Source organism: Puma concolor, chromosome A3 (genome assembly GCF_028749965.1).
Source record: "Puma concolor isolate L17-30 chromosome A3, mPumCon1.1.hap2, whole genome shotgun sequence".
NCBI lineage: Eukaryota > Metazoa > Chordata > Mammalia > Carnivora > Felidae > Puma > Puma concolor.
In genome coordinates this window covers 19958618-20082705 of record NC_141669.1, presented here as the reverse complement: position 1 = coordinate 20082705, position 124088 = coordinate 19958618, and the positions used below count along the sequence as shown (strand labels likewise).

General features: G+C 49.2%; 3 protein-coding genes and 1 long non-coding RNA gene across 9 annotated transcripts; 2 read left to right on the top strand and 2 right to left on the bottom strand.

Annotated features, from left to right (window-relative positions):
- Positions 1–9361: 9361 nt before the first annotated feature.
- Positions 9362–101423, top strand: ADCY3 (adenylate cyclase 3). 4 transcript variants are annotated; one of them, XM_086700133.1, is made up of 22 exons: positions 9364–10265; positions 10777–11605; positions 56445–56594; positions 79143–79273; positions 79810–79921; positions 80074–80201; positions 81300–81458; positions 82202–82379; positions 86611–86739; positions 88789–88931; positions 89068–89229; positions 90841–90928; positions 91703–91819; positions 93705–93826; positions 94084–94149; positions 95575–95656; positions 96499–96657; positions 97172–97318; positions 97854–97973; positions 98958–99081; positions 99745–99869; positions 100416–101423. In XM_086700133.1, exons 2-22 carry the CDS (start codon positions 10931–10933, stop codon positions 100596–100598), a joined length of 3300 nt encoding a protein of 1099 aa, XP_086556259.1. In that variant the 5' UTR covers positions 9364–10265; positions 10777–10930; the 3' UTR covers positions 100599–101423. The 4 variants fall into 4 exon arrangements, with proteins under 4 accessions (XP_086556258.1, XP_086556256.1, XP_086556259.1 ...); XM_086700131.1 differs by having other exon boundaries at positions 9365–10265; positions 93567–93826; XM_086700132.1 differs by lacking the exon at positions 100416–101423 and having other exon boundaries at positions 9362–10265; positions 99745–100073.
- On the bottom strand, positions 98137–114776 carry CENPO (centromere protein O). 3 transcript variants are annotated; one of them, XM_086700134.1, is made up of 8 exons: positions 114640–114776; positions 114300–114401; positions 112673–112839; positions 106503–106620; positions 105558–105838; positions 103395–103566; positions 102301–102467; positions 98137–101213 (listed from the first exon to the last, which is right to left on the bottom strand). In XM_086700134.1, exons 2-7 carry the CDS (start codon positions 114328–114330, stop codon positions 102331–102333), a joined length of 906 nt encoding a protein of 301 aa, XP_086556260.1. In that variant the 5' UTR covers positions 114331–114401; positions 114640–114776; the 3' UTR covers positions 98137–101213; positions 102301–102330. The 3 variants fall into 3 exon arrangements, with proteins under 3 accessions (XP_086556260.1, XP_086556261.1, XP_025783153.1); XM_086700135.1 differs by having other exon boundaries at positions 102356–102467; XM_025927368.2 differs by having other exon boundaries at positions 105558–105817.
- A 1-nt stretch (position 114777) lies between these two features.
- Positions 114778–117837, top strand: PTRHD1 (peptidyl-tRNA hydrolase domain containing 1). Its single transcript, XM_025927319.2, has 2 exons — positions 114778–115029; positions 117496–117837. Exons 1-2 carry the CDS (start codon positions 114778–114780, stop codon positions 117664–117666), a joined length of 423 nt encoding a protein of 140 aa, XP_025783104.1. The 3' UTR covers positions 117667–117837.
- Positions 117838–118000: 163 nt separating this feature from the next.
- LOC147582295 (uncharacterized) lies at positions 118001–119835 on the bottom strand. Its single transcript, XR_015248939.1, has 2 exons — positions 118727–119835; positions 118001–118481 (listed from the first exon to the last, which is right to left on the bottom strand). It is a non-coding gene; the product is annotated as an uncharacterized LOC147582295 (long non-coding RNA).
- Positions 119836–124088: the final 4253 nt, after the last annotated feature.

Genomic DNA, 124088 nt, shown 5'->3' with positions numbered 1-124088 from the left:
GCATGTGTCTGTGTGCGTACACGTGTGCATCTGTGTGCGTGTCTGCACATGCCTGCATGTGTCTCTGTGTGTGTATTCACGCATGCATCTGTGTGTGCATGTGTGTACGTGTGTGTGTGCATGTGTGCACATGCATGTATACACGCATGCACCTGCATGTGCACACATGCACGCATGCATCTGTGTGTGCATGTGTGTACATGCCTGTGTGTATCTGTGTGCATGCATGCATGCATCTGTGTGTGCACATGCATGTATGCACCTGTGTGTGCACATGTGTATGCATCTGTGTGTGCATGTGTGCACATGCATGCATGCGTCTGTGTGTGCGTGTGTAGAGATGGCTGTTAGTGGAGTACCTCTCCCTCTTTTGCTTCTACAGAGACCCCCCCCTGGAGAGCTCTTCTGGCTTCAGTAGCTTTCTTCTGGTGAAATGGGGAACAGGAACTGAGCCCCATCTGCTTGGTCCTCTCTGTTCTCATTTGCTAGCTGAGTGAGCGATAGTGTGCATTTTGTTCTCTTACTTCCATATCCCCAGGGCAGGCTCTGCACCTGGAGGGGGGACATTTGGCCACCCCCCATGCCTGGGGCTAGGTGAAAGGGCTCAAGTCCAGAGTGAAGCATTATCACAGACTGTGGCCAAATGTCTGAGCCCCAAGCTCTGACTCACTCCATCCCGGGTGACCTGTGCGCCCCACCTGCCTGCTTCCAGGGTCCGCTTCCTAGGTGGCTCAGAAGCGGGAGCAGGCAGTGGCGGAATTGATGGCTTCAAGACTTCAGCAGTAACGTGTCCATCTCTCCAGCTTCAGGTGGATCACTCTCTGGGATCTGGTCCTAAGAAGAAGAGAAGGTGAGAGGCCCAGACACTGGGAGAAGGGAAGGGAGGGTGCCTTAAAAGACCAAGGGGGACAGATAAACCTCAGCTTTACAGACCTGGGCCTCACTCTGCTCTGACTTGGTAAATATAATCGCGGAAGCTTATACTCAATGTTTCTTATTTTAAGATATGAAAATGGGTCAGCAGTATGCAAATCAAGCTGACCTGAGTCTTTCCTAGTTGGGCTGCAGGCTGCAGGGTCCCCCTGGGTGTCGCCCTGTTGTGGGCCTGCTGGCTGCCTTCCTGCCTCCCAGGCTAGCGACACAACTCTGGATTTGAACAGACATATCTTCTGGCAAAGGCCTAGTCCCTCTCCTGCTTTGCTTTCCCCTGACTCACACCCTGTGGTCTGGCACTAACTTGACCCCTACCCAAGCAGGGGGTCAGGCTACTGAGTCTATCATTCCTCCAGCAATGACTGATAGGCTGGGCAGGTCGGATTGCACAGAGCCTACGTGCCAGGCCCTAGGGTCACATGCGTGGGTACAAACTTGGCAGTATCCTTTATCTGCTGTGGAACCTCAGGCAAGTTATGAACCTAGTCTCAGTTTTCCCATCTGTAAAATGGACATAATAATCATATTTACATCATAGAACAGTTGTGATGATTACATGAGATAAGGAGCTTGAGACCCAACCAAGAAATATCCTGGATGCTAAGGACTTTAGAATCGAATCTAAAAACAGTAAAACCATAGGAGATTTTGAGGAAGTGCAAAGTCTAAACCGTGGTTCTGGAAGACAATTCTAATGACGGCATGAAGGGGACTTGGAGAGCCTTGGAATGAATCCCACAAATCTCAGGCATCTCTTGTTCCCGACCAGCCTTCCTGGAACAATGGGTCTGTCCTGTTAATGTAGATTAGGTAATGTGGAATAAAGGTGGGGAAGATCTCAGGCAGATAGATGAGTTCCTTCTAGAGCTTTTTCTTGCATCAAAAGATTTCAAGGACCTCTTTCCTCTCAGAAAAAAAGCACCTTTTCACAGACTTTTTTAAAAATTTTTTTAATGTTTATTTATTTTTGAGACAGAGAGAGACAGAGCCTGAACGAGGGAGGGGCAGAGAGAGAGGGAGACACAGAATCGGAAGCAGGCTCCAGGCTCCGAGCCATCAGCCCAGAGCCCGACGCGGGGCTCGAACTCATGGACCGCGAGACCGTGACCTGAGCTGAAGTCGGACACTTAACCGACTGAGCCACCCAGGTGCCCCAATTCACGGACTTTTTTTAACATTTATTTATTTTTGGGACAGAGAGAGACAGAGCATGAACGGGGGAGGGGCAGAGAGAGAGGGAGACACAGAATCGGAAACAGGCTCCAGGCTCCGAGCCATCAGCCCAGAGCCTGACGCGGGGCTCGAACCCACGGACCGCAAGATCGTGACCTGGGTGAAGTCGGACGCTTAACCGACTGCGCCACCCAGGCACCCCAGGGACTTTTAAGATGCTTTACAATCTCCAGATTTAACCTGTTAGTGACATTTCATGCAGCATCAAGATTAGAAACATCTGGGGAAGATTTGTTTAGGAGAAATGAACTAATATGGATCCTTGCTATAGGAAGCATTGCCTGGCCATCCTATCGGGAGTCTACTGTGATAGATGGAACAATGGCCCCCAAACTGTCATTATCCTAATCTCTAGAAACTGTGAGTGTGTTACCTTACATGGCAAAAGGGACTTCGCAAATATGACTTAGGACATTGAGACGGGGAGATTATCCAGGTGGGTCTAACCTTCCCATGGGTCCCTAAAATTGGACTTTCCAGGCTCTGTTACGGGGAGATGTGGCTATGGAAGAAAGACCAGAGAGATGTAATATTGCTGGCTTTGAAGATGGAGGAAGGGGGCCATGAGCCAAGGAATGTGGGTGGTCTCTAGAAGCCAGGAAAGGTAAGGAAATAGATTCTCTCCTAGTCTCCAGAAAAGAACGAAGCCCTGCCAAAGCCATGACTTCCGCCCGATGAAACCCATTTTGGACTTCTGACCCCCAGAACTGTAAGATGATATGCATTTGTACTATTTAGACACTAAATTTGTTATGGGAGCTATAGGGAAGGAATCCATATACTATGGGCCGGTTTGATGCTAAGCACATGAGAATCAGCAGTTTAAAAAGCCAAAACAAAACAGGGTTTTTTTGTTTTGTTTTGTTTTGTTTTGTTTTGTTTTGTTTTGTTTTTGTTTTTGCCAACGGAACTCACATTCCATGGGGACGAAACAAGACTCAGGAACGAACAGTTATACACTGTCATTTCAGGCAGAATGTGCCATGAAGAAAGACGAAGCAGGGTGAGGAGGTGGATGAGAACACATCGTCTGCCCCTGAGAGACTCCGCAGAGTGGGAGACAGATGAGCAGACTGTCCTCACAGCGGTTCTCGAGGGGCCGCCCCTGCCTGGGAATGAGAGAGGACCTCACAGAGCACATGGCATGGGAAGGGGGTCTTTGAGGATGGGTATCTGGTGGACAACAGGAGGGAAGAGAGATCCAGGCAGAGGGAACGGCATATGCAAAGCGGTGAGGGCATGAGAGCGTGCTCGGAACCGTGAGAGCTCCACGCAGCTGGAGAGCAGCAGCGCAGGCCTGGGTAACGGCGTGGACCTTGGGCGTCTCCAGCATTCCTGGACACGGAGAGAACGAGCCCTCCACGAGCTCTGGAGGCACGATCCTATGTCCGTTTCCTTACAGTCTTGTCTTGTACCCCAGAACGGATACAAATTCATGTGTTCCGCTCCCCAATCAATCCCTGATGGTTTCGCGATAAAAATCGTGATTAAAATTACTTGCCGGTTAAATCACTCGACTTCCCTCCAAGGGGAAAAAACATCACTTCAAGTACAATTGAAGTCTGGGAATAACTATGAGGTGGATTTTGCCACCCCCTGGCATGTCTCCAGGTCATTGAAGAAGCTCTGCAAATGGAAAAGAGGATCCAACAGAATTGTTATTGTTTGTATTTTTAAATTAAAAAAAAAATTTTTTTAATGTTTATTTTTGAGACAGAAAGAGACAGAGGATGAATGGGGGACAGGCAGAGAGAGAGGAGGACACAGAATCCTTAGCAGGCTCCAGGCTAGGAGCTGTCAGCACAGAGCCAGACATCGGGCTCGAACTCACAAACCGGGAGATCATGCATGACCTGAGCTGAAGTTGGATGCTTAACCTACTGAGCCTCTCAGGTGCCTCAGAATTATTATTAAAAAAATTTTTTTAACGTTTATTTATTTTGAGAGAGGGAGAGGGAGGGGCAGAGACACAAAATCTTCAGATTGAAGCAGGCTCCAAGTTCTGAGTTGTCAGCACAGAGCCCGATCTGGGGCCTGAACTCACAAACCACAAGATCATGACCTGAGCCAAAGTCAGATGCTAAACCAGCTGAGCCACCCAGGCTCCCCAGAACTGTTATTTTAATTCAACAAGGTTTATTCATAACCTACCAGGGGCTGGCATTCCAGGTATACAAGTAAACCAAGGCCTTGACCCTGGGCTTAAAGTCCAATGAAGTGGGGCAACAGTCATGTAAAATTACAACAAATCCTAGTAGGTGTTAAATACAGGTATAGAAAGTATACTATTGGATCCTGTCTTAGGTTTCTGTGGGTGTCATAACAAATGACCGCACCCTGGGTGGTTGAAAACAACAGAATTTATTCTCTTGCCATTCTGGAGGCCAGAGGTCCGGAATCAATTGGTCAGCAGGCCTGCACGTCCTCTGGAGTCTCAAGGGGAGAACACCTCCTTGCCTCTTCCAGCTTTTGGTGGCTCCAGGCACTCCCCGGCTTGCGGCCCCTTCCCCTCAACCTCTGCCTCCATCTACACGTCATCTCCTCCTCTGTGCCTGTCTCACCTGAGGACACTTATCATTGGATTTAGGGCCATCCAAGCAATCCAGCATGGTGTCATCTCAAGATCCATAACCCAATTACATCTGCAAAGACTTTTTTTTTCCAAGTAGGGTCACATTCACAGGTTCCAGGGATTTGGACACGGATGTACCTTTTTGGGGGCCACCATTCAACCGAAGTAAAAAATGACTGGCGTTCCTTTAGTGCAACTTGAAAGGCAAGGTGATAGCTGAGCACTTCATAAGTACTATCTTATTTAATCCTAGCGTGTGGCAAGGTGGGCAGTCCTCTTAGCTGGGGCAGGGACAGCTAGCAACCGGATTCTCAAAGGAGATGGGGACAAGATCAGATTTGGATTTGGAACAATCGCCCTGGTTTTGGGGGTAGAGAATGGGCCGGGGGTTGAGAAGGGCAGAGGCAAGGGTGATTCCTGAGATGGAGGTGGGGACTGGGGGGAAGCAGACATGGGGACAGTAGATTGTTTTCATCTGCAGTGAGGGCTTTTCACCAGCACTCCTTTAGCCCCTCCAGCCTGACCCCCCAGGGGTCTCAGCCTCGCTCTTTAGGGTGTTGTGGCTTCCCACCTGTGAGAGGGACGGTGAAGGTCCGGGCCCCGTCTCCTCCCCACCCGGGCCTTCTCTAGCCATCTTTTGTTGTTCTAAAATCTTTGTCTGTTCCTTCTCATCCCCAGCAGGCCAGGGAGAGAGTTGTTAGCACATATTTCTATGGTGCCTCTTCCCAGAGGGGCCCTGGCTTGAGTGCTTTTGGAAACGTGACATTTCCACAGAGGCCCCGGGATTACTCAGCATTCACACATTGCTTCACACTCCATGGGCATGTGTCTTGCCTTCCCCAAATTTAACCTGTCTGGGCCTCAACTTCCTCATCCGGGCTGGGGCAGAATGATGCCTCGAGTCTCTTTCTCTGCCATCTAGGGAGCCACAATTCCACAGGCTGCCTCTGGCTGCTGGCTAAGCACCTGGTCCCCAAGATCAAGTATCCCTTGGTTAGAGAGGCAGCAACTGACTGACTGGAGGAAGCTTCTTGAGGATTCCTGCTTGAGCCTGACTTCTGCATGGCCAAGAGCACATTCGGCATCCAGCCCCCTCTCTGCCGCCCCTAACTGAGGGGTCTCTGAGCCCCAGTTTTCTCACTCACGTAATGCGGGACGTTCGTACTTACGTCATATAACTGAAGGAGACAACACAAACCACAGGGTCTGGAAGTACTGTGCTCTCTCTACTCGCTTCTGTCTGCCTATTCGAGAGCTCAAAAGATCCAAGGGCAGAGAGTAGGCCGTGCAGGTGGACAGAACAAGTGGCGCACGGGGACCAGAAGGAGAGGCTGGAGCCACACCCACAGGGCACGTGCTCACACTTCACACACACTCACCCACGTGCATGCTGATCAAACACACTGATCACACATGCTCACTCACACCCATCACATTTGCTCACGCTCACCCTCATGCACATGCACACTGATCACACACATGTGCACTGATCACACAGATGCCCACTGATCACACAAGCTCCCAGATGCAACCAGAGACAGCTCGAGGGAGACAGCAGCCCACCCTGGAACAGTCACGCTGGGACAGAAGTGGCCAGAGCGCCTTGGGGATCCGGCCATGAGATGGATGGGAGCTCCTCCCTTTGACTTGCTCTGTGGAGATCTGCCAACCGCTTTGGTTCCCGTTAATTTCCTCCTTCCTCCCAGTGACCCCCTCTAGGGGTTAGTGCTGGGTCATTGCCCTGCCAGGACACACGGCCAGTGCACAGGGGCCAGCTTTGTCCTGTACCACGTGACTCTCTCCTCCAGGTGACAGGATCCAAACCTCTGGGTTGGCAGGAGTTGACAAGGGGTCTGGTCCCTTATGGGACAGTGGTGTGGTGTCTGCCCATCCTTTGGGCCCACCTGTCCACTCTGTCATGCAGCGGACGCATGTCGCCTCTCTGCACTGTCTTGTTCCCTGCCTCGTCGTCCCTGAAGCTTGTGCACACCGGGAAGTACCCAGTGGGGTAGGGAAGCGAGTGCATGAATACTACCCTCTTCCAGCCCTCCAGCGGAAAAGTTCTGAGTTGCTTTTTGCACTCATGGATTGAGCCCTACTGTCCGTGGTGACCACTCATCACACACCCTTGTATTTACCGGCTTCCCCACCTTCTTTCTCTGGGAATCACTTGTCCAATTAAACCAGCTGTCTGCAGGCCCTGGTCTCGGGCTCTGCCTTCAGCTAAGGCCCCAAACAGGGCTCTCCTGGGGCCCAGCACCAGAGAAGCTAATGATCTTCTTTCCTCCCACTTCTCTTTCCCCAGGACACTGGGGTTCTGCTCCGATCTATTGTTTGCTAGATTCGGGAGCCGCCACATTTCCCCAGGGGCCCAAACCACTCCTGTTTATCCAACAACAATTAACACTCTGCAATCATCTGTAGTCTCAAACCATACAAGCAAAGAGGTACCTATCCTTTGTCCTGGGCTAGGGTGGGAGTCAGGACACCCACCCGAGCTGACACAGGAGCTGGGCGTGGTCTTACCAAGTAGGAAGCCGGGCAGGAGAACTCCAAGGCAGCTGACACCCAGGTTCTGTCCCCAGTTTAGGACATGCGTCCTAGGCAAGTCACCCACGCAGCCATTCACGGTCTTGGGTTGCGTGGGTGCGTGCCTGTGTGTACATGTGTTTTAAGATAGATACAAAATGTATAGCTTAGGAACTGAAGACACTTTCTACCCTTTTCTTGAGTGGGGTTATTTTTAACTTCCCTGGACCAGGACATTTCAGCATCAGTGAATGAGGCCCGTGGGTTCCCTCAGGGGCAAGAGGTGCACTTACAAAGTGCCATTTCTTCCTAGGGAAATCATTCATTCAGTGACTATCTGGCTCCAGGTGCCGGAGAAGCTGCGGGAGGCTCTCAGGGCCGGCTGCCCGTCTCCCACTAGTTGTGTTTTCCCTGATGTCTTCCGCATGCAGGACCTTGAGCTGCTTTCCTGCTCTGGAATATTCACTCAGTGGCCTCTGGCTCCTAGGGAGGCCCATGGGGCTTCCCACATCCCCAGGGAAGGGCTGAGCCCATACCCAGAAAGCAGAGTAGGGATGGGAATGTGCTCCGGACGCTCCCCTCCCCCGCGGAGCCTTGTCAGAGGCTTCAGGTCTCTGAGTGCGCCCCTTTCAGAACGAGTCAGATCCTTCCACCCAGTCCTGAAAGGCCCAGTTTCGGGTCATCTCTGATTGCCACCTGGGTGCAGCAGAGGGTCTGTCTTATTGGTTATTTGGTGCCCCCACAGAGACGGCAGGCATCCTGAGGGCAGGGACTGTGTGGCTCCTCTGGCCTGCCCTGATGCCCGGCCCGGCTGTTGATAGGTGTCCACAGCAGAGAGAGGAGGATTGTGGAAGGTCAGGAAGTGGAGTAGTGTAGGCCAGTGATTAGGGCAGGAGGGGCAGTTAATCAGGCTTGTGTTTTTGTTTTTGTTTTTGTTTTTTTTTAACCAGGGGTATCTGTGCAGAAAACTCTCCCTTTGCTAGGTGAGTGTGGTACAAAGGCTGGGACGTGAGGGCAAAGGCCCAGCAAAGAACCCACATGGCCCGGGAGCTGGAGGTGGTCTTGCCAAGTAGGAAGCCGGGCAGGAGAACTCCAAGGATTGTCTTATTACCAGGAAAGGGGGAGGGTGCAATGTGGGTGTCCTTTGTCCCAAAGCAGGCCCAAACAGTATTTATCGGCTTTTCCCCCTTTATTAACACAGGTCCCTTTGTTAAACATAAAAATCATGTCTCCTTTAACATCCTGTAGCCATTCAAAATTAAAAAAAAAAAAAAAAAAACAACAACTTTGGAACACCAAACAAATTAAAACAAAGGGGAAAGGTGCTGTTTTATTCAAATTATGCTCCTCCGAACTCTGATGCTATGCCCCCCGCCTTGGTAATCAATGCCCTGACAGGTTTGGACTGAGGTTGGCAAGTTTTCAGAATTAGTAGAGAGAAGGACAGAAACAGCTGTGATAGCATCAATTCTCTGATGAATCTATTCCTGAGGGATGTGAGGTGGCTGAGGCTTTGGAAAGGGCATTCATGGATGACTCTCAGTGGCACGAAGAGACTTGTCCTTCCAGGGCCTGGATGGCTGAGTTTCTCTCCTCTCTGACTCATTTCTTCTGCTCTCCCCATGGAAGCCCATTCCCTAACGCTGCTGGCAGTCTTCAGCAACTCCCCACCCCCGACCCCGCACTACACACACGTTTTGTTCCCCTTTCCCTTTATCTGAATTCTTAAAGTCTGTGGTTGATCTTGGCAAGGTGTTCTGTCAAAGCCGAGAAACGTAATTTATACTAAGGTGTAGGAGACTAATAGGCTTAACCGTTCACAGGAGCATTTTAGTTTTTAAGCGGAGTTTGTAAACTCAGACCCATCTCAGGCAGGTGGAATGTGCACGGGAGATCTTTCTGAAGCGGATCTCTTTGCGATTCCACGTGCCAGGTGCCTACCGGGCCACTCCTACCCTCCTCCTTCAGGAACAATTCAAACAGAGCTCAGCTGCGGGCCCTTCGGCGGAAGGCTTGGACTGCCAGGGTGGGCGGGGACACTTAGGCCCGGCGCGCCCGGCGGGGCAGCCAGCCCCAAACCTCAGCCCCGGCCTCTCCTCTCCGCGCCCAGAAGGAAGCCGCGGCCAAAGAGGCGGCGGCAGGGGTGCTGCGAGCGCGCCTCACCTGCGGGAGGGCACGTCCCGGGCTTTCATCCTCCGAGACCCGGCCTGCCCAGGGCGGAGGCGGGGGAATCGGTTCGCCCATCCTTCCTGCCCGCCGCCCACCCCGGCGCCTCCACGCAGCAGCCGCAGGCAGCTCGCCTCCGGCCGCTGGGGCGCGGGGCCACCGGGGCCCCTGCGACTCTCGCCCCCGCGCTCCTCCGCCTCCTACCCCACGCCGGCCGCGGGGCTGGATCGGGGCACTCGCCCCCCCCCCCCCCAACTCCGGGACGCGCTCGCCGAGAGGGCGGCGACTGCGGGGAGGGAGGGGCGCCGCCCGCCTCCCGGGGCCTGGAGCGCGCGTGGCCCCGGAGCCGCCGGCGCCGCGCGGGGACTCACACAGTGCAGCGCGCCGCGCCCGGACTCGGCTGGCTCCGCTCGGCGCGCGGGCGGCCCAGAGGATGCTGGCGGGCTGCCCCGGCCTCGGCCCGCGCTCCCGCCCGAGAGGGCCCCGGGTGCGCCCCTAGCCGCGCCGCCGCCGCCGCCACCGCCACAGCGGGGGCGAGAGGGAGGGGTCCGGCCGTGCCGCGAGCCGCAGCCCCGGAGGCGGGCGCCCCCCGATTTTTCAGCCCCCGCCGTCTTCCTCCTCCTGCGGCCGGGCGCCCGCGGATGCTGAGGGGCAGCCCCGCGCCTCTCCCGGCCGGATCCCGGGCCTGACGGTGAGGGGGGGGGGGTCGCCCTCCTGCCGGGGACCGGGACGCTGGCGGGGCGGCGCGGCCCCCGCGCGCCACACGCGTGACCCAGCCCCGCAGCCCGAGCGGGGACCGGCCGGACCACGCGGCTCCAGAGTTCCCGCACAGGTAAATGCAGGGGCAGGCCAGCCTTCCCGAGGGCAGGTAGTGCCCGGAGGCGGAGAGCCGGAGCCGCCCAGGGTTGGGTGGGAGAAGGAAGTAAACACCAGGAAGATTCAGGAATCCCCGGGATGGCTCTGGTTGCTCCCGGGCACGTTTAATCTCCAGATTCTAAGGCTTGGGCCTGTTGGAAATTTAGGTGAGGAAGTCAGGGACTGAGGGAGAAGGGATGACACAGATGGACCCGGAGTGTGAGGGATGGAGAGGTGGCCGGGCCTCTGGCAAGCCACAGACAGGAAACTGGTGAGGACGGGACCAGGTATGAGTGTGTGTGTGTGTGTGTGTGTGTGTGTGTGTGTGTGTGTGGTCCGGTGGTGGCGTGAGTGTGGGGGTGACTGGAGAAGGCCCTGGTCCTGGAGCCTCGGGCAGCAGCGATTCGTTCGGGAGGGGTAGGATGGGTCACGAGAAACCACAGATGGGAATGAAGAGCCGTGTATCTACTTGGCGTTGTCCTTCTAAGTTCCAGATCAGCGCTGCCTGTGCCCTGGAGACCTGCTCTGCATCCTGCTGGAGGTGGCCGGCCCTCGAGAGCCCTGGTAGGTGGCCCGTTCCAGAGCCCTTCCTCTGATCCCGGTCCACCTCTCCTGGGCTGGTAGAAGCAGACAGTCGCCAGGATGCCAAGGAACCAGGGCTTTTCGGAGCCCGAGTACTCGGCTGAGTACTCCGCCGAATACTCGGTCAGCCTGCCCTCTGACCCCGACCGCGGGGTGGGCCGGACCCATGAAATCTCTGTCCGGAACTCGGGATCCTGCCTCTGCCTGCCTCGATTCATGCGGCTGACCTTCGTGCCCGAGTCCTTGGAGAATTTGTACCAGACCTACTTCAAACGGCAGCGCCATGAGACGCTGCTGGTGCTGGTGGTGTTTGCGGCCCTCTTCGACTGCTACGTGGTGGTCATGTGCGCGGTGGTCTACTCCAGCGACAAGCTGGCTCCCCTGGTCGTCGCTGGGATGGGACTGCTGTTGGACATCCTCCTCTTCGTGCTCTGCAAAAAGGGGCTTCTCCCCGACCGTGTCACCCGGAAAGTGGTGCCCTACCTGCTGTGGCTGCTGATAACTGCCCAGATTTTCTCCTACCTGGGCCTGAACTTTGCCCGCGCGCATGCGGCCAGCGACACGGTGGGCTGGCAGACCTTCTTTGTCTTCTCCTTCTTCATCACGCTGCCCCTCAGCCTCAGCCCCATCGTCGTCATCTCCGTGGTCTCCTGTGTTGTGCACACACTCGTCTTGGGGGTCACCGTGGCCCAGCAGCAGCAGGATGGCCTGAAAGGCAGGCACTTGCTGAGGGAGGTGAGTCCCGCCTTGAGTCCCACCCAGGGGCTTCCCTTCCCACCAGCTCTCCTGCAAGGTGGTACCAGTTTCAAAGGTGGGATGGCATTGTTGTCTTTGCCCTTGAGTCAACATATGTTGGGGGAGTGCCTCCGGGGCTCTGGGCTGCTTGTACAGAAAGACCGTCTCTCTCTCAACCTCTGGAGTTTCTCTGGAGCTTCTCTGTGCTTGGCCTGAGGGAGTGGAGGATGTCAGGACATTGGGCCTCAGGGCCACTCTGTCACCCGTGTCCAGCCCAGGTGGGCAGCAGGAAGGCCCACTAGGCCTGGTTCCAAGGCAGCGTCGTCCTGGTCATTGCTTCTGTCCTTGATCTCCAACAAAAAGACCTCTTATGGGGAAGGGGAGGGTTCCCTTAGCCTCTGGTCTCCAGCCTGTCCTTGACTAGCTTCAGCAGTTGACTGACTTGTGTGGACTCAGTGCCCCTCTGTCGGATGGGGACCGTATGGCTGCATAAGTGGTTGTTTTCAAGATCAGAGGGCATGTGGGCGAAGATGCCCTGGGAAACACAAAGGCGTGATGGTCCTAGATCCTGCATCTGCCGCTGGGAGCTCACGGTGTGTAGAGCAGTTGGAAGGTGTGGGGACGTACATGGGGACAGTCGTGCTGGCCATGGTAGTGGAGGGTCTGCTAGTTCTTTGAGGACGCGTTCTGCTGGAAGGGGTGGAGTTTGGGCCACCACTTAACTAATCGCTCCTGGGAGGTGTGATTCTCAGCATCTGAGTTTATCTACTAACCCATCTGGAGGAGCCTGCAGGGCTTAATGAGTTCCACAGTCTTGTGCCCTACCTGCTGCCTCCTTTATTCGTGAGCCCAGAGATGGAAAGTGCCCTGTTCGAGGCTGCATAAGTAGTTACAGTGATCACATGCCTGGAGCGTCCATTTCTCGATTCCGGTTCCAGTGCTCTTCCTCCTATGTCATGATGCTGGCTACATCTCTGCCAAAGCCATTATCATGGTCTCTTGGGCTTGAGAGCTGAGTCTCCATGGGCCCAGCAGTGCCATAGGGGTTGATGTAAGAACCCCAGGGAGCCGTCCCATTGCCTCCCACTTGGTTAGAGGAAAACACAGGTTTTCTGTTTTAACTTTTTCCTGCTCATGCAGGGTCCTCTCTCAGGAAGCCTTGTGCGTTCTGCAGGAGCCCAGCCCCAGGCTGGTGCGCACGGGCCCCATGAGTACACCAGGAGTTCCCTTGGTTTTTCTTCCGATGCCCTGTTCACATAAAGTGACAATCCGCCATTGCTACCTTGACTTTTGAGTCCGTGAACTTTAGCTTGTGCCTCTGCCAGTCAAGGGTCCTGCTGGAAGCTATCTGGGGAAGAGTGGCAGGGGTCATTCCTGCTTGGAAATGGTAGGAAGCACAGCTCAGAGCAGACAGGCGGGTGGGCATGGCAGCCTTTGGGGTCTGACCTCCAACTCAGAACCGTTACTTTCTACTAAACAGTCACTTCTGGCATCTTCCTCCCTGTCTGGGCCCCTGGACCACAGGAGATTCCCATATGCTTCGCTGTCCCTTAAGAGAGCAAAAACAAATTCTCCCCTTTGGAGCCCAGCCACTAAACTCGTGATTTGTTGGTATCCTTTGGGTGCTGCTAAGAAGAGACAAAAAACCCAAAAGATTAGGAAACTGGGAAAAAAAACGAAGTAAATAGAAGATAACAATATTAGCATCCCAGGAGAGCATGGCCCTGGCATGGAAGCAGTGCCCTGAATGTGACTTTGGGAATGGAGGGGAAGGAGGAGGTCCCTCTCAAGGTCCATTTGGGAGCCTGAGATAGAATGCAGGAGGCCCCAGCTTTCAGTGGGCTGCATTCCAGAAGTTTGAGTCACTTGTTTGGAACTAATGTGCCTTTTTAAAAGGTGCCTGGGTTCCCAGACCCACTTGCCCAAGTTTTCCTTAAGTCACAGAGTCCCTGCATTCAGTATTTCTGAATGTGGTGGACACTAAGCCCCAGGTGGCTGTGTGCGCTGTGGGGAGAACACCGGATATATCTCTCCTCCAGCTGTGTAATGAAGCAACACCCACCTGCCCTCTGCTCCTGCGGGCCCATGTTACCTCCTGGGATCAAGGGTAGGATGGGACGGAGATGTGAGAATGGGGCAGCCGGATCCCCAACTAGGGTAACCCCAGGAATGTTCTCCAGACCCCAGCACCACCGTGCTTTTCTTTCTCTTGCCTAAAGACTCCCCTTTTCTTTTTCTTTGCCCGTCACCTGTTGGATCCAGCCAGTGACTCCCTCCTGGGCCGGTGGGGGGCGGTGAATTGGGTTCCAGCAGGCACTGGGTCTGGGGGCTTTGGGAATGCTCCTGTTGCTGCTGCCACCGGCAGCACTAAGAAGCATTTTCACTGTCGATGGCTTCCTCCTCTGCACCCTTCGTGCTCTCAAACCCATACTCCTCTAGTGGGGGGTAGGGGATAGACAGGGACAGGGAGACCTCAGGGTAGCCTGAAATGTCAGCGGCAAGACATCCAGCCTGCCCTGGGCTCTTCTCCTAGGAGGCGGGAAGGTTGGGGTTCTGACCAGAAAAGTAGGTCGAGCCGGGCTGTCAGACGGGGTGTGGGATTGGGGTGTTGTTGGGGTTTCACTTATTAGTGGATGAGTGAAGATTACTGAGCAATAGTATGGGCCTTGCTGCCTGTGGGGTCTGGGGATAATGGGAATCAGACAATCCCAGTCCGAGGCTGGGGGGTGTAGGGGAGCTGGGCTGGGGGGAGCAAGCTGCAGCTAGTGGGGTCTCCGCACATCCCTCCCCTTGCCTGGGTCCTGGCACCACCCTCCTCTTATGGCACAACTTGCCCTCTACTGCCCCAAACTGCCCCTTAGGGTGATGTGGTGGAGCAGGATGGGGTCCAGGGCAGGGCTAGGCAGCAGCTGATGGGGGAAGGGGGGGTGGGCAGAAAACGCAGCTAAGGTGGTAGGGAGCATTCCTGAGGCCAGTGGCAATTCCCAAGACCCTCAATGTGCCCACACAACCTGTTCCCTTCTGGCGGGGTTGTTAAAGAGTCTGTGACCGGTTAGGGGCAAGGAACAATATTTGAAAACTATTTCATAGCAGAAAGGCTGTTTGGGAGCAAAATTTTCTCTTGGAATTAATAGCCTGTTAAGACCTTTATTTACAAATGGGAACACGATATGCCGGGGATGTGTAATTCCTTCACATGTACACATCACACAGCATTCACCCCATGGATGGACATTCCGCTCCGGGGGGGCTGGAGGCAGCTATAGGAGGGATATTGTGTGAGAGGGCTGATGCTTCCAGACTCCTTCATCCACAGGCTGGAGTTTAGGGTTCTATATACATCATCCCATTTGATTCTGGATGTTACTGGCTCCATTTTACAGATGAGGAAACTGAGGCTCAGGGAGGTTGAGAGTTAGTGGAGGGGCTGGATAACGGGGGAGGGGTCCCTGCTGAGTGAGAAGGGGGGATGATGGGGAGAGGGGGCAGGACATATCCAGAGGCTTCCCTGAGATCCTCTCTTCCTCTGGAATGCAGGCTTCTGAGCCTCTTCCTGCTTCTCTGGCTGCCCCGAAATGCGTTCGCTGAGTGGTGTTGAAGAAAGGTACCAAGAGGTGGGAGGCCCTAAAATATCACAGCAGGCACCCCCCTGTCTCCCCCTGGGAATTGGATACAAGGAAGGGAGAGGCCATGACGGACTCTTCCTGGTGGGGACATGGTGGGTATGTGTGAGATGAAATGTGATGAATTGGGGCAGGAGGACAGCAGGCTGGGGGGCTCTGAGCAACCAGAGGCATCAGGGTGAGAGAGGCAGGTGTGCAGGAAACGGGCGGGGAGGCAAAGCCACCGTCCCAGAGTGGGACAGAAGGGTCATCCCTCTGCGCCGTGTGCGCAGCTGGGCATGTTTTAGGAACCAGAATACTAAGGAAAGGTGTAGAAGGGATGGGGAGGCATCAAATCCAGCTGTGGAAGAACAGTGCATTACTGAACATGGAAACAACTTTGCAGAAAATCACCCCCTCAATCCCATCCCGGTTGTGTGTGTGTGTGTGTGTGTGTGTGTGTGTGTGTGTGTGTGGCCTTTTCTGATCCTCCTGTATGTGAGAACAGCTTTTCTAGTATGTCCTTGTCGTGCATATGCAGTGGGTCCTTTCACCATGTTACCTCACTCATGTTTGGCCATGAATATCGGATCCCTCATGTTTATTTTAAATTGGCACTTTATCATTAGCTGGTTTTCCTGGAGAGTAAACTAAAGCCTGGGGCTGGGCCAGTAGTGGAGGACTGGGTAGCAGTGCCAGTCGGACCCCAACATCCATGCCCGGGTCTCCCCTTGCCCCGCCCCCAGGCTTGCTTTGTAAACTCCAGGATGCACACACACGTACGCCCCTGGACTTGGTCTGCCCAACAGCCCTGGTGAATGCTTCTAGAGGTGGACTTCCTAGGACTCCAAGGTCATTCTTGTTCTCCAGTTCCTTCACGTTTGTACGCTAAACCCCCTAGGGTGTTCCAACCCTGAATACATATTCAGACCTTCCCTCCCTGGCCCCGCCTCCACTGTGTCCTCTTGATAGGCACTTTTTTTTTTTTTTTTTTTGAGACTGAGCATGGTGAATGTGGTGAATGAATAAGCACAAGGGAGGAGCAGAGAGGTAAGGGGAGAGAGAATCTTAAGCAGGCTCCACGCTCCGTGCTGAGCCCCACGCGGGGCTCAAGCCTGCAACCCTGGGATCGTGACCTGAGCTGAAATCAAGAGTTGGACATTTAACCAACTGAGCTACCCAGGCACCCCGTTGATATGCACTCTTGATGATAGGCTTCTGTGGGTGTAATCCTGACCAACGCTCAGCTGTGTGTGCTCAGGGGGAACACCCACGTGCAAGGCCAGGCCCACTGAATATGGAGTATAGACAGGATGCCCTCATTCACTGAACTCTTGCTGTGTTTCCGGTAAGTAGCTCCCAGCAGGAGGTAGATATTGTTTTCATTTACAGATGGGGAACCTGAAATGTTTATAAGTGACATGACTGGTCTAAGGCCATATAGCGAGCAGGTGGCAGATCAGGATTCAAACCCAGATCAGTGAGGTAACAGAGTTCCTTCTCTTCAAACATAAAAGAACCCCTTAGACTGTCTTTCCTCAGACCTGTTGAGATAAAGTTCCAGCAGGGATAGGGTCCCAACCCTCAGAAGGCGCTATGTGACAGAGGATGAGGTGTTTCTAGGGGCAGGCATATTGCTACTGATCAAGGCGTATAGCTGTCCAGAGATTGAATGGGGGTTGCAACCAAAAGCCTACATACTTCTGTGACTTCTGGAGATTTCATTAGGTCCTGGGACAGTGTAGTTCCTGATGTCTCTGCAGCGATGACCCATTCATCAAGAAAATATTAAGTTACATTTAGTATAAGATGGGGTGTGGTATTGCATTCTAAAAACCTTTTTGGCCAGAGTTTTGATAAAAACTAGTTTGGATATTTTGGTTCTCTAGGAAACTCTTTAATGTGGAATGGCCCACTTCTCTTTGGCCTTACTGCACATAAATGCATCCAATTTACTAAGTGTTTCAGTTATCTATTGCTGTAACAACCTCAGAATAATAGCTTACTATCTTATTCTGTGGGTTGACTGTGGTCAGCTGGACAGTTTTTCTGTTTCAGGTGGCACTGGCTGGGGTCACTCACTTGACCGCCTGGGCTGTTGCATTCAGCCATTGGCATTCAGCTGACCACTATGCTGGAAAGCTCTAGGGAGGCCTGGAGCCTTGGAGCTCCTCTAAGTGACCTCTCCACGTGGTTAGCTTGGGTTTCCTCACAGGTGTGGTGGTCTCTGGGAGGAAATGGCAGCTACCAGAGTTGTTTTTAGAGGCTAGACTGGTCACTGTGGTCAAAGAAGGTCACGCTAACCTGGATGCAAGATAAGGGGACCTTCTACCCCTTGATGTGAGAGTGGCCCGTGCATACAGGGAGGAAAGGGATGGAGAGCAGGCATCCTCTGAGGCTGCCTACCAAACCAGGGGACACATGGGGGATGCTAGGGAGAAGGGGTTAAAGAAATCCATGAGTCTGGGTAGGATACCAAAATACCATGTGACCACAGGATGCTTCAAAAGTTAGAAATGTGGTCCAGAGCAAGGCGTAATATAACTTCTTTAAGGTATTGCTTCTCTATGAAATCCATGATTTCTATGATTTTTCAGAAATTTTTAGAAACTGCGGCGCACATAAAAAAAGACAGTGGCTCATAGTTCATTTGCGTGAGCTTTTCATGCGTTATATTTTTGAGAAGGATCCTCTTGTCAAGGGTGCAGACCTGCTCTGTCCAGGGCACTGTGCCAATTTACAGGGAAGCTGTCTCTGCATCCAACCACAACCCCAGCACCAGTGCTGGTCCTTTCTCTCCACACATCATCTAGATCAGCAGCCTGGCTTTGATATTTGTATTCCTTTCCCAGGAGGTGGGAGTTTGCTCATGTACATGTTTCAGAAACATGTCAAATTTGTCTTTCTTAACAGGTTGTCATTGCCTCAAGGAGAGGCTAAGACTGATCGTAGAATTCCTTTGCAGCCCTTTGTGATGCCTTGGTTGTGACTTCGCTCTATACATGTTGAATATGTACGTTCCTGCTCTGGTTTTGCCTTTATTTCCTTTCCCATCAACTCATTGAGAGTTTCATAAATCTTTGGCTAGATCCAAGATTGGGGAAATGTTTTAGGGTTAAGCCGAGTGATTTGAGAATCATTATTTTTTAAGTTTATTTATTTTGAGAGGGAGAGGGAGTGTAAGAGAGAGCATGAACCGAAGAGGGCCAGAGAGAGAATCCCAAGCAGCCTCCATGCTGTCAGCACAGAGCCCCATGTGGGGCTCGATCTCACAAACAGGGAGATGATGACCTAAGTTGAAACCAAGAGTCAGATGGTTAACCCACTGAGCCACCCAGGAACCCCAAAAATTATTTTTTAAGGAAAGATTTATATAAAACCTTTCAGGGGTGCTAATCAATACTCCTTTGCCACTTGTTCATATCCTTGTGTAGGGAAAAACAGCAATAGAGGAGGGTTTTTAGGAGCCCAAAAAATGGGTCATAGATATCCTGTTGGCCTAATTCTAATCTCCTTGCACAAAAATGATTTGTGTGAGATCATTTAGGAGAATAGCTGAGCAGAGTTGGAGCTGTTACCATCCCACCTTCTCTGCTTGTTCCTGTAGTTGGAGAAACTTAATTCCTTCCATCACTTATCAAATATTTCATCAGGGTTGTAAGCATTGATCTAGTCAGAGTATACAGAGAATGTCTAAAACTTAGCCCCTTCCTCAAGGAGCTCATGGGCTATGGTGCAAGTCCTGTTAGTGAGGACCTACCTAGGGAAACCAGAAGGCTTCTAAAGAGCTGGCCATTGAGCTGGAATTTGAAGGATGAGTAGGAGTTTGCTAGGTGGAGTAATGGGAGCGGGGCTTCTCAGTCAGAGTCCTAGGAGGTTCTCACTTGGTCAGGACTGGTGAGCATTATTATGTGACAGGAGCATGAGTGGGTGATAGGAGCTGGAGAGACAAGGCGCAGAGAAGCCAGATAGCAGAAAGGCTAAAGGATTTTTTGGCCTTTATTCCTACAATGATGAGGTCCATTGTAGGAATTTTAGCAGGGGCAGATAGGATCTGATTTGCATTTAGAAGAGTCATTCTGGTGGACTTGAGTGAGGGCAAGACTGATTAGGAGACTTCTAAAATCATCCAGGCATGATGCCGTGAGAGCCATCCACCAACATGGAAATGGGATGGAGAAGAGGACTTCAGTTTGAGGTGTCCATGGGACATCTGGGTAGAACCATCAGATTATTCAGTGGGTAATTATTTGAAAAAAATTTTTTTTGATGTTTGTTTATTTTTGAGAGAGAGAGAGAATGAATGAATGAATGAGAATGAATGGGGGAGGGACAGAGAGCAAGGGAGACACAGAATCCAAAGCAGGCTGCAAGCTTTGAGCTGTCAGCACAGAGCCTGAGTGGGGCTCGAACTCACGAGCCGTGAGATCATGACCTGAGCCAAAGTTGGATGCCCAACCGACTGAGCCATCAGTGGGTAATTACTGAACACCAGGCCCTGTGTTCAAGATCTGGAGCTTAGAAGAGAAATCTAGAGTTTCAGATTTGGGAATCATTAGCATTTAAATGGCCCCCATCACCACAGAGAGGGTGCATTTTGCCCAAGGAAAGTGTGGAATCCAGAGAAGTAGGCTTAGGACCTAGCATTAGGGAGGAGCCCAGATGAGGAGTTCCCTAGCCCAGAGCATCCATGCCCCACCCCATCTACAAATACAGCTTAATTTCTTCCTTGCCCATATGGATGCCTCATTTCTTTTCCTTGTCTGATTGCTATGGCTCGGTCTTTCAGCACCATGTTGGATAAACATGGCAAGAGTAGACATGTTTGTGTCGTTCCTGATCTTAGAAGAAAAGGACTCAGCTTTTCACTATCGGGTATGATGTTAGCTGTGCATTTTTCATATATGGCCTTTATTACATTGAGGTATGTTCCCTCTGAACCCACTTTGTTGAGAGTTTTTATCATGAACAGATGTTGAATTTCAGCAGATGCTTTTTTTGCGTCTTTGAGATGATCATATGATTTTTATCCATTTTGTTGATGTGGTGTATTGTGTTGATTGATTAGCAAATATTGAACCATTCTTGCATCCCTGGAATAAATTCCACATTTGATTGTGGTGAATGATATTTTTAATGTATTATTGAATATGTTTTGCTAGTATTTTGTTGAGGATTTTTGCATCTGTGTATATCAGGGATATTGGCCAGTAGTTTTCTTTCTTCCTTCCTTCCTTCCTTCCTTCCTTCCTTCCTTCCTTCCTTCCTTCCTTCCTTCCTATGTCTTTGGCTGGTTTTAGTGTCCGCATAATGTTGGCCTCATAGAATACATTTAGAAGCTTTCTTTGCTTTTCTATTTTTTGGAATAGGTTGATGAAAATTGGTATTGTCTCTTTAAATGTTTGGTAGAATTCTCTTGTGAATCCATCTGATCCTGGACTCTTATTTTATGGTAGTTTTGATTATCAATTCAATTTTGTTACTAGTAATTGGTCAATTCAGGTTTTCTATTTCTTCCTGATTAACTTTTGGAAGATTGTATGTTTTTAGGAATTTATCCATTTCTTCTAGGTTGTCCAGTTTTTGGCATATAATTTTTCATAGGGTTCTCTTACAATCCTTTGTATTTCTGTGGTGTCCGTTGTTACTTCCACTTTTGTTTCTGATTTATTTTATTTATTTGGGTCCTTTTTTTCTTGATGAGTCGGGCTAAAGGTTTATCAATTTTGTTTATCTTTTCAAAGAACCAGCTCCTGGTTTCACTGATTTTTTTTTTTTTTCGATTTTTTTTTTTTCAGTCTCTGTCATTTATTTCTGGTCTTGATCTTCATTATTTTTTTTTTTCTACTCACCTTGGGTTTTGTTTGTTCTTTTTTTAGTTTCTTTAGGTGTAAGATTGGATTGTTTGAGCTCCCTCTCGGCCAGTCTATGTCTGATGCCTCTTCCTTCCTCTGATCAGGTTTTCAGCTGTTTCCTCCAGCAAAGTTCCTCTTTGTGGTTTCTAAGAAATTTCCTTTGATTAGTAATGAAGGTTTTTCTTTTCCCTTTCCTCTCTTCAAGAATGCTTTCTTTGTTGTAAACAGAACAGAAAATGACATGTTTAAGATGAAATCCCACCCCACCCTTCACCCCCACTCAAAACCCCAAAGTACGTGGTCTGGATTTGAACCTTTGCAAGATTTCCACGGTTGTGGTTTGTTGTTCCTGCACCATTTCAAGACTGGTCCTCGTGAAATGTAACCAGCTGAGTCTGATCTGGCAGCATAAGGTCAGGCAGCTGCCCCTCCCAGTTCCATGGTCGGCTCTAGGTGGGCTTCTTGGCTACCCTGGGAAGGCTCTTTTTCACTCGGTGGGACCGGGTCCTGGATAATTGATCCCCGTGGGCCAAATTCGTAAGAGACTGACTGGTAAGCCCAAGGCTTGGTCGCCAACTTGATGATAGTAGATGGACCTGGCTACCCTCCTAAGGAGGGAAATACTACGTATGTCTGTTACTCGGTACATGTTTGCTACAAATTCCTAAGAAACCAGATCAGTAATTTCCTGAAGGGGAATTGAGCAAAGGACAGTGCATGGTGCTGAGGGTGGGTCCTCGTCTCAGGATGGGAACTGCTCCTGCTGCCCATAGGCCCATTTCCCAGTGTTGGCGACTCCGTCCGTTAGACATAGCCTCCCTCTGATAGCCAGGAAAGTGGCACAATTCTCTCTCCAGCTCTTTTTCTAAACTCCTACATGTGATTATAGTTTATACTTCACAAGCACTCTGGAAGACACTAACACCCCCACCCCTACCCCCACCGCACACTGGGATTGTAGTTGTTTAAATCACCCATCTCTGGGAACACACCTGGGACCTTGTCTCTTTATTTCAGAAAGGACCCAATGTAGCGTGATTATTTTAGGGAGCATTTTCTCTTCCTTCCATAGTGTCTGGTCTCAGACCCTGCTGACCTCTATAGTTATAAACCAGTGAAGGGACCTTGGGGGCCTGGCCTGCCAATGGGCTTTGTGCTTTGAGAATCCATAAAGGCACCGGCTTCACAGTTATTTGACTCAAAGTACTTCCTAGCTCCCAACTTACCAACTTTAAGAGCTTAGGCATGTTATTTAATCTGTCTAGTCTCTGCCTCTGTGAAATGGGGTAATCTTCCTTCACTGGGTCATTGCAGTGATGAAATGCACTAACCTATGTACCTGGCTTTCCGGTGTAGGGCTGAGGCACCGCTGGGCCTAGCAGTGCCTGTTGCTCTGGCTTTTGCTGTCGTTATTACTGGCTCCGCTGGAGAGGAATTTTAGAACAACTTGGGCCAGTCCCAAGGGAGAGAAGAGAAGCTCCATGCTCCAGATGTCTGGAGGGCACCGTGGTTGGGTCATTGGAAACTTAACTCCGCTTATTGGGGGATAGGGGAGCTAGGCCAACATTTTGTTGTTGTTGCCTTAGACACGTTAGAGGGAACGAACTTTTCAGGTGAAGTTTCCCATGAGGACAAAGAACACTGGACTTTTAACGCAGGCTTTTTGTCCTTTGATTTTTTGGGGGGTTTCTTTTGCTTGCTTTTGTTTTGTACCATAGCAGTGACCTTTCATTTAATGTCTTTCTCTATTTTGAGAAGGATGAATTAAGAGTAGGTAGCGGGTGAAGAAAGGCTCCAGAATGATTTGGACTGGAGGAATGTCAAATCATTCTTCCATTGGGTCAAATCACTTGGGCCATGTGGAGCTTGGTTTCTTTATTGAGAATAAAGAGGACCCTGGGGCTGTGGGACAGCCCTCCTGGGTGGCCTCGCTTTGCTTCTCTTCACCAGCATACGCTAATACACACTTCCTGAGACTTCTCACTGGATTTGGAGATGGAAAGGATCTTCGGGGCTCATGGTCCAACTCGCAGGCTGTGGACTCCCCAGCACATACTCTAGTCTTGGCTTCCATTTCTCTGGGGATGGGGCACTCCCCTTCCTTCAGAACAGCCTCATTGGTCTGAAGGTGCTGTTAAAACTAATTACAAAGGACATTTACATAGATCTTTAAAATATTTTTTATCTACTGAATGTCTTTAGGCCTCATACCTACTTTGAGTTGATATTCTTGCCTCTGGCATTGTAGATGGAGAGAAAGGGAAGGAAGGACATGGTGCAAATATGGTGCCCAGAACCACAGTGAAAATGCAAGCAGGTTAATCTCAGGTCTTCAGATCCAAATGCAGTGAAAATGCTCTTACCAGGTGAGATTGGGACATGTCGGTGGTCAGTTAATGTGCAAAGTTCTCGTGATGGTGGCCACACAGCTGTGTGTCAAAACACATAGACTCTACACCAAAAAGAGTGAATGTCACTGTAAGGAAAGGGACTAAAAATCAAAGCTTGGAAAGATAGTAGGCGATGGATGACCTCAGTACAGTGCGGTAAGAGCTGTGATACCTCTGTGGACACACTGTGGGGTGAGGGAGCAGGCTTGGATGGGCCCTAATAGAGCCTTTTGGGGCTCTGAATCATGATTGTGGGTGTAGTCACATAGCTGTAGGCATTTGTCAGCACTCATCAAAATACACACTTGCTGATTGTATGTAAAGAGTAATGCAGTGAGGTAGATTTTTAGAAAGTCCGTAAAATCCAGGAACCCAAAGCAGTTGTACGTATATACACATTTATATGTATTTAACATTATTTTGATTGAATACACTTAGCTGTATGGTCACCTGCTTATCTTTTGTTGAGGGAGAGATCTTTCTTTTGTGTCTAGGTGCCCACATTGGTTTCCCTTGTAGTTAAGATGTGTCATCTGTAATTTCCAGTTTCTTTTAAAGGAGAGAGAATTCAGTAGGAAATAATCTGGGTACAGGATTTTAGATTTTTATGACTTCCTGGCCATGTTTTTGCTATTATCTTGTTCACTTACTTTTTAAAAACATTTTTTTAATGTTTTTATTTATTTTTGAGAGAGAGAACGAGTGGGAGAGGGGCAGAGAGAGAGAGGGGGAGACACAGAAGCTGAAGCAGGCTCCAGGCTCTGAGCTGTCAGCACAGAGCCCAGCGCAGGGCTTGAACTCCTCATGAGCATGAGATCATGACCTGAGCCAAAGTTAGACACTCAACCGACTGAGCCGCCCAGGCGCCCCTATCTTGCTCACTTCTAATTTACTACTTTACTAATTTTAGCTGTTCACTCAAAAACTTCCAGAATATTCACTTTTCTTAGAAACCATTGCCTTTTTTTCAAACTCCTATTCTGTTTAGGTTATATATAAATTATGTAAATAGGATACCAAAAAACAGCTGACATAACCAGGCTTGGGACTAAACACAGCTGCCTGTGGGGAAACACTCCAGAAGTTAGAGCAGAAATGCAGGAGTGTTCTAGAGAGGATCCTGCCAGCTGTGTGTGTAAGGCCAGTGGGTCTTATTGAGGGACGGATGGTCTTGACTCATCTGGAATATTCAGTGCTGTCCCACGCTCCTGGCCCTTCTATTTGAGCCCCATCCTGCCCTCTCTTAGTGTCTGTTCCCTGTTCAAGTGTATGCAGAGAAAGTGCTGTGCACCTGCCTCCTGTCTTCTGCCCGGCAGCCCTTCTGGTATTTGAATTCAGCCATCTCACTGTCCCTAGTCTCCTCCTCAGCCTAAACCACTTCTCCTTTCCAAGAAGTCCTCAGGTGATGTGGGTTTTGAACCTTATAGGATCCCAGGCATTTTTTTTTTGCGTGCAAACTGCAACTCCGTACCCAGGGGCCCCTGTTCCTGTTTTACAGATGCTGTTCTGCCTCATTGCAGGACACGAACACTAGAGGCAGAAATTCTTCTACAGCTATAATTTAAGGTTTGGTGGGGAAAATGGTCTCTACTCTTGGAAAATTTAGGTATTGAACCTTCGTGAAAGAATCACAGTCTGTGTAAACACTTACATTAATATAGAGAAACCCACTGCTGCCTGGATGGTGGGACAGCTCTGTGGAGACTGTTAGAATGTTCCCCTGCCTGGCAGCATGTGCTGTTTAAGGGAGTGGGGAGAGGCAGAGGAGCCCTTTCAAGGGACCATTCAGCTGGGGACCACTGGTCATCACTGAGGGGTTGTGCTTGCCAACCTGGCTGCCCTCTGTTCATGGCCGTGACCCTCTGCAGCCTGCACGCCCCTCACGCTGTTTCCTTTCTCTGTTGCTTCTCTGCTCCCGTCACCCTGCCAGAGCAGCCGAGATTCACAGGATTGCCAAGTTAACCAGAGTCTGACCCATCCTCTTTTTTGCCTTTTTCGTCACAGGGATGCTGCATGTGGTATTGATCATCTAGACTGTGTAATCTTATTTGTTGTCTATTGACGGGTATCTGTTGTCCATCTAGCTAGTAATTTATCTTTTCATTCAGCCAAACACATAGGTTCTAGATGCATGTTTGCACAAGTTGCCAGGTGCTGGGGCTACAGAGAAGAATAACCTGGGGTCCGGCCTGCAAGAGGGACCTGACTTGGTTTATTTACTTTCTTAACACCAAAACAGTTTGTCCAGATATGGACATGGCACAGAGCGGTCCCTCCATAAATATTTGTTGAATGTTAATGCTTGAATTTTTATTAGGTTGAATCACATGAAATTACCAATATCCAACCATGTTCAATCTGCAAGAAATGCTAATTGCATTTCATATGGTTCAATCTACTACAACAGTAACAAACGTGTCCATTATGGAAAGCCCGGAAAATACTAAATAGTGTGGAAAAATATTACCCATAGTATTAGCCCTCAAGGGTGCCTACTGGTGGCATCGAGCCCCCTTTTATATCTGGATCAATAGGTATGCAGATTGATTTCCCTCGATGTTGTGCAAGTGCTTGTAAGAAACAATTCCACCCAGGCAGGAGTTGTAAAGAGTAGCCGTGAAAGCCCCTCTTCCCAGCCCCCTGCCCCACTCCCCTTCCCATAGGCAACCATTGCCAAGTCTTTGGTGTATTTGCAGAGAGCTTTCTATGAATTTGCATATTTATGTGAATCTATGCACATTTAGGATTGAGAGATTATTTATACATTTATGCAAATCAGTGAAAGTATGACTGTGCTAACGCCTACATGCTCCTCACTGGTAGCCAGTTTCCCTCTCAAGGTGGGCAGTCCACAGCCCTTTCCTCCTCCAGCCAGGAGGTCCCGCCTGAGGTCCACACTGGTGGCTTCTTGTGTGTAGTCGTGTGGCTGCTCCTTGAGTGGAGGAAGAGCCAGGCTGGCGTGGCAAGCTGCTCCCGCCAGCCTCCATGTGACACAGCAAGAAGGACTGTGTGTGGGTCCCACTGAGCAGGAAGCGTGGGCCCGGCCCGGCCCAGCCCAGCCCAGCTGGCTGGGTACAGGACAGCAGCATCTCAGCTGGGAGCCAGGGGCCGCCATTAGTCCTGGCACCTGCAGTGGCCCTTGTCCAAGTGGTTTATTCACTGGGACGCTCCAAAGCATCTAAATCCAACACAAGTCAACTTGCAGGGCGAAAGGGAGAGGGTGGCGGTTTGTACAGGAGGAGGGAAGCCAGGCCAGGAGCTAGATGCCCACGGATCTCTCGGTGAACCCTGAGCCTCTGTTGGAGGGTTGGAGCTCTGTAGTGCCCATGTTTCTGTCAAGTGCTGACATCCTTTGTGTTTCTGATTTTGCCCATTTCACCGTTGTTTTGTCAGTGAACAGGAGTGGAGTTCAAACTCTGCCCCTCTGTGGATGCTGGGGTCTTAGGCAAGCCATTTGATGTCACTGAGTTTGGTTTGCTCTTCTGAAAGTGAGAAGGATAGAGGGGCATGTACCCGATGAGTAAGTGACAGACCCGAGGCTGATGCTGGGGTTCCAGGGCCGGATCTGCCATTTATCAGCTCTGTGATCTTGGTCAGGTTGCTTAGCCCTGTCTGTGCCTTCTTCATGAAACCTCTAAATGAGTTACCATAGGTAAAGCTCTTAGACTAATGCTTACCTCACAGGTTTGCTGTGATGATGACCCACCACTGGGTTGTGGCAAGGACTGTATGAGATAATGAGTGAAAGTACTTTGTAAACAATGAAGCCGTGTTTAGATGCAAGTGTTATTATGTGTTGATAACTATGTTAAATCCAAAAATGCGTACCCATTGAGAGGTGCTCAGCAGCATTTTGCTTGAGTGGAATTTGCAAATTGGGATGGGTTGAGGTTTGCATCTAAGAGGATCTTGTTCCTGCTGCGCTCTGTCCCCTACTGCCCTTGTTGCTTCTGCCAGGTGGGGATAGCCTTGGGGAAATTACTGTTTCCAGAGAAAGAATGCTGAGACCCAGAGGGGAAGTCACTTGCTTGAGGTCACACAGACAGTGTCAGTCATCCCAGCCCCCATCTGTAGCCTCAGTCTCCTGGCCCCCAAACTGGTACTCTTCCACCCACTCAAAGAGGGAGCTAAGGAACACCACGACACCTGTTTATGTGGTGAGGCAGGGGCCTGCAACAGTACAGGAGATGGAGGGCCTGTTCATGAGTATCCTTTGTGGCTCTGCTCCAGGAACTTCTGTGGAGATGGGAGAGCTTCAGAGGGATATGGGTGGAGGGGTAGGTGGGCACTGGGACTTGGGGTGACAAGGGTGAGTGAGGGGCTACTGGGGTATTAGGAATTTATTCAGGTGGGAGGCTTTTGAGTGTGTGGTTGTGTGGGGAAGATGATGGGAACAGGAGGTGGGGATAGAGGGAGGGGAGGTGACCTGGTGTGAGAGCATTCGAAGGAGCTGGTCTGGAGTTCTGTGCCTTGAAAGAGTTTCCAGTGTGAAACTGAAGTGGCTTCAGGCTTCAGATTTTTGCTGGGGAACTGCTCTTGGTTGTATGGTTAATCTTTTGTTCTCCCAATCTTGGGACTTGTTTGCTGCCCTGGGGTCAGGGCTCTCTCCCCAGAGACCTGGAGCCAGGAGCTGTGTGGCTTCCTGGGACACGATTGCCCGCCCATAAGATCTCCTGGCTTTATACGAAGGAAGTCACCGGCTGGCATGTTTTTTCCCCCCATCTCCTGAGAGGCCGTATTGAGAGAGACCGATCCTAGAGTAAATACCCTTAGATGTATTTCCTCTGGCTCAGAATAATTGACTTAATCTGTGATGTGGCTCATTTATTCCCTTTGGAAAAAAGAGAGATGCTGCCTGACTCACTCCTTCATAAGATACTGTTGCTCACCTTCTCCCTTAGGAAAGTCTCGTGCAGGCACATTTTGATATAATCATTACTTGTACTCCTGTCACAGAGAGAGCATGGTCCAATACCTTTCCTTCTCCTGGGTATGAGAGTGGGGCTCATCCCAAGTTGACTGAAAGGATGTCCTCAAGCCTTCAAGGGGCCACTATGACCCACAAGACCTGAGAGTGTAGAGATAGAGCATCTTTCTGCCTCGGTTAGGAGAGGGCTCATGGAGGAGGCATTACTGAGCTGGGCCATGAAGGGCAAATTCCATTTTGAGCCTTACATTGATAGAGAAGAGGCAGAAGCAGATTTTGGTGAGCAGTGGTCTAGAGGATGAGCATGTATGTATTAACAGATATCCTTTGGAGAAATGTGTGAGATAGTAAGAGAGAAAACTGGAAGGTAATTTTGGATCTGAAGCAGGGGACCTAGACAGTTATTTGAGATCGCTTTGACTGTAAACTGTAGAGGGCAGGGAGCAGTGATATCCCAGAAAAAGACAGGACAGAAAAAATATTTGAAGTAATAATGGCAGAAAAATGTCCAAAAACTATAAAACCACAGTTTAAGAAGCACAACATAACTCAAATACTAAAAAGAGAGTCACACAAAGGTGTATCATAATCAAATTGCCTAATACTCATAATAAGGAAAAACTAATAAAAATCAGAAAGAAAATAAAAAGACCTATTACATAGAGAACAACAAAGAATGATAGAAGATGTCTGGTCAGAAATTATTCTAAGGCAGAAGGCAATAGAACTGAAAGATAAAATCTAGAATTCTATACCTAACAAAAATATTCTTCAGAAAATGAAGGTGAAATACTTTTTTTTTTTTTTTGTGGGAGATGGTGCCTGGCTGCCTTAGTCAGAAGAGCATGCAACTCTTGATCTTGAGGTCCTGAGTTCAAGCCCCACATTGAGAGAGAGATAGCATGAGCAGGGGAGGGGCAAGAGCAAATCCCAAGCAGGCTCCATGGTGTCAGTGCAGTCTGATACAGGGCTCAGTTTCACAAATTGTGAGATCATGACCTGAACCAAAACCAAGAGTAGATGCACCTCATGATTTTCTTAAATGTATGTAAATTAATAATATTTGAAGTAGACTGTATTAAGTTAGGTGTATTGTAAATAGCAGAGCAACCATTACAAATGCATAACAAAGACATATGGCACATAAGCCAATAATGGAGAATGATAAAATCAAAAGGTGGCAGGAAAAAAGGGAAAAAGTAATAGAACAAATGAGACAAATAGAAGACGATCAATGTGATGGTTTTAAATTCAGCCATATTGATGAAAATATTAAGTGTATGTGATGTAACGATGCAACTTAGTAGACGGATATTGTTACGTTACAAAGCAAGAATGGGGCACCTGGGTGGCTCAGTTGGTTGAGTGTCCAACTTGGGCTCAGGTCATGATCTCACAGTTTGTGGATTTGAGCCCTGCGCTGGGCTCTGCTGACAGCTCAGAGCCTGGAGCCTGCTTCAGATTCTGTGTCTCCCTCCCTCTATGCCCCTCCCCCACTTGTGCACTTTCTCTCTCTCTCTCTCTCTCTCTCTCTCTCTCTCTCTCTTTCTCTCTCTTTCTTTCTCTCTCTCAATAAATAAAAAACAAATATTTTAAAAAAGAAGCAAGAACCAACTGTAAGCTATCATAAAGAAACTTATATTAAATGTAAAGACACAAATAGATTAAAAGTGAAAGGATGGAAAAAGACATTCCATGCAGACAATCAAAAGAAAGATGGAGTGGCTGACTGTATTAAGCAATACATAAAGAACCTGTAGACTTTGGAATATGGAATATTATCAAGGACAAAGAGGGACAAATAACTTCTCATAATGATAAAGGAGACAATTCATCAAAAATTCATCATAATCCCAAATACATAGGTACCTAATAACAAAGCTTCAAAATACATGATGCAAAAACTGACAGAATGAAAAGGAAGAATAGACAAATCCATAATATTTGAAGATTGCATCACTCCTCTCTGTAACTGGTAAAACAAATAGACAAATGAGTAAATATATAGACCACTTGAACCATCTGATCAACCAGTTGGACCAAAGTGGTATTTTATAGAACCTTCCACCCAGCAACTACAGAAAATGCATTCGAGTGCATGGAAATATTTGTGAAGACAAGCAATCTGCTGGACCATAACACAAGACTCAATACATTAAAAAATGATTAAAAGTATGCAAAGTATGTTCTCTGACAAAAATGATGGATTGAAGTAGAAATAAATATGTCTTAAAATCACAAAATTATTTGGAAGTTAAACACATGCCTAAATAACCCATTAGTCAAGACAGAAATCACAAGAAACATTAAAAAAAAATGTGTTGAATTAAATGAAAAAACATGGCCAAACTTGTGGGATGTAGGCAAAGTGGCACTAAGAGGGAAATTTATAGTATTAAATGTTTATATTAATAAAGAATGTCTAGGGGCTTCTGGGTGGCTTAGTCGGTTAAGCATCCAACTTCAGCTCAGGTCATGATCTCCTGGTTCATGACTTCAAGACCCACGTTGGGCTGCCTGCTAACAGCTCAGAGCCTGGAACCTGCTTCCAATTCTGTGTCTCCCTCTCCCTGCCCCTCCCCCACTCACGCTCTCTCTCTCTCAAAAAATAAACATTAGAAAAAATAATGTCTAAGATCAATTAGGCTTCCACCTTAAGTAGAAAAATCCAGAGTAAGAAATAGGAAGTAATTGGGGCACGTGGGTGGCTCAGTCGGTTGAGCGTCTTGACTTCAGCTCAGGTCACGATCTCACAGTTTGTGAGTTCGAGCCCCACATCAGGCTCTGTGCTGACAGCTCAGAGCCTGGAGCCTGCTTCACATTCTGTGTCTCCCTGTCTCTCTCGGCCCCTCCCCTGCTCATGCTGTCTCTCTCTGTCGCTCAATAATAAATAAACGTTACAAATTTAAAAAAAAATAAGAAGTAATAAAAAAAATAACAAAATCTGAACGAATAATAAAGAAAAATTGGAAAATCCAAAGCTAGTTCTTTGAAAAAGTCAAAATAGATAAATTTCTAGCTAGATGATCAGGGGAATGAGAGCAGATGCAAATTACAAATACCAGGAATGGAAGTGGGAACATGACTTTAGGTCCTACAGACATTACAGAAAAATAAAATGTTTATAAACTACTATATGCCAACAAATTTGACAAATTAGATAAACAAATTACTTGATAGACCTACTACCAAAGGTGAATAGTCCTGTATCCATTAAAGAAATTGAGTTTGAACTTAAACACTCCAGTCTCAAAGAGACCCCAGTCCCACATGGTTTCAATACTGAATTCCACCAAACAGTTAAGGGTGAAATAATACAATTCTATATAAACTATGCCAAAAAATAGAAGCAGGAACATTTCCCTACTAATTTTAGTAAGTCAGCATTGCCCTGATATCAAAACCAGAAAAAGGCATAGGAAAAAAAACCACCGCAGGGAATAGTTCTCATTGTGTATGTAAGAATCTTTAATAGAACATTAGCAAATAGAACCCAGCAATATGTAAAAAGGGTAACACATAATGACCAGTTAGGGATTTTCAAAGGAATGTAATGTTTTAGCATGTTAAAATCAATTGATATAATTCAACATATTAGCAAACTAAAAAGGAAAATTCATGATTATTTCAATAAACACAGAAAAACACTTAACAGAATTGAACACCCATTTATGGTAAAACCTCTTTGCAAACTAGGAATAGGAAATTTGAGTTCAGCAAAGGCATCTATGAAAAACCTACATCGTATTTAATAGTGAAAATCTGAATCTTCTCCTCCTAAGCAGGTTTGGCTTTTTGGGCATGTGACTTGTGCAGTCTTGAAATTCTTGATTTTATCTTTGACCTCGTGTTTTGTAATTAAAGGCTACTGGTATAGTGGAACATGCCCACGTGTAGAGGAAATATGCACAATATGGGTGTCTTCCATTCTTTGCCTGGCCCATGTTCATGTAGTGTTTGCAGTGCCCCAAGAGCATCAATTCTGGTAAACTCATGGTGTCTGGGATTCAGCAAGATGCAAAGCAAGTACAAGGTAAACATGTTACATCTACGACCAAGTGGGGATCCTGAGAGGCCATGCTTTCTGTTCAAACTAGAACTTGCTTCTAATTCAGGAGGAGGGCAGTGACATTCTAAGAAGTGTGAGCATGCGAGGAACCACGTCATCTCTTTATTACCCATTGCGTCCCTGTGTTAGCCAACTATTTAATGTAGAAATTGATGGCATAGAAGGAAAGGGAGGGATAGAAGCCATAGTTCCTTTTCTTTTTCAGTCCTTCATCAGTAAGCTGAAGATGGGCAGTGTTAATAGAATGCGTGCATATCAAGAAGTGAAACACAAACAATTGAGTTATTTTTGTACAGTGTTTCCACTGTTTTGGTAAGAATGGAATACACATATACACATATGTGCATCTAAGCCATGAAATACTAATTGTTCCATTTCTGTGTTCTGCATATGTGTTAAATGCTCTTATATTTGCATTTAAAATTGGCATTTGCATTCCCACCAACAGTGCAAGAGGGTTCCCGTTTCTCCACATCCTCTCCAGCATCTGTAGTCTCCTGATTTGTTCATTTTGGCCACTCTGACTGGTGTGAGGTGATATCTGAGTGTGGTTTTGATTTGTATTTCCCTGATAAGGAGCGGCGTTGAGCATCTTTTCATGTGCCTGTTGGCCATCCGGATGTCTTCTTTAGAGAAGTGTCTATTCATGTTTTCTGCCCATTTCTTCACTGGGTTATTTGTTTTTCGGGTGTGGAGTTTGGTGAGCTCTTTATAGATTTTGGATACTAGCCCTTTGTCCAATATGTCATCTGCAAATATCTTTTCCCATTCCGTTGGTTGCCTTTTAGTTTTGCTGGTTGTTTCCTTTGCTGTGCAGAAGCTTTTTATCTTCATAAGGTCCCAGTAATTCATTTTTGCTTTTAATTCCCTTGCCTTTGGGGATGTGTCGAGTAAGAGATTGCTACGGCTGAGGTCAGAGAGGTCTTTTCCTGCTTTCTCTTCTAAGGTTTTGATGGTTTCCTGTCTCACATTCAGGTCCTTTATCCATTTTGAGTTTATTTTTGTGAATGGTGTGAGAAGGTGGTCTAGTTTCAACCTTCTGCATGTTGCTGTCCAGTTCTCCCAGCACCATTTGTTAAAGAGACTATCTTTTTTCCATTGGATGTTCTTTCCTGCTTTGTCAAAGATGAGTTGGCCATACGTTTTTGGGTCTAGTTCTGGGGTTTCTATTCTATTCCATTAGTCTATGTGTCTGTTTTTGTGCCAATACCATGCTGTCTTGATGATTACAGCTTTGTAGTAGAGGCTAAAGTCTGGGATTGTGATGCCTCCTGCTTTGGTCTTCTTCTTCAAAATTACTTTGGCTATTCGGGGCCTTTTGTGGTTCCATATGAATTTTAGGATTGCTTGTTCTAGTTTCGAGAAGAATGCTGGTGCAATTTTGATTGGGATTGCATTGAATGTGTAGATAGCTTTGGGTAGTATTGACATTTTGACAATATTTATTCTTCCAATCCATGAGCAGGGAATGTCTTTCCATTTCTTTATATCTTCTTCAACTACCTTCATAAGCTTTCTATAGTTGCCACTCTGGAAGCAGTGTGGAGGTTCCTCAGAAAATTAAAAATAGACCTACCCTATGACCCAGCAATAGCACTGCTAGGAATTTACCCAAGGGATACAGGAGTACTGATGCATAGGGGCACTTGTACCCCAATGTTTATAGCAGCACTCTCAACAATAGCCAAATTATGGAAAGAGCCGAAATGTCCATCAACTGATGAATGGATAAAGAAATTGTGGTTTATATACACAATGGAGTACTACATGGCAATGAGAAAGAACGAAATATGGCCCTTTGTAGCAACGTGGATGGAACTGGAGAGTGTGATGCTAAGTGAAATAAGCCATACAGAGAAAGACAGATACCATATGGTTTCACTCTTATGTGGATCCTGAGAAACTTAACAGAAACCCATGGAGGAGGGGAAGGAAAAAAAAAAAAAGAGGTTAGAGTGGGAGAGAGCCAAAGCATAAGAGACCCTTAAAAACTGAGAACAAACTGAGGGTTGATGGGGGGTGTGAGGGAGGGGAGGGTGGGTGATGGGTATTGAGGAGGGCACCTTTTGGGATGAGCACTGGGTGTTGTATGGAAACCAATTTGACAATAAATTTCATATATTGAAAAAAAATAAAATGTTAAAACATAAAAAAATAAAATAAAATAAAATTGGCATTGTACAGGGGCGCCTGGGTGGCTCAGTTAAGTGTCCGACTTCAGCTCAGGTCATGATCTCTCGGTTTGTGGGTTCAAGCCCCGTCTCAGGCTCTGTGCTGACAGCTCAGAGCCTGGAGCCTGCTTCGGATTCTGTGTCTCCCTCTCTCACTGCCCCTTCCCCATTCATACTCTGTGTGTCTCTGTCTTTCTCAAAAAATAAATAAACATAAAAAAATAAAATTGGCATTGTACAATGTTAAGGTAGTGAAATCAGGGCTAATGATTTTAAAATTTAACTTTTCTTAGACCAATGTTGAATAGAAAATAAAAATTATCATGACAAGTAAAAATAAGCCACAGAGGAAAGGGCAAAGCTATATGTTTTAGTACATTTAATGGCTCTTTTTTCCTGCTTTTTGAGGAGGGGAACCTTTGTTTTCACTTTGCAGTAGGCCTCTAAGTTACGTAGCTGGCTCTGTCCCTCAGTTCAGGAACAAGACAAGAAAGAAAATTCATTCTCACCACTTCTTCCATTAGATCCTATCCAGTACAATAAAGCAAGAAAAAAAAAAAAAACTCCTACAAATCAGAAAGAAATGAAACTGTCTTCATTTTCATGTGATATGGTCATCTATGTAAAAAATCCTAAGGAATCCTCAAAACTCCTAGAAGAAAGTTTAGCAAATTTGGAAGTTACACAATTAGTATTAAACGATCTGTATTTTTGTACATTGGCAACAATTGGAGATTGAAAAAAAAATCCGTTTAAAATAGCATCCAAAACCATGAAATAGTTAAAGCTAAATTTAACAAGATAGGTGCAAGACCTTTATAGTAAAAACTATAAAACATTGCTGAAATCAAAGACCTAAATTAATGGAGAGATCGCAGATAACCATATTAAGATGTCAATTCTCTATAAATTGGTACAGATTCAATTCAGTCCAAATCAAAATCCCATCAGTCTTTTTTTGGTTTTTTGTTTTTTTTAAACTGAGTTGAATCTTCAGCAGCTTTTTTTTTTTTAAGTTTATTTTTGAGACAGAGACAGAGCATGAATGGGGGAGGGGCAGAGAGAGAGGGAGACACAGAATCGGAAGCAGGCTCCAGGCTCCGAGCCATCAGCCCAGAGCCTGACGTGGGGCTCGAACTCACGGACCGCAAGATCGTGACCTGAGCTGAAGTCAGACGCTTAACCGACTGAGCCACCCAGGCGCCCCAACCCATCAGTCTTTTTTGTATGAATTGGTGATTAAGAATTTATATGGGTATGTAAATGAGCTAGAAAAATTAAAACTTTTTTTAAAAAGAGGACTTATGCTACCTGATTGAGATGTAATATAAATTTATAGTAATCAAGACAGTACAGTACTAGCCTAAGGATAGAATCCAAATAAAGTCCAGGAATTAACACATCTTTGATCAATTCATAGTCAACTAAAAATGCCAAGGTAATTCAATGGAAAAATGATAATCTTTCAACAAATGGTACTAGAATAATTAGATATCCGTATGGGAAAAATATAAAGTGTACCTCATCCCACATATAAAAGTTAACTTGAAATAGATCACAGTAAAACTTATAGAACTTTTAGAAAAAACAAGAGAAACTCTTTGTGACCTTGGGCAAAGATTTCTTGAATGGAGGGGAGTATTGAGGCTGCTAACCTTCCATGTGAGGAAGTTGAAGGAGGAGGTTTTATGGGACCTGCAACAAAACGATAGAATAGGAGCTTGTCTGGCTCCAAAGCCACTGCTTATGCCATGGCAGCACACTGCCCCCTATTGTAGGGGCAGGGGAAGGGCTTGCTGACTCATGACAGGTTCTTTGGTGTCCCCGGACAACAGGCAGCACCGTGGGCTGGCGAGGTACTTGGAAGGGCAGTTCGGGCAGGTGGTTCCAGTAGCTGCTGGCACTGCTAGAAGGTCTTCCCAGTTGGAGTGGGTAAGGGGGCAGGAGAGGGAGTGAGCAAAAGGGTCTTGGGGTCTAGCTGGAGCACACCGCCAGCACATAGCGATGTGGGGAGAGCTGACAGGCAATGGGGGAGGGTCACAGCAGCAGGAAGACGCTGAAAGCTGTATGGGGGGGACAGCTTGAGTAGGCATCAGGGTGAACCTTACAGGATGAGGCTAAGGACCATGAAGTTGCATTTAAATAATAAAATGTGGCAGTAAGATTATACTTGAATCTCGTGGTTCCCAGGTAGAACGGGGCTACGCCAGGATCCCATTCAGTGGGGAGGAGGGCTTTATTCAGAATAAAGGAGGAGAGGAGGGCTTTATTCAGAATAGAGGAGGGGAGGAGGGGAGGAGGGCTTTATTAAGAATAGAGGAGGGGAGGAGGGGAGGAGGGCTTTATTCAGAATAGATTCCCGGTCCTACACCAGATATACTAAAGCAGAGTCCCTGAGAGTGGAGCCTGGGAATACAAGCGCAGACAGGTTTGGGAACCATTGATACTCCTACCTTGCCGGGCGATGAAAAGACATTAAAGGAGGCTAGGAAAGCTGGAAAACTGGGAATGAAGTTCAGTGGCAATGTTGGGAATTTATAATATGTCTGATTATAATAGCTAATATTTATTGAGCCTTACTGTGTCCAGTAGGGTATGAGGCAGGGCGCTTCACCCCCATCGTCTTACCACATTCCGCCCCCCACACCAAGGCAGGACCGTTTTATCCTGGTTTCACAGAAAAGGGAACAGGCTTAGAGCAGAAGTGACTTGCAAAGGCCACAGCCAACAGTGGTAGAGGCAGGATTCAAGCTCGGGGTCTAACTGCTGTGTTCCTGGCCCCAAGCTGTATTTCACCAAGGGAGGGAAGAGTGTGTGTGTATGTGTGTGTGTTGGGACAGATGGTCATCAGGGACCCACAGGAGGATGCCTTGGGAGCATGGTGCCCAGGCTGTGAGCTGGGAGAGGTGCAGTAGCCACTGTGGGCAGAGCTGGCAATGGTGACGATGGGCTTAAGTCCCACACTTGGGCAGAGAGGGTCCTGATCAGGTCATTTGTGTGTCAAAAGCATAAGGACGATAGATGGGAAAATTAGGCAAAAACCAATGGAAAGACTTTAAAAGTCAAGAACCTCTCAGGAAGCCAAGGGCTGGCTTTAGAACTCGTTTGGAAGCCTGGAAAATGTGTGTTCCCAGGATGAGAAAATCCCAGCTGGCTGGGTGGTGGAGGCCAGTCTTTGAGGGAGAGGATGGACGGTTGGCTCTCACAGGTGGAAAAAGCATTTGAGGGCAAGAGGAAGGAAACTAGGTGGTTGCAAAGGAGATTAGCCCATCAAGTGAGTCGTGTGGCATCATCTGTAAGGGATTGTCAGGCTGATGCTGATAGGCCCTTCATGCCAACAGCAATGATCCAGCAGAGCCCTGGTGATGGGGTGGCTGTGCCATGTGCATCAGCTGGCAGAGAACCACTCAGGATCTTCCCTTAGGAAAGGCTCATCTGAGTGAGATGGTGATTCTGTGGGGACAGCCTGAACCAGTTCCAGTTTATAAGGAGAATGCATCCTTTGTAAATGTTGGCACTGAATGATGAGGGACAAACAACTAGCCTGGCAGCATGCTGCACAGTGATCTTGGGGCAAGCAAGGCATCTTCTCCCGTCATTCCTGGTGGCGGTGACCCTATGGTTCCCAATTCCTGCATTTCACAAAGCAGAGCAGGAGGGCAGAGGGTGAAGTCATTGGTTCTGGGCCCAGGTCTTGTTTGAGGACTTGAGGAAGATACATCTTCCCGGCTGATCCTTTGAAAGACGTGGGTGGAGAAGTGTGTCCCGTAGAAACAGGTGCACAGAGAGGAGCTGCTCAGTGGACCCCTGGACCAGATACAGAGGCTCTGTGGTGGAGCTGCTCTCCACGGGGCATTTATTGAGGGCCTTCTCCATGTGAGGAGGGCATTTCCAGGAAGCTGAGTCTCTGTCCCAAAGGGTCCCCAAGTCTGCTGGTGGGCCGGGTATTCCAAGTGAGTAGAAGAATAGGAACTTTCAAATAGTGCTCATTGTCTTTATTTTCTTCTCACAAAGAGATTCACAACAGAGAGGTTATAAAGCAAAAAGGAAAACAGAAGTTGTCCTAAATCCACAGCAACCACTCCCCACACACAAGACTTTGAATTTTTACCTTTTAGACGATTGGAAGCTATTGATGTGTTCCGAGCAGGAGGTAGGGCTTGCAAAAAGACAGTTTTGGAAGATTAATGTGATACCAGGGGATGGGTCGGCAGGATCAGAGAGGGCCCAGGGAGAAGTCTGTGTCTAGTCCTATGGAAGGTAAGGCTTTGGCCAGGAAGTGGCCAGAGGAGTGACAAGGAAGGAGACCAGATGGGACGAATGACCCACGGGACGAATGACCCACTAGAGGCACAAAAATGACCACCAGCCCGACAGGGCTAGTGCTCGTTCAGGCGTTCAGCAAAGGTTTACTGGGTGTGCACAACGTTCAGTGCTGGATTCTAGTTATCTGGAGTGCACGGTCGGTGAGCTGTGGTCCCATCCCTAAGCTGGCAGAAATGGACCTTCAGATGAGTCTGGGTAGGGAAGACCATGGCAGGCTTGGGTATTCCCACTCACTCAAAGTGTTGTGTCTCACCTCTGGCTGCACCTGAGTGTCACCTGGGGGCTTTTAAACAATGTCAATATCTGGGCCTCTGGTTCCATTGTTTTGGGGTGCTGCCTGGGTATAGCTCTCAGGTGATTCTAAGGTGAAGCCTGGGGTGGGAACCCCTGGTAAGGATGAGGAGAGCACCCCTAGGTGGTGCTAATCCAAGACAGTTGAGGTAGAAGAACAGAAATTTAGGAGATGTGATAGTTTGCCAGGCCTTTGAATTTAAAGTTTGGAATTTGAATATGCCGTGTGATTAAGACCTCCTTGAGCGACCTGGCCCACGGCCTGGCAGCGTCCTCACAGGCCAGTCTTTCTCTTAATATGTGCTAGCTCTTTTGGGAGACTGGAGAAGGGCAATCAGAAAAAGGGACCATAAGAAGGAAATTTGGAAAATGACTTAAAATCCAAATTGAGGACTAGGAGACTAGACTCAAGGCAGGACCAATGAAACCACATTAATAGATGGAAAACATCTCTGTGGGTGTGGCTTTGACTATAACGAAGAGATGCTGGTCAGACAGGGAGGAGGTGTGGCCACTTGGGGTGAGGGGTGAATATTAGAAAAGGAAAGCAAATCAGTGGACAGAAGAGAAGCAGGTGACAGGCACAGGGAGATGACATGAAGCAGTCCTGTGTGTCTAGAGTTTGGTTTCCAGAGCCAGGGAAGTGAGAGGATCTTGGCTTTGCTTTAATGCTTATTACACCACCTAGAACAGTAACTCGTAGAAGAGAGTGTGAACTGCAGATCCATGGGCCTCAGTAGGCAGGTGGGACCCAGGAATCTCCCTTCTTCACCTGTTCCCCTGGGGATCCCAGCGCACTTGGCTTAGAAGCACTGACCTAGAGAAATAGCAACTAAGGAGTAAGTCCCGAAGGGTTGAGTTGAAACCAGGGACTAAAAATACCATTCCAGATGTCCCTGGACAGGCTCTGAGGGGCTGTAGGGAAGTCAGACCACCGGGTAATGCCTAAGAAGCACAGTGGGAGAGAAGAAACGGGAGGGAGTCCCCAAAGAGGAGGAGCACTGGCTGGTTTCTGCAGCTTGAGAGTCTGCCAAAAGTTTCACTCTCAAGACTGGAGTCATTCTGAATTGAGAAGTAGGGAACTCTGGAATCCTAAGAGCTTGCTCTGTTCTGTGGGTACGTACAGAGGGGCTTTGATGTTTTTGTGTGATTGGTGATCTCCCTCCACATTTCCTCATGCTAGGTTTATGTGATGATTATATTTCTGGAACTCTAAGAATCTTCTGTCTTCAGATTATGTGCTCCTCTTCCTATGGGCTGGTACATTTGCTCTTGAGTAAAGTCAGGATCTGTACGTTAAATGCAACTGGTATTGCTCAGAGGTTAACAGGACCTGAGCAGGCAGCATAGGACTGTGTTGTCATTCTGATTACTCCCGTAAGTGTGTAGCTAATTTTTCTTTTTCTTTTTCAACTTTTTTTTAATGTTTATTTATTTTTAAGAGAGAGCGTGAGTCTGGGAGGGGCAGAGAGAGAGGTAGACGCAGAATCTGAAGCAGGCTCCAGGCTCTGAGCTGCCAGCGCAGAGCCTGATGTGGGGCTTGAACTCACAGACCATGAGATCATGACCTGAGCCAAATTCAGACGCTCAACCGACTGAGCCACCCAGGTGCCCCTTTTCTTTTTCTTTTTCTTTTTCTTTTTCTTTTTCTTTTTCTTTTTCTTTTTCTTTTTCTTTTTCTTTTTCTTTTTCTTTTCTTTTCTTTTCTTTTCTTTTTTTTAATTAATTTTTTAATGTTTATTTTTGAGAGCATGAGTGGGGGGTGGGGCAGAGAGAGAGGGAGACACAAAATCCAAAGCAGGCTCTAGACTTAGCTGTCAGCACAGAACCCAACATGGGGCTCGAACCCACGAATCAGGAGATCACGACCTGAGCCAAAGACCGATGCCCGACCAACTGAGCCACCCAGACACTGCTTCTTCTTTTTTTTTTTTTTTTACTTTGGTAATCAGAGATTGGCTTAAATTTCCTTTACCATCCAGAATCCATATACTAAAATGTCTGCACAAGCTTGGTGTTGCGAGTGTGTGTGTAGGACCACAACTGAGTGGGCCAGCTCAAGTTTTACTCCCTCTTGGGGGTCTTTGCTGACCTACCCTTTTCTCCATCAGGATCAATCTGTGCTTCCTCTTTTTCCAGTAGCTTCTTTATCTCTGCTCTTGATCAAGATCGTTTTTTTACTGTCCAGGACCCAGGATGGAGCCCTGCCACTTACCAAGACGTCAGTGGGGTTGAGTTGTTTTTTTTTTTAAAGGATCTGGAAGCTAAGTATGATTAAACATTTTAAAATAGAGTCCTTTAAGCAAAATTAGAATTATTTGGCCCCGAGAAAAAAGACCAAGGTGACTAAGAGAAGACACAGAATAGTGTGACCACATGTTTTCTGTTTCTAAAGTGAAGCCACCAGGGGAGAGGGGGAACTTTTGATTAGTTCTTTGATTCTTAATCATCTGGGCTAACAGGCCCTTTTGAGAATACGATTAGAGCAATGGATTTGCTCCCCTAGAAAAGGGCAAAACACAATTTGCCCCTAACTTTGGGGGTTCACTGACTCTCCCATCCTACTCCTCAGATTTGAAGTGAATAATCCCTGGGTCATTATAAAATATTAAATGTTGGGTGTTCATTCCTGCATCTCCTCCCACAGGGAGACAGACTGGATGGCCTTCTATGGTCTTAATCGTCTCTCCCTCAGTGATGTGAGCTGGCTTTGCATCATAGGAGCATTTATCAAGACATCGTGTCCTTATGTTCAGCGCGTGTTAGTGGCATTTTCCTCTTAGCCCCAAGGCCTATGATTGACATAAAAATCTGCTTGCTCTGGGGCGCCTGGGTGGCGCAGTCGGTTAAGCGTCCGACTTCAGCCAGGTCACGATCTCGCGGTCCGCGAGTTCGAGCCCCGCGTCGGGCTCTGGGCTGATGGCTCAGAGCCTGGAGACTGTTTCCGATTCTGTGTCTCCCTCTCTCTCTGCCCCTCCCCCGTTCATGCTCTGTCTCTCTCTGTCCCAAAAATAAATAAACGTTGAAAAAAAAAATTTAAAAAAAAAAAAAAAAAAAAAAAAAAAAAAAAAAAAAAAAAATCTGCTTGCTCATATCTTTGTCCTCAGAGTTCATTATTGTTCAGTAATTAAAGCTTAGGAAATTTCACATGAATGCTCAGGGATCCAAAAGGAAGACTGCATTGTACTAGCCAAGGTTTCTTGAGCTCGGGTCTGTTGACATTTGGGGCTAGGTCATTATTTACTGTGAGGCCTGCTTTGTGCACTGGAGGGTATTCAGCAGCAGCCATGGTCTCCACTCAGTAGATGCCAGGAGCACTCTCCCGCCTACTCACCACAACCAAAAAATCAAAAATGTCCCCAGATATATGGCCATATAGCCCCCAGCAGGGTCGGATCACCCCCCCCAACACACACACACACACACACACACACACACCACCACCACCACCACCACCACCACCACCACTTGAAAACCACTGCTTCTAGCCTTTCTCTAGCTTGATTTTGGCTCTCTTATCAAGGGGAACACCTCTGTGAAGAATGAACTATTCTCTGGCCTGCCTTCTGGAGCTATTCATGCAGCTAGCTTTGCTCTGTGTCAGCCAGTGTATCAGCCCCAGAGGCTGAAAATGTGAGTGAGACACCCTGACCTTGGGGACTTCCTGTGTTTTAGTTTGGGAGAGAGACACTCAGAAGTATCAGAGGGTATGGTGGGGGTGTCCATGGAAAAGAGGCATGTGTCCCAGGGCCTTTGCAATATATTATCCATCCAGGATGGTCTTGGTTAATAGTTTTCCCATGGCTATGTCTTTTTTGTCATTCATATCTCTGTTTAAATGCCACCACTTCAGGGAGGGGGGGCCAAGATGGCAGAGCAGCATGGAAGTTTTTTGCATCTCTCATCTCTGAAATGCAGCTAGATCAACAACAAACCATCCTGCACACCTAGAAAATTGATCTGAGGATTAACACAGCAATCTGCATAACTTGAACCACAGAACTCGGCAAGTATGTGGCATGAAGAGGTGAACTGGGGGAGAGAGAACCCGCAGAGGGTAGGGAGCTGTTTTTGCTTGTGGAGAGAGGTTGGAGATGGGGGTGGGGGAAGCACAGGAAAAGCACTTCCCCCTGAAAACAGCTGGAGAGAAAGAGAAAGTGGAAACACCCATAAGGGACTTAACAAGAAAGTGAGAAAGGAGAGGGTTTGGATACCATAAGACTTTGAACAGGGGAGCACAAAGTCTGAAACTCCTCAGCTTGATACCTGGCAGAGCTCTGGTGGGAAGGGCAAATCCCCAGGAGCAGAAAGTGGGGTCCTTGGGCCACATGGGGAGAGGCAGTTCCCCAGCTGAGAGGACATTTGGTAGAGGCTGTACAGCCTCCCCACAGGCAGAGGTCCCAGTGGACCCCAGAGAACAGCCACATTTGCTGGTGTTGGAACAAGGATGTTAAGAGGCGGTGAAGCCTGGCGCCAGATGTGTGTTGTGATTTACCGTAATCCCTGAAACGCTGCTGCTACATGATCATGCGAACTTTTTCTGGGGTGGGCTGGAACCCGGTCTCAGTCTCTGGGCATCTGCAGCAGTGCAGTTGCATGAACGTTCTTGGGAGCAGGCTGGCACCTAGCCATTGCTCGGGGAGACCTTCGCCCAGAGGGTCTGAGCAGGTCAAAGCCACAGGGCCCTCAGAAGTGAGGGGTTTGGAAACACAGCCCCATCTGAGATGAAACTTGGGACGGAGGTGCTGCCTGGCAGCCTGACGGCATGGTCATGGATAGTGTAGAAGCCGGGAGTGGACTGAAGCCAGAGACAAAAGAGGGGTGCTTGATTGCCAGTCAGAGCAAAGAGTTCTGATATTAGAGATTGGGTAGCTGGGTTACACCAGTTTCACCTCTCCTGTGCATGCACATACATGCATATATGTGCCACAATGATCCACCCCAGTAAACTAAGCAGCTCCATCTAGTGGAGAACGGAGCTGTTTCACAAAGCCCCCCATCCAACTGTGCCAAGCATGCTGTAGAGGAACATCATAAATCTCTCCACCTGCTTAGTTTACAGACTATAAAGTCTTCATAGTTTGAATTCTAGGGGAAACTGGATGTAATTTCAATCATATTTCATTCTGTTTGCTGGTCCATCTGTTCACTTTTTTCTTATTCTTGAATACAGAAAGAGAAAAAACTTATTTTTATTTTCCGTTCTTATAAAAAAGATTTTTTTCTACAATATTTATTTTTTGCAAGTTTTTATTCTATTTTACTTTCATGATTTCATCTTATTCTATTTTATTGTATTCATTTAAAAAATTTTTCAAACATCTTCCTTGTTTTTTCCTTATGTTTCCTTTCTTTTCTTTCCCTTTTTCCTTTATTCTATCAAGCTGTTTCGACAATCAGACCAAAACACACCTAGGATCTAGCATCCTTTGATGACAGCCTTTTTGTGTTGTTTTTAATTTTTTAATTTTAATTTAATTTAATTTTATTTTATTCTTTTTCTTCCTTCAAAATGATGAAACAAAGGAATTCACCCCAAAAGAAAGAATAGGAAGAAATGACAGCCAGGGAATTAATGCAGGTACAAGCAAGATGTCTGAACCAGAATTTAGAATCATGATAATAAGAATGCTAGCTGGGGTTGAAAAAAGCATAGAATCCCTTTCTGTGGAGATAAAAGAAGGTAAAATTTAGTCAGGATTAAATGAAAAATGCTATAATTGAGATGCAATCTTGAATGGATGCCATGGTGGCAAGGATGGATGAAGCAGAGCAGTGAATCAGTGATATAGAGGACAAACTTATGGAGAATAATGAAGCAGGAAAAAAAGAGGGAAGCTAAGGCAAAAGAGTATGATATAAGAATTAGAGGACACAGTGACTCATTAAAAAGGAATAAAATCTGAGTAATAGGGGTCCCAGAAGATGAAGAGCGAGAAAAAGGGGTAGAAGGTTTATGTGAGCAAATCATAGTGGAAAACTTTCCTAACCTGGGGAAAGATATAGACATCAAAATCCAGGAAACACAGAGAACTCCCATTGGATTTAACAAAGACTGACCATCAACAAGGCCTTTCATAGTCAAATTCACAAAATACACAGACAAGGAAAGGATCATGAAAGCAGCAAGGGAAAAAAAGTCTTTAGCCTACAAAGGAAGACAGATCAGGTTCATAGCAGACCTATCCACAGAAACTTGGTAGGCCAGAAAGGAGTGGCAGGATATATTCAGTGTGCTGAATTGGAAAAATATGCACCCAAGAATTCTTTATCCAGCAAGGTTGTCATTCAAACTGGAAGGAGAGAGAGAATTTCCCAAACAAAAACTAAAGGAGTGCATGACCACTAAACCAGCCCTGCAAGAAATTTCAAGGGGGCTTCTGAGGGTAGAAAAGACAAAACAAAAAAGACCAAAAGCAACAAAGACTAGAAAGGACCAGAGAACACCACCAGAAACTCCAACTCTACAGGCAACACAATGGCAATAAATTCATATCTTTCACTATTCACTCTAAATGTCAATGGACTACATGTTCCAGTCAAAAGACATATAAAAAGAATGGATAAGAAAACAAGACTCATCTTTGTGCTGTTTACAAGTGACCCATTTTAGACCTAAAGTCACCTTCAGATTGAAAGTAAGGGAATGGAGAACATCTGTCATGCTAATGATCACCAAAAGAAAGCTAGAGTAGCCATACTTACAGCAGACAATATAGGTTTTGAAATAAAGACTGTAACAAGAGATGAAGAAGGGCATTATATCATAATTAAGGGGTTTATCCACCCAGATGACCTAACAATTGTAAACATTTATGCCCCCAGTGTGGAAGAACCCAAATATATAGATCAATTAGTCACAAACATACAGAAACTCACTGATAATAATACCATAATAGTAGGGGACTTCAACACCCCACTTACAGCAATGGACAGATCATCTGAACAGAAAGTCAGCAAGGAAACAATGACTTTGAATGGCACACTGGACTGGATGGACTTAACAGATATATTCAGAACATTTCATCCTAAAGCAGCAGAATACACATTCCTCTTGAGTGCACATGGAACATTCTCCAGAGTAGATCACATACTGGGACACAAATTAGCCCTCAACAAGTATGAAAAGATCGACATCATACTGTGCATATTTTCAAACCACAACGCTATGAAACTCGAAATTAACCACAAGAAAAAATTGGGAAAGATAGATACTTGAAGACTAAAGAACATCCTCCTAAAGAATTAATGGGCTAACCAAGAAGTTAAATAGGAAATTAAAAAGTACATGGAAGTCAATGAAGATGATAATGCCAAAACCTCTGGGATGCAACAAAGGTGGTCATGAGAGGGAAGTATATCTTCCTAAAGAAGGAAGAAAGGTCTCAGATACACCCTACACCTAAAGAGCTGGGAAAATAACAGCAAATAAAACCCCAAACTAGCAGAAGATGGGAAATAATAAAGATTAAAGCAGAAATCAATGCTATTGAAATAAATAAAGCAGTAGAAAAGATCAATGAAACTAGGAGCTGGTTCTTTGAAAGAACTAACAAAATTGATAAACCCCTAGCCCGTTTGATCAAAAAGAAAAAAAGGACCCAAATAAATAAAATCAAGAATGAAAGAGGAGAGATCACAACCAACACTGCAGAAATGCAAACAATAATAGAATATGATGAGCAATTATACACCAATAAATTGGGCAATCTGGAAGAAATGGACAAATTCCTAGAAATATTTAAACTACCAAAACTGAAATGAGAGGAAATAGAAAATTTGAACAGACCCATAACCAATAAAGAAATCGAATTAGTAATCAGAAATCTCCCAAAAAACAAGAGTCCAGGGCTGGATGGCTTTCCAGGGGAATTCTACCAAATATTTAAAGAAGTGTTAATGCCTATTCTTTTGAAGCTGTTCCAAAAAATGGAAATGGAAGAAAACCTTTCAAACTCATTCTATGAAGCCAGCATTACCTTGATTCCAAAACCAGACAAAGACCCCACTAAAAAGGAGAAGTACAGACCAATTTCCCTGATGAGCATGGATGCAAAAATCCTCAACAAGATACTAGCCAACCATATCCAACAATACATTAAAAGAATTATTCACCACGACCAAGTGGGATTTATACCTAGGATGCAGGGCTGGTTCAATATCCGCAAAACAATCAGTGTGATACATCAATAAAAGAAAGGACAAGAACCACATGATCCTCTCAATAGATGCAGAGAAAGCTTTTGACAAAATACAGCATCCTTTCTTGATAAAAACCCTCAAGAAACGGATAAAATGATCATACCTCAATCATAAAAGTCATATAGGAAAGAGCCACTGCTAATATCATCCTCAGTGGGGAAAAACTGAGAGCTTTCCCCCTAAGGTTAGGAACATGACAGGGATGTCTATGCTTGCCATTGTTATTTAACATAGCGTTGGAAGTCCTAGCCTCAGCAATCAGACAACACAAAGGAATAAAAGGCATCCAAAGTGGCAAGGAGGAAGTCAAACTTTCACTCTTCACAGACGACATGATACTCTATATGGAAAACCCACAAGATTCCACCAAAAAACTACTAGAACTGATCCATGAATTCAGCAAAGTCACAGGGTATAAAGTCTATGTGCACAAATCAGTTCCATTTCTATACACCAGTAGTGACGCAACAGAGAAATCAAGGAATCAATCCTATTTACAATTGTACCAAAACCCATAAAATACCTAGGAATAAACCTAACCAAAGAAGTGAAAAATCTATACACTGAAAACTATAGTAAGCTTATGAAAGAAATTGAAGAAGACACAAAAAAATGGAAAAATATTCCATGCTCATGGATTGGAAGAAAAATACTGTTAAAATGTTGATACTACCCAAAGCAATCTAGATATTCAGTGAAATCCCTATCAAAATAACACCAGCATTCTTCACAGAACTAGACCAAACAATCCTAAAATTTGTATGGGACCAGAAAAGACCCCAAATAGCCAAAGCAATCCTGAAAAAGAAAACCAAGGCTGGAGGCATCACAATCCTGGACCTTAAGATGTGTTACAAAGCTGTAATCGTCAAGACAGTATGGTACTGGCACAAAAACAGACACTCAGGTCAATGGAACAGAATAGAGAACCCAGAAATGGACCCACAGACGTATGGCCAACTAATCTTTGACAAAGCAGGAAAGAACATCCAATGGAATACAGACAGTCTCTTCAGCAAATGGTGTTCGGAAAACTGGACAGTGATATGCAGAAAAATGAACCTGGATCACTTTATTATACCATACACAAAAATAAGCTCAAAATGCGTGAAAGATCTAAATGTGACACAGGAAGCCATCAAAATCCTAGAGGAGAAAGCAGGCAAAAAACCTCTTTGATCTTGACCACAGCAACTTCTTACTCAACACATCTCCAGAGGCAAGGGAAACAAAAGCAAAAATGAACTATTGGGACCTCATCAAAATAAAAAGCTTCTGCACAGCAAAGGAAAAAAATCAGCAAAACTAAAAGGCAACCAATGGAATGGGAGGAGATATTTGCAAATGACATATCAGATAAAGTGTTAATATCCAAAATCCATAAAGAACTTATCAAACTCAACACCCAAAAAACAAATAATCCAGTGAAAAAATGGGTAAGAGACATGAATAGACACTTTTCCAAAGAAGACATCTAGATGGCTAACCGACATGAAAAAATGCTCAACGTCACTCATCATTAGGGAAATACAAATCAAAACCACAGTGAGATACCACCTCACACCTGTCAGAATGGCTAAAATTAACAACTCAGGCAACAACAGATGTTGGCGAGGATGTGGAGAAAGAGGGTCTCTTTTGCACTGCTGGTGGGAATGCAAACTTGTGCAATACTCTGGAAAACAGTATGGAGGTTCCTCAAAAAGTTAAAAATAGAACTACCCTACGACCCAGCAATTGCACCACTAGGTATTTATCCAAGGGATGCAGGTATGCTGTTTCAAAGGGGCATGTGCACCCCAATGTTTATAGCAGCGATATCAACAGTAGGCAAAGTGTGGAAAGAGTCCAAATGTCCACTGACATATGAATGGATAAAGAAGATGTGTGTGTGTGTGTGTGTATATATATATATATATATATATATATATATATATATATATATATATAATGGAGTATTACTCGGCAATCAAAAAGAATGAAATCTTGCCATTTGCAACAATGTGGATGGAACTAGAGGGTATTATGCTAAGCAAAATTAGAGAAAGACAAATATCATATGACTTCCCTCATATGTGGAATTTAAGATAAAAAACAGATGAACATAAGGGAAGGGAAGCAAAACAAATATAAAAACAGGGAGGGGGACAAAACAGAAGAGACTCTTAAACACAGAGAACAAACTGAGGGTTGCCGGAGGGGCTGTGGGTGGGAAGATGCGCTAAATGGGGAAGGGGCATTAAGGAGGACACTTGTTGGGATGAGAACTGGGTGTTATACGTAGGGGATGAATCACTGGAATCTACTCCTGAAATCATTATTGCACTATATGCCAACTAACTTGGGTGTAAATTAAAGACAGATGCCACCACTTCGGGAACACCTGTCCTAACCAACCTGCATTAACTGGCTCTTGTCACTTAATGCAGTGTAACAACCCGAAAGTCAGTGGCTCGCAACCACACGTTTCTCACTCGTACATCCATGGCTAGGCTGGGGCCTGACCTGGGCTTGGTTCAGCTGGGTTTTGCTCCAGGCTGGAGCTTGAGTTTTGCTTGGCTCCACAGGTCCCTCATGCACTGTACCAGTGAGGTTCTTGGTGCATATTGTTCTCATAGCAACGGTGGAAGCCCAGAAGGAAGCGCAGGCGAATTACAAACATTTGCTCGTGTCCTATGTGCTGACATCCATTTGACCAGAGCAGATCCCGTGGTCAGAGTCAGCGGGAGGGAACCTTCTCCGTGAGGCTATGACAAGTGTGTGGCTCTGTGATACTTGTACGGGGGAGTGACGAATTGGGGCCAACAATCTCCTTCACCTTCTAGTCTAAAGCAGCTACCTGTTACTTTATCATTTTTATTCTCTGCTGGGCTCTGATACTTTTATTATCGAATCATGCTTCTTTTTTATCTACTGTTAGCAAAACATCAGCTCCTGACAGCAGGAACTTTTTCTGCCATATTCATTGCTACCTGCCAAATACCTACCTGCCACAGGGTGGACATTCACTAAGTCTTTGAATGAATGAATGAATGAATGAATGATTGATTGATTGATTGATTCTGTTTGGGGATTACCTGGCAGATCATGAGGGGCCTTGTGTAACATGTCACATTGGCTAGATGCCTATTCTGGAAGTCGTCTTTGTTTTGGAAGAAGGTGGACATTGCGTATCTGTTAGCAGAGACTCGCCCAAGCTATGAAACAAATTGGAAGTTTCTAGAGGTCCTTTTGTTTTGAGGCACGTGGTAGAAACCGGACAAGCTTGGAAGGACCCTTCAGCGGTACCCCAAGGCTCAAACCTTGAATTGTGCTGGGTAGGGTTACATTTCTTGGAGACCCCAGACGTCTCCTGGCACAGCGATGCTGGAGTTTGCTGTGGGCCAGCACGAGAGCATCTACCCCCTCCACTGTCTGCAGACCTCCCCACCTGTATAGATGCCACAGGTCCTTCCTGGGTTCTGTGCTCCCCACGGGCCCCCAGTGCCTGGGACTTCAGCCTCCACTGACCCTCGTCACAACTCGGCTGAGTGACGTAGGGAAAGCCCTGGCATCATGCTTGGCTGGCGTCTTGCTAGCTGGGCATGAGAGCCGCGGTGGACCCACCCCGAGGCCAGGCTGGCTTCTGATACGCAGTCCCCTGGGTCAGAGCAGATGTTTAATTAATGCCTTAAAACTCAAACTCTGCTTGTCGCGGGGAAAAAAGAGTAAGGAGATCTGAGCTCCAGCGTCAGCACTGCCAGGAGACCACAGGCTCACAGCCTCATTTCTGGGGGCTTCAAGTGTCTTCCGTAAAATGAGAATAAGAACTTTGCTTGTTGTGGCCAGTAGGATTGTGAATATGGAGGTGTGATGAAACTCCATTAGTCTTATTGTTAGGCACGAATTTCCCTTCTCCCCTCCAGAGGAATAGAAAGTCACTAAGAACATATTTTGTGCCAAGCCCTGTCCCGGGCGTGTCGCATATAACCTCTCTTTTGATCTTACTGGCCCAGCCTTCGGGGTTCCTGCGAGGATGAAGAAGTCACATCTCACACTAGTGAGATGCCTAGTCACATCCTAGGCACTGGGGAATCTGCAGGGAAACAGAACCAAAGCCCCGTCCCCTTGGAGCTTGCTTTCTAGTAAAGTAAACAGAGTAAACGGACAAATAAAAGGACGAATAAAAAATGCAGATACTTCTCTGCAGGGTCTTAAACAGGAAAAGAGAGAGCGTGTGGGGGGGGGGGTGGGGGGAGGTCAGGGCAGGCCTCTGTGAGGAGGGGACATGTCAGCAGGGACATGTTGATGATGAGGAAGGTCCCCTCCAGTCTGCAGGGAGCACGGCTCCAGAGTGGGGCCCACAGGCACTGAGTGGTGGCCACCCCAGGCTTCGGCCTGTCTTCCTTGGGCTGGGGAGGTTGGTTGTCTGCAGAGATAACTTCTGCCCTGTTCCTTCCTGCTTTACGGCTCCGTGGAAATTTTTTTTTTTTTTTTCCCAAAACATCTAAGTTAGTTTTAATGAACAGAGGCTCCAGTATGGTCTTCCCCTGACAGCAGAGCATCATGAGGTCTCCAAGGGCAGCTCACAAGGATGTTGGCTCCCAGAGCAGCCTTCTCTCCCTGGGTTTCTTCTCCCCAGTTCTGGAGTATTCTGGAATCTCCAGGCTGGAATGAGCCTATGGGGAGGGGTCAGCCTCGGCAGTTGAGGCACCAGCCTGCCTCCAGGGGGATGACTTCTCTTTTAAAGCCCTGCTTAGAGCAGCCCCATGTCCCTGTGGACTGGCAGAAATGTGCAGGATATTGTGATTCATCAAATTCCAAGAGGAAGGACTTCGTAAAGGAATTTTCTCACGGCTGCATTTCTGAGCTGGGGTATTACAAACATTTCATCCGGCTGTCCTGGGTTAGATGAAGCTGTTGAGTCTGAATGTTTACCCACTTGGGAGATTCGTTCATTCTCCTTGTTAGTTTAAAAATCTTGTGTTTAAGAAAAAATAACAGTTCTTTTGCAATGAGATTGCTGCCCAGTCTCTTTCACTGGGGAAAGGGGTTCCCTGGGGTAAGAAGAGGTGACCTCCGTGGCACCCCAGAGCAGAGCTTCTCAGGCTTGTGCGGGGGAATCCCCCCCGAGACGGAAATGTGTGTTGAGTCCAGTGTGACAAGCTGCCCCCACCCCCTCCTGGGCCACCCCGAAAGAGCCAGGATGCCGCATCAGGGCTCCTGCTTGGCCTTCGGAACTGCCTGAGCTGGGAACCTCCCTGTCTGTTCACAGGGTCAGGTGTCATGTCTGCAAACCCCTGGCGCTGAGCTCCCTCAGGCAGTCATTGACGATGATGAGAGGAGAAGCCTTCCTGCCACGCTTGGTCGCTGAGTGTGGTATCCGAGGCAGTCTTTGTTTCTGAGACCCCATCTCTGTAGAGCCCACGTCTTCCTGAAGCCGTGCGTCACCTCCCTGATCGGATGTGATCCCCACCCACCCGACCTCTGTCTGCATCTTTGCGCAGCCTCATCTCCTGGATATTTCCAGGACCATCCCCACTACTGTCCTGGCCTATACCCCGCCCAGCAAAGTGACCGAGCCTCATTCCTCTGTTCTTGGGCTGAGGTGGCGTGGGAGAGGGTTGGGGTGCAGCAGCTGGGATATTAGAGCGCTGCGTCCCGGGAGACCATGAGGCTGGGAGGTCAGGTTTGTGATGGCTTCTGGCCTGCTCATCTGCTCCCCAGAAGGGGAAGGGCAAGTAGGGGGAAGACCATACTGGACCCCTCTGAAGGGGTTGGGGTGAGGGGCAAGTTGTGACGTGGTTGCACTACCTCAGGTGGCTCTGGGGAGCACGGGATCCACAGCAACCCTGAGGACCCTTTCGTTGAGGTAAGTTTAGAGAATTGGGGGAGCTCTGAGAAGCACAGCCTGGGGCTCCTGGGAGAATCCTCTAGGAAGGAATAAGCTCACTGCGATGCAGGGAGAGAATTCCCTGGCATGGGGGGGATGTGCGGGACCCACAGGACTCTCCGGCGTGTGGCCTGGACATGGCCATTTGCCTCCACATCCCCTCACAGATGAGCTGAGAGTGCAGGTCAAGAAGGGGTGGGCAGGGGACAGGAAGCGGTATGACCCTCTGGCCACCCTGGGAACCGACCCGCCTTGCCTTCCCTCCAGCCTTTCCAAGCAGGTTATTTCCAGGCCCGCCTTTGCCCTCAGAAGTGAGGTCTGATGAGGGCCAGCCGGGGTCAGGACTGCAGGGACTTCCGAGATGAGGTAGGCGGCCCCTCAGCTCATAGGTGGTGAAGTGGGGGCTCAGGGAAGTTTCTTGACGTAGCAGGTTCCCCATCCAGCGAGGGGCAGGGCAACAGTCCAGGGCTCCTCCTAAGTTTGTTTTCTGCACCTGCCAAGTGGAATGCAAACGTGGGTCTTATTTTAAAATAGGCTGAAGGGAGTGTTGTCCCGTAGAGATGGTTTCCATTGTGAACCAAACCTGAATCCTGTTATACTCTTTGTTTGTTTGTTTGTTTGGAGAGGGAGAGAGGGAACAGGGGAGGGACAGAGAGAATCCAAAGCAGGCTCCACACTGTCAGCACAGAGTCCAACGCAGGGCTCAAACTCCCGAACCAAGAGATCGTGACCTAAGCCAAAATCGAGAGTCAGACGCTTAACCGACTGAGCCACCCAGGCACCCCTCTTATACTCTTTGGATAATAACCTTTGGTGGGAGTTGGTTTAAAGCTTTCCTGTTATAGTTGCTCTCTGTCTACAGAGCAGGTGGTTTACTTAAGGAGGGACCCCGATGGGGAGTAAAACAGTTATTACTGACACCGGCTCAGTGCTTACACTTTATGGAGTCTGCTCTATCCACCCCGTGAGGTGGACAGCAGGACCTGTTGGGGGGCAAGAGACCCCTAGGTGTAGAGCTCTGTCCATGGCTCAGTGTGACAGCCCAAGTGGTGGCCAGGGCCAGAGATGGGTCTGGAGCCTCTGGTTCAGAGTTGTTGACACCGGTAGGTATGGGGCCCAGACTTGTGGCTCGTCTGCATGCAGCTACTCCCTTGACCTCTAGGACCTAGAGACCCTCAGCCCTGGTGACTGCTGTATCCGGACCCTGTGTGGGTTTTGGCAAAGTGCCCCCAGTCGGTGAGATGCCTGAGGTACAGCCTGACCTTGTTGACTAGCTTCCTGTGCCATGAATTTGGGACTGGGCAGATTCTAAGGCTATACAGCCCCCAGAGGAAGGTGACCTTTGGGCTGGTAGACATTCTTGGACCTCAGGCCAGACCGGCTTGGAGACGCAGCGTGATCTTTGTGATTTGCTTTGACTCACTTAATGTAAATTGGCAGCTCTTTGGGTTATCAGGTATTTAATAAGTGTCCTGAGGCCATATTGATAGTGCTCAGGTGGGAATGGCCTATCATGTCCAAGCAAAAGTTCAAGAGATATCCCTTAGGATTTTTGAAATTGCCCACTTGCCCCATGAATGGTATAGTGATGGGGCTGCCCAGCCCCAAGAACACAATGAGTTGTTAGTTGCTGGAACCAGCAGTTTAAGGAGCTTGTGAGGTCTGCGTCTGGTGACTTTATGACCAGTCTCAAGACACATCGCATGTACTAACTCATTATTCAGTGGGCCTGTGATGAGTGCCCAGGCCTGCAGGAACTTTCTGCCGGGGGTGGTGGGTCCTCAGGGTTAGCACTGATCAGCCCTGATAAAACGCAAAAACAGAGGGGAATATGGCATAACCAAGAGTATCCAGAAAATTAATGTCAGAATTAACCTCTCATCGTCTATTAAGCCATCTTCTTTAAAAATCTAAAATTGACTTCCCTGCATTTTTCAGCTACCCAGAATCCATTATCCTTCACTAAGAGAACACTTTCTCCCCCTGGGGCCAGAAATGAAGAACTTCTGCCTCCCTACCCGCATCTCAGCTAGACTTCTGCCTGAGAAACCACGCCCTTCAGAGGAGGGGTCTGCCTTCCTCAGGCGGGACCTCAGGGAACCCAGGTAGGGAGGGTGTGAGCCTCAGGGCATGGGCAGGGCCAGACCTTGTTGGAGCTGGCTCCTGGCAGGTGGCTTTGGAGAAGCAGGAGGAGCTAGAACCTGGTGCAGCCCCAGATGGGGCCCAGTCAGGGTCAAAGACTGGGGCCCAGGAAATGAGCACCAGGAAATGAGATGTGGTTTGAACGTTCAGGTCCATATCCAAGGTTACCTGCAGCAGGAGGCGGTTGAGTCTGCAATCCCAGCAGCCTGTGGAAACGGACTGGGGACCACAGACACCTAGTGGAGCCTGGAGGGTGCCAAGGATGGAGGAACAGACTCAGTGCCCAAGAAGGCCTTTGTACCGATGTACCGAGCTTGCAGGACAGACATCCGTCGCACAGCTGCCCTGTCCCCTTCCCGTAACTTCCTCATGGGACCTCGGTACTGGTACCGGCCACCCCTCATCTGCTGGCAGGTGGGGTTGGCTGGGAGGATGCCCGTGAATGCCAGACACCTGTATACCTGCAGCGTCACGTGGAAGGTAGCGTGAGGGCTGGGAGTTGGCCCAACACGGCTTCACATCTGTGACCTTCAGTGCAACCTGCAGCTTTTAGGATTATACACCCCCAGCTAGTAGATCGGGGTTTTGTACACTCGCCTCCCAGCTAATCAGCACAGCACCTAAGGGCGCCTAATAAGTGAGTCCTCAGTAAGCAGTGGTTGAACAAATGAGAGAATGAATGAATTGGGGAGCAGAGGGACCGTCAGGCCACACAGGTGCACGGGATCAGCCAATTTAGCTGCACTGTGAGCAGGAGAGGCAAACAGCCCCATAACCAGCCTTCCAGGCCGGGGCCTCACCTGCCTATGGTAAGCGGGGCAGGGTCTGTTCCAAGGCCCTAAACGTCCCATCAGGGTCAGAGGCTCGCCGGGGCCCTCCCTGGACACTGGACAACTAGGGGTTTGATTTTCGTTACCACCCACCCCCCCTTCTCCATCCTCTCTCCTGAGCATGTGCCTTCACCATTGTCCTTTTCTCTCCTCGGGGCACAGATCCTGGCCAACGTCTGCCTCTACCTGTGCGCCATCACGGTGGGCGTCATGTCCTACTACATGGCGGACCGCAAGCACCGCAAGGCCTTCCTGGAGGCCCGCCAGTCGCTGGAGGTGAAAATGAACCTCGAGGAGCAGAGCCAGCAGCAGGTGAGGTCCTCGCGGGGTGGCCATGCGGCCGTGCAGGCCTGGAGCCCGGGGCCAGCGACCAGGGCCAGAGAGGGGCCGATTGGGAGGGGGTGGGCCTGGGACAGTGCAGCCCCCCCCTCTCCCCCGCCCCCAGCGCTCCCCGGGGCTCGGGGATCACCCGCCAGGGCCAGGTGTTGGCTGCCTCCTGGGCCTCTGACCGTCACAGGGCTCCTTCTGACTTCGGAGAGCTTGCCTTGCTGGAAGCCCTGTCCTCTCTCCTCCTCTGTGCTTGACCTACTCCTCCCCTCCTCCTGTTTTTTTCCCCCCTATAATTTAAAACTTTTTAAAGAGCTACATTGGCCCAAGCAGTCACCAACGACTCCTTGTGTTCCTCTCTCTCAGGTGAAAAAGTTCTCTGGGTTTATTCTAAGTGCTTTTCCCCCCATGGGCATCACTTCAGATCAGTCCTCCTCTACCACCCTTTCCGGTTCTATGGCAGATTCGCCACGTGCCCCTGCTGTGCACTCCGAGCCGTGTTCTCTGCAGCGGGGTGGGCCCAGCCCATAGCAGGGGGGCCTTGTGGGTGAGGCCCATCAACCTGCTCGCCTCCACCCAGGGCGCTAAGTTTCCTTCGCGCTCTGTGCGCCTCCTACTTCCTTCTCCTTCTGAGTCCTCGATGAAGTAAAACCAGTCCAAACCCTGGGGACCCCACTGTTTACATTTTTCCATTGAGAGAAGTGCCTGCTGCCCCCGCTCTTTGTTTACTGGCTTTACTCCAGCCTGATCCGCCACAGAACCACCCAGTTCTCGTGTGATTCAGTCTTTTAAATAGTTTCTGGTCTGGATTCATCTCCGATGCCTTTTGAAGGTCTGCAGAAATTACATCCACCAACTTCCTGTTATCCATAGGTTTATTTCCTGCTAACAAACAAACTCACTAGTTTGAAAATAGAGGATTCCCTGTTCTGGGAACCATGTCATTTTGTGTTCAGGTGGTGCTCTTGGCTCTGGATTCACTGAAATGGCTGTTTTCCACTCAGGTGGACAGGGCCAGAGTTTCGGGGGCCTCTCTGGAGGCCTGGGGGCCTCCTTGGCGGGCCTCCCCTTTTCTAGATGATGCTCTTCGAAGGCACACACTGAGTCATTTGCTGATGAGTCCTCACTTCCTCTCTCCTGGGGATGTGTTTTCTCTGTTTACCAAGGAGATCTAGAAGCTTCTGAGCTGGGCCTCAGACTCCACTCCTTCAGAAGACAGGTTTCAGAAGAGGAATCTCCCCAGCCTCTGTTGCCACAAGGGGCCAAGCTTAGCAGGTCATTGAATTTGCCTCCTTGTCCCCACCCCTGTAGCCTGTGGTTACCCACGAGCTGTTTCTGCTTGAATGTATGTAAAGAATCCCGTCCTTTACTGGCTTTAGAGTGTCTTGAAAGGCGTTCTTCAGTTTCTGTTTTACATGCTGGCTGGGTTCTTTCTGTATCTCCTCTCTCATACCGTGGAGGCATCCCTCTGGATTCTCTACATTTAAAAAAAAAAAAAAAAAAAAGCTTGTGTCATCGCTTATCTAGGTCAGGAGTTCTTTTTCTAGAGTATTTGTGCAGCCTTCAGCACACCCGTCAGTCTTGTCTATCTCAGGACATATAGTTGGTATAATCCAGGACATCCTCAGTCACATCAAACAGTGCTTGGTGGGGGGTGTCCCGGTGCAGTAGAGGAAGGTCCTGTGTCTCACCTGGATCTGATATTCTCTGCATAGATAATATGGACAAGTTATCCCCCTCTTAGAGCCTTGCTTTCCTCATCTGCAAAGTGGGGGTGTTGAGACTCCAGAGCAGGAGTATTGATGCTTGTCTTTAGGTTTCCCTGAAGGCAGAAATACAAGCAGAAGTGCTTTGTAACCTGTAGAGCTTGGAAATGGGGACGGTCAGGCTGCAGTGCACAGGCCGTGGAGTACATGGGCATTTTCTTTTTTTTTTTTTTTTTTTTTTTTAAATTTTTTTTTTCCAAACGTTTATTTATTTTTGGGACAGAGAGAGACAGAGCATGAACGGGGGAGGGGCAGAGAGAGAGGGAGACACAGAATCGGAAACAGGCTCCAGGCTCTGAGCCATCAGCCCAGAGCCTGACGCGGGGCTCGAACTCACGGACCGCGAGATCGTGACCTGGCTGAAGTCGGACGCTTAACCGACTGCGCCACCCAGGCGCCCCAAACATGGGCATTTTCTAATGGCCCCGCTGGGCAGGGGCAGGGTTGGGAGCCTGACAAAGAGGGCCATTCCTACCTGCTCCGGGACTCCCGAGCGCCACGTAGCAGCCAGGGGGCGCTGGCAGTCTCTCCGGGCCACGCTGCTCCTCTGCTGTGTTGTGAGCAGTAGCAAAGCAGACACTGGCTCCAGGAGAGAGGGGTCCAGGGAGGCCGAAGGGAGGTGCACAGGGTGGAGAGGCACAGATGCACACCCCCAGGCTTAACTGGGACACAGCAGGTGCCTGTAAGTATCTATCGAGTGGAATGAATTGGTCTTGCCCAGCTCTAGCCTGAGTGTGACCTTGGGCCAGCTCCTTCGCCTCTTTGGGCCTCAGTTTCCCTATGTGTAAAGTGTACGTGAGAATAAAACCTTTGGTGAAAATCAGATAATCTGCGTCTATCCCTTTGGGAATGAGAAAAGCACTGTTACCATCAGGAGGGGCGGAATTCTGCACACACACCCCCGCCCCAAAACTGGGTGTTGCAGTTTGCCCATGTTTTCCTTAGGACTCTTGTGACCGTGTGCATGAGATCTGTTTGCAATTTTACTTCCTTTCTGTGTCCTTGGCAGGTTTGGACGTCATGGTTGTTCTGGGTTTAGGAAATAAGTGTTTCCTCTTTCTAACCTGGGAGAGTCTGAAGAAGATATGGGTTCTTTGCAGGAGTAGGACTCTTGGGGCGCCGGGGTGGCTCGGTTGAGCATTCAGCTCTTGATTTCTGCTCAGGTCATGATCCCAGGGTCGTGGGATTGAGCCCCACATCAAGCCCCGCATCAGGCTACATGCTAACAGCACAGAGCCTGCTTGGGATTCTCTCTGTCTCTCTCTCTCTCTCTCTCTCTCTCTCTCTCTCTCTCTTTTTCTCTTCCTCCCTCCCTCCCTCCCTCCCACTCCTTCTCCCTCTGCCCCCTCCCCAGCTCTCGTGCACACTCTCTTGCTGTGGCGTGCTCTCTCAAATAAAAAAAAAATGACTCATTAGTGAAGCCTTGTGGCTCAGGAGTTTTCTTTATGAGATTCAGTCTCCCTCAAAGGTATGAGGTTTTTTGTATAAGTTATAACGTGTTTTTGTTTTTTCAGGAACTTAACCAACTTCATATGAATATGTCCCATTTTTGACGTGGGATTTTTGTCTTTCCGTGGGTTTTATAGCGATATTCCCTTTTCATTACTGATATTGCTAGTTTGGGCCTTCTCTTTTTTTTTATTTGTCCTTTATCTGTCTTGCTGAGGTTTATTAATGTTTGAGCCTTTTCAGTGAACCACCTTTTTGTTGCTTTCTTTGTGCGCTTCAGTAATGCATTATGTTTTTGACTTTGATTCTCTTCTACTTTCTTTGAGGTTGACATCATGTCCTTTTTTACCTTCTTGAGATGTAATTTAACTAATTTTAGCATTTTTCTTTTCTAAAACACGCTCCTGGTGCTCGGATGTCCCGCGTTATGTGCTTTTGCTTCCTTCTACAGATTTTGATATGTCCTATTTCTGTTGTCATTTAGTTCAAAATACTTTCTAATTTCCACTGAGATATCTTTGATCCCCAGGCTGTTTGAGGGTACATCAATTAGTTTGCAAGCATACAGGGAATTTTTAAGGCCCTCTTTTTATTATTGATTTCAGTTTACTTTGCTGCAGTCAGAGAACATACTCTGTGTAATCTCAGTCCTTTGAAATCCGTCGGAACTTGATTTTTGACCTCTCATTTTTGATTGATTTTGATGTACTTAAAGACAACATGGATTTTTACAAAAATGCATCAAAATATCTTCCAACAATGAAGTAATGCTGATACATGTCCATCATGATGCATTTGCATCTACCCCAAATTTTTACCTTTTTGGGCACAGTGCAAGGGCCTCCCAACATTTAATTCCCCTTCCCCCCAGACTTTCTGGCTATTGCAAGTTTTATCCATTTTTTATTTATTTTTATTATTTTTTTTAATGTGTATTTATTTTTGAGAGAGACAGAGCATGAGCAGGGGAGGCACAGAGAGAGGGAGACACAGAATCTGAAGCAAGTTCCAGGCTCTGAGCTGTCAGCGCAGAGCCCGATGCGGGGCTCGAACTCTTGAACTGCGAGATCATGACCTGAGCCTGAAGTCAGATACTAAACCAGCTGAGCCACCCAGGCGCCCCCCCCCCTTTTTAAAGTTTATTTATTTATTTTGAGAGAGAGAGAGAGATGGGGAGGGGCGGGCAGAGAGAGAGAGAGAATCCCAAGCAGGCTCTGCCCTGTCAGTCCAGCTCTTCCATCCTCTTGAAGAATTCCCCTTAGTGTCACTCTTCACGAAGGTCTGTTAGGGAAGTCTCTGCATTTCTAATTGCCTGGAAATGTGTTCAGTTTGCTTTCGGTTTTGGAAGTCACTTGCTGTCAGAGGTAGAATTCTAGGTCGACAGCGCTGGACTCAGAGCCCTTTGAAGGCGTCATTCCATTATCCTGTGGCTTCTGCTATTTTTGTTGAAATGCCGGCTGGCTGTCTGACACACTCTTGCTCCTTTTAAAGTAATACGTAGTTTTTGTATTTTTTTCCTCCGGTTGCTCTTACAGTCTGTCTCTGGTGTCCAGCAGTTTCATGGTGACGTGCCTGGAGGTTTTCTTTGCAGTTACCCTGCGTGGTATTTGAGGAGCTTCTTGAATTGATGGCTTGATGTCTTTCATCAGTTTTGAGATGTTCAGCCAGTATCTCTTTGCCCCGTTCTTTCCTTTCCTTCCAGGACTCTAGATGTCCTTGTTATACATTACCATGTTCCAGAAATCTCTGTGTTTTTTTCTGAATCTTCCTTTTTTTTTTTCCTTTGCTTCAGACTGAATATTTATACCGATGTGACTTCCAGGTTACTAATCCTTTGTCTGCTCAGTGCTTGAGCTCCTCTGTTACATCCTTAATTTCAATATTGCATTTTTTTCATCTCTAGAATTTCCATTTGACTTAAGTAAAAGACACATTCCACTTCTCTGGTGAAGTTCTCCATTTTGTCATCTATTCTTTGGAACATAGTAAAAATGTTAAACTTTTGGACAACGGCAATATCTGAAATACTGACGTGTCTGCTTTTCCCTGTTGATTTTTGGTCCCATCTCATGGCATCATGGCCTTTAACATTTTTTTTTTAATTAAAAAAATTTTTTTTTAAGTTTGAGAAAGACAGAGCACGGGTTGGGGAGGGGCAGAGAGAAAGGAAGAGAGAGAGAATCCCAAGCAGGCTCCACACTGTCAGCGTGGAGCCCCATGTGGGGCTCGAACTCATGAAACTGTGAGATCATGATCTGAGCCAAAACCATGAGTCGGATGCTTACCTGACTGAGCCACCCGCATCCTGGCCTTTTTTAAAAAATGCTGGATATGGGGCGCCTGGGTGGCGCAGTCGGTTAAGCGTCCGACTTCAGCCAGGTCACGATCTCACGGTCCGTGAGTTCGAGCCCCGCGTCGGGCTCTGGGCTGATGGCTCAGAGCCTGGAGCCTGTTTCCGATTCTGTGTCTCCCTCTCTCTCTGCCCCTCCCCCGTTCATGCTCTGTCTCTCTCTGTCCCAAAAATAAATAAACGTTGAAAAAAAATTTTTTTTTAAAATAAAAATTGCTGGATAAATTAAATGCTGAATATCATGTATGGAAAATAGTAGCAGCTCTGAAGGATGTGTCTCTCCAGAGAGGACTGACTTTTCTTGCACCTCACCTTGATCCAATGTGGGGTCTAGAAGATTTGGGGCCGGGGTTTATTCCGAGAGCTGGTTTCTGTTGTGCCTACTCTTAGGAAATAGTCCTTCAAGGGTCTTAACTCAAAGGCTGGTCCTCCCCTTGAAGGACCCTGGACTCCCGGCCACAATAAGACGGCCAAACTACCCTTCAGTGTTAGCCTCTCAGCTCTCACTTTCCACTTGGGTTCTTGGTCTCTCACCCCATGTCGCTTGGCGGTGGGCAGACGCCTTGCAGGATTTGTGTAGAGAAAGGCTCTCTTGTCTCCAGGACCTCACCCCGCTGCTCTGCCTTGGAATGCTTGCTCACCCATCCTTGCCTCTCCACCCCCTTGAAAGCTGAAGCCATTGCTCTCTGTCCATCCTCTGAACCCTGACCTCAAGGGCAAAAGTGACGGAGTGTGTTTCCCTGCCCTCAGAGACCTTGTCCCCTCCCATCCTAGCCACCTTGGTTGTTTCCCATAGGCTTCAGATAGCTGTCTTATCCAGCTTCTGTAGTTGTTCGTGGCTTAAGTGTTGGTCTGGTGTAAGCTCCTCTGTAATAGCAAGAAAGAGGGGTGCCTAGGGGGCTCAGTCGGTTGGGCGTCCAACTTCGGCTCAGGTCATGATCTCGTGGTTCATAAGTTCGAGCCCCGCTTTGGGCTCGCTGCTGTCAGCACAGATCCTCTGTTCCCCCCCCCCACCCCCCACCTCTGCCCCTCCCCTGCTTGCACTGGCTTTCTCTCTCAAAAATAAACATTTTTTAAAAATAGCAAGAAGCAAAGGTTGGATGTTATTTTATACTTCTTTATGTTGATTTTTAAGTAGCTAGAAATGTACATAGTATAAAATCATGAAGGTGTGAAAAAGGTTATACCGTGGAAGGTAAGCTTCTCACACACAGCCGTCCTCTTCCCCATCCCTCAGACAGCCACCGTCATGTCTCGTGTGCCCTTGCAGGATTCCAGTTCTTTCCAAATCTGGATCTGGGACACAGACTTTTCACACCCACGCAAATAGTATATCCCCTCTTCCGTACTTGATCTTTCACCTGCTGGCTTTGAGAGGGTTCTAGGTCCACGTGGCACTGCCTCATCCTTGTTAGTGACTGCATTGTATTCCATTATAGAGATGTGACATTTCTTTAATTGGGCTCCTAATTGTACAGTTGAGTGGCACCAAGTACCCCCACAGTGTTGTGCAACCGTCACCACTATTCGCTTCTAGAACTTTTTCATCATCTCAGACCGAAACGTCGTGGCCATTAAACATGAGCTCTCCCACCTCCTTTCCCCCTGGTCCTGGCTACCGCCATCCTGCTTTCTATGTCTATGAATTTACCTTTTCCAGGCACCTCACAAAAGTGGAAGCAGACACTATTTGTCCTTCTGGGACCGGCTTGTTGCACTCTGCGTGGTGTCTTCGGGGCTCATCCGTGTTGCAGCCCCTGTCAGGATTTCCTTCCTTTTCAAGGTTGAATAATACTCCGTTGCATGTGTATACCCCATTTGTTTATCCGTTCATTTGTGGAGGGATACTGGGTTGTTTCCACCTTTCAGCTGCTGTGAACACGGCTGTGCGGGTACCTGTTTGAGTCTCTGCTCTCAGTTCTTGGGGGCATATACCCTGAGGTAGAGTTGCTGGGTCATATGGTAGTTCTACGTAGAGTTCTAATTTTTTGAGAAACGAGGCACGTACATTTTTATTTTATTTTTTTAAAGTTTATTTATTTGAGGCGGGGGCAGAAAAAGAAGGAGAGAGAGAATCCCAGGCGGGCCCCCCCATTGCGGGGCTCGATCTCACCAACCGTGAGATCATGACCTGAGCCGAAATCAAGAGTCAGATGCTTAACCAACTGAACCACCCAGGCGCCCTGGCACATTTTTAATGTTGAGAAATATTACCAAATCATCTCATATAGAGGTTCTAACAATTGGCACTCCTCCCGACCGTGAATGGGAGCGCACTTAGACGGTTAAAGTTTCCTTGTTTATCGAGAAAAGGCTTCTTTGACGTGGAACCCGCAACTCCTCCAGAAATGCCTGTTGACAAACCCCAGTGGCAGGGGAGGGGCCCCACGGCGGTCGTGGTGGTCTGGGAGCCCTTTCCTGCTGTTGACTCTTTTGGTTCAAGTCACAGCCAGGTAGACTGGGGTTTGGGAGAGGCTTCTGTGTATTTTTTGACATATGTCGTGCAATGTCTGTTAAGCGCAAGTGTAAAGAAAAAAACGCTGATAGACAATTATTCTTTCAAGTCTTTTGTGCTTCTGTGTTTTGAGAGGGTCCTAAAACCATGTTTTTCTGATTATAGAAGTACCTCCTCATTCTCGTAGAGGATTCTCGTAGAAAGCAGCCAAGAATTCTTATAAGAATATAAGAGTAGCAGCCGAGAACCAGATATTCGAGCCTTTCCGGCTGTGTCCTGTGGCTGCTGTGGACATTAAACGTAAAGAGCGTGTTCAGCGCCATGTCTGGACCCCGTAGCCACTCGCACTGACTACTGTCGTGCTGCTGTTGGTGGATAAAAGTGTGCAGAAACAGAGAAGTTTAGAAAAGACCCCCAAACTTCCCATCGTTTGGGTGCTTCTTTTAAAAACAATTTTAAAAAATACAAACGTGATCAGTCGTGTGCTCAGCTAGGAAAGGTTTTAGAACTTTGCGGGTTTGCTTTGCTTCTTTCTCTTTTTCCTTTCCGCGGAGGGGACGTTCTTACAAAGTTAACCACGTAAAAGTGTGCAGTCGAGTACCTTCCCCGGGTTGTCCAGGCGCCACCTCTGTCTGGTCTCAGAACATACTCATCGCCTCAAAAGAAAACCCCACGCCCAAGCCTGATTTTTAAAACCGCAGAGAAGGGTACCTGGTGAGTGTCGGGACAGCCTTGAGCAGTAGGTTCCTTTCCTTGCCCGGAAGGACAGGAGCCTGAGATCCGTGCACACACACACCGCGTGCTGGATGCTCCTCTCCATGAGAGTCTGAAGCTTGCACCAGAGGCAAGTCCTGCCGGCATCTCCTTTGCAGAGGCGGCTCCATTTCAGAATTTGGCTCTTACGATCCGCATCCCGCTTTGTATTTTGTCGGCGTGGCTTTGTCTTGTCCTCTAAACTGCCTTGGGAGGAAGCACCGTGTGCTGAGGGGAAGTCCTGCCCTGGTGGCTGTGTGGCCTCCAGCGGGCAGGCTCCTCTCCGGGCCTCGGCCCCTCCTCAGTTAGTGAGGCCCAGGGGATCCCATCCCAGATCCTCTGATTCGGTTTTCTTTACTGCTGTCACCGGGGAGGTTGCTCTCTCATGTGAAAGTTCCCAGCCTTCTGCTAAGGGCAGGCAACTCCCAACAGGTGGACATCAGCCGTCGTCCCCAGGGAAGGTTCAAACCAGCCCTGGGCCTGGTGCACAGGCTTCCCCTTCTGCTTTGCCACCGAGGTGGGCATGTCCGGGTAGTGAAAAGAAGAGGCATGGGCGTCTCAGGTTCCAGTCACTCCTGCTTAAGCCTCTCTGGCTCCAGGCTTCTTTCTGCAGGGAGGGGCGGGGCCGGACAGCTCTGAGGTCCTTGCAGAGCTGAGGTCCGGGAGGGTGGCCCTGGCGTGCTCGTGTCTCACTTTGTAGGCAGTCCATGGCCCTTACCTGTGACACATGGCCGTCAAAGTGGACTTGAGGACCCAGCTCCATGGGCCCGTTAAGGTAGAGCAGGAAGCCCAGGGGACTGAAGAACGGGGGTTGTTTTCCTTTATTCCCCTGTGGCCATACACCAGAGTTTAGTTGGGGACCTTGCAGGTTGCTAAGCGCCCCAGCTGCCATCTGGGAACGACAGGCATCGGGGAAATCCACCCGGCACATACCTACTGCCAGGTGCAAACTGCAGAATCATGAGCTCCCCTGGATCTCACGCTCCGAGTTCCCTTCCCAGGGAGGGGGACGTGGTTGAAGTCAAGGAAGCGGCGGAGGGTGGAGGGACGACGGGATGGCGCAGAGGGCGGCCAGCCTTTCCTTCAGACCACGTTCCGTTAGATGGGTCAGCCTGTCCTTATCAGGGAAGAGAGGGCTGCCCTCTGTCCCCACCCTTCAGAGGTGAGGAGGGAGAGCCCAGGGCTGACCGTGCAGGGTTGAGTCTAGGTCAGAAAACCACCCACCGGCCCCAGTGAGGGCCAGGTCATGTTCATCCGGGGCGCCCTAGGGAGTGCGGTGTAGGCTGACGCTGGGTGGTTTTCCACTTAGCTCCTGGGGGGACACGCAGGGCAGAATGGCCACTTTGCTCTGCCTTTCCTTTTACTTAAACCCAAAGCCCAGGGTCACTGTGACCAGGGATGGCCTTTCTTCTTCACGGTGGAGTCTTTCCCTAGGTGCAGGACCTTCCGCCCTTGAGCATGTCTTGGAGGGAAGAACCACCCCTTTACCATAAAAGCCACAAACCTCTCTCCCGGGAGCCCCCGAGCTTGGGATTCTGGCATGCTGCCATTTCGTAAGCTCGGCTGTGTCTCGTCTTCTTGATGTCCCTCCTTGCACTCTGCCCACGCCTGCTTCACTGTTCCCTTCGAGGCCTTTTGCCGTGAGGGTAAGGCAGAGACTAATCCCGCCCCTGAGCCTTGCTCTCACGAGAGGCTGGTGGGGAAGAGGGAAGTCAGGGCGGGAGAGAGACAGACACACAGAGACCGAGCGAGAAGAACCGAGAAATCAGCTACCTCTTGTCCTCAGTTGTCCATCGTGACTGTTGTCCTGGCAACAGTGAGATTGGGGCTGGGGACCCGTCTCCTGGGGAGCCGCCGGGGGAGAGGAGGCTGGTGGGGTGGGAGGAACGTGGTCCCACTGCGCCACAGCTCTGCCTCTTGCTGTGTGGTGGCCTGGGGCCAGGCTCTTGTGCCAGCGGCACCTGACGCGGGTGGGGCAGACCCGTCGTCTACTAGACAGCCACAGAGGACCCCCTCATCCCAACGTCAACCAAGAAATACACTTGCTGTCTTAACTTCCTCACACGCCCACTCGTGAATATAGCTAATAGTTGTACGTTTTCGTTTTTAGCCTTGAATGTATCTTGGTTTGAGAAAAGCCAGAAGGCAGATTTCCCATGGTGTGGGGTAGAAATCCGTGCTTCTGTTGGTTCCCACCCCCCACTTCTTGGATTTCACGGAATGTTCTTCATTCTAGCATTTCAGCACTTAGAACAAATCCGCATTTTAGATAATGCGGGTGATGAGCCTGCGGAGCACAGGTTGTTCTAAAGCCTTGACGGGCTCCTGGCAGTGGGAGGACATCTGCTGTGTCAGGTAGACCCGGGCCCTGGTGGTGATGACAGCATTGCAGACGGCACTGTGTATGGGGGGGCGTGGCTTCTGAGCTGGGGCCCTGCTGGGGTCACATCCTGCCACGGCACTTATATCCCCGGTTTTAGCATCTGCTGTCCATGACCAGCTATGGAACATCCCCGCCTTTCTCTGGCTGTGGGACCGACATCTTGTTTAGTAATGGCGTAGTTGATTGGACAGTTACCTGGTGTCAAGTCCCGGGGCTGCATTTTTACTGGATTATCTCATTTAATCATCGCAGCAAACCCAGAGAAGGGTTGGCATGCATTCCCTCCTGGCCACGGCTTCTGTTCAGTTCTGTTTACTAGGCGTTTCACTTGTAGTCTCTGGACATCTGGCCTGTGGGCATCGGCTTTGTTTGACCTGCCCCGAGTTTTAAATTTCTAATACTTAAGGATTTGGACATTCTATATAAAAACTTGCATTTCTGACCACCTTGGAAAATGGGAGGATCTGACAACGCAGGGCTCAGGAGTAAGGTTTGCATTCACATCCTCGCCGGGCCACTTACTTGCCCCGTGTCCTTGAGTCAGTTATCATGCCCTCTGGCCCCGTTTCTTTGTCTGTGAAATGAGATTGGAATAAGATTGTTAGAAGGTCTAAAGGAGAGCATTGCACAAATATTTGGGGCATTCTTCTAGGCACTAGGGATGTAGTTGTAAGCAGAACAGATTCCAGTGGGGGAGATAGATATTAAATAAATGAACATATGCTATTAGAGGTAGGACAGTGGTGGGCAAAGCAGGAGAAGGAGCACAGGAATTGCTTGGGGGTGAAGGAAGGTTGCTATTTAATATTGTATGGCCAGAGAAGCCTTTCTGATAAAGTGAGATTTGAGTAGAGACCTGAAGTTAGGGCGTGAGCCATGCCATGTTCCAGGGAGAGGGAGCAGTAAGTACAAAGGCCCTGAGGTACGTTCACAGGACATCATGGCAGCAGGTGAATGTGGAGTAGAAGTGAGAGGAAGAGAAGTAGGAGGTAAAGTAGGGAGATGATGAGGAACAAGTCCTGTAGGACCTTGTAAGGACCATGGCTTTTTCCCTGAAGGAGATTGGAGACATTGGAGGGCTGTAGGTTTTGTTTTTTTGTTTTTGTTTTTTAATATGAAATTTATTGTCAAATTGCTTTCCATACAACACCCAGTGCTCATCCCAACAGGTGCCCTCCTCAACGCCCATCACCCACCCTCCCCTCCCTCCCACCCCCATCAACCCTCAGTTTATTCTCAGTTATTAAGAGTCTTTTATGGTTTGGCTCCCTCCCTCTCTAACTTTTTTTTTTCCTTCCCCTCCCCCATGGTCTTCTGTTAAGCTTCTCAGGATCCACATAAGAGTGAAAACCTACGGTATCTGTCTTTCTCTGCCCGACTTATTTCACTTAGCATAACACTCTCCAGTTCCATCCACGTTGCTATAAAAGGCCGTATTTCATTCTTTCTCATTGCCGAGTAGTATTCCATTGTGTATATAAACCACAATGTATGTATCCATTCATCAGTTTGATGGACATATAGAGGGTTGTAGGTTTTAAATGGATCAGTCTGACTGCCGGTGGAGAAGAGACAGCAGTGGAAGCAGGGAGGCCAGTTAGAAGCTATGTAGTAATTTTAGGGAGAGCGGATAATGGCTTAGACCAGGATGGAAGTGATGAGGGGAAGGATTCTGGGTGTGTTTTGAAGGCAGAGCCAACAGATCTCACTGCTGAGTGGCATGGGGGATGGGGGAGTGGGGAGTCGGTGATGGCTGTCGGGATTTTAGCCCGGAGGCGATCGGAAGGGCCGGTGGCTCTTTCCGGAGATGGGGAGGATGGTGAGAGGAATGGGTTCGGTGGGGGGTGGAGAGTCAGGACCCGCTGAGTTGGAGATGTCTCACAGACATCCAGGAAGGCAGTCATCCTGCGCGCTAAACCCACGTCTGGCAGGCTGGAAGGGCTGTGCCTGCATTTGCAGACTCCTGCTGGGCCCTCCCGGGGCGAGGATGGTGGGCCTTGTAGGACAGCGCCTCAGGCTGGGGAGCTCAACGCCAGTTGGCAACCAGGCAGCACCTAGGGAAACTTTTATCATTTCTCCTCAAGGACAATAGGAGGTGATTCTGCTACGTGAGTCTCAGACCTGCACCCTCTCTTCTGCCCCAGAGGCTCTCAGGGCCTTGCAGAAGGCAGCCAGAGTGGGGGACAAGGAGAGAAGCACCCAGTAGAGACTCCGTTTCCCCGGCGACTGCCTCGGCACGCCAAGTCCCTCTGGGTCCTGGCATGTGCCGCCGGGAACATGGCGCTACGTGCCCAGAGGGCAGAAGCAACACGGGACGGTATAACCCAGAGGATCTGGCTGGGGCACAGCTGGGAGCTTGCAGTTCTGCGGCTCCTTAAATATGCAGCAGGAGAGCAGCCATGAGCGCAAAGTAGAGTGCATGGCGTGGAGCCGGTGCCCAGGGCGCCGGGGAAGGTGGCTGTGGAGGGCGTCAGCACCTGCTGAGGAGGCTCAGAGAGGTGTGTTCGGAGTTGGATTTAACAAGGCGGATGTGGATTCTTGGGTGGCTTTTCAGGAAGAGGAGTGGGTGCTGGCCACTGTGCGGTGGGGAGAATGGAGTCCTGATCCACGTGGAAGGGCAGAGGCAGGTTAGTGAGGGCTGAGCGGGGAGGCGGAGGGAGTCCTCCCCGGACTGCAGTGGCTCATCCCTGGTGTGGGAGGGACCAGAGTCAGCAGCCAGGCCAGCCCTGTGTGTGTTTGGGGGGGGCGGGGGGGGGGAGGTCAGGAGCCCGGCCAGCCCTGGAGTGGGACCGGAGGGGAGGCCCAGGGAGAAGAGGAAGGTGGGAGCTGTGTTTGGGAAAAGCACCAGCAAGATTTATTGCCCCCCCTGGGAGGAGGCAGAGGGAGTGAAGCCAAACCACGAGCAACCCTCACAAGTAGAGAGCGGGTCTGTTTAACCCGCTGGAAACTTCGTGCCCCGGGGTGGGTTGAGCTGTTGCTTCCAGGTCAAGGTCGGAAGCGGATACTGAGCTCTTTCCCATGGATCACAGAGGCGGCTGCAGCGTCGTTCTCAAGGCGGCACTCTAGGCAGCGGCTCTGTGTTACCCACGGTGGGCGCGGAAGCCGTATTTACGTGCCGCGGCGTTCTAGAGCTGCGCTGTCTGATGTGGTAGCCACTAGGCACGTGTGGCTACTTCAGTGAAATGAATTAAAATCTAAAAATTAAAACTCACTTCCTCTGTTGGACTGGCCACTCTTCGTGTGCTCAGCAGCTACAAGTGACTACGGCTACCATACTGGACAGCACAGGTTACAGAGCATTTCTTTGCAGAAAGTTCTGGCAGTGCTGTGCTAGAGGGTGACGGCCTGCCCCTCGGGCCACGTCTCCTCGTTGACGGCTCAGCATCTCACCAGATCTCTGAGGGGCACCTGCTCTGTATAGCCACACTAGGCGAGGGCTGTAGATTCCACACACGCGACCGTATTTGCGCCTAAAGGGCAATCTCCTGATAATTGCAGTCACCTTGGCCCCCGTCTCTAGAGACTAGGCAGGCCTCCGGGCAAGTGACCGAAGTCCCATGGTTTGTGTCCCCTCTTCCCCTCCAGCAGGGTAAGAGTTCTGGGCTGCCCCTGGCTCTGTGCAACTTCTGTTCTGTTCCAGGTGACATGTCCTGGTGGTGACTTAGTTGTTAGTCTGGCTCCCACAATGCCAAGATTAAGTGTGGCCCTGCTTCCTTCTTGGAGCCGACATCTTTTTTTTTTCAACGTTTATTTATTTTTGGGACAGAGAGAGACAGAGCATGAACGGGGGAGGGGCAGAGAGAGAGGGAGACACAGAATCGGAAACAGGCTCCAGGCTCTGAGCCATCAGCCCAGAGCCCGACGCGGGGCTCGAACTCACGGACCGCGAGATCGTGACCTGGCTGAAGTCGGACGCTTAACCGACTGCGCCACCCAGGCGCCCCTTGGAGCCGACATCTTGAGAGACCCTGGGGATGCTGGCTCAGAGCCTGTTTTCACATTGGAGGGTCTTGTTTAAAGAGATGCTGGGTTTTGAGTGCCTCGTCCCCTGTGAATTCCCACACCCCTGGCTGAAGACAGCATAGCACTCCTGCCCCCCGAGACCAGTCACTCCCAGGTGACCTGACTGCCCTGACCACCCGAGCTCTTAGGAGTACTCTTCACCTTTGACCTGCCCAGCATTTAGCTTGGGGACTTGCAGAGACGACCAGTGACTGTTCTTTGAGTGAGGTTGTGACCGTGTCTTTTGGGCAGAGTAGCACATGTGGGTCCCTAGTCTAGATGATGGCTGCCTGCCCCCCGGCACGGCTCTGGAGTTTCCAGATTTTACATGCCGTGGTCCTTCGCCTTCTCATCAGGGAGAGATGAGCCGTTTGGGCTCTGACCTCCTGGGGCTAGCCGCCCAGGGCCTCCTGCCCCCCCATCTCCTTCCTCTGCTGCCTCCTCTGCCCAGCGGGTCAGGCTAGTATGGGCACTGTTGGAGTCCATTGGCCTTTTTTGGCTTCGAAGCGGCCCGGAAGCTCTAAGAGTCTGGAGAAATCAGGCCCAAAAGAGATGTGTTTGCGGACAGCTGTGTCTCTGCTCATAGCCCGTGATGGGTTGTAGTGACGTGTGTGTACACACAGCACATGTATAGGGCACACGTGGGCATACACGAGGCCCCACCTTACAGACTTTACATGTTTGCTTCATGCAGCATCTCACCAGATCACTGCTGAGTTCTCTCTCCATTGAAGTCTCCCTCCCTGCCGCTGCCCCCTTTTTGAGGATGTTGCAGAAACTTAGCTTCTCATCAGCCAAGCTCATGTATCCAGATCCCTGCCGGCTGCCTTGCTGTAATGAACTCCTGAATGCCTCATCAGGGCCCCTGGGAACAGCGCAGGCCTCCTGCCTCTGTCTCGATCCTGAGCCAGCACAGAGGCGCGGCCTGGCCTGAGTCACCACTGAGGAGGAGGAGGCTCGATTGGTTCCTTCCCAGAGCCTGGGGGGGGACCATGCTGACAGACCGCCCCGGTCAGGGGCTCACTGCTCACCTGAGCAGTGCAGCAAATGCGTGTTTACAGATCTCCATCCCAGGCCCAGGATGCGTGCTGCGCCCCAGCCAGCCGCGCCCCCCCCCCCCCCCGCCGACCCCCGGGTGGCACACCGCCCAGGACGGGCCTCAGGTGCTTCTCCCCAGGATCTGGGTAGTTTTTTTGCTGTACCCAGAAAGCCCACTAGAGACGTTCAGGGCTTGTTCGTTCTTTTGGCTTATTTGGTTCTTTTCCCAGAGAGGGTCACGGCCTTGACTTTGCATGTATTTTTAGGATAACCATCCAAGCACAGCAGGACCAGAGGGAGACTGAGTGAGGCAGCTCACCACCTTCTCCGTCTCTCTGTGTGGCGCCATGTCGCAGGGCCCCTCTGGACTTACGGCGTCTGGTGGTTCCCTGTCCCCGGGCTAGTCTTCCATCCTGCGCTTGACTCCCTGCTCACCCAGCGTCTGGGGCAGGAGCTCACTAGCTCTCAGGGCAGCGCATTCTTCGACTGAACTGCTTTGACTCTTCGAACATTCTTTCTGCACTGGAAACAACAGTCTGTTCCCCACAGCTTTCCATCACTAGCTTCCTCCGGGGGGACCTCCGGAGCAAGTGTCCTCCCTTTTCCATACAACTGCCGTCCTCAGACGTGACGGTCGCTCTGTGCCGCTGCAGAGCCCCCACTCCTCTGGCTGGGTTCCCCAGCTCCTCAGCCCCCCTTTGATGCCTGGCCTCAGGCTCCTACACCCTGTGGTCACTCCCCAGTGAGGGCCTGGGTAAACTGTGTCCTTGGGGAAACATTTCTCCTCTGATGCTCCTGAAGTGGCACCTCCGAAGTTCAATGTGCTTGCGAGCTGCCTGAGGGTATCTGGGCCTCCTGAGGAACCAGCCTCCGGTGATGCTGAGGCTGCCACTCCGAAGGCCAGACTGGGTCGTGGGTCCTAATGTCCAGAGGGATGACTCAGCCGAACCAGGGACCTCCCTGAGCCCGACATCCAGGGACTCCCCATAGATTTCTCCTCCAGGTAGCAGCGTCGAATGCCAAGTTCCCCACATCAACCACGTGTTCTTGGGCCGCTTTCAGTCCATTGGGTGGCATCACACTGCACATGTGTCCTAGCAGAGGCCTTCTGGAACTGACGCAGCTGGCCTCCCTCACGGTCTTGGGGTGGCTCAGCATCTCCGGGCCCTCATGTCTGGCCCTGTTGGTTACACTCAGGGTCCACTGCCAGTCACTGAGACAGGGCCTCCCAGCACTGGCCCGTTTTCTCGTGCCCTCAGCCAGTGAGGGGCGGGGGGGACACTGAGGCTGAGGGAGGTCACTGAGGCCTGCCCAGGTCTGTCATGGAGGCCCGGGGGTCCACCTCAGCAGCAGCCACCTCCTCTCCCCTGCTGACCCATCAGAAGAAATTCCAGCAGCTGCCACTGGCCCGGCCTGGCCTCCCTGAGCCCCACAGGTGGTCTGGGATGCTGCCGGGCCCCGTGCTGGGGCACCGCGGACGTCTCAGCTCAGCCCCCGTCTGCAAGGAGTAGCCAGGTGCCCTAACAACTCCATGAGCACTGGGGCCCACAGAATGTTCCAGTGGGCTCACCTCTGGGTTTCTAGAACAGTGTTGTCAGGTCCTTGCTAGGGAAGATTTGGGCACTTCTTGTGCCTTCACATTTGTAGCGGAACAGCGTCCAGTGTGGGTGGGAGAATTCGTGTGTGAAAAGCACATCCTTTGGTGTAGAAGAAAACACCACCCGTTCTTTTGGTCAAAGAGCCCTGGGTTCCAGTGCTGTCTGTCACTAACCCTGAGGACCCTGGGATAAACCATTTAGCCCCTCCATGCCTTGGTTGGGTCACCTGCAAAATGGAGACAGTATTACACGTATGTAAAAGTCGAGGGCAGATGAGAAAGTCTTAGCAAAGAAGAGGGACGATTTTGATATTGGTCACTGGTGTCCATTTGCCCAGGGGGTTGTGGTATTTGAGAGCTACAGCAAGAAACCAGCCTATGGTGATTGTTCTGTCACTCGGCAACCTAAGAGGGCCTCTGCCTCCTCTCCGTTGTGCGGTGGGGCAGGGGTCCTCCCCGGCCATCAGTCTCCTCCCTCAGCTCACATCCAAGCAGACATGGGGGTCCAAAGCCCGCCCCCCACCCCGGACTTGCAGGAACGGTTATTACAGACAAGCTGGGGTCAGGGTCACAGCTGGCGGCAACAGGATGTTTTGTGTTTATTTCCGGTTTAGAAAGTATTTTGAAAAAGCAGCCCCAGCAGTATAACCATATAGCAGTTTTGAAAAACATTTCAGGTTTTCTCTGAATTCCATTCGCCAGATCAAGTTACCCTTTTGTGTTTCGTGCAGACTCTTCCGCCTTGACTCAGATGCACATGTGGGTCTGTGGTCCCCTTCTCAGGATACAGTTGCTGTCTGGTCGTTTTCTTATCGTAGCACTTTTCATTATGGTCACTTCTGAGGTTCCATGATCTTCCATCTGAAGGATGTGTCCCGGTCGAATGAGCCATCAGCTGGGCATTTGGGCCACTTAGTCTTTTCCTCGAGTATAAGTGAGGTTACAATGCAGTTCTTGCACACACATCTTTTTACTTTTCTTGGATTATTTCTGTTAGAGAAATTCCCAGGAGAGCTATTGATGGGTCAGAGACTTGGAACATTCTTATGACTTCCGAAACATATAGTAGGTGCTATTTTAGGAAGAGCGGGCTCTGCCTCTATGCCGGGGAGGCCAAGCCACATCCCGCACCTGCTCTGGGCAGCCCTGCACCCCTGAAGACGACTGGCTGTGTTTTCAGAGAAACTGGGACTGTGGTCAGGGGCACGAAGCACCTCTCAGGACTAGTCTGGCTCCAAGGGAACCCAGAGAAGCTCTTCTGGAGGGTCAGGGTCTGAGAGGGCGGGAAAGGCCTGACCGTGTGGGTAACGGCTGCTGGGGTTGCACAGGCTGGCCCAGCACAGCACTGTGACTTTCCTAATCCTTGGTGTCCCGCGCCCCCTGCTGGCTCACACACCTGAGCGACCTCTTCCCCAGGCTGGCGGGTGCCCCCCACGCTCCTCACACATCTGCCTCTTCCTCCCCCTAGTGAGCGCCTGCATGCACCTCTGGTGGGGTGTGGGTGTGGGGAGGGGAGGTGGGGAAGGAGGGAGAGAAAGGCTAAGACACGCATGGAAGCTGGGACCCTTGTTTGCATCTCCTTCGTCATTGTGCCTGACCAGACAGAGCTCCTACTCCTGGCCAAGTGACGCTGAGGACTTTCTGCTCACCTTGAACACCCCACTGGGACTCTTAAGCTATAAACCTGTGGCCAACTTCAAAGCCCAAAGGAGGTTTAGGCCTCATCTTCCTGAGATACCTGCCGACCCCACACCCTCAGTAACACTTCACCTCAGGTGACAGAAGAGCTGTAATACATTGAGCACTTGCTGTGTGCAGGCACCGTTCTCAGTGCTTTTGGGTCAGGGTCACTTCGTCCTGCTTTCCAAACGAGGAAACCAAGGCACAGGGGAGTTAGCGGCAGCCTGGTGTCACACAGTGAGTCAGTGGCAATATAGGGAACTGAGGGAGCTGGGCCGTCGGGCTCTTAACTGCCACGCCCTCCTGTCCCTGCCGGCCTGGCACAGACCAGCGCACCTCACACTCGGGCGGGGACTATGACCCCGGATTCCAGCCCCAGGCTCGCTGCCACCTCCCAGCCTGCCTCCTCCCCCCAGGCTGCCCTGAGAGCCCGCAGGGCCCCAGGTCTCTCTGGCTTTTCTCGAAAATCCTCCCAGAGGCTCCTGTTCTTCCCCAGCTGAGCGCTTTCTCCAAGGTGCCTGGGTTTAGTTTGGTTTCAGAAGCCCCCTCGCCACACACCGGCAGGGCAGATGGGTGTGCCGGGGTGCAGCGTCCAGGAGACCCCGTTGCTCCTTCCTGGGCTCAGATGGAGGTCATAACACGGGTTATTTCGGCTTCTCATTCCCCTGCAACGCTGCTGCTCGTGAGGGCTTTAGCAGTGCTGGAGACAGCTGTGGAAATGGAAGAATAACGGTGGTCACTGTAAGTGCCAGACCCGCCGGGCCGAGGGGGCCTCGCTTGCTTACGACGGTGTGACTTCCACAAGAGGACCGATTCTCCCCCACGAAAACCGGGATAAGTGAGAGGGACCTTCCCGTGGTGCGATGGGTGAGCGGGCGGGGGCTCTGGTCTCAGACTGTCCGGGAGCGGAAGGGCAGGGGCTGTCCCTGCAGCAAAGCTGACTTCTCCCGGAGGAGGTGAGGCCCCAGCCCTCTGCCCAGACCCTGGGGAGCCTCTTGGGCTGCCCCACCCGGAGGAGAGGAGCAGAACCTCCCCACCTTGGTTCTCCTGCCTCAGAGAAGGTGTGTTTAAAGTACAGGTAGAGCTGGGTTCTCTGGCCTCAGGGCCCGCTGAACACAAGGGAGAACAGGAGCCCGGTGCCCTCACCCTGCCCGGCGCACCCCTGTGCCTGGGGCCCTCACCCTGCCCAGGGCCCTGGTGGGAGACGAGGTCCCCCAGCCCTGTACCCACCAGGCTGGTGTCCCTGCCAAGCCTGTGTTCCTCTGGGGTCCAGTAGCCCCTGGGCAGGCCAGGCAGCAGCTCGTGGCGTAGCCCCCAGGTGGCTCCGGCAGCCGGCACTCGACACACAGCACGCCTGGCCCTCCCACGCCTGCCCGCCTTCCTTCTCCCTGTCCGCTGCCCTCAGAAGCACTCCGCCGCTGGGGTCAGACCCTGCCGTGCCTCTGCTCCCAGTCTTGCCTCGGTCTCCTCCCCTGCCCCCTCCCCACTTCTCTCGCTGCTGTGCCCTGCAGGCCTCCACTCAGCCTCGCCGTAGCCCCACTTCCCGGCCTCCATCCTGCGAACCTCAGGTTCTCCCCATCGTCACCTGCCTCCCATCTTGGGGCGCAGGGTTCCTGGCACAGCACCCTGCCTGGGCTTCTGGCTCTGGCTTCACCCCCTTGCACCCACTCCCGGGGGCTGTCTCCTGTCCCCTGTCCCTGTTGCTCAGCCTGAGCCGTGCTGCGGGGCTGCAGGCTCAACCCATGAGCCAGCTCAGTGTCTGCCTGCCACGCGTCCCAAATCTGCCCTGGTTTTCCCCTCACCTCTCTCTCCTTCTCTATTCCTCACTTAAAGAGACCGGCACCTTCACCCAGAGGCCCAAGCCACAGGCCTGTCCCGCCTGCTTGATGCAAGCCGTCGCCAAGCCCCACTTTGCCCAGATGACTGCTAACTGGTCACCTGGCCCGCCCTCCTGTGTCACAGCCCTGGGCACTGGGCCTACCCCACAGCTTTCAGGAAGGAGCTCCCCGTTCCTTGCCTGGCACACAAGGCCCTTCAGGATGCGAACCAGGGGTCGGCAGATGTTTTCTGGAAAGCGCCAGAAACCCCTTTCGGTTTTGCACGCCACATCTTCTCTGTCACAGCAACTCGACTCTGTTGGAGCGAGGGGGCAGCCAGAGGTGACATGTAAACAGACGAGCTTGGCTGGGGGCCCCCACGAGACACTATCTGTGCGAACAGCGGCAGCCAGGTTTGGCCCGCAGGTGGCAGTGTGGACCCCCCTCCAAACCTAGCCGTGGGGCCGCGGTTCCCTGTTCCCGCCCCCATGGAAACCACTGCAGGTCCCTGAACCTCATGTCCCAGGTCTCTGTGCCTGGTGTGAGCAGCTCCCTCTGACGAGATGTTCCCAGCATGTCAGTCGGCTAGCCTCACTTCTAGGAAGTGTCCCTGATTGCCCCCAACACCCCCGGCAGACTCTGACACCCACCCTTCTTTGTTACTGCCCGCTTGTCCCTCTCCTGTCTGGGCATTTACTGTAATGCACTGCGCTGGGCCTGCTTACCCATCCCCATGAGACCCTCAGCCCTCTGAGGGCAGCGACTCGCTCGTTTTGTGGCATTGGCACGTTATAGCATGCCGCCTGGCACCTAGTCGGTCTTCAGTCATGTTCAGTCAGAATTCTCGGGTGATCGCTCTCTGCAAGGTGGGGTGGGTGACCCAGATCCTGCACCCTCCCGGTGCAGGAGAGAACGGGTCCACGTAGGAACTGCCACCTTTCCTGTGGCATTGAGGACACTCTGGAGGTACAGAACCAAGCTTGGGTTTCTTCATGGATTTCTGACTCCCGTGAGGGCTTTTAAGGTGTGCCGTCACAGCCCTGAGCCTGTTGCCCTGGGCCTCCGGCTGCCTCCCAGCATGGGGGAGGCCCCTGTAAGGCCCCGTGGAAGGTCAGCTGGTTCCTGGCTGATGTGTGTCACCGGCATCGGGGTGTTTCTTCCCGGAAGTGTCCAAACCTGCCCGTGGAAAGGTGCAGACCAGACAGACCCTGCTTCTCCACCAACCCTCTCCTCCTCCTCCCAGGAGAACCTTATGCTTTCCATCCTGCCCAAGCATGTGGCTGACGAGATGCTAAAGGACATGAAGAAGGACGAGAGCCAAAAGGACCAGCAGCAGTTCAACACCATGTACATGTATCGCCACGAAAATGTCAGGTGCGCCGGCCCGTGGGCCTGGGCTCCAAGAGCGGAACAGGGGCTGGGCTTTGTGGGGTCAGCCAAGCACTGTGGGATTCGAGAGTCTTCCCCCAGGACTAGAAGCTAGGCCACGCCTTCAGTGTGAGCCTCGGCCCCCGTGGGAGCAGTCTTGCAGACCAATGCCGAGAATGAGCCGTCTGGGCCATGTAGTCAGTCCCCATCATCGCACAGACGTCACCCAGAGTGCGGGGGTGACGTCTGTGAGGTCACCCAGCCATTCTGGGCCGGCTAGGGGCTAACAGCTGTGTTCCTACCAAGACGGGTGACTTCATCACGGGGCAGGAACAGGCAGCGTGGGGGAAGGAGGCCCAGAGAGGAGAGGTCCACGAGGATAAACTAAACGTCAGAGCCCCGCATTCGCCCTGGGAGTGCCAGGGGCTTGCCGCTTTGGGGTCGAGCAGGGACCCCTCTGCCGTGGTCCTGGGGCAGGAGCTGGTGGTGGGGCCAGGCACGCTGCCCGGGGCCTCACGGTGGCGCCCTCCCTGCTCTCCCAGCATCCTCTTTGCGGACATCGTGGGCTTCACCCAGCTGTCTTCCGCCTGCAGTGCCCAGGAGCTCGTGAAGCTGCTCAACGAGCTCTTCGCCCGCTTTGACAAGCTGGCGGCCGTGAGTACCCGGCCCCCGCTCGGCCTCCGGCGCGCCGGGGGGCCACCCTCGGGGCTCCCACGGTCGCCTCTCACGGGTGCCTGCTCTGCCCCCTGCCCGCCCTCCGTGCCCGCAAGGGACTCAGAGCCACGCCGCACACCCTGTTCTTTCAGAAATACCACCAGCTGCGGATTAAGATCCTGGGCGACTGTTACTACTGCATCTGCGGCCTGCCCGACTACCGGGAGGACCACGCCGTCTGCTCCATCCTTATGGGGCTCGCCATGGTGGAGGCCATCTCGTGAGTGGGGCCTCTGGGGGGAGGGGCTCTGGACCGCGGGAGAGGCGGACCTTCCGTGGTCCGGCGTGGGGGCTCGGCGCACCCCAGGCCCCCACGGGACGTGGGTGCCGTGTTCGTCGGCAGGCGGCTCAGCCCCCGGCTCTGGGAAGGGGGGACGTGGCTCGCCTCTTGCCAGCTGAGGGGCCGAAAGCCTTCCGTGGCCTCTGAGGGTCCCAGCCTGCATCCACTGTTGTTTTCTAGAGAAGTGGCAGTCGTGGTAAAGGCTGTCACACCTCCTCACGCTGGTTTGGAGTCCCCCCAGGCTCCCCGTCCCTTCTTTCCGTGTTTTCTCACTGTGAGCCTCCAGGCCCGTCTCAGGTCGGAAAGTCCGAGTGTGGCAGCGACGTGGGGCAGCAGAGGTGGGACAGGGCCCCGGCCTCTGCTCTGGGCTCCCAGCCAGGGCTCCTGCCTCCGCCACTGGGAGGACGCTGCCCTCTCCCCCCTCGCCCTCCCCTGTCGCTGTCACATTGCAGGTGGCTTAGAGGCCCCAGCAGGCAGGCCCTGGCTGGGATCAGGCACCAGGAGGGAAGGGGGCTCCTTGCTGAGGTTTCCCACCCCACCACCAGGACGGAGGCTGGGTGGTTGGGGTGGGGAAGGGACACCTTGCCACCAGAGGGCGGTTTTGCATTGTTACCATCTTCTGGATTAGAGCTTCTCTGACATCGGCCTAGACACAAATGCTGTGCTGGGAACATGTGGGGGGTGGGTAGTTCAGGATCATTCACCTCCACTTCCCTCACCTCGGGGCAGCTTTCCCTGTTGTGCGCGGGCGCCTGGTACAGGTGGACGCGGGGAGGTAGCGGCCATTATTCTGTGGCTTCCTGCCTGCACCCCCATCACGCTAACTCGCGACGCGAGCCTGGGCCCGGGCCGACCTGCTGGACCCCTAGCCACAGGTCACTTAGCTGAAGTGCAGGCAGAGAGCTGTGGAGTGCCCAGCGGCCCCCTCGGCCTGGAGTGGGAGAAAGCCAGTGCAGGACTCTTCCCGCAGGGCACAGAGGGCCGGCCACCTTGCCACGGCCATGCCCGACCCTCCTCCTTTCCGTGTGTGCCTGGCAGGTACGTGCGGGAGAAGACGAAGACTGGGGTGGACATGCGTGTGGGGGTGCACACAGGCACAGTGCTGGGGGGCGTCCTGGGCCAGAAGCGCTGGCAGTATGACGTGTGGTCCACTGACGTCACTGTGGCCAACAAGATGGAGGCCGGTGGCATCCCCGGGTGAGCGAGCATCTCCTTCCCGGTGGGTGGGCGTGGGTGCTGAGGGAGGGGACCGTCCATCCGTCGGGGCTGGGACTCAGCCGGGAGACACCCAGGAGCAGTGTTCTTCCTCAGGGCGCCTGCCTGCTTGCCCCGGGCCCAGCTGCCTCCTGCCTGGGCCTCTGCAGCCGTGTGTCCTCGTCCCCGTCCTCTCCTTGTGGGGCCGCAGATGCCGGCACAGACGTAGCCGCCTCCAAGGCTCCCTGCAGGGCGCCAAACCCAAGGAACAGGTTCTGACGTGGTACACACCTGGCTCGAGCTCCTTTATACCAGCAGCCAGTCAGGGTGGACGGGCCGAGGACGCAGAGGAACCCTCCCCGCCTGGGTCGGGGAGCGGCCCTCCGGGGCAGTCAGGGTTCTGTCCCTCAGTGGTGACTCCCCAGAAACGGGTAGCAACCCCCTGATGGCGGGTGGGAGCCATGTGAGGTGCATAGCGGTAGGATCACCACCGAGTTCAGAGCGGCCTCCTACGCTCCTCACCTGGCCCGGTGCTGCGGGCAGCCTGAGGGTGTTTCCTTCCCGTTTCGCGGATGTGGCACTGAGGCCCAGAGGGGCAGGGGCCACACGGCCCTCACAGCCAGTTAGCACCGGGGCGCCCCGGCTGGAGCTCTGGTGGCACGTGTGTCCCCGCCTCCCCGGCAGCCTTGGGCTTCTCGGTGGCCCGACCCTCCGCTGACGGTCCCGGGCCTCTTGCTGCCGTCCAGGCGTGTGCACATCTCCCAGAGCACCATGGACTGCCTAAAGGGCGAGTTCGATGTGGAGCCGGGCGACGGGGGCAGCCGCTGTGAGTACCTGGACGAGAAGGGCATCGAGACCTACCTCATCATCGCGTCCAAGCCAGAGGTGAAGAAAACAGCCGCCCAGCACGGCCTCGACGGCCCGGTGAGTCCCCTGCCCGCCTCGCACGGGACGTGGAAAGGCAGGGTTCGAGAAGCAGGGCCTGGGGAAGAGCGGGCGGGGCCGTGGGGGGCACCCTCGCAGGGGGAAAGCGGGCTCCGGGGGGAGTAGTGCACATGGCTCCCGGCAGGCTGACGGTGGTGGTACAGCAGAGGACGGGCGCCCGGAGAGGTGTACGTGGCAGTCGGGAGAGCAGCTGGCTAGGGAAGGGCTCCCTGCATGGAGGAGGCAGTCAGAATCACGGGAGAGACGTGGGCACCCAGGGAGCGAGTTCGCGGAGTGGGCGAGGATGCCAGGGGCAAGGCACTGAGGTTGGCTTGGTCACGGAGGAGAACCGGGCTGGGAACGTTGCGGGGCGGGAAATGAGAAAAGAACCGGATGGAAGCAGTGAGGCCGTCCTGCCCTGGCCTCTCTGCTGATTTCCTGCATCTTGTCAGACCCGGTGCCCTCAGCAGCTGCCCCCACCAGCCTCCTGACAGGCTGTCTGGCTAGAAGCCACCAGTGGCTGCTGCAGAAATTGGGCCGTCTGTCATCCTCTGCTGAGCCTGGAAGGCGTTTTACTCCTCGAAGCTTTGCACTTAAAAACCCCACCAGTCGTGGGAATTTGACAGTTGGGGGGTCTGGTGCTCCCAGAGCTGGCACGTGGAGACCATCCCATGGCCGAGGCTGTGTCTCATGATGGCTAAAGCAGGGCTTGAGCTGGTCCGGTGAGGTTTCTGTGGCTGAAGACGTGACCCCTGTAAAGTCTGGAAAGAAAACTAGACGCCTTCCCCCCTCCCCCACGTGTATGTGATGACTAGCAAATCAAACACAAACAGAAGATTCGTCCGTTTAAATCGAATTGCAACCACTGTTTCGTGAGTACTTCCGTTTCTCCGTAATTTCACTTAATCCTCAAGACAGCCCTGGGAGAAGGGGGCTGTCGTCATACCCACTTTACAGAGGAGGAAACTGAGGCCCAGAACTTGGCGTAAGTTGCAGATCTGGTAGGTGGCAGAGCAGGGCCCTGCCCCCGACCTGCCAGCCACCCCGTAACCCAGAATGTGGGCGCCCCTGCGTGAAGGTGTTCACACGGACTCAGCACTGGGAGGCCTGCACATGTGGGCACCGCCTCACTCCTGAGTAATTTAAAGTCCCACGAGGTGCCCGTGTTAAAGCAAAGGACACTTCAAGGTATTTTGGGCTGCATGTGAAGTCTGAGCTACAATTAAATGCTCCAAGGAACTCAGAAAAGTAGGAAGCTGTTTTTCAGAAAATTAGGAACCAAGACTTGACCTTGCCACAGAATTAACAAGTTCATTCATATTTTTAAGAGTGCTCCTTGGGGAACTGTAACATACTCACTGGAACGCATTGAAAATGTCTCTTCAAAGCTGTTCTACCAGACAGTAATCGACAGTAATTTAAGCAATCAGCTACTTTTGTAAAGCGGTAGGAGATTTGTAATTCCTGGCATACAAAATTTTTAAGAAACTGAGCAATGTTACTCCTTTCAAAACTTACCCACAAATTTGGTTTTACCGGGAGGGCCACCTTGAAGTCACAAAGCAGTCAACACGTCCTTGGGATAGCACTCATTCCGCTGTGTTCTGATCTTGTATCTTATTTCGCTTCTTCCGATCACCCTTGCATGGCATGTTATTTGGCTCAGGGGTTTTCCTCAGCACCTGAACCCCTCCGAGAGTGCAGATGAGGGAAGGGAGGCCCAGGGAGCCTGGGCAGAGCCCGTCTCCATGGAGCCGTTGTGCTTGAGCCATTCTTCCACTTGCAAATGAGAGAAAAGTTGAGTCTGTGGTTGCATGGCTTAAAACATCGGCTCTGAAGCTGTGAGCCAGCAGGAAACGGCCCATGCCGAGGCCGCGGCCTGAACAGGACGGAGCACAGGCACTGCGGGTCGAGAGAACCGACCTCTTCTTCTTAAGTGCACCATCACACAAGACAGCCGGCACTGGTTCCCGTGGAAACGTGAATGGTGTTCTCTTTTCAGCACTTCTCTCGGTGACATTTTGTGGCCATTGAGGTTTTCAGTACTTTTGTAAAGTTGAATTTTAACAGTTTTTCTCCCAAAAAATTATTTTAAAGTTTATCTTGAGAGAGAGAGAGAGAGCGTGTGCGCACATGTCGGGGAGGGGCAGAGAGAAGGAGAGTCAGAATCCCAAGCAGGCTCCACGCCCCCAGCGCAGAGCCTCATACAGGGCTTGAACTCATGAACTGTGGGATTGTGACCTGAGCCGAGCTCAAAGAGTCAGAGGGTTAACCAAATAAGCCACCCAGACGCCCTGTTAACAGTTTCTTACTGCCCCTTCCTGAAAATATCAATTTCTCGAAGTAGAAAGGCTGGGTTAAGGTTTCTGCACATGGAAAGCTTTTACCCCCGCTCATCACCGCCTGCCTCCCCTCACTGCCCAGCTCTTTACTCACTTTTAGGTTTGTTCATTTGAAAGACAGAACCGTGATAGGCCACTGTTGTAACCTCATTTCTGTAATCATTAGTAAGGCTGGACGCTTACCGTGGTTGTCAGCTAGGTTGACAGCTAGGTTGTCAGCTAGGTGTTTTCTTCTGTGCTTTAGGTGGCCTTTGAGGGCCCGGTCCCCTCTCTGCTTTGTAGGGGCTCTTTGTTTATTAGAGAAGTGAACCCTGGCTCATGTGGTGGCCGGCAGCCATCGGCGGGGCATCCGTCGTGTGCCAGCGCCGCTGTGTCACAGGGAACTCGAACGTTCGGCTGTGGTCGGGAGCTCCCGCCTCCTGTGTTCTCTGCAAGGCGGCATGGCGGCCGCCGGGGCACGCGGAACTCATCATGGCCCGTGTAGCTCGTGTGGTCGACAACTGTTCAGGAAGTCCTCATGATGAGTCCTTCCCGAGTGTTAAAAAGCTTCCAGACCTCTCCCTGCGCACACTGCCCTTGTTGTCAGGCCCGCCCGCTCTCTCTGTCTCACATGCCGTCTCTCATGATGCCCAGATTTCCCCCTCGGCCCCGGCTGTTGCCTGCACTCACCCTGTGGCCCCTGTAAGTGTCCATCTGCACAGACACGGGGGAGCTCGGTCCCCAGGTCCGAGGCCCAGTGCCTGCCGGTCCCTCCGCCCTCCCGTCTCCGTCAGCGACAAGTTCATTCTTCCAACAGTTCAGACCAAAAACTGTGAACACGTGCTCGAGCCCTCTCTTTGCCGTCCACAAGCGCGCTCTGTTGACCCCTCCTGCGAAAGAGAGCTCTGACCCCCCCACACCCCCTCACAGCCACCCCCGTCTGGGCCACCAGGGGCTGGGCCGCTGACCTGGCCCCGGGGCCCCATCCCCGTGGCAGGCAGTGTTCCTGCTGAGGTGTCGGGTGAAGTCCTGTCACTTGTGTTGGTCTCCATCTCACCCGGAGGGAAAGCCCGAGCCCTGCGGAGGCCAGGAAGGCCCGGCATGGCCAGGCCCTCGCCGCCCTGCTCTGCCTTCACTCACCGTCCCGGCAGCGGCTCTGACCTCCCGGCAGCTGCTCAGGCCCGTTGCCGGGCCTTTGCACCAGCTTCTCCCTCTTCCCAGGGCCTCTGTCCCCCCAGAGCCAGGTGATTCGCTCCTTCAGGCCTTCGCTGACCTCCTCTCCACTGCCCCGCTCCCCTGCGATCCTGTGCCCCTTTCCTGCTTTATCTTTCTCCAGAGCACGTACCCTCTTCTTACGTGCTCTGCTAATTTTACTTACTTGCTTCCCTGTTGTCTGCCTTTCCTCAGTAGAACATGAGCTGTCCCGGTCAGGACGTTCTGTACGTATCCCCAGGAGTTAGAGCAGTTCCTGTCACAGAGCAGGGACTCAGTAACACTGCTGCCCTGTGTTTCAGCGTTTAACTTACTCTGTCAAGGAAGAGTACTTAATCACTGGGGACATGGGCTTGTGGAATTTATTCAGACTTTCGGAAGGCATCTGACGGGCTCTACACCAAAAAAAAGACCTCTGTGAATCACTGTGTCAAGCGACTGTTTCAGAAATAGGAGTTGGAACAATAGGGTCTTTCTCTGCTTTGAATAATTTTACTCGTGGAAAAAGATACCAGAAAAGTACAGCATTTTAAAATTAATGTTCTAGAGGAGGAGTTAAACGGTAACTTCTTTAGAAATTAGAGCTTCCGAACTCTAGTGGGAAGATTCCAGACCGATAGTGCGTGGACCAGCCAGGTCTGCTGGGGCCGGTGGGCGGCTGGGGCCAGTGCCCCGACAGCCACGTCTTTCCACCGCAGGCCCTGCTGAATGGAGCGCCAGCTTCCTCAAAGCCCAGCTCTCCCGCCCTCATTGAGACCAAGGAGCCCAACGGAAGCATCCACACCAGCGGCTCCACGTCGGAGGAGCCCGAGGAGCAGGATGCCCAGGTGTGTGCGGGGTGGGGGGCCAGGGCTGTGGGCAGGGGACGGGGTGGGGAAGGTTGCTGCAGGAGTGGGAGACTGGCCTGGGCTCTTCTCCTTTTTACCGGTGCCACCTTGGGCGTCACCTCCTACCCTGGTTCCGCTGTCTCTTCCTGGGGTGGAGGGGGGCAAGTCCAAAGAGGTGCTCACCTCAGAGGCCTTGTCTAGCCCTCCTGTCCCAGAATCCTGTGGCTTTGAGGGCAGCGAGGACATCCGTGGAGAATTCTGTAGGATTCAACCAAGACTGTTCTGGAAGTGAGACTTCAGGGTGGGCCCACCTCTGTGTTCCACAAGTCCCATGAACAGATGGCAGGGGTTTCTGGAGGAATTAACATGCTTTCCGCCCTGAGGACAGGGCCCATCTTGGGACAGCGTCCAGGACCTGTCCGTTACTAAAGAGCTTCCTGGGCCCACTCAGTGATAAAGGCAGGTCCTGGGAGACGGGGGTCTCTGCCTTGCTCAGGTGAGCCTTCTGGCAGCCGCGCCGTTCTCACTGCCGGGCGGCGGCGGGTGGGGGGCAGACGAACGGCCCCGGCGCCTTGAGATGAGGGGGCTGCAGAGCAAGAGGGAGACAGGGCTGAAAGTTCACGGAGGTTTTCTGGATCACCGTGACGTTCAGCAATTGTGATTTCCTTGATAGAAGGTGGAAATGTAGACTCGACATAACTCGTTGACAAGAACACACATCCTTTTAGCAGCTTGTAATTTTTCTGTCCTCACGATTAGCCACACTCCCCAGCATGCGCTTCAGGGACAGAGGTTCTTGGTGCTGGAACAGACCTTCCTCGTCATTTAAAAAAATTTTTTTTTCAATGTTCTATTTATTTTTTGAGACAGAGAGAGACAGAGCATGAACGGGGGAGGGGCAGAGAGAGAGGGAGACACAGAATCGGAAACAGGCTCCAGGCTCCGAGCCATCAGCCCAGAGCCCGACGCGGGGCTCGAACTCACGGACCGCGAGATCGTGACCTGGCTGAAGTCGGACGCTTAACCGACTGCGCCACCCAGGCGGCCCTCCTCGTCATTTTACAGAGGAGAAAGCTGGAGCTGGGCAACACGAGTGACATGGGATCAAATTGGCAACCAGTGGCACGCCCGAGCTTAGGACCGGGCTGTCTTGGTTCTGGCTTCCAGATACATCTGGACCGGCACAGACAGCACTAACGGGCCCGGTCTCAGTTACCATTTGGGCTGATGGCCGTGTAATCACAGTCTGGGGTCATACTTTTGGAGCTGATGCTTTTTTTTTTTAATGTTTATTTATTTTTGAGACCGAGAGAGTCAGAGCATGAATGGGGGAGAGTCAGAGAAAGAGGGAGACACAGAATCTGAAATGGGCTCCAGGCTCTGAGCTGTCAGCACAGAGCCCGACGCGGGGCTCGAACTCACGAACCGTGAGATCATGATCTGAGCCGAAGTCGAACACTTAACCGACTGAGCCACCCAGGCGCCCCGAGCTGATGCTTTTCCTCTGTGCGAATTAAAATGGTAGAAGTCCCCCAGCCCCGCCACCCCACCAGTGACAAGGGTGTCCCTTCTTCTCCCAGCACTTTCCCCCTCAGACCTTCCTTCCCCCAAATGAACCAGATGTGCACTCCCTTAAGCCCTAAGGTTGGGGGTCATTCACGTCCCAGGGACGCTGATTGCGTGGCTGTGTGGGACCCCGTCCTCGTAGCAGGATGTGCTGGGACTGCGCTGCCCCAGCAGCGGTCTCACATTCCCGGGTGTCCTCCTCGGGGCCAGTGGCTGCTGCCCCACATGCTGCCGTTAGTGGCTGGTCACTGCAGAGCCACGGTCCTGGGAAACCAGGAAGGACTGTGGCTTTGGGTCCAGACCCAAGCAAGATGGAGCCGTGTGGGGGCATAGGGAAGACTTCCTGTAAAGTGGTTTCTAGAAGGGCTTAGTTAGTCCTCCTGAGTGTGATCCCTTTTGTCCCCCCACCCCTGCACCACCCTCTTTCCCCAACTCCGCCCCCACTCCTCCCAACCCGCCCCCACCTCGGGCACTGCCTTGCAGGCGGACAATCCCTCGTTCCCCAACCCGCGCCGGAGGCTGCGCCTTCAGGACCTGGCTGATCGAGTGGTGGACGCCTCTGAGGACGAGCATGAGCTCAACCAGCTACTCAATGAGGCCCTGCTTGAGCGAGAGTCCGCCCAGGTGTAAGTGGATCCTCTGCATATACCTTGTAGGCCCGGACTTGGGGTTCAGGAAGTTAGCCATCTTGAACGGGGCCCCTTCCTGTTAGGCCAAGGCAGATGTGACATCCGTGTTTCATGGGACGCGTTTCCACCGCAGAGTGAAGAAGAGAAACACCTTCCTCCTTTCCATGCGGTTCATGGACCCCGAGATGGAAACCCGCTACTCCGTGGAGAAGGAAAAGCAGAGTGGGGCCGCCTTTAGCTGCTCCTGTGTTGTCCTGCTCTGTACGGCCCTGGTCGAGATACTCATCGACCCCTGGTGAGGAGGGCATGGTGGGAGCCGATAGGCCAGGAAAGAGGAAAGGTGATGAGCATCCTAGGCCAGAGGTGTAAAGGGTGTGAGTGCATCATCTGGAGCCTGACACTGCGGCAAAAGCCTGGTCTCTTCCTCGCCTCGGTGGAACAGCCCCAGCTGATCTCGGGCCCAGGTGTAGCTAGGACTGTGCCCTGGACCCCCTTCCTTCTGTCTACCTCGGGTTCCAGAATAGCACTAGCCTTAAAACCAGGATGGAGAAAGCCGAGGGGTAGAGAGGGGCCCAGGAGGATGGAGGCCTTGGCTGTGTGGGCCTCAGTGGTCTTGGATAAGAAGACAGAAGATGGGGACCCTCTTCAACCTCAGTCGTCAAGGCTGACCTGGCTTCCCATTCTTGCCTCATCTTAGCAGGTGATTTTAAGCTCTGGGCACAAACGGATTTCTGCAACACAGCAGCAGGTCCTCCGGGGCACGGGGGATGTTCTGGAGTCCTTGCCCCAACCGTTGAGGCCCGAGTAAAGGTCAGAGGTCCCCCTCCCCGTGGCCCATCAGCAGCTCACTCCTGCACGGGGTTCCCCCTCAGAAGGAGGCGGGCGGAGCCCTGTCCCAGTTGCAGTTGGGGGCACCGTAAGGAGCCTCGGACTTAGTCGCAGGTTTCTAGACACGGCTGTGTTGCCTATTTGTTGTATGGCCGTGTCTCTAAGGTTCCCGGAGTATCAGTTTACTCATCGGTAAAGCCAAAGATGATGATGGTAATAACAATTTGAAGATCATAATGCCCTCTCTCCTAACTCCCAGGACTGTTGGAAGGATCAAATCCATTCATTCGCTGCACAGGAATTTACGGGCTGCTCTGTGCCCGGCGCTGAGGTCTAGGGATATGCAGCAAGGACAGCGTACAAACAGCCCCGCTCTCGTGGAACTTCCATTCTGGCAGAGGGAGGCAGACATAAACAGTTGAATAATCAAAACACGTATGCAGACAGGGGCAGGTGGCATGGATAAAAGTCAGGTGAAGAAGGGAGCGGGGAATGCTGGCGGCGAGTTTAGTTGTGTCGGCGTTTGTGTATGACCCCGGGCGGAACGGCCTCACCGACAGGGCGATACTTCAGTAGAGACCGAGAATCCGAGAATCAGGCGCCGGCTTGGCAACAGAGGTTCCTAGGGAACCGAATGGTGGGGGTGTGAGTACGGGGAGGATCTGGAGACCCCGAGTTTCTCGGAATTGAGAAGGTGGGTGTGGAAGTCCCTGCTCAGCTGTGAAGCTCTGTGCGGTCGGCAGAGGGGGGGCCTCGCTGCCCTCGGCTGCAGGGGAGAGGCTCTGTCCCCCGCTCTCCCTTCATGGCAGGGCGCTCATTCCTGAGAACCCCGTGTTTCTCCTGGGCCCTGCCCAGGGCATCTGTGCCCCAGCAACAACTACCGCTGGGGAGGGCTGCACATGCCCAGGCCCTGCACTCAGGGCCTCCGTCCCGTCTCCACAACAGGAGGCAGGGCTCCGTGAATGTTTCAGGTGCCGGCGTGGAAGGGCCTGCCCTCTCCCTCCTCTTCTCTCCTGGCCCTTCACCTATCTCACTGACCCATCTGCTCCCCTCTCTCATTGTCGTCTCCCCTTCACAGGCTGATGACAAATTACATGACCTTTGTGGTCGGGGAGGTTCTCCTTCTGATCCTGACGGTCTGCTCGCTGGCCGCCATCTTTCCCCGGGTAAGAGCCGCTTCCCCTTTGACTCCGAAACCTTCTGCAAGTGCAGGTGGCATCGACGGAGTTCTGCATCCCGTCAGATCCTGACAGATACGCTGCCTTTATTAGGATCGTGCAGGCATTTATCCATTCATTCATTTGTCCCACACCGGTCATTCATTCGCTCCAGCTGAGCAAGCAGGGGTGTGTAAGCCAGAGTCCAGATAAACGGGGACCTGCGTAGAAAAGCAGCGGAGGCCCCGCGGGAAGGGGGTTGGTCCCGATTGTGACGTGCAACGAAAGCCAGACAAAGGGACTGAGACGTTCTCCTGTAAGCACCGGGGTCCCATGCAGAGTCTGGGATCAGAATGACCAGAGAAAAACAGTGTTTTAGGGAAGGGGGTCTGGCAGGTGACTTGCCGGGTCATTTGCAGGACTTAGGGCACACCGACCCAGGAAAGGCAGGAGCAGCCAGGCAAAGATGGCCGGCCCCGAACATTGTTCCCTGACGTGGCCTTGCCGCTTGGACTTACGGAGTGGGCTGCTGCTGCTGGCACTGCCCACAGCCTCCTGGGCTGGTCTCCGTGTCTGCTCCAGAAAGGGCTTTGGTATCTGGAGGCCCCGCTGTATCACAGACCCCTCCAGTGGGACTGATACAGAGCATCGGGTTCCTGCACCACCTCCTCAGGTCTGCCGGTCAGTTTTTGGTTGACTCACAGGCGAAGGGTCATTAGCAGCCGTATTTACAGGAGAGAAGACTGTCAAAGGCTCATGGCCCCTGAAATTCCATTCTTCTAGGCCTTTCCTAAGAAGCTCGTGGCCTTCTCGACTTGGATCGACCGGACCCGCTGGGCCAGAAACACCTGGGCCATGTTAGCCATCTTCATTCTGGTTATGGCAAACGTTGTGGACATGGTGAGCTCCAGCTGTCGCTATAGAAGGGACACCCCCTCTCTCAGTGGAGAAAGGCTTCTGTATTGGCCAGCATGAGCAGTTTGTCAACCGGTCCTCCCAACTAGACATGGCTGAGTTTCCTAAACAGATTATCTTGGCCAAATGGAGGGCGTCTTCTACCCCGGAAACCTGAGACTGACCTGTTGCCCCCAGCTCCGTGCTCTCCCAGAGTGCAGGAGCCCGACACCATGCTCCAGATCCTGTGTTGGATGTTGACTCATTTAATCTAACAGTCCCAAGAGGTGTTGGTACCATTGCCTACAGCCTCAAGGCTCAGAGAGGTTAATTCACTTGTTTTAGGTCACACGGCCAGTAAGTGGCAGAGTAAAGGACTGAGCAGGTCTAAACCCCAACCCTGTGAAGAAACTCCCTATCTCGCTGCTCAAGGGGCACAGTACTTGTATGCGTTCTGCATATCTGAAGTGTTCCCTACAGTGTGGTGAAAGCCAGGCATCTAAGGGGTATCTAGGGGGCAGGTAAGCCCATTCCGCTAAAGGAGCTCTCCTGTTTGGCCTTCGTCCATTTGAACGTCAGACCTTCCTAGAGCCCAAATGGCTTGGGGCAGACAAATCCTCTTCTCTGCTCTCCTCAATTCACAGAGAAGCGGCAGGTCCCAAGGGGGCAGCCAGATGCTTTCCTGGGGAGAGGGGACAGCGGTTGGAAACCCCGATCTATTGACTCAGAGCCGCCAGTCATTTGCTGAGCATTGGCAGCTTGGAGCGGTCGTTGACTTTCTTGTCATTCGTCACGGCTCCCGACAATTTTGGCAGTATTATATACACTCTTAAAAAGTCCTACATTTTCCAAATAAATCTTATAGCACTTGCTTTATTTTCTTTAAAAATTGAAGCACAGAAAAACAAAACAAAACAAAACAAAACCTCACCATGGAGACTGAATCTGGTGGTAGTAGAGGTGAAAAATCCCTAGGGCCAACTGAGCCAAAGTCCAACTAGAATGAGAAGCTGGGGGCTCCAGAACCTCACACGCCCCTGGTCGCACGATGCGCGAGCGCAGGGAAGAGAAGCCCCAGGCCCCTAGCATGTCTGAACCCGCCTGGAGCCTGGTGCCGGGTCATGGACAGCGGGAGAGCCCGTTGCCAACGGAGGGGTGCAAGACCAGGGAGGTATAGGAAAACTTTTCACGTGCTGAGAACTTCCCCAAAGGCAGATGAGCACCAGCGGTTGCAAGTTACAGAAAGTGGGTTGGATTCAGTTTATGGGTACACTTTCCCTTGACTCCATGTGCTCGGCAGCAGGACTTGAGAAACGGAAGCGTTCGCGCGGAGACTGGCTGCCATCGCGGTGGCGCTGTGGGGGAGCCCCCCTCCCCCTCAAGCAACAGTGTGGTGTGGGCAAGAGCATTTGTATTTGAAACTGAAATACTGGACTCCTGGCTCTGGCTTTACCACTTGCTCATTGTGCTGTTTTGTGCAAGTCCAGCCTCTCTGAGTTTTCTATACAAAGGTGGCAATAGCAAAAATACTGGAATTTTCATAGACGTCAAATGAGAGACGGTTAAGCTCTTAGTAGGAACTAGTGGCCTTTGTGTCATTCCTTGGTAAGTTTTCCCATCTGTCAGTGTTTCTGAGGGAGCTGTGGGAAGTGGCAGCTGAAAGGACACTGCCGTGCACAGCCCTCTCTGACCAGTGTCTGCTGTCCCCCTGTACCCTGTGTTCTCCCCCTGCCACCCCGGGCCTGCCCTCCAGCTTAGCTGCCTGCAGTACCACACAGGCCCCGTCAACAGCACCGCAGGGACGGAGGCAGAGGATGGCTGCGTAGAGAACCCCAAGTATTACAGCTATGTCGCTGTGCTGTCCCTCATCGCCACCATCATGCTGGTGCAGGTCAGCCACATGGTGAAGCTCACACTCATGCTGCTTGTCACGGGTGCTGTGGCCGTCATCAACATCTACGCCTGGCGCCCCATCTTTGACGAATATGACCGCAAACGTTTCCAGGAACATGAGTAAGATGAGGCCTCTTTAGGGGTCTGTTTTGTCTCCTTCCTCCCCCCGCCGCCCAAGTCTCCACTTCAGGGTCATGGGCCTTGGGCTCCTTCGAGGCTTGGATGGGAATCGGGGTTCGTGGCTTCTCACAGATACGCCTCTGAGATCCTTTCCATTCTCGATGAGTGGAAGATCGCGGCTGCCTCCGTGTTCAGCTTCTGGGCATCAGCCTCTTGTACTCAGGTGGGGCCTGAGTGTGCGATTATCTGTCCAACAGCTTTCCTGTGGTCGCCTTAGAGAAGATGCAGGTACTTTCCACCCCCGGGCTCAACGGCACTGACAGGTAAGGGCAACTGCTTTCCCCGTTCGGTCTGCATTTAGTCTCCCTTTCTTCTAGAGACAAGAGAAGGCCATGATCTCACCCCTTCAAAGGCACACGATGTGGGAGATTTATTAGAGCAGTATGTGTTTCTGTAGGAGGGGTAGGAGGGCTGGAGCAGAGGTGGAATGACCCGGGTACGGACCTGGCCGTTGTGGCCTATCCAGGTCAGAGAGCGAGCCGGGAGAGCAGCGGCAGTGTGGTGTAGGGGGTCGGGTGGAGGCCGGGCTCAGGTGAGGGGAGAGGCAACAGACGGCCAAATGGATGTGATAGCTGCATTTGATGAGGAGGGAGAGAGCACCGCACTTGATCTAGAAGGCATGGATTCTTCCCCAGCTGCAGGAGTCCTCTCAGGGGCCGCAGGCAGGCCATCGTTCGAGTCCGTTTCACAACTTGAAGAGGATAGTGGACTAGAAGTTCTCCAGGGTCCCTTCTAGCGCTAAAGTTTTAGAATTTTATGATTCAGTGCCTTGACTAGACTTTTAAGTAAGTTAAAAAAAAAAAAAATACCTAACAGAATTAGGGTAGAAGAACTGAATAGACCCTTCACAAAAGAAGAAATCTAAATGGCCACTAATAAATGAAAGGCACTCACGTAATCAAGGAAATGAAAATTAGGACCAGGACGAAATACCACTACACACCTACCCGTTTCTCAAGAGTTAAGAAGTCTGGTAATATCCAGTATGATGGTAACACACACGCTCCTGATGGGAGTATAAATTGCTACAACCGTTTTAGAAAACCATTTGGAGTTACTTAGTGAGGTTGCAAATAGACCTATGACCCGGCAATTCTGCTGTTCCGTACGTTCCTTACAGAAACCCATGCACATCTGTACGTCCCAGGACGTGTGGGCAGAAACGTCCGGTCGTGTTCATCATAGCTACACACACACACACACACACGTCCAAAGCAGGTGAAGCCAACCCAGATCCCATCAACAGCAAATGGGTATACAAATTGTGACCTACTCATGCAGTAGGCTACTATGCAGTAATGAAAACTGTTAGCACCGTACAAAAATGTGAAGTTATAAAGCAGCATGATAAAACGGTGCCTTAGTTCCATCACTCTGATGCTCATCTCGCCTTTCTCCAGAGGCTTCCATGGTTGCACCTACTTCTGTTATCAATCAGTTGCAGTGTTTACTAAAACATCGAGGGAGTGGCCCTGGTGTGGATTCCAGGAGCTGCCCCGCAGGGCTGCCTATTAGGAGCCCAGTGATTAAGATTTACCTGTGAGTCCAGGCTTGATATGAAGGTGCTTAAGGAGCCGGGAGAAGTTTCTGGAGCCCAGGGTGACGGGAAGGGCACAGCCCAGTTGGAGGGAGTGAAGCTGCCTTCCAAGATGGCAGCAGGGGTGGATGAATTACTGTCTGTCCCACAGGCTGCCCCTGGTGCCTTCTAAGTACTCCATGACAGTGATGATCTTCATCATGATGCTGAGCTTTTACTACTTCTCGCGCCACGTGAGTGCCCACACACCCTCCTCTCCCGTCTTTGTGCACAATCCGTCAGGGTTTCTTAAAAAAGCAGTCTCAGGATCTAAGAACCCCGGCTCCTCAGGAGTGCTGGTTTCCCTTACCCAACTTGGCATGTGGCCCTGGCCAAACCATCACCCCCTCCTTTTTCTGGTTTCCTCCCTTGTAATACAAGGAGAACAGTTCGTTACCTCTTTCCTCTGACTTCCTCCAACATGCTGAAGGAAGCATACAGTGGAGGCATAAAAGCTTGGAGAAAATCTGTTTCTTAGGCCAGGGGCTCCTGGATTTTCACTCACCCTGGTTCTAGGGGTCACTGACACGCATGGAGCCAGAAGAGAAAGGGAAAGAAGCTGATGAAGTTTTGTTTGGTTAAAAGGAAAAAAAATAAGCAGAGAGGGAGAGAGTGAAGTAGCTCCATGTTAGCCCAGGTGCCCCCCGGTGGCTGGCGAGGGAAAGTACAGCCTTCCCGAGGCACTTCTTGGCCTAATGGAGCCTGCTGGAAATGGGGACGCCCCGCTGGGCTAGATCTCCATTGCTGCCCACGTCCCCCAGGCCAAGACGGACCTGTAGCTAGAAATTAGGTCCCAGAAGGCCCCGCATCTCCAGAAGGCCTCTGGGAGCTCTGCATAACCACAGTGAGGCTGGAATCCTCACTACAGCTACAGGGTGGCCTTTGTGAGTAGGTGGGTCTCTCCGGGGCTTTTCTCTTGTCATTTAGCCACCTTCCTTCTGGTTTTCGCACGTGGAACCCCTGCATCCAAATTCCCGCTTCATCTTTCCATCAAATGGTCAGCTGAAGCACACACCTTGCCTGTGCCTGTCCACAGGTGGAAAAATTGGCACGGACACTGTTCTTGTGGAAGATTGAGGTCCATGACCAGAAGGAACGCGTCTACGAGATGCGGCGCTGGAATGAGGCCTTGGTCACCAACATGTTGCCTGAGCACGTGGCACGCCATTTCCTGGGGTCCAAGAAAAGAGATGAGGTGAGGGGTGGCCCCGTGTGATAGCTCGCAGCCGTAAGGCTGTGTGTCGTCTGGCTTTCTGCCAGGGAGCCCCTCTGGGCCCAAGGTCTTCTCAGGAGCTGGCACCGTTCCAGGCAGGGCTGCGCCCAAGCTGTAGCTGCATCGTAAGCAAGAGGGAAATTCACAGGCGCTCGGTAGAGAGCGCTCCAGCCTGTGGGCCACACATCCCCGAAGGCCCCGTTTCCGCCGAGGCCTTGGCTAGAGCTCCCCTGTCAGCTGCCATCCCCTCACGTAGAAGGGTTCTTCTGTCTCACTTCCCAATTCCATCCCACCCACTTGCTCAAAGCTAGGGCTGTTCCAGAGACCAGAAAAACTCTTGTTCAAAGTCGTGACAGTCTACCTCCTTACAGCTCAAAGTTGGGATAACCTGGGAGGTATCCAAAAAGCTGAGTACACCAATCACGGGAGATCGTCATTTCTGTGGCACACCGTTCCGTCAGCATTTCCTTGAGCACTCGGGCCTGCCTCTTTTTAGGAGCTGTACAGCCAGTCTTACGATGAGATCGGAGTCATGTTTGCCTCCCTGCCCAACTTCGCCGACTTCTACACAGAGGAGAGCATCAATAATGGTGGCATCGAGTGTTTGCGCTTCCTCAACGAGATCATCTCAGATTTTGATTCTGTGAGTCCCCGTTCTGCCCCTAAGCCAGCTCACTCTGGATCACATCCCAGGACAGGCTGCAGAAGTCAGAAGCTGTCATTACCCTAGCCGCTCCATTTTTCTGGCTGAGCCCCTCCCCATTAACGTAGGAGCTCCTGCAGCCTGGTGGGTCTGAGTGGGCAGGCAGGAGCCTGGGAAATCACCTGCAAATTCATGGTACGACTGGCTAAAACAAGATCCTGAGGCCCCTCGGATTCTCCCCACCCTCAAATTCAGATCCAGTAAAATTAGGTAACTCGTACACCAAGGAAAATGCTTTTACATATATGCTCAATCACCCTAGGGGACTGGCAGTTTTGTCCCACGTTAAGGTCCTAGAAACTGAGGCTCATCGGGAAGTTTGCCTGAGATCACATGGCTGATAAGCGGCAGACTCGATCAGACTTCAGGAAACCATCTCTGGGCTGTCTTGTGGGGTCGTTGTAAACAGGCACACCTGTCACTTAGTTGGCTCATTTATCCCCATTGACTGACATTTCTTTAATACTGGCCTCAGCTCCTGGACAATCCTAAGTTCCGGGTCATCACCAAGATCAAAACCATCGGCAGCACCTATATGGCAGCTTCAGGAGTCACCCCGGATGTCAACACCAATGGCTTCGCCAACTCCAACAAGGTAGCTAACCACCTCTGTGGCTGGAGGAGATGGGGCTCTGCCTCCAAGGCAAGAAAGCAGCGGCCCGCACCCAGCACGTGCGAAACGGGAAGTTACGAGGGTAGCTGACGTTCCCGGGTACCGGTTGTGCCAAAGGGACACACGCACCGCCAGCACCATGCAATGCAAATTTAAAATCAGGTTTATTGGCAAAGTTTAATGAGCAGAGAAATAGGACACACAACCCCTCCATTGCTGCACAGCTTAGCCCGGGTGTAAGCTGCTTCAACTGTGGCCATGCTCCCTTCGTGTTCTATACTTTGGAAAGAACCAGGGAGTAGAAACCATCCACACAATTATGTAACAATGACGACATCCAGATTGGAAGCAGTTTTATTAGAAGAGGGGTCTTCAGAGCTCACCGGCTGGCGTCGGCCTGTCCTCTTGTTGAATCAGACCTGTGGACCTAGCCATTTAGCTAGCTCGTTCCAGGGGAGGAGAGGAGCTGTGGGGGCCCTGGTCCCAAGAGCTCTTCCTACACTGTTATCATCCTGTTTTGTCTTACAACTGTCCTATACTATGTAAGTGTTGCTACCGTCTCCGTTCTATGGATGAGGCTAAAGAAATGCATCTAAGATGCTTCATGACCTTCCAGTGCTTATAATCTAGCTCAGGAATCAAAGTGAGGACAGCTATCTCAAAATTATAAGACCAGGTTCGGGCAAGGTGGTGATGAGGCAGGACTGATCTGCTACATGGCAGACAGGAAGTGACTTGACAGGACGTGTCTTCCCCACCACCGCCCGGGCTTTGCCCTGGATCCAAAGGGACCCAGGTGAAGCGTCAGTGACACACAGAGGCAGAGGTCATGGACTTGTCTGTGGGAGGAAGTGGAGAATAAGGCCTTTAACACGTAGCTATAGGAACTCACCTCAATAATACCGTGAAGGGGAGGAAGGTGCCCACGCTGGCTCCTGCTGCCCTCACGGCCGCTCCTTGGTGCAGGAGGAAAAGTCTGACCGGGAGCGCTGGCAGCACCTGGCTGACCTGGCTGACTTCGCTCTGGCCATGAAGGACACACTCACCAACATCAACAACCAGTCCTTCAACAACTTCATGCTGCGCATAGGTAAGGGCTTCAGGCTTGTCTGCTCCTCGATGTGTTCCTCTGACACAAGGGACTCAGCACATCAGGAGGGAAGAGGACTTAGCCCTGAGGCATTTAGGTCGAGGAAGGCCACATGGTCACAGCTTTGGGACCTCAGGGATCTCTTCCAGATGTTCAGACCACACATCTGACAAAATGATGGTTAGCTGTCTGTCCTGTACTGTTGACCGTGAAAAGCATGCCTTAGGAGTCCGGCTGGGAAGTCAGGATATTTCCCCAAGCAGTCCTGTGTGCCTGCCCAGGCCTTTGCTGCCTCTGTCCAGCCTGTTAGGAGTTAATGTCACCTGCTGCCCTTATTGGGGGTGGGGGTGGGGTCCTCACTCCTGGGTGAGGTCACAAGACACTTGCAAGTACCAGATATGTGTTGCAACTGTCAACTTCCACACTGCATACATTAGTTAGCATATTGGGGACAGCTGACATTTGCCAAGGACAGGATAAACAGGGGACATGCCTGCCCTCTGGTGGCTTAGAGACAAGCTTCAGGAGTAATGTTACAGATTTAGGAGCTCTGTGGTTGGGGTCGGGTGGTAACTTCTCTGGGGGAGGAGTTGATGGCTTCTGAGATGGGATGATGACAAAATGTGACATGTGGCTGTGCTTAATTTTATGCTTCTACACCAGGCATGAACAAAGGAGGGGTACTGGCTGGGGTCATTGGAGCCCGGAAACCACATTATGACATCTGGGGCAATACGGTCAACGTAGCCAGCAGGATGGAGTCCACAGGGGTCATGGGTAACATTCAGGTATGTCCAGCGAGAGCCGAGCATGTGCTCAGACCCAGGGACCGGGCACAAAGTCAGAATAGGGGGTGCTTTGCCACATGCTACTGCCTCCTTTCTGTTGGCCCAGGTTATCAAGTTGGTGTTTTTGGAAGATTAAAGGCAAGGGTGGAAAGGGATGCCTCAGGAGAAGGGAGGAAATACTTCGACCCCATTTCCAAAATTTAGATTTAAGTTTCTGGTAAGGCTGTCCTGCCTCTTGGAATGAACTACATCTTGTGCCAACAGCCAATACCCTGAAGCCACCCCCATGGCAAGAAAGCGCCAGAGTGGGGAGAAGAGACAAAACAGAGTGATTCTGGGGACAGGGAGCACGGTCACTGGGAGAGGGAAAGGCCCTAGGCAACCCCGCATCCTGCCACTGTCCACTCTGTGCCTGTTGGCATGCAGATAAGGGGCTTAGCCCAACAGTTCTGGAGAGCAACACTCCAGGCAGGCTGATTGGGGCCTGTGGGCCGCATGTGGACACCCTCTGGGCAGCTGAGCTCACGCTATGTTCTCCCTCCACAGGTGGTGGAAGAAACACAAGCCATCCTTCGGGAGTACGGCTTCCGCTTTGTGAGGCGAGGGCCCATCTTTGTGAAAGGGAAGGGGGAGCTGCTAACCTTTTTCTTGAAGGGGCGGGAGAAGCCAGCTGTCTTCCCTAACGGCTCCTCAGTCACCCTGCCCCACCAGGTGGTGGACAACTCCTGAACGGCCGCGAGCCCCACAACAGTCCAAATGGGAGGGGAGAATCTGTTTTTTGGAATCAAAGAAAGGCCTTGGGAAAGGACAAATGACCAAGCCCCAACCTGCCCAAACTGTTGGAAGTGCACACTCACATAGACTTTAGGTTTAAAAATCTCAAGCCTTCATTTGTTCATGGATACGTGAGCTCTGAGGGTGGCCATACTATTCCTCAGCGTGCCTGTAGCTTCCTCAGAGAGTAGGGGTCTTAGGCATAGTACTGGAACAATCCTTCCAGAGCCCGGGTCTGACCAGCCCTCCCTCCCCCAGAGAGGCCACGGCCACTGTGAGCGGGAACGTATCCGAGGTGGGACAGAGCTGCCTTTGCTGCGGGGCTGGGGGCACAGGTGGGAGAGCTGTGCTTCGGACGAGGACCTGGCGGGACTCGACAACCGAGCGGCCAGCTGCTCTCCCTGGCGCACACGTGGAAGGCCTCTTTCAGGCTGGAGAGCTGCTGGTCTCCGTATGGTCCGGGCTAGGTGAACCGGCCCTCGTGCTGATGTTCCTGATAATCTTGAAAGGTTCTTCTGGAACCCCTGCCACCTTAGTCATGAGAGCAGAAAGTGCAATATTTCCTTTTACCTGGTGGGAGGGAGGGAAAGGGAATTTATTTCTGAGAGAAAAATATATAAACAGATCTTCTACATTTATATTTTTAACTTTCTGTTAAACACTTTCCAATATTGCCTTGCCTCTTGAGCTCTTGCTACAGTCGCCTTTGCTACTGCTTTAAAAGAGAATTTACAGGTATTGATAAAGAAGACGGTTTTATTAAAAGCTTTATTCAACTTGGATGTGATCACTGTGAAAACTGTTAATACCAATCATCTGAAAAGCGCTAAGTGCTTTGCTAACTCACACCACTCATCCTTACCACATGCCTAGAAGGCAAGAGCCTGAACTAAGACCTCTCTCTTACTCTCAAGCTGCTTCCTTCTAATGGTGGGCCGAGCTGGCTCTACGAGTCCCCTGTGCTCCCACACACATAGGTTACTTCCTGGTCATCGGGTCCAAAGAGGGACCACGGTAGAGACCTGGCTGCAGCTCTGGGGCAGGAAGGGGGGTCAGGACTCCTATCAGGCCTGTGCAGCATGGGAGAGCTTGCAGAAGACAGATGAGGGAGGTCTGCTTCCCTTTGTAACCGCTGAGTTTGAGCAGACTTCTGATCGTGCTTTTTTATAGCTGACCTAACACATTCAACTGACGTGTTTTAGAAAACAAAGCATTTGCCACATAGAGCCCTGATTATCCACAGTATGTTCTCACACCATATTCTTTATGAAACGGGCCTAGAATACACTGCTTCAATCTAAGGATCAAACACGTTTTCCTTAACTGTCATTCAGGAACCCAGAATGTTGTAAAAACTTTATTTTCAAAAGACTCAGGAAAACGAGGCAGAATTAAAGCTTTCATAAAAGCTACTCTTCAGTTGAATGGTACATACTCCCTCTTTCACAAAATGCCTTCTGCCCCACACACATTCTGATTTTCAGCTAAAATATATGATCAAATCAATACCTCAATTGTCCAAACTTGCCCCTTACCATCATGATGAGATGAATGTTCTCATTACAAGGATGGTCCCTAGGCAAGGGCTCTGAATCTTTCAATAGTTTTCAGTTCCCAGGACCACACCTGGGACTGTGCACAGTATTACTTTACTCACTTTTGACATGTTCCCAGTGAAAATAATATTCTAGGAGACCAGGCTCATATCCAACCTTTCTCCGTTTCTTGCAAACGAAGTAAACACTTGATGCAGGGGCTTCGTAAAAAACAGATTTTCATGGGATGCTCGCTGTTCTTCCCATGAAGTGGATGAGGCGTCTGTCCCTAAAATAGATTAAATCAATCTCATTTAGTGCAACTGGGGGAACCTGAACCTGGATCACTGGTGTTCTGGACCCACATAACTTTTTTTTTCTTTTGGTCTGGAGGAAAGAGGCTGCCCTTTATTGGACCAATGAAGTTTTGAGACCCGAACAGACCCTGCCCAGAAGGAAGCCTAAAATCTGCGGCAGCTTCAAATTTTCCACCTCCTAAAAATATTTTTTCCTATTTTTCATTATTGCCCATGTCACATTATGATGGTATATTTAACTATAAAACTGTATCATAAAGCTCTCTCAGCCAGCCCTAAAAAATTCCCATCCAGAGAAGGGTCTCTAGAGAGCGACATATACACTCGTCTACTTGGCTTCTTAGTGAAATGAGTCTTTTGGCTCTCTTCATCACAAGTGACCCTCTGACAGCCTCATGAGCTGTCTCTCTTCAGGAGGGGTCTCCAAAGAAAACAAATCTTAAACTGGAGGAGCATTAGCAGACCTGGATGGAACAAAGGAGAGGGAACAAGGGTAAATTATGTCTACTACCCGCAAAAAGGAGAGAAAACTGGTAGAAAGAAGGAAAACATTTGGGACACCTCGGTGGCTCGGTCGGTTAAGCGTCTGACTTCCACTCAGGTCATGATCTTCCAGTTCCTGAGTTCAATCCCCCCATCAGGCTCTCTGCTGTCAGCACAGAGCCTGCTTCAGATCACTCACTCTCAATATCTCTCTCTCTCAAAAATACACATTAAAAAATATATTTAAAAAAAAGAAAAATATTCTTTGTATTTTACTGAGTACATTTCTGGTAGATTAACAGAAGAACGGGTCTCCAAAGGTCCAACTGATGTAATCTACCTATTTTACCGTCTCATTCAACCTGAGTAACGCTGAGCACATTGTAATCTCTTCACTGAGGCATCCTTCCTCTCACCTTGGTACGTAATGGTGACGTCAGTTGGAAGGGTTGTCGTGAGGTCCTTATACAGCAGTCTAGCACAAAATGGGAACGACCGACCCTGTGGCTCCACTTTGTAAGTAAACGACAGCAAGTTGCACAGCGAGTTTCTCTGCAAGGGCCCAGCCAGAAAGGCTGCAAAGTCTCTCTAAGGGGTGTGGGGGTCAGAAGAGAGACACAATGTATGATGACTACAGTTCCAAAGGCAGTGAGTGGTTGTGACACTTCAAACAAACATGTCTACAAATATAGGGCCCATTAATCAAATTTCAGAGAACTAAACAAAAGAGAAGCCTGTAAAAAGGACTAATGATAAAGATGTGAAGACTTAGTGGCATCCGAGAAAGACCTGCAGAAAACACTAAATAAACGGCTGGGGGTTGGGGGCGTAAGGGAGATACAATTTCTGCCAAGAATTTCATTGTCTTCATACAGTTGGCTAAGATGCTTTGTGTCTGTGTCCACGTTATCAGTGTAAGTTTAACTGACAACTAAGAGCTTCAGAGTCATTCTAAATGCATGGGTGGAACACAGCTTCTAAAAGTCATATATTCCTTATCTGTATTCATTTCCTGTCTACTTAAAAGCACTTTTTTTCTCACCCAACCCTAGCTCCAATGCAACCCCAAGAAGGTAGGCCAGAGTTCAGGCAAAGATGGATAGTATTCCTCTATGTATTACTCTGCTTTGCAACTATACCTAAGATTCAGCAAGACACTTGGTACAGAGTAAGTACTCTATAAATCCCTGCTGAATTAACAGTACAGAAACTGTATAGGCATTCCTCAGAGATACTGTGGGTTCAGTTCCAGACTGCTGCAATGAAGCAAGTCAAATGAATTGTTTGGTTTCCCAGGACAGTTATGTTTATACCATACTGTAGCCTATTAAGTACACAATAGCATTATGTCTAAAAAACCAATGTACATATCTTTTTAAATTTATCTATTTTGAGAGAAAAATTGAGAGAGAGGGAGGGGCAGAGAGAATCCTAAGCAAGCTCCACACTATCAGTACAAAGCCCAGCATGGGCCTTGATCTCACAAACTGAGATCATGACCTGAGCTGAGATCAAGAGTCGGTCGCTTAACCAGCTGAGCCACCCAGGCACCCCCCTGCCAATATGCAGATCTTAATTAAAAAACACTTTATTACTAAAAAATGTTGGGGCGCCTGGGTGGCGCAGTCGGTTAAGCGTCCGACTTCAGCCAGGTCACGATCTCGTGGTCCGGGAGTTCGAGCCCCGCGTCAGGCTCTGGGCTGATGGTTCAGAGCCTGGAGCCTGTTTCCGATTCTGTGTCTCCCTCTCTCTCTGCCCCTCCCCCGTTCATGCTCTGTCTCTCTCTGTCCCAAAAATAAATAAACGTTGAAAAAATAAATAAATAAAAATAAATTAAAAAAAAATAAAAAATGCTAACCATCATCTGAACATTTAGTGAATCATAATCACTGATCAGATCACCATAACAAATAATGAAGAAGTTTGAAGTATTGAGAGAATTAACAAAATGTGACACAGAGACACAAAATGAGCAAATGCTGTTGGAGAAATGGCACAAATAGGCTTGCTTAACAGAAGGTCGCCACAAACCTTCAATCTGTAGAAAAACACAATATCTGCCCAGTGCAATAAAGAGAGGTACAATAAAATGAGGTATGACTGTACTTTGTGAAGGGAAGAAAGGGTCAAGTATAAAAGCTTGACGACTACCATTCGGGAGTGAAAAATCCCTTAACCAGCATCCATGCTTCAACAGCATCCAGAATTTCAAAAGGGGAAGAAGGTGGAAAATAACTTGTATATAAATAAGAAACACGCATCAGAAGGACAATGGTCAAACTTCTGGCTCAGAATTATAAAGCATTTTAAATACAAAAGAGGAGTGCCTGGGTGGCTCAGTAGGTCATGATCCCAGGGTCATGGGATAGAGACCCACATGGGCTCTGTGCTGAGTGTGGAGCTTGCTTAAGATATTCTTTCTCTCTCTCCCTCTGCCCAATCCTCTACTTGAGCATTCTCTCTAAAATAAAAAAATAAAAATAAGGTAAAATATAAAAAATAACTTGCCCCCCACCTTTTTTCACCTTTTGAGCCTATTCTGGGCTAATAAAATCCTATATGAGATCCCAGACAGATACCTGAAGTTGATCTGCCTGGTACTTCCTCCCAGCGTAAGCATTTAGGTATTCGCAGAGACAGAACAGGAAGTGCTGAATATTAGTCTGTAAGTATTTTGCAGATATCTCCTCTAGGGGAATGAAGACTGGAACTGAATGGTGATGTATCCGAAGTGGCTTCTGTATGACAAGGTCGACAAAATAGGAATCCAGCAAATTTCCCTCAAAAGCAGTGCTGATGCAGACACAGACCCCTCGGCTGGTCCGTTTCCCACTGAGCCCTGAAGCAAACAAGTTGATACCTGTCAACACATGTCAGCAAAGGTAGTTTCTTTCTCGGCTGTGCAATCACTTCAGCACTGCCTCATACACACAATATGTTTGTTGAATGAACAATCAAATGTTTGTTGAATGAACATAATAGACTCTTTATTCTGACGCTGCCTCACTTCAGATTTGAGTTGTTAAAACCATGGAAGATGGTGGAAAAGATAAAACATCCTTATATCAAATTATGGAAGAAGAGATTTAGAAATTTTCATGTTACTCCTTTTTCTGAGTGTCAAATAATGTATGATAGTGCAGTTCCTTCCACAATCCTCTTATGCCATAGATAATGGGCAGGATAAATCCCCATTATAGTAGGAAAACAGAGACTTACTAGGTTGAAACAACTTGACCAGTGATATCAAGCCAGCCAGCAGCAAAGGCAGTTCTACCACAGGGTCCAACACACACTAGAGCTAAAATGAATAATCTAAGCTGGCCACCAACCAATCTTCTGCAAAAAGTGGCCGATTTTGTAGGTGAAGATGCCCACAAACAGTATGCCAGCTTTGTGTGTATAGGCTGAAGAAGGCAAAATCCATGCTCATGAAATAAGTCCAGGACTAATAATATATCTAGCAAACCAATGCACTAGAGACAAGAGACTCAGACTGAAACAGGTCAGAAAATAAATTATACCTGTAAAACGATATGCCTGCAAAATGGCTTTCATATTTTCCTCTTTTCCTCCCACAGCTTCTTGCTCACTGATCTCCAATGTTTGGTCGGGTTCTGCATTGGCAGTAGATGCTTTAATCTGCAAAATATGCAGCAAATCAAACTGGGTGCAAAGGGGCATAGCACAGGGTCCTTGCCCTCACATAAATGCAGAGTATTTTTTATTATGTAATAAGTGTATTATGCTACAGTGACCCATTAGTGCTATGAATCCACAAGAAAGGAAAAATTTTGTGGGTCACTGTGCTAGAAATCAGAGTAGCAACTGTGCTGGCCCAAAGAAGAATCAGGACTTTGATAGGAATGGAGAATATTGTGAGAAGAAAAAGAAAAGGGTGTAAAGCAAGTCTAGGATAAGCACAGGGTAGCAAAGCAATGAAAACATGTCATACCACAGCTTGCGGGATATAGTTAAAGCCACGTGACAGGCACTGAATGTTTGTATCCCTCAAAATTCATATGCTGAAACCTAATGCCCGATGTGATGGTATTTGGAGGCAGGGCCTCTGGCTGGTGATTAGGTCACAATATTGGAGCCTTCATGAATGAGATTAGTGCCCTTGTAAGAGACCCCAGAGAGCTAGCTCACCCCTTCCAGCATGTAAACTACACTTCTAGCACTTCAACTACAGTGAGAAGACTACCATCAATGAGGAAGTAGGTCCTCATCAGACATTGAATCTGCCGGGTCCATAATCTTGGACTTCCCAGGCTCTAGAACTGTGAGAAATGTGTGTTGTTGATAGGTCACCCAGTTTATGGTATTTTTGTTCCAACAGCCCATATTTGACCAAGACACTGTGCTTAGTGAAAAATTTATAACCTCACAAACAAAAAGGGGAAAAGAAAGACTAAAAAAAAAAATCAGTAAGTATTCATCTCAGGAAGCTAAAAAGCAACTTAAATCTAAAGAATAGAAGGAAGGGTATAGTGAATTATGAGAAAATATCAATGAAAATGCAACACAAATGTGTAAAAGAGAAAAATCAATAATGCCAAAAGTTGGTTCTTTAATAAAACTGATACAAAACTGATAACAAGACTGATCAAGGAGAGAAAAAGAGAAGAGTGATCACAAATTACCAATCAGATTAAAAACTGAGACAATGCTACTGATCAATCCTATTCACAAGATAGTTGTTTAAGAAGCTTCAAACAACTTTATGGCACAAAAACAGACACTCAGATCAATGGAACAGAATAGAGAACCCAGAAATGGACCCACAGACGTATGGCCAACTAATCTTTGACAAAGCAAGAAAGAAGATTCAATGGAATAAAGGCAGTCTCTTCAGCAAATGGTGCTGGGAAAACTGGACAGCGACATGCAGAAGAATGAACCTGGACCACTTTCTTATACCAGACACAAAAATAAACTCAAAATGGATGAAAGACCTCAATGTAAGACAGGAAGCCATCAAAATCCTCAAGGAGAAAGCAGGCAAAAACCTCTTTGATCTTGGCCACAGCAACTTCTTTCTCAACATATCTCCAGAGGCAAGGGAAACAAAAGCAAAACTGATCAGGACCTCATCAAAATAAAAAGCTTCTGCACAGCAAAGGAAATAATCAGCAAAACTAAAAGGTAACTGATGGAATGGGAGAAGATATTTGCAAATGACATATCAGATAAGAGTATCCAAAATCTATAAAGAACTTATCAAACTCAACACCCAAAAAATAATCCAGTGAAGACGGGCGAACATGAATAGACACTTCTCCAAAGAAGACATCCAGATGGCCAACCCACACAGGAAAAAACGCTCAACATCACTCATCATCAGGGAAATACAAATCAAAACCACAATGAGATACCACCTGTCAGAATGGCTAACATTAACAACAAAGGCAACAACAGATGTTGGTGAGGATGTGAAGAAAGAGGATCTCTTTTGCACTGATGGTGAGAATGCAAACTGGTGCAGTCACTCTGGAAAACAGTATGTAGGTTCCTCAAAAAACTAAAAATAGAACTACCCTACAACCCAGCAATTGCACTACTAGGTATTTACCCAAGGGATACAGGTGTGCTGTTTCGAAGGGGCGCATGCACCCCAATGTTTATAGCAGCACTATCGACGATAGCCAAAGTATGGAAAGAGCCAAATGTCCAAGGACGGATGAATGGATAAAGAAGATGTGGTATATATATACAATGGAGTATTACCTGGCAATCAAAAAAAATGAAATCTTGCCATTTGCAACTACATGGATAGAACTAGAGGGTGTTGTGCTAAGTGAAATCAGTCAGTCGGAGAAACACAAATATCACATGACTTCACTCATATGAGGACTTTAAGATACAAAACAGATGCACATAAGAGAAGGGAAGCAAAAATAATATAAAAACGGGAGGGGAGGGTGCCGGGATGGCTCAGTCGGTTAAGTGTCCAACTTCGGCTCAGGTCATGATCTCACAGTTCATGAGTTCAAGCCCCATATCAGCCTCTGTGCTGACAGCCCAGAGCCCACTTCGGATTCTGTGTCTCCCTCTCTCTGCCCCTCCCCCACTCACATTCTGCCTCTCTCTCTCTCTCTCTCAAATAAACATTAAAAAGTAAAAAAAAAAAAAAAAAACAGGGAGGGGGACAAAACATAAGAGACTCTTAAATATAGAGAACAAACAGAGGGTTGCTGGAGGGGTTGTGGGAGGGGGGATGGGCTAAATGGGTAAGGGGCATTGAGGAATCTACTCCTGAAATCATTGTTGCACCATATGCTAAGTTGGATGTAAATTAAAAAATAAATTATTAATAAAAATTAAAAAAACAAAAATAAAACAAAACAAACAAAAATAAAAACAAAAACAAGAAGGTTCAAACAACTTTAAATGAAATGCAATTTACCAAAGATGACCCAAAGGGAAACAGGAAATATAAAAGCTTTATATTAATCAAAGAAATTGAATCAGAAACTTAAAACCTTCCCACAAAGGAGGCCCAAAGTTTTACCAGGTAGTTCTTTACAAATATTTAAGGAAAAACCACACCGATTTTATGTAAACTTTTCCAATGAACAGAAAAAGAGGAAAATATATCAACTCTCTTTATAAGACCCAGTTAAATTTGATGCCAAAACCCGAAAAGGACATTAAAAAAAAAAAAAAAAAGCACAAGACAATCTCAAGAATTTAGATGTAAAAGTCCTATTAGCAAATATTAGCAAATAGAATTCAACATTATATAGAAAGGTAATACATCAAACCAACTTAGGTTTATTCTAAAAATGTAAGCCATTATCATTCAAAAACCAATCGATATGTATCACCACATTAATAAAAGCCATACAACCACCTTAATGTATGCAGTAAAAACATTTGATAAAATTCAATACTTGATCACAATTAAATGAGCAAGCTAGACATAGAAGACCATTTCCTTAAACTGATAAGAGTATGTATACAAAATTTAGAGCAAACAGGTTGACCCTAAGATTATTTCTACTCAACAATATAGGAAACAACTTAGCTAGTAGAATAAGGCAAGGAAAACAAATTACAAGGATTGGAAAGAAGTAAAACTGTTAGTGTTTGCATATGACATGATTCCAGATGTAGAAATCCCAAAAGAATAGAGAGATAAATAGAATTAATGTAGATTTAGCAAAGTTGTCATAAAGTCAATATATAAAAATCAAATATATTTCTACATAATACGAAAATAAAATTTCTAAAAGATAATACATCAGAGGCTATTAAAATAGGACTTGTGGGTCAAACCTATCTTGACACTTATTTTTGTAAATTAAGGTTTGACTGGAACACACCCACGCACGTACTTATTGTCTATGGCTACTTCACAGTACAACAGCAGAGCTGAATAGTTGCCATAGAGACCAGGTGGCTCACAAAGCCTAAAATAATGACTATCTGGCCTTATACAGAAAGTCTGTGGACCCCTGCCATATACGTTAACATCAGGAAAAATCAAATACATAAAGATAAATATACTGAATGATGTTTAAGACCTCTACACATGGGTGGCTCAGTCGGTTAAGCGTCCGACTTTGGCTCAGGTCATGCATGATCTCACGGTTTGTGAGTCTGAGCCCCACGTCAGGCTCTGTGCCGACAGCTCAGGGCCTGGAGCCTGCTTCAGATCCTGTGTCTCCTTCTCTCTCTACCCCTCCCCTGCTTGCAGTCTGTCTCTCTCAAAAATAAATAAACATTAAAAAATAATAAAAAAAATAAAGATCTCTACACATAAAACTGCACACATTAATAAGAGAAATTAAAGAACTAAATAAATGGAAAGATACATCATGTACACTGACTGGAAAATGCAATATTGAAAATATTTCAATTCTCTCCAAATTCGTGTATAGATTCAATGCAATCCCAATCAAAACTATAGGTTTTTTGGAAACTGACAGCTGATTCCCAAATTTATGTAAAATTCAAGGGGCCAACAATAGCCGAGATTATTCTGAAGATGACGACATATATGACAGGTATCCAAACTTACAGTAAATAAATCTCTTGTACCCACATGGAACAGAACAGGCCCACAGTGGACCCAAAGATCCATTACAACACAACGGGAAAAGAACGGACATCAAAAAGTGGTAGCAAATGCACTGGATATTCACATGGAAAAACAAAAGTAGTAGTATGACTTCTACTTCATCCCATACACAAAAATCAATTCCAGACAGACTGTAGTTCTGAAAGTAAAAAGTACAATAGAGTTTTTAGAAAATACCACAGAACATCTTCACCATCTCAAGTTAGGCAAAGATTTATTAAAAGGAAACAAGAGCAGTTAAGTATAAAATTAGACTCCTAAATCAACCTTCATTAAAATGAAGACTTTCTTTTCATCACAAGACACCATTAGGGTGAAAAGGCAAGCCACAGTCTAAAAGAAGATTCGTAATACATATACTAAAGAATTCACATCCAAAATATGTAAACAATTCTACAATTCAGTAAGAGATACACAACGCAATAAAATTTTTGCAGAAGCCTCAAAAAGCCTATTTCACAACAGAAGACTTTCAAGTATCCAATACAGGTACTTAACAGCATTAGTTATCAGGCAATTGCAAATTACTCCGCCATGAGATACTGTGACACTCAGCAGAGTGACAAATTTTTTAAACTGACAATATCAACTACTGGTAAATATGCAAAATGATGGAAATCTTTTACACAGGTGCTGGGAATGTAAAATTGGTGGAATCACTTCCAAAAACTGTTTGGCAGTATTTACTAAGGACAAATATGACCTAGCAATTCTACAAAGTATACGCCTGATAGAAAAGTATGTATTTTTACATTAAAAGACAGGAACAAGAATGTTTCACAGCCCTGAAGTGAAATAAAATAACCCAAATGTCGCCAATACAATTAAGTAAATAAATTGTGGAATATTCATAAAACGAAATTACTACACAGCAATTAAGTAAATTGTGGAATATTCATAAAATGAAATTACTACACAGCAATAAAAAAGAATGACCACTATGTGCACCAGTATGGATAAATCTCACAGACAGCATTCAAAAATAACAAGTCAGACATAAGTTTACACTTTTTACATTTATATAAAATTCAATGTAGGGTCTTATGAAGCATTTTCCTGGCTGTGTAAGAGTTATTGGAGAAGTAGATATACACGAAGAGAAAACAACGAGCAGACTACTCCAATAATCCCAGCATCCCAATCCCCTGGTAAATATTTACAACATATGTGGATAATACTTTGGAAGCACAAAGACAACCTAAAGGAAAATTTGGCAGGTCTTGCTGACCTATCCTGGCCAAGAGAGAAAACTGAAGAGAAGGAAGCGTCAAAGTTCACTGTGAGGTTTCAAGTCTGTAAGGGAAAGATGGAGGTAATGACAAAAATACCAATGACCCATCAGGCTGAGACTGAAGTAACAAGCTCCTGTCTACAAGTGCAGGTTAAGAGGCTATTATGAAGAACTTGCCTGGCCTATCAGTAACGCCTAACAATTATTGGTTGACATTGATATTAGCTGACTCTACAGAACTGATCATTTGAGAGGTCAAGGACTGAAATCAATCCAGTAAGATCACAGGTAAAACCCATTATACAAATTGTTAATTCCCAGGTCATGCTTATTCTTTATGCTCCAGCAAAGCTTGCTAACATGGCCCCTGTACTCACTCTGGCTTGACGCTGTTTCACTTCAGCCCTGAGCTTATCACGCAGACACCTCAGTTTATGAATTTTGGTCCCAAGATCGCTCTCTGCTGTCTCTCTCGGCGGGTCTTCTAAGTTTTTACAGGATCTGCTCATTTGAGTCTCTAGTCTTTCCAAGTGAGCTAAAACACCTGAGGAAAGTAAAAAGGCAATTTCACAAGCATCCAGGGATTTCTGACTCTGGCCACAGGAAGAATTTCAGGGATGAACAGAGGGTTAACTCCCTTCTTAGAACTTTGACCAGCTAAAATGTTAGACATTGGCCATGATTTATAAAACCAGAGGACCTGACAAAAAGAATCAAGAATGAGCAGCCTTATAGGTTGAGCACTAACGTACAAGCAGTTCCTGACCAGGACAGTCCAACGTGAGCATAATCTGAATGTAACTCATGTCAGTTATCTATGATAAGGACTGGGGAAAACAGGGTCACCAAATTCACTGACTCTCTCAGACACTGTTATTAAAACTGTAGATTTTTACATTGGCTTTTATGCATGTTTCCCCAAAGTGCTAATGCATAGCTCTTTGGATTCAGACATCCAGAAAGTCTTAAGTGTTTTGAAGCTCTGAGAAGTATTATTCACACAGGACTAAAAGGACACTAAAGGGAACTGTCTACCAATATTACTGGGATTTAGAAAGGAAAACAAGTTCACAGTTGGACAGAAATTCAAAGGCAAATATCAGTTCCCAAGAGACTAAGGACCATCACAGTTTCATAATGCCAATCAAGTCTAACAATAAAGCATTTGCTGCACATTTCCTACACATTAAGACCCCGTGCTAGATGTTTTATTTGCACATTATGTAAAGAATTAAAGCATGAAGGGGCCCCTGGGTAGCTGAGTCGGTTAAGCGTCCGACTCTTGATATCAGTTCAGGTCATGATCTCAAGGGTGGGATCAAGCCTTGGGTCAGGCTCTGTGCTGACAATGTGAAATCTGCTTGGAACTCTCTCTCTCTCTCTCCCCTCTTCGCTTGTCTCCTCCTCATGCTCGCGCGCGCGCGCTCTCTCTCTCAAAATAAATAAGCTTAAAAAAAAAATAAAGCATGAAGATAATTCAGTTCTTATTTTCTTTCCACAACCATCACCATAAGGCTACTACTTGCCTCCATTTTCCAGATGAAATGAGCGCAGAGAATGGCAAAATAACTTGCCCAAGGCCACGTTATTTCTAATGGCAGGGCCAGGACACGCCCAAGTCTAACCAACACCGAAGTCACTGCTTGGCTCCGATCCTTCCACAGGTGTAATGCATAAATGACCCCACCCAAAAAAATCCTGGAAAGGAATGAGACCTCAGTGACTAGAACTGTAGCTCCGAATATATAAACACTAAGCATTATTATGAGTGCAACCTATCCGTTTAAAAAGGGGCAGGAGCCTAGAAATGTCTGAAATAATTTCCCATCTGCAATGAATAATCTTAGCTGGCCTGTGCCTTTTCAGTCTTCAGTGTTTGGATCTTTCACCATAATGCTCCCAGCAGGCCGGGTCACACATCCGTTAGAGGAGGAAAGGGTTGTTTTGATCTAGGCGTCCTCTTTGGCAGCAGTACTAAGGGGGAAAAGGCGACCCTTTGAATACCTCCTTTGGACTTGTCATTCGCCCACTCCATCTCCTCGGTTTCCCACCGGCCTTCCTACGAAGTTGTGCAGGCAAGCCTTAATAGGGACCCAGATGTCCTTGCTGGTAAAAGAAAAAAGGCAAGAAAGTCACATCTATTCACACTTGGGGTGTCGCGAGACACCCCAAGTGACACCGCTAGGACGCCCCTTCCCTGACCCGTCCTACCCTGCCCGTTCCCCGGTCCTAGCCGGCAGTCTACTTGCCCCCGCGCGTGCCCCACAACACGGCTTTAAGAGGCTGTTCAGCCTTCCACCGCGACCACGGTCTCGTCCGCCACCGGGTCTTCTTTTCCCCTTACCTCTTCTCTAGCTCACCCAGGCCAAGGTGGAGTTCCCGCCGTCCACGCCTTCAAAACCAAACCAATCGGACCCAGCGTGCTTTGCGCCGCCACCGTACAAAAACATGGCTGCGCTCAGGGCCCCTCCCTCATCCCGGCATGCACCGGGGAGTAGGGCCGGTCTTTCTGTGGGCCCGGAAGATGGCGGCCTCTGGCGCAGAGCCGCAGATCCTAGTCCAGTACTTGGTGTTACGAAAGGATCTGTCGCAGGCTCCATTCTCCTGGCCGGCAGGCGCAATGGTAGCGCAGGCTTGTCACGCAGCCACCGCGGCCTTGCACATTCACCGCGACCACCCCCACACGGCCGCTTACCTTCGGGACCTGGGGCGCATGCGCAAGGTGGTCCTCGAGGTGAGGCACCCGGCGGAGGGGGAGGGGTGCCGAAGTCGTCGGGACCGGAAGTGGGTGTGGTCTTGGTGCAGAGGCCTTACTTGGTCGAGTAGGTGTGGCGTGAGTGGGGAGGAGTCTTCTAAGTAAGGTTTGGGAAGGTTGCCGAGACTTGAGCGATGGCCCCGGGAGCTTTACTTCGGCCGGACGGGGGCCTGTGTGAAGAGTGAGTGGACATTGGGTTATTAAGACTTCCCGCCCCCTTCCGCTCTCATCGGCGTCCCTCTTAATAGAGGGGTATGACACCTAATTATTTGAAAAATAAATGTGTACATATATTGAACCTAGCTTCATAAATAACCAGATACCGCTGGTGTAAAATAGAGGTAAGGTTCGTTTTGCAGGCGGCCAAACAGATCTTACCCTTACCTTTTCCCTTTGTCAATTCTGCTTCTGGAAGTGTAACCTAGGAAGATACCAGATACCAGACGCATCGAAGAGCATTGTATAGATCAAGAATATTCATAGGAACACTTTATAATAGTAAAGAATGTGGAAATCACCAAATTTCCAGCACTAGTGATTGGTTAATTTTATGCTTAAAATGTGCTATTATAAAGCTAGTATAAATCACGGTTTTTGAAGCATATTTAGTTGGCATGGAAGAGTGCTCATTATGTTATGCTAACCGAACTATATTCTAACTACAAAATGATCCAGATTTTGAAAGGGAAAACTAAGGAAATACATCCACATATTGAGCAGGTGGTGAGATTTGGGTTATTTTCTAATGCTTCTCTATTCTTTTTAGTTTTCTACATTAAACACATATTTTACTTTACATTATAAAATGTACTATAAACAAACTAGAATCCTAGGGCGGAAATGGGATAATCCCTTAATGGCCAGCTGACAAAGCAGATTGTCTTTCAAGAGAAAGATTTCTGTTGGGTAGTAAAACATCAGTCAGTAACCTAGGGGGAAGTGTCTTGAGAATCTATGAGTAGACAGAAAAGAAACAGATAGCTTTTCATTTAGACTTTTTATAGGAAGAGGACCTCAAGAAGTCATCTGGTTCAGACATCTCCCTCTCCCACACGTTCAGGCAGATAATATATTTATTTACCCCTTTTCTCAGATGAGAGATCTGAAGCCCACAGAGATTAGACGACTTCCCTTAAGTATAGTAGATACCTGATGAGAGGTGCTTGGGTGGCTCCGTCGGTTGAGCATCCGATTCTTGATTTCGGCTCAGGTCATGATCTCACATTGGAGAGAGATGGAGCCCGAGCTATTAGCACAGAGCCTGCCGTGCTTAAGATTCTCTCTCTCCCTATATACCCCTCCCCCACTCATGCTTTCTTTCTCCCTCAAAATAAACTCAAAGGTTGCACCATCACTAAGTGGCAGAGCAATGGACTCCCTCTGACTCACTGTCCTATGCTGCTATGTGGTGCTGAAGGGGGGGGGGGGGGGAGTCCATGAGTTCTCCTCCAGCATGGCTGTGCCCAGAGGACTCTAGCTAAAGAGTGGCAATCCCTGCATCCTCCTAGTTGATAAGACAAACCTCTAGTTATCTTAATGGCTTCCGCCCTCACAGGCAAAAAATATACATTATGCCAAATAACACACTATCTTTTTTTTTTTTTTTTTGAGAGAGAGAGAGAGAGAGAGAGAGAGAGAAAGCATGAGTGGGGGAGGGGCAGAGAGAGAGGGAGACACAGAATCTAAAGCAGGCTCCAGGCTCTGAGCTGTCAGCACAGAGCCCTATGCAGGGCTCGAACTCACAAACCACAAGATCGTGACCTGAGCCGAAGTTGGATGCTCAACTGACTGAGCCACCCAGGCGCCCCTAACACACTATCTTCCTTTTGAGTGCTAGCTTTAATACCTCCTATTAATGGGAGTCAGTGTGGTGACAGAGAAACAATCTGAGAAGGATGTTAGAGAATGGTTTGCCCTCTGAGCTAACAAGTGGGAACTGTCCCAGCGAAAGGAAAACCTTTCCAGGTTTAGGAGGGGGTCCGATGGGAGGGGAGGATGGAGCTCGAGGTGATGTGTTGTTAGAAATCTTTTCATAGTCCACTCTTAACATCACAGCTGGCTGAAGCATTAGGGATAGCTGTGTGGACACCAGCCAGAAGAGAAGTAGAAAATCTAGAGAGCATAATTACTGACAACGCATACAGCATCTCAAGAGGGAAGAGAAAAATCTCCATTTTAGAAACAAGCATATTAAGCCTGTCCCTCTCCAACTCCCAGGCAGCTTATCTAAGGTCCTACAGAGAGTGAATGGCAAGTGGGGCAGTAAAGCTGTTGCTTCTGGAGACACGCTCTACAGCTCCTTCGTTGAGGGAGCTGCTCTCCACTTTTCAGTCCAGAGGAAACCCCCCTACCCACCCCCCCACACACACACACTTTTTTTTCATTGCCTTCTGACACTTCCTAAAGGGGCCATTCAATCTGTGTTCTGTGCTCTGCTCCTGGTAGGCTGCAGATGAAAGCACCCTGAAGGAGCTGGCTGAGACCCTGCAACAGAGCAACATTGACCACATGCTGTGGCTGGAGCAGCCAGAGAATATCGCCACTTGCATTGCGCTCCGTCCCTACCCCAAAGAAGAAGTGAACCAGTATTTGAAGAAGTATCGATTGTTCAAGTGACTCATGCTATCAGTTGCCTTGATATCTTTATCAGCTGGATCCAGAAACTGCGTGCCATCTATCCCTGAGCATCGTGTACTCCTTTCAATGGCAACTCGTTCTTCTCTTTAGGCTGTGAGTGTTTCTGGAGGGTCAAACACATGTTCGTATTAAAGTTGTCATTAATAAGTACTTCCTCTAATTATTTTTGATTTGTTCAGATGGGGAAAGTAGGTAAGCAGCAATATTGTCCGTGGGTCATGGCTCAAATAGAAGATTTGGTTAGACTCCTATCCAGGGATCAAGGGAACGCCCTTCCTTCTTTATTAGGAATAATAGAGTTCTTCCAGTCACCCAGGTTTTCAATTTTGCCTTTGAATTCTTTATTTCTTATTCACATCTAGATATATTCATTGAATCTAGGACAATATCAATTTCAAGATACACCATTACTTTACATGTTGTTAAGAAAGAAGAGATGCTGCCAGTTAAGACACGCGATTAATCATAAGATGTATTTCAGTTTCAAAGGTGTTAAAATACACATACGCGCGCGCATACACACAAATACGTATGTATTTGGTGAAATTTGTCAAGTACTAGAGCTATGGTAGTTTTCAGGGCTCCCACCCGGTATCAGGCTCTCGTTTTGTTCATCGGAGTGTCCCACTGGTGACTCCTGTGTGTCCTGGCTACCGTCCAGCAGACTTTCTGACACCAGGTTTGTTTAGAACCATTGAGCACCCTGTTCGGTATAGACTCCTACTTGCTCTTAGAATAAAGGTAACATCTTCAGCTTAGCCTTCAGACCCTCCACATTTATATTTCCTACCCACCTTTTTTTTTTTTTTTTTTTAATTTTTTTTTCAACGTTTTTATTTATTTTTGGGACAGAGAGAGACAGAGCATGAATGGGGGAGGGGCAGAGAGAGAAGGAGACACAGAATCAGAAACAGGCTCCAGGCTCCGAGCCATCAGCCCAGAGCCTGACGCGGGGCTCGAACTCACGGACCGCGAGATTGTGACCTGGCTGAAGTCGGACGCTTAACCGACTGCGCCACCCAGGCGCCCCCCTACCCACCTTTTTAAGTTTATCTTCTACTCTTTCTGTATCCAAACTTGAGGTTTCAACAAGGTACTCCAGTTGCCGCCTGCGGGTCTCTGGCCTGGGAGTCAAGTGTTCATACTCTTCCTTCCCCATTCCCACATCTGGACTTTAAACTATTTCTGGCTCAAGTTTGATCACCTTCAGCGAGTCTTACCCAGCCCCAAATGATAACACCCTTTCTGAACCTCTAGAACACTCTGTACAATGTTTTACATGTTTCTATAAACATTTGGAGACATCTACAGAAATTGTTTGGACATCTGTGAAGCAAAGGTTATAAAGGGTAATATCAGCAGGTATCTGTTGCAAGTCTACTGTGGCAGGCTGTATTTAGAGTTGAGGATATAAGGATGAACAGAAGTTTTTGCCTTCAGGTAGTGAAGAATCTAATGAGAAGACAGAAACCTAGATAATTCATGTAGAGAAGATTGTACAAGGTAATGTGGGTAGACCTTCCCCTTTCCCCCTAGATACCAAGACAACTAAGACACTAGATACAAAGATTTTCTGTTATAAGAGACGGTTGTTTCAAACTAAGAGAGTGGATGGAGAATTGCTGGGGGGCTGAGGGCAGAGCCGATTCCGGGAAGCCAAGTGAATAAGAGATTCAAGGAGGGGAGAGCAATCGAGTGCAGCATAGAATTTCAGTGTATAAGTACTGAAAACCTTTAGCAGTTGGGAACATACTGGTGAACTTGCTGAAAGCAGTTGAAATAGCATATGAGGATGGGACTCCGATTGCCATCTGTTGAGACAAAAATGGGAGGGGAGGCAAGAGGTGAGGACTATTCAAGAAGCTCTAATGGGAGAATGATTGAATGGGGGTTGGAAAGGTGAATGCTGGGTCCCATAGGGGGAATTTTCTTAGACGTTTGAGCAAGTTTATGGGTGAGGAGAGGGAGAGTAAGGAGAAGAGAGATTGAAGTTACTACATAGAATAACTGATAAAGTCCAGAAAAAGTGGGAAGAGGTGGGGTTAAGGACACAGGGAAGGACTGGCCTTGAACAGAGAGAGAAGGTGGGGGGAGAGAGGGAGACAGAGACACAGAGAGAGAGAGACTTTAATGAAACTGGAGGAAAGAAGTGGGGAAATTATATATATATATATGAGTTTACAGATTGGAGAAGGGAGAAAGTTGAAGGCTATCCTTATTGACTTAATTTTCTTCTATGAAGTAGGAAGTTTATAGCCTTTCATAACACTGAACAAACTTAGCACTGTATTATATGGCAAAGTATAGTGGTTAAGACCTCATACTCTAGTGTCAAATGGCCTGAGTCCAAATCCTGGCTCTCATACATTCAAATGGCGTGAACTCAGACAAGTCAACTTCCCTGAGCCCCAGTTCCTTCATTGTAGAATAAGAATGTACAGGAGTGCTCTGTGGATTAAATGTGTTAGTATGTACAGGTCCCTTAGGACAGTGCATGGGCACTTGGTGCTAGGACCTAAGCAGCCCTCAAAGAGCTGCCCTCAAAGAGCTTTCAGTCAAGTAAGTCAGTTTTCTAATTCCCTTTCTGCTTGAGAGTGATGCCATCCACAAACCATGAAGCGCTTCCTGCTATTTCCACTCAAGACAATTAGGAAAATGTTTCTAAATGACACTTAAATATTTTTTAAATTCTGAATTCTGCTGTAAGACAGTGATAAAGCCAAGAGAGACATGAGTGTATATAGCTGAGACAGAACAGCTCAGGCAAGTCCCTAAAGCTGAGATCTGAGGACAAATAGTATAAACTTCTACCCAAGAGGGGAAAGGACAGATATTCATGGTTGATCCCGAGTGAGCGCAAACCAGTAGGAGGGAAGTAGCAGACTTTCTTATTAGTATCAGCCAAGACCACTGTCATTTGAACTAGATCATTGGTTTTCAAAGTGTGGTCCTTAGATCGGCATCACTTGGATACTTATTGGAAATGCAAATTCTTGGGGCACCTGGGTGGTTCAGTCAGTTAAGCTTCTGACTTCAGCTCAGGTCATGATCTTACCGGTCATGAGTTTGAGCCCTGCATGGGCCTCTGTGCTGACAGCTCAGAGCCTGGAGTCTGCTTGGGATTCTGTGTCTCTTTCTCTGTCCCTCCCCTGCTCATGCTCGCTCGCTCTCTCTCTCTCTCTCTCTCAAAAATAAACACACATTAAAATAAATAAATAAAAGAAATGCAAATTCTCAGGCCCTACCCCATTCCCACTGAATCAGAAACTCTGGTGCTGTCTAGAAACAGTCTGGTCCCAGGAGGCAGTCAGCCTAAAAGACGAAGAATAAATGTGTGTGATTTAGAACAACATGGAGAGCAAGAATCTGGCACAAATACAGTATATCTGACCTTCCGTACTAAGTTTCCAAAAAAACGAGGTACTTGCCAATAAAACAAAGATTGTGCTGCAAGCCCTAGAATAGGTGATACATCCTTGAAAACAAGACTCTCCTATGCTTTGGTAAGTTTCTGATATGTGAAAAACGTTTTGGAATTAACAAAGGACTTGTTAATGTTAATATGTGCTAATCAATCCTGACAGTTTTGCGATGCAGGCCCCCTTATCTCACGTTTACAAATTCAAAAAGGCTTTGACTTGCCCAAGATCAAAGTCAGTGGCAGAACTGGCATTGAAAACCAGGTCTTTTGTCATTCCAGTTTTCTCTTAACCTCCTATAGTTGGCTACTAATTTGGTTTTCAGCCATCTAGCTACTAGAAAGTGGTTTGAAAAGGGGTCATGAGTAGTTCAAGTGCTGGGAAGCTGGATCTTCCACTTTAAATTGGTTAATTGGCATTCTGTATTATAAATCAGCCTCCTGTGACTGTGAGTTGTGTGACTCAATACCCTAGAGTCCAATTATCACTGGATGAGCTGACAAGATGGAGTTTCTGAACTGGTAGAGCTGAGAATCAGTGCCTAGGTCACTGCTTCTCGTAGGGCTGGCACAATGCAGAGGGCTCCCCTGGCGGGGCATTTAAAATCACGTTTTATTGTCATTTAATCAACATACATCTTCCCCTACAGATTCTGAGATGCCATCCTAAGAGCGTGCACTGCTTCCTGGTTGAGAATCTTGGCAACAGTGAACCACAGTTACTGTTTGGAAGGTGTTAGCGTGGAAAAATGGCTGAGAACCACATCGTTTGGCTATGATTGCCTCACAAGTTTTAGCTGTCCTCTGTCGTTAAGCTTAGCACATCTCCAAACTTCTCCTTTACTTAAGATCCAGATATAGTATGTCCTGAATGCTGGCCCAAACCCAGTTTTTAGCCGTGGGGGTTTTGCAAGGGCCAGATAGGTGGTGGCACCCAAGTTCTGAACATAGTTTCTTGGTAACTATATGATGAAAAGCAGATGGAGGAACAAAATGTCACTTTTATTATCAATGGGTTGGAAGATACAGCTTTATATGATAGCCTAAATGGGCTTGGTAATTTCCTGTCCTAAGGAAAGTGAGCAGGCAGAGCAGATATCACCAGAGTTGCTCCTTCCTACTGGTTCTGTGGAAACGTACAAATAGAACAAATCCCCTATATTCAGTCTATCAAACTTTGAGAGATTAGTTCTACCCAACTGAGAAACGTGGACCAAAGGCAATCATCCACCAAGTAGGTTATTTGTACAGCCCGCACAAGGAAGAGTAAGGGCTGGGGGAGGGGCAGCTAGGAGCACTGTGTTCCTTAACTCACTCTATAAAGACAGAAGTGGGGGGGCGCCTGGGTGGCGCAGTCGGTTAAGCGTCCGACTTCAGCCAGGTCACGATCTCGCGGTCTGTGAGTTCGAGCCCCATGTCAGGCTCTGGGCTCATGGCTCAGAGCCTGGAGCCTGTTTCCGGTTCTGTGTCTCCCTCTCTCTCTGCCCCTCCCCCATTCATGCTCTGTCTCTCTCTGTCCCAAAAATAAATAAAAAAAAACGTTGAAGAAAAAAAAAAAAAAATTTAAAAAGACAGAAGTGGGGATAAAGCATTCTGCCTCCTCCCCAGCATGGGATGTAAGGAATTCTGAAGCGCCAATGATCCAAGAGGAAGACTGATGTGACGATAGGTACAGGATGTATCTGCTGTGAGTGGGGAGGAAAGCTGGGACCTTAGTAAGGAGGTTGAATGAGACGATCAAGGCAGCTGGGATGATGTGGCTGCAAAAATGACTATTTTATAAAAGTTTGCAAGTTAAAAAAGAAAATGAACAGGGAAGATGTGGCCTAAAATTTAGTACAGGCAGGTGTCTAATGAATTACTTTAGATTCGAAAACAAAGCAAAACTGAGCAGGACCAGCTCTTCAGGTGTGAGGAAAGGAATTCCAGGTAGGACATTTGTTCTGTTGGAGAAAGGTCTTCTTGTTCATCGACCTATTCCGTGTATCCGTTTTCAAGTTGTCACTCGCCTTCCAGAGGCTCTGGTTTTAAAGGCCAATTAATAGGTATTTCACAAAGACCCATCGTCCTCTTGTTTAATTTCATCATGAATCACTTCTCAGAGGTATTATATTGTAAATGAAAGATGCAGCAGGGCATTCTATATACAGATAGTCCCTCATTTTTTCTGGTTGGATTTACAATGGTTGGGCTTAACAATTTTCAAAATTTTTCTTGGTGCAAAAGCAATATGCACTCAGGAGAAACTGCACTTTGAATTTTGTATTTGGTTATGTTCCTGGGCCAGTGATATGCAGGTACAACACTGTCTCACGATGCTGGGAGGCAAACCACAACTCCATCAGCCATGCGGTCATGAGGGTGAATAATCAACACACTGACGCTTCTGTATCCACACATGCAACCATTCTGTTTTTCACTTTCAGCATTCAGTAAAATTTTATTGGATACTGAACACTTTATTATAAAATAGGCTTTGTGTTAGGTGGTTGTGCCCAACTGTAGGCTCACGTATGTTGTTCTGAGCACATGTGAGGTAGGCTAGGCTAAGCTATTCTGTTCGGCAGGTTTGGTGTAGCAAATGCATTTTCAGCTAATGTGATTTTCAGCTTACGATGGATTTATCAGGACATAACCCCATCACAAGTCAAGTAAGATCTGTACTCATTTGGGGAGGGAAAACTGGGAGATTGTCTCTCCTGATTTGCCTTTTCTAGTTTTTCAATTAAGACTGTAGTCAACCAATCAGCTGATTTTCAGCGGGGAAGTAATCTCTGAGAAAAGTAAAATGTTTAATAGAAGCATATATCATCTATAAACATAAAGCTTGGGAGCGTGATAAAGTATTACTTTCGAGCAACTTACGTGTACATTAACTTTTAAAAAATGTTTTCATTTATTTGAGACAGCAAGAGAGAGCACGTGAGGGAGGAGCAGAGAGAGGGAGAGAGAATCTCAAGCAGGCTCTGCGATGACAGCGCAG

What these genes read in the sequence shown, in the direction of transcription:
- CENPO (XM_086700134.1), bottom strand. Translation starts at nt 114,330, where the DNA reads ATGGAGTGGGCGAATGACAAGTCCAAAGGAG. An exon ending in ACCAGGCAGATCAACTTCAG is followed by an intron (nt 103,567 to 105,557) that starts GTATCTGTCTGG and finishes CACACCCCTTAG; the next exon opens with AGAGACTTTGCAGCCTTTCT. An exon ending in CGTCACCATTACGTACCAAG is followed by an intron (nt 102,468 to 103,394) that starts GTGAGAGGAAGG and finishes AATCTATTTTAG; the next exon opens with GGACAGACGCCTCATCCACT.
- ADCY3 (XM_086700130.1), top strand. Translation starts at nt 10,931, where the DNA reads ATGCCAAGGAACCAGGGCTTTTCGGAGCCCGAGTACTCGGCTGAGTAC. An exon ending in AGCACGGCCTCGACGGCCCG is followed by an intron (nt 82,380 to 86,610) that starts GTGAGTCCCCTG and finishes TTTCCACCGCAG; the next exon opens with GCCCTGCTGAATGGAGCGCC. An exon ending in TCATCTCAGATTTTGATTCT is followed by an intron (nt 97,319 to 97,853) that starts GTGAGTCCCCGT and finishes TACTGGCCTCAG; the next exon opens with CTCCTGGACAATCCTAAGTT.
- PTRHD1 (XM_025927319.2), top strand. Translation starts at nt 114,778, where the DNA reads ATGCACCGGGGAGTAGGGCCGGTCTTTCTGTGGGCCCGGAAGATGGCG. An exon ending in TGCGCAAGGTGGTCCTCGAG is followed by an intron (nt 115,030 to 117,495) that starts GTGAGGCACCCG and finishes TGCTCCTGGTAG; the next exon opens with GCTGCAGATGAAAGCACCCT.